The sequence below is a fragment of the Ciconia boyciana genome, chromosome 9 (genome assembly GCF_034638445.1).
Source record: "Ciconia boyciana chromosome 9, ASM3463844v1, whole genome shotgun sequence".
Classification (NCBI taxonomy): domain Eukaryota; kingdom Metazoa; phylum Chordata; class Aves; order Ciconiiformes; family Ciconiidae; genus Ciconia; species Ciconia boyciana.
Window position 1 is genome coordinate 26,164,629 of NC_132942.1, and position 138,499 is coordinate 26,303,127.

At 37.5% G+C, this 138,499-nt stretch overlaps 2 protein-coding genes and 1 long non-coding RNA gene across 4 annotated transcripts; 2 read left to right on the forward strand and 1 right to left on the reverse strand.

The window, feature by feature from the left end:
• Positions 1-61,014: 61,014 nt before the first annotated feature.
• Positions 61,015-79,854, reverse strand: PLA2G15 (phospholipase A2 group XV). Of its 2 annotated transcripts, XM_072872656.1 has the most exons (6): positions 79,626-79,854; positions 71,491-71,647; positions 69,890-70,008; positions 68,249-68,347; positions 67,612-67,836; positions 61,015-63,704 (listed from the first exon to the last, which is right to left on the reverse strand). In XM_072872656.1, exons 1-6 carry the CDS (start codon positions 79,774-79,776, stop codon positions 63,193-63,195), a joined length of 1,263 nt encoding a protein of 420 aa, XP_072728757.1. In that variant the 5' UTR covers positions 79,777-79,854; the 3' UTR covers positions 61,015-63,192. The 2 variants fall into 2 exon arrangements, with proteins under 2 accessions (XP_072728757.1, XP_072728758.1); XM_072872657.1 differs by lacking the exon at positions 67,612-67,836.
• A 101-nt stretch (positions 79,855-79,955) lies between these two features.
• On the forward strand, positions 79,956-95,663 carry LOC140657098 (uncharacterized). Its single transcript, XR_012044215.1, has 3 exons — positions 79,956-80,217; positions 90,468-90,552; positions 95,503-95,663. It is a non-coding gene; the product is annotated as an uncharacterized lncRNA (long non-coding RNA).
• Positions 95,664-95,926: 263 nt separating this feature from the next.
• On the forward strand, positions 95,927-97,615 carry LOC140657044 (leukotriene B4 receptor 1-like). The gene has a single exon (XM_072873508.1). The coding sequence runs from the start codon at positions 96,397-96,399 to the stop codon at positions 97,405-97,407; it is 1,011 nt and encodes a 336-aa protein (XP_072729609.1). The 5' UTR covers positions 95,927-96,396; the 3' UTR covers positions 97,408-97,615.
• Positions 97,616-138,499: the final 40,884 nt, after the last annotated feature.

The following is a 138,499-nucleotide window of genomic DNA, read 5'->3' on the forward strand; positions in this document are numbered from 1 at the left end:
ACTTTTTAGTTTAGAAAGGACTGCCTTTTCTCATATATGTACTTTCTATGAACAGCCTTCTCTGAAACCTTCCTCGGTTCTTTTCAGCCGTGACCTTTCTGTGTTCATTCTTGTAAGCAGACTGGGTTCTTCAGGGCCTATTAAGTCTACCATAGTGTTCTCTTCTACCACAAATACTATATACCATTTTACCTTCTCTCTTTAGTAGACTCCAAGTCCATCTTCTGATCTGTAAAACATTGCTCCCAGTATCTAGAAGCAGAATTGGTAAATAGTTGAGAAGTAGACTTTAGAGCCGTCTGGAAGACAGCCACTCCTAAGCTGACATAGGAGATGAGGTTTTTAGGTTTTTCTGGTTTTAACTACAGAACTAAATTTTGCCTTTTTGTATGTTTTAGTATGCTTTATACTACATTAATGTTGTGGGCTTTTTTTAAGAATGTGTTGTACAACTTTCACCTATATAGCAAATGAAGACTTGGAGCCTAACACAGTAACGCCCTGGTTTGTCTACAAAGTGGATTCAAAATTCCTACTCTTTTGCAATCAGTGTCTGGTACTGGCCAGCGTCAGAGGCAAGATGAGCTAATCGTAGGCATAATCAAGCTAATATAACAATTCTTGTCTTTCTAGCTTCTTGCTCGGTATAGTAAAAATACCTTCAGAAAAGCCTAATTTTGAAGTCTTTGCTCAAGTAGATAACTTAATCCTCTGTGTATAAAATATCAGTTGAACAGTATTTAAGTCCTAAGAAATGTAAAATAAAAGTTGCTAAACATCAGTCACCCTGAATAGATCAGGATAGCATAAGGAAAGAGACAAGTCCAGTAGTCTTTGGAAAGCTACTATGCATCATCCTCTTTCTCTTTTCAGTTCTGAAATCTATATGCAAATGTATTGGACATAAGTGGTATGTTTTTGTATGAGATTGAAATCACTTTCTTTGCATCACTTGGCCTAATTCTGATCTCTGCAATCATATTATGGAAATGAGAAAACAACAGAAAAGATAGCAGGAATAATTTAATTTCTTCAGTTTTACCAACTAGAGCTACAAATGTCTACATGTGAGAATGCAAAACTGTTGCAGCTCTTAAACTTGATTAATTTATGGGCGGAAGGCAAATGTATGTTCCATATAGTATCTGACACCAGGATGAAATATAGCAGCAAAGCTACAGACCTAAGGATGAAATCTTCCTTGGTAAACAGCAAGAAAGCTTTGCTTGACAACAGTCTGAAAATAAGGCAGAAATGAAATTCTTACTGTCGTCATTCACATCAACCTTTTTAATCTTTATATGCTGGCTTTTTTGAGAAGACCCTAAACAGTCCAGAATTGAGTTTTGGCTTTTGTTTGCTTTTTGTCAGCCAGAGTCGTTTCCAGAAGAGGTTTTGTAATGACTCAGTAGTATGTGATTTCTGGGCCTGTAAGTATGTGTAGACAAGCAGCTGTACTAGCAAGAATTCTGACTGAATGAGCTGCAGTAACAATTTTCTTGAGGTTAACGTTAAAGGATTTTTGTAGTCTGTTCTAAGCATTCACTAGCCAGAGGAAGCTTAGTTAGGTTTCATAGTAGCACTTTGCTTAATCTGTCCCCTTAGCAAATCAGGGACATATACTTTCACATGTACTAAACATGACCTATTAAAAAGATTTAGTGATCCTACCAGAGAATCTGTGGGATTCAATAATGCATTAAAACCATGGAGAGCACTACACAGAAATGGGTTTTGGTTTTACTGAAGTACAAGTGGACTATAAAATACACAAACCAGTAAGAACTTAGGCTATACTTCCTAGGAAGCTGAAGGCAAAACCCAGCCATCTGTGATCAGAAGTTTCCAACCTGCTGCAGGTCTGACACTGATGCATATGCAGTACTGTGACTGGGCTTTTCAGAAAACTGGCCTTGTTTGGTGAAGATTTATTTTTCCACTCCCAAATTAGTTAACTGTACATGCCTGTGCTGGTGGAAGGGAAGGGGCTGAAATAAACATCCCTTACAGAAGATAGCAGGAATGCAGAAGCCCATATTTCGCTCACTTTGAGAATGCATTTCAATGTCACTTTAGGGATTATGCATTTGTGTTCTGACTTGGCATAAGCCGGTGCTTTCCTTGGATACAAGTGCTAGGTCTGTTCTGACTGGCTTGGATACTGACAGCTGTTGAGCTGCATTAGCATGGCATTGTCCTAAGCAAACACATCCCTAACTTGACAGCTAACACATCCCTAACTTGAAGTAACTGAGCTAGATGAGACATTTTGGTATGACACTGCATTGGTGTAGATAGAATGTTCTTTAAATCCTAGAGGATATCAGAAATCAATCAAGTGGCATGGATAACCTTGGTAGAGCTACACTTTCTTGCTGAGCTGGTCTGTTCAGCTGGAATAGATTTCTTGCTTTAGATCTTTTGAAAATGCCAAGTATTTCTTTCAGGAAGAAGTTTATTATGTTCTTGTTTGCTGTGGCAGTGTCACAAGGCCGGCTGCTACAATTTGCCAACCTTGCTCATTCACAGGATTTTGCTAGCTGTTCTGGTAACAGCTGTGATACGATGACATCTTTCTTCTTGTGATACGTGGTCTGGTAATGATTAAAGTAGACGGGCCAAAGTTCTGCTTAGGTTATGGCATTGAGTAGTTCCAGCTTTTAAAATCATTTTTACAATGAAATTAAATGGAGTTTGAGTAGCAACTGCAGTGGCTGTGTTGCACTCAAGGCACCAAAACCTAGCTTGAAACAAACTGACCTGTGATTAACTACTGCTGAGGAAAACGCTACTTTGTAAAATTTTACTTAGCATGCAAAAGTAGTTTTACTGCTCTGCTTTCCTGTGCTCATGGTACTTGTCACCATCTTTGTAATTATGTTGAATGTTGTCACATAGAAACAAGTTTAAAAGTTTTCCCAAACCATGGAAGTGAAAGGCTACTGACCATGATGTATTAGTTTAAGCCAGTCATACTTACTGATTTGTGGCATCTGTGCAGCCAGCAGCTAGCAAGACAGGGTTTTAAATCCTTAATTTCTTGCTGTTGCTTAACATTTATTTTTCTAATTCTGAATTTACTGCCTGTCTGTATAATAACAGCTAGCACTTCTCATAGTTAAACACTAAAATTACGGTGATTTTTTTCTTTTGAAGCAAAAATGTATATTCTTAATTTATCAAGTTAGGGGAGTAATTTCAGAGATGAATGTGGTCCAAACCATCTTTGCTAACTAGTGTATTTTGATCTTCTAATTTAAGCAATAAAGAGTGAAACTGAGACCATGAAGGAGTCTACCATTAGTTTAAGGAGAAGCAAGCCTTGCAATTCAAGCCTTCTGCTATAGATAGACTTGTCATTCAGATCAATTACGAGATCTTTAATTTGGACTCTGCAGTGACTTTTATATAATTATGTTTTCCTTAAACTGCATTGATGTGGGTCACTAGCAAGCATTAAAAAACAAATCTGAAATCTGAGATGCTGTGGTTACAAAGAAAACATTGAGAGCTGCGGTCATGACAGTGTAATTTCTGTCTTCCTTGATCTGGGAAATCATAACAAATGAACAGAGAGCTTTTGGCTTCTGAAGCAAGGGGAAAGAAGAATCATCATTCTTCAGGGAGCAATGAGAAATGAGGAAACTGCACTCCGTTTTACACCATTAAGTTTTCAGTTAATACTCGGTCAACTTCTACATTTATGTGTCTTAGAAACAGTTACAGCAGAAGACTATCAATATTGAGACAAGCAGAAGAAAGCTTACAAATAGGACTTTTGTTCTAATATTGCAGAACCATCATACTTCTCAGATTTGTGTCATGTGTTCTGTCTTTCCAATGGTATTCATTTATTGGTGAGCTTCCAATTGCTGTCTTTCCCAGAATTAAGTCTCAAGAAGGTGCTTATTTATTGATAGTCATTCCAGTTATCTTTCCAGAAAATACAACTCTCTAATGTGCTGTTAACTCTCAGAGCAGTTCCTTTGACGTGATAATTTGAGATTTGGTCCCAGGTGGATTAATTATTTCCTTTTTAGTTGAAACTGTTAGAAAGTTGTGTGAAGACACAAATGTGATGTGTTTAAGGTCCTATGCTTTGCTATGGTAACAACCAAAAGATCCATTATCAAAACTCAAGTCTTCCCCTGCTGAGGCTGCTTCACCAGTATAAGATAATGAAGGTAGTCTTAGTGGAACGTAGGACAAGTCTCTTTCCGGAAAGCTATTTATTTATTTATTTTTGTAACATCAAAGTGCCTGCCTTCTGCCTGTCTTCCAGACACAATAGAGAAAGGTTGGCTGGGATGTGGTGCTCTAACATTCCCTGGAAAAAATATGGCTCCTTTAGTTTTCTGTGGTCAGTGTCCAGGTTTGTGTCAGTAACTGGAAGGTCAGGAAGCACTCCTAGAAATTCATTTTTCCTCCAGTAAAGGATATAGCTTGTCTAGTTTTTGGTATTCACACGTTTTGTCTCTATCTAGAAGATACATAGCCAACTTACATGTTTTATGGTTTTTCTGTTCTCTATGGCACACCTAGGCCAACAGCAGGGAGATTATGATGTTCTTTGTGGAGGTACTGAAAAAAATGCAAATGAAGGACTTCTTGTAACATCAACTCAGTAATTTGCTGAAATAGATTCTAAAATATCTTCAGGAATTTAAACCATCTCTAACTCTGAATAAAGTATCTGAGAGCATAGGTCGCAGCGAAGGATTGTGCACATCTTTTTTTACAGTAAAGGACTGAAGGAATACAGATTATTTACCCACCACCACGTTAGCAAAAATCACTCAGAGTACACAAGAGACTGGAGTAAAGGTTGCCAATTCCAGAGGCATTGCACACACAATTTTACAAAGGTCTTTGTTTTAAACTGTTGTAAAGCACATGAGGATTAGTTCAGTAATTTGGTAAGTGTTGAGGAGATGAATCGCTTGAGATGCAGAGATTGCTATGCAGTGGGAAGTCACTTAATTGAGTAGAATGTGAAATTATATGGTTTTCCAGTATGAAATGGCAGCTTATATTAAGGAAAGCATTTTATAATACTTGTTGTTCTAAGGACAACAGTTTTAGAAAACTTAAACCTTTCTAGCTTCAGTTCCTTTCTCACCTAGCTGAAAACATGGTCCTGATGAGCAAGGAACAGCTTATGTTCCTTTGTCAGGGTGCTTTTTTAGTGGTTGGCATTATATATATTAAAATTATTTTTTGTATTATTACTGATCTCTAGGGTGAACTATTCCTTACCACAGAAACTGACTGACTCCCCTATCACAGGTCCTTTAGCAGAAACCATTCAATTGTAGTCTGAAGATAAAGTACAGTGAGTCTCTCTGCAGATAAAAATCCCACTTTGCAAAAATGCTACAGGTTCTAGGGACTACACAAGCTACAGCTTAAATAAGTGATTTTTTTTTTTTTTACTAAAAAAAGAAGTACTTTTTTCTTCTCCAGGAAATTTTCTCAGAATTCCAGATGTTCAGCTGCTAAAAACTTGTGAGGGATTTTAAAGGTAACATTGCCTTGAAATACAGCAGGATAATGGAGATATTTCCTAGCTAATACTGGTCACAAGAAGGTTATTTTTCCACAGCGATTTTATGCATTATCAGCTCTTTAATTGGTCTGGAATTTCTGCTATACTTTTAATGCCTTTTAAATTTCATTGGGCTCTGGAAGACTGGTCAAGTACCCAAAGGAATGGAATGAGTAGCATATGTTATATTTACGGATTTAAGGACACATTTTCTTTAAGATAGATGTGTGCAGTTTTTGAAAAAAATTACAAAAAGATGTTTTCAGACACTTCAGTCACCTAAATTGGAACAAGTTGTAAATTCTGATTAACTAAGGTGGAATGATCTGAGAGCTACATTTGGTTCACTCATAACAGCCTACTTCTAACCTAGGATGTAATTTTTATTTCTTCCTCTTACTTTCTATTTACCTGATCCTCATTTTCTGTGACTGGGTACTTGAGATAGTACCAGATATTATTGGGGATAAAATTTTTTCTACCTTCTTCCCCTCCTTGCCACCCCAGGCTTGTGAAGGCCTGAAGTTTTATGGTATATCTTAAATAGTACTTTAGCTGCTTTCTCTTCATTATATTTCCATAAAGTATGAGTGGTTGGAATGATAAATTCAGTATGAGACATATGGCTGATGTAGACTCCTTTTCAAAATTTATAGTTGAGCTTTTTATTAACTTCGCACAAAAATTGCATGTGATATAAAACAACAGAGGATTGGTAGGGGGGTTTGGGGTTTTTTTAGGATAGGTTTGCTAAAATTGCTCAAATCGTAGATAATGTTGAGTTAGAATTCTGGGAAACAAGTAATAAAATAATTATTCCAGTGTTCTGGAGCTTTGCTGTAGAATATCATACTTTCAAAAATGGATGACTAGACTATTAAGATTTGAATGTTCTGATGAAGTTTTGGAATGCAGCAGTAAGAGCATGTCTGTCTTTGTATTAGATTGCAACTTTTGTAAATGAAGTTGCTACCAAACCTTCAATTTAGATTCCAAAACAGATACAGATTCAACACAATGACTTTTGTATACTAGATTTAGTTTTTTATTTTCTTTCATTATGACAAATACCACCTTACCCATGACTGGTCTCATTGCCTTGAGTAGAGATACTCATAGTTACAATGTTAGATTAATAATAGATGCTTTTGAGGAAATATTTCAGTCTTCTCAATGAAAAAAATCATTGAGGATTATGACAGTGAATACCTATCAGTTGTAAAAAAATTACTTGAGAAAACCCACAAGGAAGTTTGCATGCCTAAAAAGAAGGGCAAAGCTGACTATGAGAAGCAGAAGGTGTCTTTCAGAAATCTGAACTGCTTCCAAATGAGGAAAAGATAAAAGATCACAAATCTGGCAGTTTAAATGTGCATTGCAAACCCTTTTTTGACTTCTCATGTAAGTTTGTGCATGTACTGTGCTCATAATATATTGTACAGTGAGGCCATTGTTTTGCTGGATTTTCCAAAGATCAGAATAAATTCATGTATGGGACGTTCACTTCCATGTGGATAGTCCCTGCTCTGATTTGTGCTGTCGGAAGGCATGGTGCTATTAGAGTACAACAACAGAACTCTTAAGAGCTGGCTCACAACTTCAGCAGTGCTGGCCAAGGGGCTCCACAGCTTCTAAATCTTTGTACCTTGAAATTAAAGCAAAACACACAAAAACCCCAACAAAAAACCCACCGCTTCCCACCCCCAAAAAAACCCCCAAACCCTCAAACTACCACCTTTGTCAAGAGAAGGATAGAACTTCAGGTAGCTGTCATTCTCCTGTAAGGGTAATAACTGCAGCAATGAGTAAAACACAGTAGAAAATAATCCATACTTCAGGGCTTTCCACTCGACCAGGTTTCTTTGGCTTTGGACCCAATTCAGACCCAAATCAGTTGGATCCTATACTGGCTGTTCATTTTGAAACTTAAGTGAGTCTGCTCTTAGTAGAAAGGTGATCTATGCAGATATTCTTATTGTGGCAGAACTATCAGTTTTGAAACAAAGCAAGCTATTTTCTACATTCTATTAAAAGTCTTTGTTGTTACAAATATGATAGCTTTTTTGAGCAAACACACTGCAGTGACACTCATATTGTCGATGTTGCCATACTATTTCCACTCCTTTTTCTATTTAGAGAGTCAGGTTACTATAGTGGGTTAACCTTAGTAATTCACACTAAGAAATATATTCTAAATTTTAACTACATATAGGAATTAAATTTGTTGTTACTCCTTACCTCTCAATTATGTATGAGCATAAGAGCTACTATACTGGATTAGACCAATATTTCTCAGATGGCTTAGAAGGGAGGATCAAATGTTTGTTAGTAAAATTGTTCAGAGGAGATGCAAGAACTGCATAAATATAGGATTATTCATGCAGGTTACTACCTATATTACTTCTGTAAAGACTGTGTGCTCTTGTCCTCAGCTTTTTTGGCTGTATAGTTATGATATTCTCAGAACATTCTCACACCAAACTGAATACATGCTACTGAAATGTACATGCAAATATTTGTTTGCAGAAGACGTAAATATATATGCCCGTGAAATTTTCTCACAGAAAATATTTTATTCTGTGCAAATTCAAAATCCTGATTTAAACCAAATACTTTTTTTGCACTCTGATCTGAAAGTAATTCTGTCATGTATTTGTTGTGAAAAGAGTTACTTGGCTAAAGGTGGTTAAAGAATAGGCCATTTTACTCAGTGGCTGGCTTGATTTCACTTTCAGTACATGGCATTTGAAGGCAGCAATGATCATGAAGAAAGGAAATTAATTTTTTTTTTAAACTATGCTGAGTAACATGTGTCAGCTGATTAACAATGCCTCTCTGGTACAGGACTTGTACGTGGCTTAAAAGTTCCAAGAATAGTTTCATTGAAAATGCTCTGGAGTATTCCCCTTTTTTAGGTGGTTTAAAAGGAATAACTCAGTTTGAGCCATATACTTCTGTTCATTAGTAATCCTTCTGAAAAGATTTAATTTTAAAAATGGTGCTTCTTTAGGAACTTTGTACAAATACCAGTTCACACAGGACCTATTCCCAAAAAAAAAAAAAAAAAAAAAGGAAAGTTTTGGCCATGTTTTTGCCTTTCAATAGAGGTTCATTGGAAGATACTGTGTAATACTGATTCCTTTCCAGTGAGATTGTACCAATGAGCATTTTGTTTTGACATAATATATTCACACAGTAAATGGTGCTGCAGGCTTCCCCCATTTGTCATCTTGTTCACATCCCACCACCTTAGACGCTTATGTTTTGGAATTCCCTTGGGGCCTGTGTTTTCTCCAGGAATGTTTTCATTTGTCTGTCATAATGGAAACAGCACCTAGGAGCTCAGCAGCAGGAAGCCTCCAGAGCTGATACTCCCCAAAAGCTCAGAAGTTTTGCTGGAATATAAATTCCACAAGTGTTCTTAGTTCACATTTGGCTTCTTAGTGGGCAGGTAATAGTTCATATCAGACATATACGAATACATATTAAAAGCTCTTTGCAAAACTTAAATCACTTCCCTGCATCAAATAACACCTCTACCCACCCCACCCCGCATTGTAGACAAAATAATACTTCATATATTTAACTGTGATGTTTTCCTCCCTGCTTTTGTACATGGTCAAAATCTGTTAAAAATTATACAGTTTCTTCTGCATCTACTTCTGTTTTCAAAATCATCAGGTGTCTGTATATCACCTTTAGACAGATGTTTTCTTCCTCACCTATTTTTTTCTGTGTTTCTACTGAGTCCTCTGTCTCTTCTTCATCTTTGCCAATAGCTACTTGTAGTTACGTGTAGTTACTTGTAGTTAGCTATTGCCAATAGCTACTTTGTAGTTACATGTTTGCATTTAAAAAGTTCTTAGTTTGTGAAGTGAGACAGATAAAGCTGTAAATATTTTGCATTAATAACAGATTTTAAATGCATTGACTTTTAAGAGAAGTATTTTATATTTACAAAAATACTTTAAAACTATAAAATACTACAAAAATTAAAAAAAATTGTATTCCAAAGCCAAATTCATTTTTATTAAATATACATTTAATCCTTTTAAATAAAATTAATTTCTACTAGTTAAAAAAACAGTAAATCTGGGTGTTCTTCTTCAGAAGTACAACATGTACTTTAAATACTCTATACCTATGCTGAACTTGGAAAATGGGCAGTAGAGAGCCTTGTAGAGTACTGCTAAATAACGATGCTCAGAGTGTTTTCACTGTACAGGATAGCAGTACATCTCACATATCAGTGTTCTTACCATAATTCAAAATTTCTGATCTCCTAGGCCGCTTTTAAATAAACTCAGTACTTTTGTAGTTCCTGATGATGTATGTGCATGTGTCAAAAGTTTTAGCATTCACATGTTTGTAGAAGGATTCCTTCTACAACCAGGTGACCCCCCTAGTGGATGAGGGAAAGGCTGTAGATGTTATCTACCTGGACTTCAGTAAAGCCTTTGACACTGTCTCCCACAGCATTCTCCTAGAGAAACTGGCGGCTCATGGCTTAGGCAAGCCTACTCTTCGCTGGGTAAAAAACTGGCTGGATGGCCGAGCCCAGAGAGTTGTGGTGAACGGAGTTAAATCCCTTTGGCGGCTGGTCGCAAGCAGCGTTCCCCAGGGCTCAGTTTTGGGGCCAGTCTTGTTTAATATCTTTATCAATGATCTGGATGAGGGGATTGAGTGCGCCCTCAGTAAGTTTGCAGATGACACCAAGTTGTGCAGGAGTGTCAATCTGCTAGAGGGGAGGAAGGCTCTGCAGAGGGACCTGGACAGGCTGGATTGATGGGCTGAGGCCAATTGTATGAGGTTCAACAAGGCTAAGTGCAAGGTCCTGCTCTTGGGCCACAGCAACCCCATGCAACGCTACAGGCTTGGGGAAGAGTGGCTGGAAAGCTGCCTGGCAGAAAAGGACCTGGGGGTGCTGGTTGACAGCCAGCTGAACATGAGCCAGCAGTGTGCCCAGGTGGCCAAGAAAACCAACAGCATCCTGGATTGTATCAGGACTAGTGTGGCTAGCAGGAGTAGGGAAGTGATCGTGCCCCTGTACTTGGCACTGGTGAGGCCGCACCTCGAATCCTGTGTTCAGTTTTGGGCCCCTCACTACAAGAGAGACATTGAGGTGCTGGAGCATGTCCAAAGAAGGGCAATGAAGCTGGTGAAGGGTCTAGAGCAAAAGTCTTATGAGAAGCGGCTGATGGAACTGGGATTGTTTATCTGGAGAAGCAGAGGCTGAGGAGAGACCTTATCGCTCTCTACAACTACCTGAAAGGAGGTTGTAGTGAGGTGGGGGTCGGTCTCTTCTCCCCAGGAATAAGCCATAGGATGAGAGGAAATGGCCTCAAGTTGCACCAGGGGAGGTTTAGATTGGATATTAGGAAAAATTTCTTTACTGAAGGGGTTATCAAGCATTGGAACAGGCTGCCCAGAGAGGTGGTTGAGTCACCATCCCTGGAGGAGTTCAAAAAATGTGTAGACATGGCACTTTGGGACATGGTTTCATAGGCATGGAGGTGTTGGGTTGACGGTTGGACTAGATGATCTTAGAGGTCTTTTCCAGCCTTAATGATTCTATGATTCTATGTTGCCTGGTTTGCAGGCCAAATGTGCAAGGATTTTATGTGGTTGGTTTTGCTTGTAATTTTTGTAGGATTGCTGATGTTAATGTAGCTGTCAATCTTGGAAATTTAGCCAGGCAAATAACATTCCTGATCCAAGGTGCTTATGAATAACTCTTTGGGATTTGGTTAATGGTGATTTTGGGAAACCTTGCTTTACTGCAGTGCATAGGTTTTAGAAACTGGTTCATTCTTGTAAGATTTGAGGGAGGAGGGGGGAGAATACTAAAAAAAAAAAAAAAAAAAAGAAAAATCTGTAGTTACTCTAGAAACCATGTAAAAGTGTTTAATGGTAAACTTGTCTACAGTGCACTGATGAGCATATAGCATTGTTTCACTGTGTTAATTGTCAGTCTTGTCATCTTGTTAAATAATACTAAATTTATTGTTAGCATAAATGGCCACAGTAATCTAGTCAATATTATTTTTTAACAGACTTGAATTATTTTTTTTTTCATATTTGCAGTCTTGTTATGGATAAAGTAGATATGTAATCTCAGAAATACTCTGGTGCTGCAGGTTCTGACAGCTGTGTTCACTAGATTGAGGCGGGGGGAAGGCAAAGAATGTCTAAATGTGTTTAGACACTGAGTATCTCTATATGCCTTCCAAAGTGTCAATTACTTGTATTTGGAACATTGAGAACATAAGGTTATTAAAAGTCTCTGTGTCAGTAAATGATTTCTAGTGTACAAGTAATGGATCTCCTGTGTAGGAAAAAAAATAATTTAGTGCCTTAAAATGTTGTTTTGGTTTTTTTCATCTTTCTGCATCCTACCCTAAAGAGTATGCCATAAAGAGCTGTGAATTTAGCTTCAGTACTTGATTGATTCATTCTAGCTGAAAACTGAGCTGGATGCTCAGAATTAATTTATGCTGGAATCTCACTGCTTCCCAAGTAAAATTATTCAGAAGTGGAGATTTCATTACTTTGCTGTTTTCTTCACAGACTGCTGCTGATTAACCAGAGCTTTAAGATTTTCTTTCTGTGTCTGATGAAGCTATTTTTGCTTCTTCAAAGTAAAACCTGCTGAGATGGAGTGGCAAAGGCACTGACGATATAAATGGCACACTGTGTCAGCTCTTACCTCAATCAGCTTTAAATAAACATTTGTTTCAAATGGTGAAACAATTAATGTAAACACAAAGTATCAAATTCAGCTCTGGAATGAGCTAGTGTCTGTCTACTGACTCCAGCTGGTTTATACCAGTGTTGAATATGAACACGATTATGTCTCTCATGACTGGTAAGATTTTCAAATGAACCCTCCTTCAGACAGACATTCGTAGAAGATAATCTAACAATAGGAGAAGGGATAAAATAACAGTATTTGGAAAAATGAATCAAGAGCTCAGAGTTGGGCAGGGACCATTGAAAACAAATAATTTTACTGTGCTTGAGACCTGTTTCTTAGAAAGAGTGATGAAACAAGGAGGATTCTTCCAACATGCTGTTTTAGCTAATATTAAGTCTAAATAGAAGACATTTTGAGAGAGGAATTCTGCAAAGGCAGCTCAAGATAAGAGGTGAAGGATTATGCTCTATATTCTATATACTCTAATGTATTGAAAGTTTCCACAAGTTTAAAGGGTTTTTTAGGAGAATGTATAACACTTGATGAAACACAGGCTAGTCTGACCCTCTGTAATCAAATGGGCTTTGTACGCTTACTGTGCTCTTCTTGACTCCTTAGATCTTCAGAATTTAGCCATCTGTCATCTACATAGACAATTATTTAAAGGCTGGCTTCGGTTTCCTCTTTCAGCTGTGAACAATTTCAAAATTTCAAACAGGGAAAAAGAAGTATCCAGAAATAGAACTGTGAGTTAAAAGTGTTTTAAACACTGTGGTGCTAGTGACTTCAGTAATAGATGCTTCAGTGCTATTTAATGATTCTTACTTCACAAAAATTAACATAACACTTTAATATGGAGTTTCAACCTGAATAGCCCTTTTTCATCAGCAGAAGAATGTTGAACTCTAATGTTTTTTCGCTTCTATGTAATAGGCAAAGCTGGAGTTCTGCATTGTTTTTGGAGCAGAGCCCTTAAATTCAGTCACTGCTAAATGGTAGTGTTTATTCTGTAGAAAACTCTAGCCAGAGCTGTGTCCACTTAGAACTTTTCCAGTCTCCCAGTTGATCTGTGTTTCAGATGTCTACCATGCCATTTTGGGAAAAGAGCTATTTCTGAAACAGAAATTTCTATTTCTTAAAAAACCCACAAAATAAGATTCTTTTGGAAAAAATCAAAGAATGCTTTTTTTTTTTTTTTTTTTTTTAAATGCAGTACTTTTACCATCCCACTGGCTGTCTAGTTAGGCACCTTGTTATTACTGCTGTGTTGGAAGTAAAAGCAATAGTTCCTTTTTTTTCTGTAACAGATGACTGATTTATGTATTCCACATCAGAAAAATGTGCGCAAAGGGTGGGGAGTTGATTTTTTTTTTTTCTTTGTCACTGCCCTTGGGTTTTAATATACATAATTAACATATACCAAAAAAGGATTTAGGTTTATGAATGAAAGGAAGCTTCTAGATTGGCTCAGTAAATTTGGATTCTGGACTAGTCGAAAAAGCATTTTCACAGGAAAGGCTTGCTACTTCTGTTGAAAATAACATGAATGTTGTGAGCCATTGTTTAGAACACCTTCATTTTCTTCAGTCCATCCTATATGCTGTCTGCTCCAGGCAGAAATGTTTGGCTATATGAATCTTGGAATAAATGGGATAAATTGGGGGTAATCTTTTAAAACATAGGATTTAATGTTTGTTCTCCCTCTCTACTGCTAAACTGTTTAGTGTGTAGTCAAACAATTTTCACAACAGTCCCTCCCAACAATCACTTATTCACTACAGCTGAACAGTTTCATCTCACTTAACTCATGACATATGACTAACCAAGTACTTGACAGTGAAGATTGAGTTGTTTGCTTGATCTGTAGTTCCATATTGAAGGCAAATGCACTTCTAGAAAATATAAATTTTGTCCATAACAAAGGAAGGTATCCTGAAGCCTCAATGCAAAACCAAATAAACATATTTAAAATTATAACAGGAAGATTCTAACTTGTTGACTGTTCCAGTACAGTGAAAACCTAATTAAAAGATCAGCTTATCATACTATTTATAATAATAAGCTGTATTTTGAATCCGTCATCAAAATAGTACTGTTTCATTTTGCAAGGCTAGCCAAGGGAAATGAAATTTTGCATATTTAGTACAAATATAAGTGAGTTTTTAGAATTTTTTTAAAAGGAAAATTGTTACATATTCCCTATATCCCAAGACATGGCTATATAAATGGAGGTTGCAGAGCTTGAATCTCATTTTGTATAGAGGACTTTTACAAACAAGGCGCTGTAAATTCAAGGATGGTTCAGTCATAGAATTAGAGTAAGAATATATTTATAAATTATTAATATTAAATTATATACACCAGAAATACTGTCTTCATTGTTCTGCTTCATATGATGAACATATACATTAGCTTTCTCTATACTGTATTATATACAGTATGCGATATACCTTCATTGCCACACCTCTTTCTTATTCAGTGACATTTTTCCTTCTTTCATTCAGTTTTGTCTCTAGTCATAAAAGGTAATCCATATTTAATATGGCTGTATCCACCCAGGGGATTAAAAATCTAAAAATATTTTTACTCCAGCATGTGCCTGCAGGCTTGTATTTCATTGCATTCACTGTCAGAGCAGAGAAGGATGTGGTCAGGAGGAAATTGGCTAGTCTTTTGATCAGACAGAATATTACCTGAATCATTTTAAGAGCTGATGGGGAAAGGTTTCTTCCCAATTTTGCTTTGCTGAACAAGGCAACCTACATTACAATGTTGTTAATAAATAATATCCTGTCTCTCAAACCCATCTCTAATAGCTGTACGTATATCCTAAGGGAGAGTGGTTTGGAAGTATTCCATATTAGTGTCTAAGAAGTTCTATTAAGTGTACTGTGAGTTCTAGAAATTTACTTACAGAATAAAAATGAGTGAAGGATGTATAGACTATTTATCTCCCATTGAATGGTGTGTTGAGAAATTAATGATTACTAAGTGCCTATACTCAGCACTGGTGAGGCTGCGCCTGGTGTACTGTGTCTAATTCTGGCCTGCCCACTACAAGAGAGGGATTAAGCTGCTGGAGAGAGTCCAACAAACAGCCATGAAGATGGTTAAGGGGCTGGAGCATCTCTCCTGTGAGGAAGGGCAGAGAGGGCTGGGACTGTTTAGCCTAGAAGAGAGGAGGCTCCAGGGGGACCTCATCAATGTGCATAAATCTCTGAAGGGAAGGTGTAGAGAAGACAGAACCAGGCTCTTTTCCGTGGTGCCCAGTGACGTAACAAGAGACAATGAGTGCAAACTGAAACACAGGAGGTTCTGTCTGAGCATAAGGAAATGCTCCTTTTACTGTATGGGTGACTGAGCACCAGAACAGGTTGGCTAGATAACTCAAAAGATGTCTGGACATGGTCTGCTCTAGGTGACCCTGCTTGAGCAGGAGGGTTGGACAAGATGATCTCCAGAGGTCCCTTCCAACCTCAACCACTTTGTGATTCTGCGAAATAAATATCCAGAGGAACTGAAAGTGTGGTACACTTCCTAAATTGAGATGAAGCTCAAGTTTGATATAATACCTGAAAAAAACCTGTCAGTGCTAGCCAGTATGTGTGTTTGTGGGTTAGGAAAGATGACATCCAAAAACACCAATGATCCCTACCTGTCATAGTGTTCTGTGGGGCCATTAACTGCTTATTTTAGAGTACCTCACATTTAAAACTGATGCAACCTAATTTTGGGTAGGGATTGGATCACCCTGGAACTTGGATAGTAGTCTTCTTACCTCGTATTGCTTTCACTTACGATTTTGTTTCATGTTGCTATCCACTTGTATGTTCTAAATGAGCCTAAATTTGAGCATACATGTAATAGCTGTGATCTCACAGAACTGCAGTGTTTACATTTACTTAATAGCTGTTGGTCTCTTTATAATATCAAGGTTAAAATAGGCAGTTGCATAGAGACCTATGTTAATTGTCTTAAACATAAGGAAACACACATTGTTCCTTAAACATAAAGAAACGCTCTTTTTTCTTCCCTTCTTTCTTTTTTTTTTTTCTTCCTCCTTACTGTGCAGGTGACTGAGCACTGGAACAAGTTGGCCAGAGGTGGAGTCTCCATTCATGGAGATGTTCAAAAGCTATCTGGTCATGTTCCTGGGCAAGCAGCTTTAGGTGACCCTGCTTGAGCAGGAGGGTTGGACAAGATGACCTGCAGAGGTCCCTTCCAACCTCAACCATTCACTAATTCTGTGAGCAAAAGGTTTCTCTCTGCACTCTCCATTAGGATTGTTGCAGGTAATGTTGCATGCTCAGTTAAGCTGATAGGCTGTCAGCTTCAGTACATCAGGCATCTTTGTTTCATTATCTGGTAAGACTTCTGCATGTTGTCTGTACTAGTGGCAACATGTCTCACTGAGTTTTATGATGCACAGGGAACAGAAGTTTGGGATAGGAACTGTACAAAAGTGCCTGATGCAGGAATGCTGTAATCCTGATTAAGTTCTTTATGAATACTTACAGTAAAAGTTTCATTGTAAAAAAAATTTTTAAAAATTTAGTTGAGGCTGCAATTCTGTATCTCCTGCTACAAAGGTGTACTCAGTGTTTAACAGATTCTGCCTTTAGTGATTCACAAGTTTTACTTTTCATACTACGTAGATTTGTCAGTAGAATTCTGAAAATATTGACAATAATTGTGGCAGCTATGAACAAGCAGAAAATCATGTTTGACCTTGTGAACATGAGTTTAGAGATGTAAATTATCATTTTGGTGCAATTACACTTATGGTGTGGGGAAAATGTCCGTTTCCATTTTGAAGTGTAGGCTCATTGTGTAAATAGGTATACTTGCCATCTTAATCAGTTTTTGCCATCATAAAGGAAAAAGATCTAAATACTCCACTTTTATCTTTCTACTTGAATGTCTGTAAGATTACTCGTTATATTTTAATATGTACAATAGTTTTTAATGCTTATTCACTAAACATATTAATGACTAAAATTGTAGAAGAAAGTCTTGAAATGAAGAATAAATATTTTTGATGGATCTTGCTGAAAATATGTGTCTGTATAGATTGCTGATTTTTAGAAACTTGTTGGTAAAATACAAAGGGTACTGCTCTCAAGAACTGGATTGATTTAAACAATATAAGCTTGAAACAACCTGGTAATTCTGTGCATTATTGTGCTTAGTAAAATAAATGGTTAATTCCTTGTTCTTCATACCCACGGCCCCCCAAAATCCTTAGATATATTTGCAAAATGTTACATTCTTATTTATGCCATGGTCCCATGAAAATCAATCGCACTATTCATGTAAGTGCAATTTTCTGGATTGGTTTCCAGTTATTGGCAGATTAATGCAGTAACTCTACTGAAGTCACAGGCAATTGCTCCTGGTTGCTCTTGCATGCTTAGTGATAAAGCATAAATATGGTGGTAACCAAAGCTCATCTATTGCTAACATTGGTAGGAGGATGAGTGAAGAAAGATAGCAGCTTGAAAGAAGGTGTCAGAGACATAAGGGCAGGACCAGTGCTGTTGTAGCAGATCCTAAATAAAAGGCTAGCAGTTTTTCCGGATGACCAGATGAATTTGACATGTGAGGCTGTTTCTGTTTGTTGTTGTGTTACCCACCATGCCCAGTATAGTGAAATACAATGAAAGCACAAAAGCTATCAAGAAAATTAACAGCTGCCTACAAAAGACACCTGTAAGAAAGCAAGCTGATTTTCTTTTGTATGCAAAATCTGTCTGGATTTCACAAAGAACTGGATCTTTCCCAGTATTGTCTGCATTGTTCTGTGAAGGTTTACTCTGGACTCCCAAAAAGGTTCAAGAAAGAATTGAAGTAGTCACTATTCATTAAGTAACCTATGTGAAAATACCATAAACTTGGTGAATAGTTGATTGACTGAATAATAATGATTTTGAAATATTTTTTTTTTCTTTCCCAGTCAGGACCTTAAATCACTACTCTGTGCTGGTACAGCCATAAAACATAGTAGAGTGTAACATTCTCCCCACCTTTCAGGCATGTTCCATGTAGCAGGAAGGAACCGACAGCATGTGTCAGGATAATCTCTCTGAAGTTGCATATTTAATTAACCCTATCAAAGACAAATATTCTCTCACCTACTTTCCCTGAAATTGATAAGAGATGCAGCCCCATGTAAGTAGTAAAAAATGAGCTATAGAAGTATTTTGCAGTGAATTTTTTCCAAGTGGTTTGTCTTTGAGTTCATTCAGCCTTGTATGACTTTATAGTTAATCAGAAAAAATCCTGTAATTGCATAGATTACTTGTCTTGAAATGTTACAGGTATTTTTTTACATGCTTCAGTTTTGCTCCTTTTTGGAGGAAGGGCACTTTTCCTGCTGTTCTCATATTGATAGCTGTAAATATGTGCATGCCTGGTTACCGGTGTAGCTAGAGTCCTAGGGAAACACAAGGTACTGATCTCACTACTTGATATTTGGAATGTGAAAATAATGCCACTTTTGAACTATTGCTGTCCAAATTCTAATTGTACTGCTGTGCTTTATATCACTGTATGTTATATGTTCTTACCTAGTTTTCATGTCTTTTTGCCACGCAGTGCATTCTGATTAAGTTCAGCTTAGAAAACAGTATATTGTGATATGCTGTAGAATTATTAAAGAAGGTGAAGTATTTAACATCTTTCCATAACAAAGTATTATGGGAGTCAAGTTGGCTGCTGAAATATGCCTAAATTACTCTCTTCCTATTATGGTCTATTTATTTTAGCTATACTTGCTCAAAGCAGACACTTGGGGGGGGGGACACACCACAAAAAACCAAACACCAGCCAACATGACTTCACTGATTGCACTTTGTTTCTGTTCCAAATCACAGCTCAATGCCTGGCATGAGCAAATGAGCCAGGTTGTGGGCAAATGTGCCAGAGCCTGAAGAACAGGAATCGTAGTCACAGTCATTTCCAACTTCATGCAGCAAGCCACATTTGCAGAGAACACTGTTGGTTTTCTTTCCACTTGGTTCTTTTCAAATGGGTGAGAATTAGAACCTTGTTTTTCCTCTCACGTAGTTTTATATATACTTGCTGGGGAGTGAGTTATTACCAAATATAGCTTATAGGGCTGCAGCAGAATCTTTCCAGTCTGGCTGTCTGCCAGAAAAAAGGTTCAGAAAATACAGGGCTATCATATTTGCCTGGGATTTACTAGGAAGTTGTACATGTATATGCACTGTGGAGCACACATGCAGTAAGCCTAATGTTTCCGCAAAAGACTGTGCTTACTGTGTTGCTGATATATTGTTAAAATATAATTTTGATTACTGTATTTCTGAACAAATGTATATGATCATTGTAGTAAATCAAATACATTTTGGAATGTACATGCATAACAAACATATGTGGAATTTTTGGACATATGGTGACCTGTTTGATGCTGTTGTGTGTGCATAGCTGATGTGACCTAAATACAAAATAAGTAGGGTACGTATGTACATATGTATGAATAACAGAGTGAGGAATCCCAGAGGAATTGGGAAAACCTCAGTAGTCAGAGACATGCAAGGATATGCTACATAAAACCTCATGGCTAAGAGTCTGTATGTTACAATTCTTAGTATCTGAGGAGAAATGATTAATGAAAGAACTGTACAGGACTTATGTGGCTTGGTGACTGTGTATTATCTGTCCCGCAACAGCTAATGTCGTTATTGGTATTCACAAATTATACCACCATCAACATTTTGTCTGTTATAATTTGCTGTGTTCACAGATGGGACCTCTACACAGACATTTCCAAGTATAATTCTAGTCATAATTCAGTTTTCATAGTACTTTGCATAAATGTCTATTTTTGATGACACACTGCTCTAATTCATTAAAGCATTTTTGTCAGTTCTAATTTGGGCAAATTGACAAGAAAAGCCAATTGCTTTTCATATAGTAGTATTGGTTTCTGAGAGATTTTTCAGAACCAAATTGCACAGACGTATGTCAGAGGGAAATACAATCCTGTGTGCAGTTTATGTTCTTCATGGTGTTGAGCAAGGAAGGCTAAGTTCAGAAAATAGTGTTTTATAGTTAACCTGGAAACCTATTGATTTGAAGCACCTTAATTTTAAGAAAACTGTCTGCTTGGCTAATCTACATTAAGCACTGCAGTTATCCTTATAAAGAACAGGCTCATTAATATTTAAACTACACATTAGCTGCATCTCTTACAAGGAGATAATATTCCCTATAACTTCCATTAATTATAACCAAATTAACATGAATTGAGAATAACTGATTAGGAAAAAATATTTCATTATTCAAGCCAAATCTTAGTAAAAGTGATAACAATACTTTTAATATAAGTAACCGTTATGATAGTTATTCCTTATTAACTGTACACTAGGAAAGAGCACTCATGTTGCTCAGCTCAGCAAATTGTAGAGCACATCTGAAGTAAAAGTAAATTAGTACAATGCCAACACCTGTGTAATATCCATTCACATGTGATTTCCTGTTCTGCAAAAAATCCTGAAAAGAGGCAGTTTAGGCAATTAATGGAAAGTTATGGAAAACAACATTCATACTGTCAGAGAGCACAGAATACCGTAGATTTTGTTTTGCTGTTGTTTCACATGATGCTTAGACCTTATTTGGGCAAAACTTCAGTGTCTTAGGTGAGACTTAGTATTCAAGTGTCCTCTGTTAGAAAAGTTAAACATATAAAGCTTTCTCAGGTTGGATTTGTTCTGGCAAATACTGGATCAATCTGAAGTTGTGGTAGAGATGTCAAACCAAAGGTGTACAAACTGTCAGAGAATCATAGGATGGTTTAGATAGGAAGGGGCTGCTGGAGGTCATCTTGTCCAACCCCCTGTTCAAGCAGGGTCACCTAGATCATATCCAGAAGACTTCTGATTATCTCCATGAATGGAGATTCCACAACTTTTCTGGGCAATCTCTTCCAGTACTCAGTCACCTTCTCAGTAAAAAAAATGTTCCTATTATACAGTTTTACCACCTTTGTGCTGAAAAAAATTTATTTTTATCTAAAACTTTTCATATTCAAGCTGGGTCTGTTGCTCCTCGTCCTCCAGGAAGAGTCTGGCTCCATTTTCTCTGTACCTTGTCACTGGGTAGTTGAAGTCTCCCCTGAGCCTTCTCTTCTTAAAGCTGGACAAATCCTGCACTCTCAGCTTCTCCTTGTATGTCATGTGCTTCAGTCCCCTGATCAACCTGGGGGTCCCCACTGAACTTCCTCCAGTCTGTCATGTCTTTCAATACTGAGTCACTGAAAATAGGATACAGTGCTCCAGCAATGGTCTCAGAAGTCGTGAACAGAGGGAAGTAATCACTTTCCTCAACCTGCTAGCTATGCTTTTGCATAGCATGCAGTTGTCATTCTTCACTGCAAGAACACACTGCTGACTCATGTTCAGCTTACTGTCCTCTGACATCTTTACTGCAAAGCTGCTTTCAGTCCAATCATTCCAGTCTGTACTGTTGTATTTGCATTTGTTGAACTTCATGAGGTTCTTGAAAGCCCATTTCTTCAGCCTGTTGATGTCTCTCTGAACAGTTGCTGTAATCTCCAGCCTATCAGCCATTCCCCCTGATTTTATATTGTCCAAATTGCATTCTGTCCTTTTATCTAGGTCACGAATAAAGACTTTGAACAATATTGGCCCTGGTATTTGCCTCTGAAGGATAGCACTAGTAACTGGCCACCAGGTGGACTTTGTACTGCTGATCACAGCCTTTTAAGCCCAATCATAAAATCGTTTAGGTTGGAAAAGACCTTTAAGATCAAGTCCAACTGTTATCCAGCACTGCCAAGCCCACCACTAAATCACGTCCCTAAGCACCACATCTACAGGTCTTTTAAATACCTCCAGGGATGGTGACTCAACCACTTCCCTGGGCAGCCTGTTCCAGAGCTTGACAACCCTTTCGGTGAAGAAATTTTTCCTAATATCCAATCTAAACCTCCCCTGGTGCAACTTGAGGCTGTTTGCTTTTGTCGTATGGCCTGTTACTTGAGAGAGGAGAGCGACACCCACCTTGCTACAACCTTCTTTCAGGTAGTTGTAAAGAGGGATAAGATCTCCCCTGAGCCTCCTTTTCTCCAAGCTAAACAACCCCAGTTCCCTCAGCTGCTCTCATAGGACTTGTGCTCTAGACCCTTCTTCTTTGGACATCTACAGCGAAGGACCGAAAGAGACCTGCCTGAATGCAGCCTCCCTCAGCACTTGTTTGTAGTTCCCTCTCACTCCCTGCCCATGTCTCTGCTGCCTGGAACCATCCCTGCTGGGACCTGCTTCTCTGTCCCCACGTCTCCTGGTCCAGCCAATTTTCTGCTCTCCCTGTAGTCTACTTTATCAGTCCATATCTCACTATTTTGGCTGTAAGGATACAATGGGAGACTATGTCAAAGGCCCTCAGAAAGTTTGCTGGTGATACCAAATGGGGAAGAGTGGCTGATACACCAGAGGGTTGTGCTGCCATGCAGAACGAGCTCAACAGGCTGGAGAAAGGGGCTGACAGGAACCTCACACAGTTCAGCAAAAGGCAATGCAAAGACCTGAAGCTGGGGAGGAACAACCCCAGGCACCAGCCCATACTGGGGGCTGACTGGCTGGAAAGCAGCTTTTTGAAAAAGGGTCTGAGAGCACTGATAGATGGCAAGCTGACAATGAGTTGACAATGAGCTGGCAACGTTCCCTTGTGGCGAAGAGGGCTAATGGTAACCTGGACTGCATTAGGTAGAGTGTTGCCAGCAGGCCGAGGGAGGTGATCCTTCCCCTCTGTTCAGCACTGGTGAGGCCACACCTAGAGTACTGTCTCCATTTCTGGGCTGCCCACTGAAAGAGGGAGATGGAGCTACTGGAGAGAGTCCAGCGTAAGGGGCTGGAGCATCTCTCCTGTGAGGAAGGGCAGAGAGGGCTGGGACTGTTTAGCCTAGAAGAGAGGAGGCTCCAGGGGGACCTCATCAATGTGCATAAATCTCTGAAGGGAAGGTGTAGAGAAGACAGAACCAGGCTCTTTTCCGTGGTGCCCAGTGACGTGACAAGAGACAATGAGTGCAAACTGAAACACAGGAGGTTCTGTCTGAGCATAAGGAAATGCTCCTTTTACTGTATGGGTGACTGAGCACCAGAACAGGTTGGCTAGATAACTCAAAAGATGTCTGGACATGGTCTGCTCTAGGTGACCCTGCTTGAGCAGGAGGGTTGGACAAGATGATCTCCAGAGGTCCCTTCCAACCTCAACCACTTTGTGATTCTGCGAAATAAATATCCAGAGGAACTGAAAGTGTGGTACACTTCCTAAATTGAGATGAAGCTCAAGTTTGATATAATACCTGAAAAAAACCTGTCAGTGCTAGCCAGTATGTGTGTTTGTGGGTTAGGAAAGATGACATCCAAAAACACCAATGATCCCTACCTGTCATAGTGTTCTGTGGGGCCATTAACTGCTTATTTTAGAGTACCTCACATTTAAAACTGATGCAACCTAATTTTGGGTAGGGATTGGATCACCCTGGAACTTGGATAGTAGTCTTCTTACCTCGTATTGCTTTCACTTATGATTTTGTTTCATGTTGCTATCCACTTGTATGTTCTAAATGAGCCTAAATTTGAGCATACATGTAATAGCTGTGATCTCACAGAACTGCAGTGTTTACATTTACTTAATAGCTGTTGGTCTCTTTATAATATCAAGGTTAAAATAGGCAGTTGCATAGACATCTATGTTAATTGTAAGCTTATGATATCTAGCTGTACTTCCTAGAGAAAGCTTGCGTTATGGATAGGATGTCAACTGAACCTTTTCTCAATACAATCCAAATTTTATAAGCTGCCACATAGAAACCCATTTTTCTGCAATGACCCTGACTGGACAATCTGAAGAAGTACTGTGTGCTGTGCCTTATTTATTTGTTTTTCATATGAAAACGTAATTCCTGCAGGGAATTCTATGTCAGCCACAGAACGAAGGCCTGTGAACACCTCTTCTTTCTGCCTGAATGTTCCCCTATGAATTGCTGTTGGTTAGGAAAGCTCACAGTGACAGAACAGGAGACAGCAGCTTTGTGCTTAGGTGACAATAGCCTGGGTCTGTGCTAACTGCAGCTGGCACCATTAACTACCTATCCATAGACTGAACTAAAAACAATTATCGCTGCATGCATTAGAATGATAAAATCCACTCTGTTTCTATAGTAACAGGAGTGACAATTTATATTATGACCTTAAGAAAGTAGAATGTGACTGTTTCTTTTTTTATTTTTTGCAGTTTTACAAGGAGCAGCAATTCACAGAGAAAATAATGTTTAAGATGATGCACATAATTAACAAAAATAAAGGTAAGATGTGCTTTACCACTAACAAAAAGATGTGCAGCCTACATTTAAGTTGGAATGTTGATTTTGACTTTTAAGTTATGTAAAGACATACCCAATTTAGTGCTGTTTGAAGCAGATTCTTCTTTTTCTGTTTATTACAAATAATCTTTAAGTGGAAGCTTTAAAAAAAATAAAGAGTAAGAGAGAAAATAAAGTGAGGGCTTTAGCAAGTCAAAATTTTTAAATTCTTTTGCGATCTGATCTGACAAAGTATCATATGAAAAAACTGTTTTACATTCTGAGTTTTTGTCTTCAGAAGCACGTTGAGGTATCAAAACTCTGTAAGAGATTACTTCCTAGATGTGTTTATTATATTGCAGCATTTTTAAGCCTATCCAAGCTAGCATTAATCTAGTTAGTTTGTTTATTAGTAGCAGAAAAGCTGTGGCAAAATGTTGAACAATCCTAGCTAGGATTTGGAGGATGTGTCTTTATTGGTACTTACGAAGTAGAATATTATAGTATAGACTTGTCAAGAGAGTAGAGTTCCTGAGTTCTTTAGACTGATTTCGGTGTTCTGTTTGAATATTGCTCTGTTTCAAAATCACCTACCTTTACAAAAGATATAGCAAGTTTAACTGTGCAGTTATTTAGTAACAGGTATAATTCTTGAAGCATTTAATAATTTACAATCCTCCTTCTCCCTACATATTTGTCTCACCCAAAACCTCTTTCCTCATTATGTGCGAAATATATAGAGTGCTTCTATGAGCAACTCTGGAGCTAGGATCATCTCTGCTATGAGTAAAGGATTATGGAATATCTCTTCAAGTTACCTAAAGCTTCAGGAGCGTGACAGTAATCCATGCCTGTTGGTCTTTCCTCGCATGTAGCAGAGATGATCAGATAAAGAAAGAACTTAATTCTAACTCTGTGCTAAAATAACCTGTTCAGTCACTTGGTATTCTTTCTTTAGATACAGTAATTAATTATTACCTTGAATTTATAGTTTTGGGGGTTTTTATTACGGTTAATGATTATCATTGATTGTAATTCCAAGGGTGTCTATAACCATGTGTTTTAGAGAAGTTTTTAACCTCCAGCTCATTTTTAAAACTCATTTCACTACAGTAGGGCATAAAATATGACATCATACTATACCTTAACATCCCTTTCTAAGCCCAGGCTTAGATTGCTGATTTAACTGTGTTTTTTTAAGTGTATGGATGTTTTAAATTTTTTTATATTTTGCATCCCAAACTTAGAAATAGGTCTTTTCTGTACCTGCTGTTATAGTAATAAACACAGACATTCTTCTTTAAAAACTGAAAATAATATAAATTTAGATGATAAGCAAGCATTTTGTTCAAAATCTGAAATATTCAAGTAATATTATCTCCATTTCTGAGAGGATTCAACTGAGCTTATCAGAAAATTTAAGTAAGAGTAAAAATGCTGAATATTTCTAGCATCTAGATTTACACATTAAATATATAGCCAGTTATATCAAAATAAATCTTGTAGTTTATGAGCCAGATCATACATCACATGTGAATTAGGAGAGTATGTGACTTTCACCAGAGCAAGAAAGGAAACTACTTAGTTAAATAGAACAGGAAGAATGAAGAAGACTGCTTTTGTTCATGTAAAAAGAGCAATACTTTAAACCCACCTAACACAGTTCCTCTTCTGAAGCACAAATGGAATAAAGAACTCTGTTTAAGGCACTTAATGGCACTTCAGTTTCTAACTTGATGAGATCAAGTGTGGTCTGAAAAATGGAGAAGTCTTGTTACTCTAACTGTACATTCTTTATTCTAATTTTGATGATTCTTATGTATGTTCTGTATTCATGTGACAGTTCATCTCTAGGTGGAAATATCATGGAAGATTAGCAAGAGAATGTGTGTGGAGTGGAGTGGAGAAAAAAAGGAATGTAGGTTGCTTATGCTGTTCTTGGAATTCCAATGATAGCATTATGTTTTCATAGTTACATAGTTATTTCCCTTATTTTAGCTTGCTTGTTTGTAGAAAATGTGTAGAAATGTTAATTTGTACTTCCTTGGCTTTTTGTAATTACAAAAGATGGTATGTCCTACTCAAACTGTGTAGTATTTCCCAATTACGTTGGTGTTTAAGTTCTTGAGTTGACTGCCCTAAAAAAGGCATGTGGGGCCAAAAGGAGAATTTTGTGAATGAAGAGTTAAGGTTACAATTGGCATGCAAGTACTATATAAATCTTCCAAATTCCAATTAAATTTAGAATTTAACAAACCAAAGTCCAGCTAATAATAAGATCCTTAGAAGAATATATAAGATTAAATAGTTAAGCTGCGAACACTCGTGAGTACACATTGCTTTTTAAGCCAGATATTTTCCTACCATAAAAAGCCAAAGGATCATAACGATGGTTAACCAGTAGATTCTGTTCCCACACACAGCCATGCATCAATAAAATATTATTGTAGAGAGATTTATTACTTTACATCAACGAACAGGGTGTTGTAATAAGCAGTAAACTGAAGAAGAGCTATGGTAAGGATAGGTAATCACTGTCTTTTACCAAGGTAAAATTAATAGCTAAATATGTCTGATTTTAGTTAGCACTTTAGTTAGCACATATCAGATTGACTTTATATTTCAGTGAGAGTTTTCTATTTGCTAAGCATCTTTTTGTTCCTTTAATTTTTAGACTATAAAATCATTCTTTCTTAATCCCTATATCATCACAGCTACAATACCATCATATAATAAATATTCCAGTTTTTCTCCCCACATTGATAGATACGCAAATATATGTCATCGTTTACTCACTGATCCTTCAAAAACAAACACCAGTCAAAAAATTAAAGTACACTTCTCGTCATGAAAACACCTCAAGGAATTCTTCTAGTTTTGGAAAATCATAGACAGGATCAGGGAACAGGATCCTTTTCAAACTTGGTGTCCATTTTGAAATTAAAATGAAAAAAATAGAAATAAAGTGAATGAATAAATAATGAATGAATAAAGTGAAGCTCATTTTATTCTGCTGGATATCATCTAGGGTTAACATATATAATATTTGCAGTTTATTCTTTTTTGCCATCTTGTTTGCCTAAAGGATTCTGCTCAAGATCCTGAATGTTAACACACACCTTGAATTCCTATTAGTATCCCTGTTCAACCTCTGCTGCTGCAAATGTTCATAAATAGTTCTGCCTTTTGGCACGGAACTACGCAGAGAGAGAGTCTATAATGACAGCCTCCAGTGACCAGCAAGTACAGAGAAAGTTCAGTAAATAAAGTGCAAGATTGTGGTTCCAGTTTCCAAAAGGATAGGAGGGAAAGGCTATATGCAAGATAGCTGCACCAGTTTCTAGAAAGTACATGGAAGAGCCGAGATTTACAGCCTCCTTTGAGTCCCAATAGCCATTGGATAGCATGGCTTTCAATATAACTGGAAGTTTCCATTCTGTGGTTTTAAACATATGAACTTCACATGAAGTCTAAGGTAGCTTTGATCTGGTAGGGTTTTATTAAATGGAATCTATTTCTAAATCTTCCTGATACCTTTGTTTATCCGTAATCTTGCCTTCTATTCTTTATAAGAATTATTCTTAAATTATACAGCCCTATAAAAGAGGAAAATGTTTTTAAATTTAAGTAATGAGAATGCCAAAGGCTAATCTAATTAATAATCTGATTTTTACCCTTGCTTCACCATTTCTTCAACATCGTTTAAAATATTAATTTGATATAGAAACAAAATGTCACACTGCTTACATATGCATATGAATGCAAGTCGTGTCTTCATGGCATATGGTATTCAGTTAAGCCTGGTATAGTTGACATATGTCTAAGTAAAGTCTTTTTCTGGTATTAGATATTTAAATGTATTCATTTGCATTTTGCTGTGGATAAGATGACACTGGGCATTTATGGCACTTATAGAGATATCATTTTTCTTGAACAAATGGTTCCTGTTTATTTAAACCTTTCAAGAGAGTTACTGGAAAATTTTTGCCATGCAGAATGAAAGTCCCAAATCTCTCCTGTTGGTAATAAATTCCATTTGCAATAAACTGGAGTCCAATCTGACTTACACTGGTGATTTTCACTGGACTTTTATTTTTGTAGGTACTGGTCCATAAATTTACAACTTCTCAAAGAATGGCAGACTTTACAATGTCTCCCTCTTCTGCTGTCATTGCATGCTGTTCTATACTGAGGGATTTCACTGACTTTTTAAAAAAAAAATATTGGTAGTCTGCTCATTGGAGTCTTAAATGCTTTACCTTTGATTTCTACTTTGTTTCTAGGCCAGTATTAAAATCTGCAGTGTCCAGCAGAGTGCCTTGCATAGTTCTTTTAATCTCTCATTCTTGATTGTGATAAGCAACACTGGGTCCCAGAACTGACCTGCTAGCTTGTCATACTGCAAAAAGTCTGGATAACGAAGCTTTCAAAAAATTGGACTCATTTCTCTAACGTTGCCATAGCAATATCATTCTGCAAATTCCTAAGTGAAAGTTTTTAACTTAATGTGAATAACTTAATTAGGGAAAGAGCACTTAAAAGTTCTAGATCTATGTGTTCTACTTTCCTAGACATCCATAATAACAATGTACTTCAACTTGAATATATTTTAGGAAAAGGAATGAGAACAAATAATTCTTTAGTGGGAGGATATAATGTGTTTTAAATATGTAGTCTGCAATGAGTGCAAAAAATAGAGAATACTGTTTGTAAAGTTAAATTGAAACACACTAAAAGAAAGTACTCTAATTTCATAGCTGCATGAACTACACTCTTGAGTGATAGTAGTCTTCTGCTCTTAGCCTTATTTCTTCAGAAGAGTAAAATAAATTCAGATAGGGTAGAGGAGATCTGTTCAAGTTAAAACTGCATTGTTCAGCATAGGATTAGTAAGAAGCTTGAACTTATAGCACGAGTTTGAGATGTTTTGATCTAGACAAAATCTCTGGAGCTTCAGCGTCCCTAGAAAGTGATATAGAATCATAGAATCATAGAATGGTTTGGCTTGGAAGGGACCTTAAAGGTCATCTAGTTCCAACGCCCTTGCCATGGGCAGGGACACCTTCTACTAGACCAGGTTGCTAAAAGCCCCATCCAACCTGGCCTTGAACTCTTCCAGGGATGGGGCATCCACACCTTCTCTGGGCAACCTGTTCCAGTGCATCACCACCCTCATAGTGAAGAATTTCTTCCTTATATTTAATCTAAATCTACCCTCTTTCAGTTTAAAGCCATTACCCCTTGTCCTATCACTACATGTCCTTGTAAAAAGTCCCTCTCCAGGTTTCTTGTAGGCCCCCTTCAGGTACTGGAAGGCTGCTATAAGGTCTCCCTGGAGCCTTCTCTTCTCCAGGCTGAACAAGCCCAACTCTCTCAGGCTGTCTTCATAGGAGAGGTGCTCCAGCCCTCTGATCATCTTCGTGGGCCTCCTCTGGACTTGCTCCAGCAGGTCCATGTCCTTCTTATGTTGGGGGCCCCAGAGCTGAACGCAGTACTCCAAGTAGGGTCTCACGAGAGCAGAGTAGAGGGGGAGAATCACCTCCCTCAACCTGCTGGCCACGCTTCTTTTTGATGCAGCTCAGGATACTGTTGGCTTTCTGGGCTGCAAGCACACGTTGCTGGGTCATGTTGAGCTTCTCATCAACCAACACTCCCAAGTCCTTCTCAGAGCTGCTCTCAATCCATTCTCTGCTCAGCCTGCATTTGTGCTTGGGATTGCCCTGACCTATGTGCAGGACCTTGCACTTGGCCTTGGTGAACTTCATGAGATTTGCATGGGCCCACCTCTCAAGTCTGTCAAGTTCCCTCTGGATGGCATCCCGTCCTGCCAGCATGTTGACCGCACCACGCAGCTTGGTGTCATCAGGAACTCATTTTGTGAAACTTCAGATTGTACTTGGGGGTACAGGCCCATATCTGACTCATTTTTATTCTCTGGTAAGTCCAATCATTTTCGGGTTAGTTTGTTTGCAGTGTACATAGTGCATACATAGTGCATACAAACATAGTACATAGGGAAGATTGGTTTCCTCTAAAAGGTAAAGAATTTATACTATTTATCCAAATACCGATTGTTCATCTGATGATCATGTGTATACCTACTGAAAATATATTCACCTAAGATCTGACTTTTGGTTCCATAGCATTTTGAAATGAAGGTTTATTTGAGTTTGTTGTGCAAAGAATGGATGATGCTTAAGTATCAGGTTTGGGTATTTGGGGTACATTCATTGAAAAGTATTCTATCTACTACTGTGAACAGATTCCTAATCCAAGCATGTACATTGTCTTCTTTTATTTCCTCCTTAATCAGCTTTGCACTGTGATCAACATTCCAGCTTTTGCTTTTTGCTGATTTATACACTTGGAATGTTAAAAAGAAATCCACCCTTTACAATGAAAGACAGAAGTCAGTATTGTCAGGATAAATCCACCAGATCTTTAGCTACCTAGTGTTTAAGGATGAAAGCTAATGAGTGCACCTAATTGGCATGCCACAAATCTCTACTTTTATGTTGGCAAATCTGTAGGGCTTTTGTTGCTGCAAATAAGGTAGTACTGCAGTACAGTCATTGCAATACTGTGGTTGCAGTAAGAGACTAGATGACAGCTTGCTCGGAGTGGTTCTAGTTTTACTATGTTTTAAAGGAAAATATTTTTCAAATAGCTATTCTCCACACTGCATCAAGGATCATATTTCACAAGAGCTTAATTCATATTTAGACCCCGAAATTAAACAGCGATATTTTATAAATACAGAAACTGATTGGAACTTGCTGGTTGATCAGCATTTTAGGAAACTTAGCTACTTCTTTTTCTATCCTAAGTGGAAACTGCTGACTTCTTTGAAAAATCTCTCCCTATAATTGTATACTTTGATTGCTAACAGAAGGCTGAAAATCTGGGTTTGAAACGGTAAAGTACAAAGCACACAGTTTCAGTGATTTTTGAAAGACTGGCTTTTGATTCTGATTATTGGGTTTCATGTTCTTTGTTCTTTGCTATTTAAAGTTTGCACATATGGTTGTGCTACTGTATGATACTACAGTGACCTTAGAATAGTTAGCAGTAGTTATCCTCAAAGCCTAGACTGCTGTCCTTATAGTACAGGAGTATGTCATTAGTCCAGGGGTATGTTATTATCTCTGAATCTTTTTACATCCTTAGATTTTGTGCTGATAAATTTAAAACTAATCACTAACTAGAATAACACAAGTAAAATGAAATCTTCCCAAACTGACTGATAATTGTTCAGCTTATGTAGCTATATGTATCTGGATGCTGACTAGAGATAGATCTCCTTAATACTTATTATTTGAATTTGATTTGTCCAATCCTAGGACATAATGCTACAATTAAAACATAATTGCTATATAAAATATGTGACCCTAACACTGTGACAACACAACATGGCTCTTTCATTAATAATCTGTTAGCATCAGTTGCTCATGAAGAAGCTGACCAGTCTTCCAACTTCCATTTTGCCCCTTAGGTTACAGGGAAAAAATAGCATACACGGAACTGGCTGAATAAGAGTGTAATTTTGTTGGAAACTGACCCACATTGATGGGTAGTACAAGCCAGCATTTTTCTTTAAAAATAATGGAATTCAAGGTATTATGCTGGTTATAGCCACAGCAGTATGACAGGAGAGAGTTTATCTTTAGATGACATTATCCCAGCTACTATTTTGTCATTTCAGAGTCCCAACATATTTTACTAAGGGATTGTTTTATTTTAAAGACAGAGGAATCTTCCTTCTACCAAAAGGACAACATAAATCAGCATGTGTGTGTTGGGAAGGAAAAAAAAGCCTATATTTTTGGTTTGCCACAAAGTTGTTTGCAATGCAAAACTGCCTGTAATTTCAACATACAAATACAAGCCTGATTACTGTGTTTGAGAGAAAGCTATTTTTGGCAGTTTGACCTCCTTGAGTGCTACAGTTGTAACCACATTATCTTTGGGGACCCCACATCTTTGTAAGGTGCTGTTGCTACCAAAATATCTATGGTTAGTATGTTGGTTGCCTAACTGTACTTAGAGCACCATGGGCTTTTTTTCTTATGTTAGTGGACAAAATCATGTTATACAGCTAGAGAGTCTTATTCTAGGCTGGGTATCTACCCAGAAAGAAGACAAATCATGCTAAGAAAATCAGTAAGGCTGTAACTGTTTAACCACAGTTATTTTTGCATAGCAAAGGAACTGGATGTTAAAGTACTCTTTTCCAGCCTTGTTTTTAACATGTAAAATGTTGAAGTGAAGTGTTGAGCAGTGAGATTTATTATCCCAAGGCTGTCTGGCCTTACCAGTTTAAGAGATTAAGCAGTGGAATAGACTTCTGAAGAAAAATGGCTGATATGTCAGTAACAGAGATAAATTCAGAGTTAGCTCAGATAAAGACAGGAAAGCATATCAAGGCATTTGAAGGCAGCCATGGCAACCATATAACTTCTCTGTCTTGCAGGTACATTGTCATTTAAAACATTTTAGGTTTTGGTCTCAGTTTAGATGAAATTGAGTTCTAAAAATTATTTTTCTTTTCCAGAAAAAATTATATTTTGTCCTGTGTCCTAACTCTCATTTACTTGCCTTTATATGAAGGCAACTATAAGCATTGTTTTCCACTGACTGAATTATTTCCCTACAAGGTGTTGTTTTATCTCCCATTTTGAAAGGAGAGGCCCTCTTTTTTATTCTTAAGGGTAGAGTTTAAAAGAAGTGCTTGCCAATTCTTGCTCAAAGATTATTTTGTGGTTTATTACAGGATTCATGCATCAGACATCACTGTAGCTTAAAAATACTCTGCCTGCTAGATTCCTACTTAAATGTTTTCAAGCTGTTACAAGGCATATGAAATACAGGTCAAATTTAAAGGGTTTTGTGCAACCATGCATCGCAAATATAATACCTAGGTGAATAAGATATTTATTTACAGATCTAAAAATACATTTAGTAGTTGCCTTGTGAATAAAATATATGGGTTGCCTAGAAAGCTCCAAACCTTGAGCAGTAAAGCTTTCACCATAGGATCCATTGTGATTAGAAAAGGTTACTGTTAAAAATTATGCTTGCAGTGCACAGCGGTCACATGGGGAGTACAACTGCACAAATAAGTTTGCATTTTTGGCACTGGGATCTTGGCTCTTTGATGGATAAAGAAGGTAAAACAAAGAAAAGACCAATAAGTTAAGGAGTTTCCATCACTTGATAACTGGGTGGGAGGAATCACTGTGTCTTTATCATGATCCATGTCTGGTGCATTTAATTGATATATCTGATCATAACATTTGTTTATGCAGATAAATGTTTAAATATCTAGATTGTGTCCTGCACTGCAGATTTAGAAGTACAGTGTACAGAAGTATGAACTGTGTGAAGGACAAAATGCAGTACAATATCTCAGTGTTCCAGGTAGATGTTAGTGGGTTTATAGTCCACGAATTCTGAGCTTTCAAAGGATATCAGTCTCGTGTTTGTTGGACCAATGTTTCAGTTCTATATAATACTAGTTCAGTGGTACCCTTGTGTCTCTTCCTTATCTGCATTGTTCAGCATGCTAGTCTCGTCTGAAGAACAAGACAAGCTTGAAAATGATTCAGGACTACTCACACAAAAGTAAAAACAATTATTAACATATCCTTAAACCAGAGTTTATTATTATCTTTATAGTAATTTTTCTGCCATATTAATGAAATCTAACTGTGCTGCCAAGGACTATGGGGAAGCTAGTAAATGAAGGCTGTGTGATAGGGTGAAGTTTATTTTTGTGTAAATTCTTCCTTTGATAACTGGATATCTCACACAAAAATATATAGGAATTCTACCAGCAGTTGTATTTTAAAGAAAAAATTATTGTAGAATCATAGAATTAAGACCAAGACATGTAAGACATGATGTAAATAGCTCCAGTGTAATAAAATCCCTCTTAAATAAGAAACAACATCACAACATAATTGTATTTCTGTAAGAAGCAAGGAAAAATTTGTTTATTACAGGTTCATTAAATACAAATAGTTTCTGATATGTTTTCCATTCAATAACATGAAAAACTTAGTTTGTATGAAAAATTAATGTTTGTGATATATATAATATTTTACTTGGTTGATAATTCTTTTTTTCCACATGCCTTTACCTATAGTATGTATATGAACATTTATATTATATTAATTAATTGAGGCATCAGTTGAAAATAATGCTTGCTTAGCTTCTGAGCTTTGTGGTTTATTTTGTCTGTAAGTGATCCGACATTACTTATGAAAAAATGAGGTCTGGAGAACTACAGCTCAACTTTATAGTCTTACTAATTTTTAATATGAAAAAACCACTGTGTTGCTATCAGTTCTGAGTTCCAAATTTGGTAATTACATTCAATGCTATAAATTGTGAATTAAAATATTTTTTTATACAGGGATGCATTGCTAGTGAAACTAAAACATGGTAGTATTATTTTGCAAAAAGTTGTGAAAGAAAAGCATAACTGAATACTTTTGACTCTCCTGTGGATATTGAACTATATTTTGGCATCAGCTAATGTAATAGATGTTTAATATATCATAAAACCTGATAGGATTAATTTAGTAGTAAATTGAAGAGAAACCTCTTCCTATGAATACTGTATGACATTTATTCTTCAAGGGCCTTTTTCAGAAGTTGACCTAGCTTATTTAGTACTATTATATCACCTCTGTATCCGTCAGCCACCTGTGAAAAACAGAATTGAAGCATACCTTATAAAAATAAGAGAAGGAGCTGATATGGAAGTGTTACTCTATTGATTTAAGGAGCTTTTAAAATTACTACTCTGGTCTACTGCAAGCAATGTTTGCTTACACTTCATTACACATTTCATGGTGTGTTATGCCATCTAGTGTTATATTCCCCAAAAGGAGCAAAATACTGCAAAATCCTGGTACTAGCTTCATCAACAGTACACTTTGAGAGTTAGTGGATTTTCTGAAACATTAGGTGTTCAGGAAGATACTGTGTATATACAGTAGAATGAAGAAACAATGTTTACTTCTGTTTTTACTGACTGTTTATTTTAATATTTGCCATCTGGTACTCTGTTCAATAACCCATGTTGTCTGTGGATACATATCTATTCAAAAACTGTCTTCCCAGCTACAACCATGCAGTTTGATGTTTATGCCTCAGGTAATGTTGATACCTGCAGTGTCCTTTGTAAGAGTGCACGCTTTGTTATGTTTACAAAGGAGTGAAATTACAAAGAGAAATAGTTTTCTAAGGGCTTCTAAATGCATCTAGCTGGATAGGGAAAAAATTCAATAACCCCAGAGATGTTGTAGGGAATACTCATAGAATACATTTTGTAATGCAATGGAATATCCTTGTAATAAGCTGAATATGACAACATTGACTTACTCTGCTTCTATCATGCAAACAGAGGTGGGATTCCATGCATTCAAGTAGAATGATGTTTAAAAAGTGTGTTTTTCTGAGGAAAAAAAGGCTTCTGTATTGGGGGGGGAGGGAGGGAATTTGTCAAAAATTTGTCAAAAATTTGAATAACTAAGGCTGACACTGCCACAGTGAGCAATTTTCTTTCCTTAGTTGAAATACAAAAATATTATGTTCAAAAATATTATCTCATGTTTGGAATTAAACTTTCAAAACTCAGGAGCAAATTGTGCAGATGAGTTAATTTTCTCTGAATAAGGCAACAAAAACTGGGTTACATGGTTCTGTCCCCCAGATGAGATTTAAGCAAAAGTAAAATTAGAAAAATATTCCCTAAGTCCTGTTTCAGTAAAGGTTTTAAACACGTTTATATGCTTTGCTGAATCAGACCCATAAAGTGTTTTTATCATTGGATGCTATGCTATATATCCTCAAAGTGTTCAGTAAATTGCCATAACTTACAGATTTTGTCACCAATCCACATCATGGATTTAACTAAAAAAATGTAATTTGGTGAGCATTCATTTCAAATAATGTATGAATTTCAATTCTAACAAACAAGGATAATGGGTTGAAGATATTACATGTTGATATATTCCAGAGAGCTGGATTGAAATACACCGCCATAGTGATGTTCTGCAGTAGTCTTAAGATTCTGATTAAACCTGGAAAAGAACTTGTAATACCTCCCCACTTAACATCCATCTTAAAATCGTTCTTGCTTTGAAAAGAACTGAACCTTCCTTCTAAAAGCCAACATTTTTGTGCTAAGGGCAGCACCAGTGTGTAAGTAATGTTAAACTAGAACATTGAGGTTGAAAACTTCTTAATTCATACGAGCTTCTGAAATGTTAAAATGCATAAATTAAAATGTTTTCAAAAATTGTTATTTTAAGAAAATGAAACAGAGCCTTGATATTTTAAAAGGAATGTCTTATTGCTTAGTAAGCCTGATCTTCAAAACAACAACAAAAAAATTACTTTTAGCACTTCTCAAAGAATCTGAATTAATTACAGGAATGGACATGCCCTATTTTGATATGTAGTTGGGTATGTCAGGCTGTTGTTGGCATCTTTGAACATACTTAGAAGCTATTTTGGTGTTCAAGTCCTTTTACAAAGTTGATTTTATTAATACCTGGTACTTTTTTTTCCCTCCTCAGACAATAACTCATGTAAGGATATGTCATTCTTTTTGATCAAAACAAGCAGTGAGAAATGAAGAAACTCACTATATCCAAGCTCTTTGTGTTTCTGATATTTATTTTCTGTATTGTGTCAATTTTCTAAACTGGCCTCATTTTTTAACAGTTTCAGGCGAAGAAGTGTAGAAGCAGCTTGTTTTGTGGTCTGGCAGCCATCTGATCTGAAATGGGAACTATTTAAAGTACTTGTCAGACAAATATAACTTTCGGTTCTAGTTGAAGAAGGGAAATGGCTTTTATAGTGAGTAATCTTACTATGATGGCAAACTTCAGAATCACTGTATTTCTGACAGCAGCAGTTGAAGTAATAGACTATATATGGAAAGATTAAATGGTATCTCTTACACAAATGTAATACTCTTATTTTATTTGAAAGTTAATGTCAGTTGAAATACAGTAGAAAACTGCAGATCTTGCTTTTTAATTAATTGAATGCATTAAGGGTGAACAGAGTAACTTAGAAATCTCTTCTATTTGTATATGTATAAGCCAATTACAACACAACTCTTGTTGCATGTTAAATTTTGTAAAAACTTGGGTTGAGTCTTTTGGGTTTCTGTGTAAACTATGCTGTACCAGTTAGTAGACCTTTGTCCGCAGCTGGATGTGAATCTGTGGACATCAGTTTTCATTGATCAAGTTTAGGTCTTTCATAATTATAGGCTAAAGGTAGCCCTGACCAACCTTACTGGAAGTCATAAACTTTACCTCCTTACAATAAAATGAATATGACTCATCCTTTAAGAGGAAGATAGTGTTTCACTTGTATAGCACACCAGCCCAGATAGGCACTGATAACTGAGTGTCTGTAAGTCGCAGAAAAGTGAATTTTACTATCATATAAAAAAGCTATTATTTGCTTCTTAGAGCAAAGACAAAAAGTGAATCATACAATTCACTATCACTCAACCAAATTGGTGTTATACACCTGTTCAGTGGATGTTCACATAGACATGCCACTCATACTCACAGTTTTTAAATATTTATTAAGTATGCACATGAATTTAAGGTTATCTGACTAAAATTCTCATTCACTGAGATTTAAAAATGTTATCTTACAAAATTAGTTTTTATGGGAATTATAATTAGAGTAATAGTAAGAGTGTGAAAGAGCAAATTGTTCTGTTCTGCCTGTAGATCATTAGAAAACCTGTCTACAGAATTCTAATTTCACAATATTTATTGGTAGTGGTGGTGTAAGTATTGTGTGTAGCAGAAGGAGCTCAGCTCCCCAGATCCCAGATGGAACTTGAGCTGCTGGCAGTTTAGAAATTCTATATTTGACTTACAAATTCCTGCAAATGTTGATGCAGAGAAATAATCATGGAACAAGAAGAAATCAGAAAACTGGAAAAATAGAACTGAGCTGAATATATTACCTTCCACTTCAGATAACGTTTTCTTGACACTGCCAATGTCTGACTAACAGTTTGAAATGTCAAATAGAGTACAATATGGCTTCTATACCTGAGTACAGGATGCTATTCATGCAAGTTATTAGTTTACAGAGTTCTTTAATGCATATTAAGTCTTATTAAGACAGGAAATACCATTTTTTATGTCAAGACCTACAAAAATCTTTAATAAAATTTTCATGGACATATAAAAAGAAGGAATTGACAGAACAGATTTCTGGACTACTGCTACACTGGCACTGTCTTTAGCTATTCTTAACCTCCTGGCTGCCTGTGTACCTTTTAGTTTCAAAGCTTTGGGGGATGTAAGCTTTTGAAAGACTATACAAGGATGTAAAGGTTATATCGTATCAGTTTATGGAAAACATCATATCTGCTACTATACACAGTAGGAAAAAAATAAACTGCAAAATGGATGTATTGAGGGATTTTGAAAGAGCAAATGAAAATGTACCTCATGCTGTAGTTCATTTACTGCATAGAACAAAAAGCAGTGATGGTGTCTATTTAGAAAAATAATATAGAGTGTTGACTATAGCTTTGTAACATGATTCTAAGAATGCTAAAGCCATACCTACAGTCTTCAGTAAATGCATGTTTAAGGGTTTGGAATAATATCCAGGGCAAATTTTTACATTCATTTTCACTTGACATGCAGATTAAACTGACAGAACTAGTTTACAAGTGATATAAATGTATCCCAAACCAAACTTGGATTACGTCATCATCTTCGAATACTTAGTTTCACTTTCTCTGTAGATCACCTCAAATTATTTCCATATAATTCTACTTGCCATCTGCTATTACTGATAAAGTACTGACTGAAGTGATTTGGTCTCCTGGGCAGTCACCTCCCCTCTGCCAGCCATGCTGTACTAAGGGTCTGAAACTGAACCAGGGAGAGCAGAATTAACTCTTATGGGTGCATTTTGCCTGAGGATTCCCAGAGGCCTCTTTTCATGAGAGAAGTGACTCTCTCCCTTAAGTTGCCTTTTGTGGAAATGGGAGGAAGAAATACACATTCCATTTTGTTGAGTGAAAAAACAGAACTCCAAGTATTATTACTGTGGCTCTGTATGTATGTAGGCCTCCCTGTTGGAGGAAATGCGTATAGTGCTGTGTGTTTTGTCAGGGGGTAATACTGTGAGAGAAGATAGCCTGCAAAATACACAAGAGAGGGTTGAAAAGTCCTGAAAACAAATGTACACAGTAAGAAAGAGAGAAAGAAAGAAAGAAAGAGAAAGAGAAAGAGAAAGAGAAAGAGAAAGAGAAAGAGAAAGAGAAAGAGAAAGAGAAAGAAAAGTATACAATGGACAGGAAGAATGAGTGAGCAAATGAGCACTATTAATACATTTAGGGGAAGACAAAACAAAAGAGGAGGACCTAATAACAAGATAGGAAATTACAAATGAAAGGTAAAGAATATAAAGATGAGGGGAAAGAGTTCTTACACACCTGAAAGACTGCACCTGGAAGCAAGTAGCGCTTTGTAGAATCCTTAAAAAAAAAGTAATGCAAAACTATTAATGGTACCTCATTATAGGTCAGGGCATATAAGACTTTAAGTTAGCCTTATGCTTTGGCATGCTTGCTATCCACCCTGACATAACATATACAAAAACCATGCAAAAATGTGCTGCCTGTCATGTGTGATCTCCTACTTTTGTTGAGAAGCTGTTCCCATAGCCACATTGCTATCACATTATAGTCTAGGTACGTAAGTATAGCAAATTAAATTTACATTTGTATGTGTGCACATACTTTTTTTGCCTGAATAAACACACACATATTGTGTGGGTATTTGGATGGCATATTGAATGTATCTTTTGGAGCCCAGGACACTTGATTGGGATCTTTTCTCATCCAGAAATAAATGTGTACTATCACTTCATGAAGAAATACATTTAAATAATACCACAGACCCTGAGACTGGAAGACCTAAAACTATAGATTAATTTCATAATTAGCTGTATATTTTGAAAGGTTTCAAAACATATTTTTGAAGAGAAGAAATATTCTGTGGAAGTAGATTATGTATTGCAAACGTGAAATTCTGTCTGTTTTAAAGATTTACATTTAACTTGTGTATATATAAAGTTACATCTTGAGTTACAAATGTTGTGATAACCCAGTTTCAGCTTTGTAGGGTTCTACATATTGGATTGCTTTAACAGAGAACTACACTGTTCCGTGATCACACCTTGTAAACATTATAATTGTGCTTTTTTCTAAATAATCTAATCAGGGTTCCCTCTATGGTAGGTATAGAAACCATTGTCATTTTACCTAGCTGAGAGAGTTGGGTATTTTAAAAGGGGTATTTAAATTGGGTTTTAAGTTGGGTATTTAAATTGTGTATTTTAAAAGGTAATTACAGTGACTGGGTTATGGAGCTAGAATTCTAATGAGAGGCTTTGGTGTTCCTGAGAATGCAAAGTGTGTTTAACAATTCCTGGTCCAAATACTAGGATGTAAAACCAGCAAGTGACAAAGTAATAAAATAAAATACACAGTAAGCTTACAGGGCAAAAATAAATTTTATACCAGCTCTCTTCCTTCATGTATTAGTGGGAAATATAATAGTAGTATGCAGTAGTAGGAAATGCTGCAGCCAACTCATACTTGAATTCACTTGAACACAGTGCAGCTATAGTTCCACATCTTTTTCCAGCTCTTTCAAAAAGCTACTGAGTGTTTTCATGTAAGTATAGCAGCTGCCCAGGAACAGCTTGTCTCTACTAAGTCTGAGTTTTACCATACAAAACAGACAGTTGTTTTTCAGCAGCCACAACAAAAAGAGTGCATTATTTTCTCACAGGTGAATTTAGTGGGGTAATGAACTAATCGTTGATGTGCCTTTTAGGTGATCTTACATAACAGCTTTGGATGCTTTAAATGTTCCATACTTCATACAGTACTTTGAAATATACTGTGTATTACGTCTGTAAAAGGATAGGATAAAATTACAAAATGGCGGTATGTATGAATTTATTAAGGTTTAAGGCTTTCTGCATCTAATCACTGCTAAGTGTTATGATTGATAGCAGTCATGCTAAATACATATTTAGCAGATTAAGTGGCTGCCTGACTAGTACTCCTCTTACTCTTTTTCCCCATCATCAGTATCATTTAAGGAACTGCACTGTCATAAAGAAAACTATCAAGAATAAGAAACAATTGTCCTTTGCTTCAAGCTTTAGATGATGTGCTAACATTCTTTTGGTATGTACAAGGCAATACTGATAGATTGTTTTTATATATTTGCTGAAGAGAAGACAAATTTTGTATACTTTTGTAGCAGTTATGGTATGAGTTGGGTATCAGGCTTTTTCTTTCTTTGTAACTAAACATTATAACAGACTCTTAAAAGAACTGGAACCTCTATTGATAGAGACTTGTAAAAACCAAATTACATAAATAGCTGCTGCAGATAGTTTAGGTGTATGTGATGTAGCTTCATTGCCGGGGGAAGGTAGATGAGTATTTCCTGTCACACTCGGGGTTTCCTGTTATTCTGATGTGTTTCCTGAAATGCAGTTTTAGACTGTATCCAAATACTACATTTTAGTGCCAGCCATAATAGCTGCTGATGTAATATTACTCTGTAATTAAGTGCTTTTCTTTGAAGGTAGGGAGATAATAACTTCTTAATGAATTTCCTTTTTCCAGAAAGAATTATTACTTGACCCAAGAGAATTAGGTGGTGGTGGGTTTTTTTAACTGTATATATAAATTCATTTTTTTTAGCCATTGACAAAGAAAGAGAAACATGAGGTGGAACATATCAGAAATATGAATAAAGGAAGAGGGATTGATGTGTTGCAAAACATTTTCAAGGTAATTTATCAACATTTCTAAAAAATATGTAATTGTCAACTATGGTATGAGACTCCTTCTTTAACAGCTTATTTCCAAGTTGAAGCAATACAATGGACTTACTTTTAGATTCATAAATCCAACAGATTTTTAGTTATTGCAGTTGGGTCACAAACTGAAATATTTGAGGAACGACTGTTCTAAATATTAGCCTAGATTTTTAAAATGTTAATTTTGATTAAAAAGCCTGGTTAGTTTGAATTCTGCTCCTGTCTAGTGCCTTATTTAAAAGAAAAAAGGTATTGCTGGCAGATTTTATTGAAGTGTGATACAGAAAACAGTGGATGTAGGCAATTACTCTCATCTTACTAGAATCTTTTTTGATATAACATTGCCCTGAGCAACCAATACTTAGGAGACTCTGTAAATCACCTGATATGAATAAACATGGGCAATTTTTTTAAGGCAATTTTTTTAAGTCCAAGCACATCATGAGCCTTATAATAATGATTCAAATACATATAAAGCAAACTGTGCTACTTTATATAATAAAGTTAAAAGAACCTACCAGACAGTCTGAGTTACTAAGCTACTGCTGTTTGGCATTCTCTATGTAATATGTCTTAGAATATAAGTGTCTCTTAACAAATGTGTACTAGTGTCTCAGAAAAAAATGCTACAGGAGGTGGGGTTTTTTAACCTACCAAAGAAGTCTGAACTCTCTCTCTAACTGCATGAAGCAGAAGTATATTCTTTTATTACATAAATTATTAGAAATCAATTACCCAGTCCTTTGAATAATTTGCTCACCAATACAGAATAAAAAAGTATATGTACGTTGATTCTAGCAATTCTTCAAGATCTAGTTGTATGTCTGAGGCAACATTTCCATAGAAATCTCTTTATCTGCCCTGCACTAAGGGAGTGCATCCAACTTTGGTAGAAAAAAGTAAAACCAAAAAGCATAAATAATGCAGTATTGAGTAGAACTTGTGGTTATACTTCAGCATTTTCCAATCCTCAGTTTCTAGGGACATTAACATTTCAATCTGCGTACATTTTTTAATGTAGCAACAATTGATTGATTAAAAATATACCAAGGTTCTAAACCACAGCATATCGCAGTGGAAACCAGGCTTAGTAGTCTGTGTGATGAATTCCCAGAACCAGGTAAAGTGTGCAGCATTAACTGAGAGATTTTTTTGTATTGTTTTTTTTTATTTTAATCAGATAATGATGAAAATATAAATGGTAGCATATGTAATAATAATAATGTATTAATAACTGATCCAAACCTGCAAAACAGTATTTCTCATGTAAACTTTTTATGTAGACTTACACAAATCACTTAACTCTGCACCCCTCCCTCACTTAATCCAGCTGTGTATGATGATAATGCTACTTGAGTGTCTTATGACTGACTGTAGGTCAAAACTGAATAAACTTTTCTGTCTGATGAAAAAAAAAGGGGGAGGCCTCTCTGTTGACTCCAAAGGGAACAGAGTTTGTGTACTATTAATTAAATGCTAAATAGACATCCAAATCTGATTATTTTCATTTACAATTTCCTACATGAAAAACTTGTAGCCTGCGTCATCTGCTTCTGTGTCTAGCTGTATTAAATACCTCAGAGCTTTGGTTTAGTAAAGAGCAAGTTGCACAGATTCAGATCAGATAGGTTATATTGAGATGTATACCTTGTATTGTATAACAATATTACCTTTCTAAAAGAAATTACATGAAAACCCTACTGAATTCTAGAGATGCATATTTAAGGGTTAGCAGATTGTTTCTACAGGGAGGTGCCTGCATCAAATCAGCCCTGATCTGACAAGCATGTGTTGCTATGGCAATGGAGACTATTGAATGTTAAGACGCTGCTTCAGCTGTGTGACAAATATGAAGTCTAAGATCTGTGATACACATTTTGATTTTTTAAAGCATGTGTCTGCTGTATTTTTCGCTTAAAAATGTGAAAGCTATTAAGCATTTTTTTTCTTCTAATTTTTTCATTGGTTGCAAGTTCATTTTGGCAAGCTTCGAACTTGCCTACAGTGTGTTTATAAATAAAACTACTGAATAAAAAAAGAAAAGCACAGTGTTTTACAGATTGCGGTTTTATTGATGCTCCTATTAAACATTGGAAGCTTGTATACTATTTCATGAACAGTTTTAATACAATTCTTTGTATAACTGATGTTAAAAGACAGCAAAGTTGGCTTTACAGTAATGATGTCCAGTGTTAAAGTAAAAAAAAAATCATGTGTATAAGCTGTGTTATCTGTCTATATGCAAGTCTATACGCAATGAACTGTCTATTTCAAGTTAGCTTATTTTTCATCCTTTGCATGTCTTAATAATTCTCTGCTAAATGACAAAATATGACTTGAGTGTTTGTGGAGAAAAAATGAAAATTACTATCATGTAACTGAGACGTATACTTCAGGCTTTTTCACCCTGCCAGTGTTGCTGGACATGTCTAGAAAGGCAGGAAGTTTTGGACCCTAGTCCTAAACAATATATGTTCCCTGAAAATTGATGTAAAAGCTCTTTGAACATTTGAGTGTATTCTTTTTTAAACACTGCCCTTGACGGTCTATGTTAAGAGAAAAAATGGATGGCTTTTGGTGTCTGAATATCACAATCCCTTTTACATCCAATAGTCTACTGCAAATAAGTTGGATTTTGGTGGACAATTTTGTTTCATAGGCATTTCTGCAAGGTAGATTTGCTTGATTGTGTGCAAAGAAGCTTGACTCTCTGCAGTCTCAGAAATACATGATACATCGTTTGCTCTGATACTGAGATTAAATGCTTGTTATTTTTTTCCCTTTCCTTGCTATATTCTTTTTTGATTTTGTGACTACTCATTTCCTAAATGGTATAGAATTCTTTCATTGTATATGCATGAATCCCACTACATACCCACTTCACACATGGGATCATCGTACAATGAGCACCCACAAATAAAATGTCTGCTTCTACAACTACTATGCATGCCCCAGTAAGAGGATGTGCCTCAAAAGGCCCAAGAGGGCAGATTTTCAGTTCTCACCAGAGCTGTATTTGTATTAATCTCACTTCATGTCATAAATCTTTGACAGGTGGGTTAAAGATCAATTTTCCACATGTGTTTTCAGGGATTGCTTTGTAAACCATGAAGTGCAAAGTTCATAATGATATTAGTTACCATGAGCGTGCTATCAGAGCTAATCTAGGACAACTGAAGTTTGCAAACAGGGTTTTTTTGTTCAAAGAGGACATTAATGAAAAAAGACTGTGCTTAAATGTGGAACTTAGTGGCAATTTCCACAGGTTTTACATTGCTGTAGTGTAAAGCATATGGTATACAGTAATTTCATTATCTAACAAAAGAAAAGAATTTTTGATCTGGGCTCACACCTAATATACACTGTGACTACAGACAGCATTACCCTTCCCCCCTAGATTAACTATACTGTACAGTTACTATAGAAACTAATTATTTTCTCAATTTCCTTTAGAGCATACTTTTAACAATTTTTACTACAAAAATAATATATTCCTATATCTCAAAGGGTTTTACCACAGTGCACTAATAATGACTAAAAATGTTGTGATGTGTCTCAGTGACAGTTAGAAATTTACTTTCATACTGAAAAATTATAATTTAATTGAAGAATTTTTAAAAATTTACATTTTCTGCTTTCAATGTGTCAACCACTACTGATTTGGAAATTTCTGTGGCTTTGTAAATGAAAGAAAATTTCCCTCCTTCCTATTTAAAATTTTCATAAATACTATTTTGTCTCAGAATTTTGCAGTGTTTTAAGCAGGCATTCCAAAAAGTATTTGCTTAATAGACAGTTAACTGCATGGTATGGAGAACTGACATCTCCCAGATGCAAATCTTTTGGCGGGAATCTACTTGAATTAATTAAAAATTAATTTATTCACTTACCTAGTATTTGTGTAGTAATGCTATTACTTAGGAATACAAATTTTCTGAAGGTGATCCTAGCCTGTATCTGATTGAAGTCTATTTTATGTAATGTTTTGAATTTGGGTCTGAGTTCAGAGAGAGATTCAGGTGTTTTCACTCAGGTCAGTCTCAGATGCTTTACTAGTAATTTTTATCTTTTGGGGTTTTGCTGGGGGCGCAGGGGGAGCAGTTTTTAATTTTTTTCAGAACAAATTACTTTTTATCTTAAAATGAAAGGAAGAATTTTATCATCAGTCAGCCTTAGGATCCCTATGTTCTAATTTACTCTAGAAGTTAACATTATTAAGAATTGCTTTCTATTCTGCAGCAAAAGCAGTAAGCTTGTGTGCTTGATGAACATGTTTGCTGTAGCAGAAAAAAATATCATATATAGCTTTCCTGTTTTAGTTTCCTAGTGCAGAAGATAATAGTAGCACTTAAATATGGAAAATAATTTGTAAAGCAAAGTAGCAAACATCAATCTTTGTAAATACATTCTTGTCTGTATATTCAACCTGTCTTAATCAATGCATTAGCTATGCCAGATCATCTGCTAGCTGGCAGTTACATGAGGAAAAATTAGTCAGTCTGAAAAGGAATACCTTAGTTTCCATGGAGCTACTCTAGTCTTTATTGATATGTGTGTAGGTTAGAACTGTACTGTAGGTAGAAGAAGCAGCACTGAAATAAATGGGGAGCATAAAGGCTATGTAAAAAGATTTTGAAGAAGAAAGAAATTAAACAATACAGAATATTTAGCATTAGGCATTTCACAGGTAAATACTTCTACAAGAATCAAGTTATTGTCAGATCCCCTTGTCAGGTAGATAAATACTTCTCTCTTCTTAACCTCTCTGTATTTTATTTGTGAGGAGTCGAAGACATTGCATATTATTAGCAACATAGAAATAAAACATCAGGAATTAATCATTCTTTGCTATTTTGTAGTTTTGTGTTTAGTTGGTGCTATATTGTGCCCCATTATTTCTGAGCTAGCCATCAGGTGTAGCATAAGAAAGTTTCCATCAGCTCATGGGCTCATATACCTGGTTCTAACAATTCTGAATGAAAGAATAAGAGTAGAAGAACTTCATCTAGTCTCCTTCTTGGGCTAAGTATCTCAGTGAGTGGTTTTCCTAGTAAAGACACCACCTTCCCCCCAAAATCCCAACTAACCAAAAATACCATTGAGCTCAGCAGCAACACAATTGAGGGACAGATTGATTTGGGGGGGGGGGGGGGAATGTTTCCTCTAGCAGAGAATCACCATTTTTTAGTGGAATATGAAAAGCAGCAGTATTCTCATTAGCTTTGCAGATTTCAATATGACAGTTCTTGGTGGTCAATGATCTTTGTCAAAAGGCAATTGCATCTGACTGGACATTCAAATCAATTTACTGCTTCAGCCAGCATACATGCACCCAACTGTATTTGAACTATTTGAGTCTCCCCTATAAATCTAATTATAAATATAAACAATACCATCAAGAGCTCATTAAGAGGATAATTACTAGTTTGGAAACATCTATAATGAAACCCTGCCATTCTAGAACTGCAGTTTAAAACCACAAGCTAATTTTAAAGCATCATCTAATAAGTCTCTGGAATAAACGTAGTTCTTTCAGCAGAAGTTTTGCAGATTACCAGAAACAGAAAATCCAGTAACTAATTATAAGTCATGCTTTCTTCTATACTTGGCCTATTATTTCAGTGCAAGTCCACCTCAGTGAGCAGAATTGACAGTAAAGCTAATGAGACTTTTAAATGTAGTAAGCTCAGGTTTGAATTTTGTGTAAAAGGAGAAAAGCATAAACACACAAATTTGGAATCAATTGTGCTGCTTAAAAATGTAGTCATTGCTGAAGGGTATAAATACAGTCTGTCCAAACAGCTAGCCTTGATGCTTTTGTTGCTCTAGAATCATGTAGACACATGGATGGCTATCTTCCCCTTTTATAGCCGTGCAGTGTTAGGATTCAAACACTGCTATTTTGTTAAGATAGCTTTTTAACCAATAAACAATTCACTTGCCCACTCTTGGGCAGTTCTAACACCTGTATGAACTAATAAGAAAAGTTGCATCTCTTGCCTCATCCACTGAAAGCTTATATTACAATATGTACTATATATGTCATATATAGATTATGTTATAAATTAATATGAATAGCAGTTTGCTGGAACAAGTAGGCAAAAGTGGCTGTAAATAGTGCTGCTTGTATGAAGCAATCTTTTCATACATTAGTGAAGATGATAATTTGTTACTGCTTTTCTAAGAGAAAGGTGTGATTTTTAAAGCTCTGCACTGTGTCCCTGTCCATATTCATAGGAAAAACTCCCTGATAAAATCTAAGTCATTGTTACCACCTCAAGACTCACCCTTGCTATAGTGCTCTTGTTTCAACCCTCTTCATCAGAACTAGAGATTTTCCAACTCCAGTTGTGACAGCTGGTTTTAACACAAAAAAGCCATGTCCATTTTTCCACCTTTAATTACATTTTCTGCATTGGCCCTTACCTTCTAATTTTTGCTTGTCTTACAAATATGTAAGCCCTTCATGCTCTTGATTATCCTGTTTTATGTGATCTATAGTACAACCGTACTTGTTGGTCTACCATAAAATAGGAATGTCTTTAAATTCAACTGTAGCAGAATTGTACGTCTTTGTGAATCCTGGGTAGTAACTGGCAACTGCAAGCTAGGTTTGGAACTTGCTTTGGGAGTTGGTTCATCATCTTTCAGTAAAATTTTGCTTGTTTAATTTAAAGAGAAGAGGAAGTGGGAGTAAAGACAGGTTTGCATCAAGAATGTAGCACTTCTATTCAGCCTTGAAATAACCCTGTGAAGTAAGAGTGCTTAGGAGGTAAAAACTGGAACAAGTACTTGAATACATAAATAAAGAGCAAGGAGAATTTTTCAAGTGATTCAGTACCTTCCTCTGTTCTGAAGTTTGCCCACCCACTCCTACATACCACCTCCTGTGGTGCAGGACATTTTAATGCAATGTGGGAGGTTAGCGTACAAATTCCTACTGACTGCATTTGTGCATAGCTTCCCACACACCTTTTCAAATAGGGTCCCTTATTTAGAAAAATTAATGAGTATTATAGCTAAGTCCCAAACTACAAATGCAGTGGGCTGAAAATTACCTCTTACATCCATTTTTAATTACTTGGAATTTCATAATTTTTAACGTTGTTACTGAGACAAGTTTGTGCACCAACTGTGAGCAGTCAGTAACATGGAGAAAGGTGGTATTGTGCTGAGGACTGGAAAGCTACATGCTGTATCTTGAAACAAGTGCCTTGCAAAGGATGCCGTCCAGTGAAGTTAAATGTGCTCTGATGTTGATTCACTGCTTGCATAGATGACACACACAGAGATTAGGAGAAAACAGTGATTTCTCTGCAACTACTTCATAACAGTAATATAGTAAAGATGACATAAGTCAACACCAAAGAAGTAATTAGCAGCTTATCAGCAAGACTTAGTGACAAGCCTCATCAGCTTTCAATGACATGCATGCTTTAGGCTGCTTCAGTCAGTTTTCTGTCTTATAGGAAGCTAACATACTCCTGTTTGCTGAAGGCAGCCAGAGCTTTCTGGTCTGTTTTGGTGTAAGAGGTTCCTGGTTCACAACTGGAGCTGAGAGCTGTTATAGTAAAACAGATGGAAAGTAAGGTCTAAACCCTACAGCTCTTATTATTTATCACTTTACTAACTTCAGCAGATAAAATATGGCATTTCCTGTTTTCAACCTGCCACTTCTCTGCAAAATAAATTTTTTTATGGATCATGTGTCTGTACATTTCTGAGAAGTCACTCTGAGCCAGCCCATACCTTCTACTGATTAGTGAAACCAGACAAATCAGTTTAATTTCTTAATTTACTAATTGGAGTACAGGGAATAGAAAGAAACAACAAATGGTAACAAATTAAATTATTTCCTCTATTGATCTGAAACATTCAGAAAAAAATACTGACTGAACATACACTTAGCATTTACAAAAACCTTTCTGAAAGGAATAAGCACATAGTATCTTACTCTATTCCATTAATGTATCTTGCTTCTTAAGGGCCTGATGCTAAATACTTATTCCCAAGAACAGCCCCACATAAGTCTAAGGAGACTTTTTCAAGTAGATCACGGCTTTAATCCCAAATTCTGGCTGCTTCATTATACAGGAATATGGTTGTGTTAAACCTTAAGAAGTATTACAAAAACTGTATCTAGCTGAAAAACTAAATACGTTTGTAATCTGCCTAACAAGGACTGGGAGTGGAGAATCATCGCAGCGGTATTTCTTCTTGTGCACCTCAGTGTTTTGTGCTTTTGAAAAAAACAAACATATTGCTACTACTTTGTCATACTTGGACATGCATCTGACAGGTGTCATTATTACCTTGAAAAAATGGAATCGTTTTATGGATTAACAAAATTTGGGATTTTTTTTAGAAATAGATTATGTAAAAGTATCTCTAACTTTTGCTATGTATCAAACTGTTTGCTCACCTAAACTCTATGGGACTTAATCCCAAAAGATATAAATTTTACTTTACAAATTGAATCCTTCTAGACTGATGATAAAGGTATGAAGTACAGGTGATGGAACTTGTCTTTTATTCTACTGTTAAGCTGCAACAGAGACAACTTCTTATTTAAATTAGGAGATATTCCTTTTTTAGAGATGTATACTACTGTCATGTACGTTTATGTCCTTGTCTCAGGTGTACTCAGTGGTAATAAATTGGTGATCATCCTCAGAAAGTTAATAATAAAGACAGCTGAACGAGGAATATGTGATGACCTTGAATTTATTGCACAGGCTGGTCTGAACTGGGAGATGAAATAAACTGTGGTCTGTGCTCTTAAAACGGAAGACATGAAAAAATTGGCAAAATACACAAAGGCATGTGGCCCTTAGGTGAGTCTCAACTCCTTAGCTAGGAATCTGAGACATCTTCAGAGCTGAAGCCTAGAGACTAGAGCTAGGCAAGTTAGCCACCATGAATACTAGAGGTCTCTGAAATGTGGAAGTCACACACAGTTCAGGGCCTTCTACTAAAATTACTTTTAGCTAGGTGGAGATAGCAAACATTATGTCTCATTAAGTTTCTCTTTCTCCATATGTAAATCCAGATTCTTTGCTGCTTCTCACAGGAAACATGCTCTTAAGACACATAATCTATACAAGTATCTTGTGCAAATATTTGATAACTTCAGGATTCCCAGACAGCTGCAGTCTTTACTGTTCAGCAATCAAACATTGGTCTCTGCTGGCCAGGGCTCTCTAGTTGAGAGCCCAGGGAGCTTTAAATTAGCACTTGCTAAGCAGATTTTGATGTAGGATAGTCAAATACTAGTAACTGCAGTCCAGCTAGCTACTTGTTTTTTCCCCATCTCCCCCAGAGTCAGAATTTTCCTTCTGCTTTGATGAAGTAGATTTTAAAAGCAAATACAAATACATCATAGCCTGACAGACATCATTCTACCAGACCAGCCTCCCACTTCCTCCTGCTGCCTTTCTGACATTTCAGTTCGTTCTTTTCTGATTTCCTGACAGCCTTAAGCTCTGAGCTAAATCCTATCTTTGCATAGCCACCCCTGCTAAGAAAACATGGGTTTCTTAAACTTCATTTGCCATTATTGAAGCATTTGGTCTCTCTCCAAAAAGAAACTGTGCATAACATTTGATTGTTATCAATTTGCTTCTGTCTGTGTGGAAGATTTTCATGCAGTGTTTGGCTTTGGAAGGTTTATTTAAGCTTAAGGTGCTCAAATGTTGCTAACCATTTAAGCAGGGGAAAAAAGCTTGGACTCACTGACAGGAACCAGGTCGGAAAGGCTTGAATCGAAGGCAGGGAGGAGACTGTTTGAGTCACTGGATTAGGAGCCAAAACTAGACTGAGGGATTTTTAGTGGAATGGTTTTTGTTTGTTTTATCTTTTATGTTTATATTGTATCATATTTTAGTTATGTTTTTCTTCATTGTATCATAGTCTGGCATAGAAGTACAAATGGACATAATAGAAACACAGAAAATATGAAGTGACATATACTGCAATACTTACCAGTAGATGAAAAATCAAGGATGCATTATCTTCACATGGGATTAGCTGCTTTGGAACCTAGAGTTAGTTCAGCAAGATGAAATTACTAACAAGGAATGTGTTATGCAGAAAATGCATTTATTCATGCACTACATTTTTCTCAAGTAGTTTCCTCTATCAAAGAGTAGCATGCCAGCTTTGCCCTTACTCTCTAGCAAATGATTTGCTCTGTAGACTGAAGATGGTTTAATGACAAGAGCACTAACTTTGGAGTTAAAGGTACACAATTAGATTCTGCCTAAAGGAATTTGAATTGTGTCTTTGTGTCAAATAGGGACAACAGTGCTTGCTTTCATCTAGAAATATCACAAGAGCACAAGACTGAAGCAGGTACAACAGAAGTGAGGATTTCACACAAGTATCAGAGATTATTACATTCTTTGTTTTATCATTTTACCCTCACTAAAACCTCTTTAACACTGCACTACACAATTTCACCTTCCAAAGATCCTTCCAAACACCTGTGTAAAGCAGGGGTGACCAATCCATGTTTTGGGACCTACAGGTACATGTTTTGGTTTGGTCCATGAAAGTATGCCCTTGCCATGTGGATAGGCAGGGACCCCTTGCCAGCCTTGTCTCCCAGATCTGTTTTCAGATTCCGCTGTCATCTTTAATCTGCTCTGGTCATGACAGTTTAAAGTATTTAGTGAGATCTCCTGTAGTCTATCTTGCCTTTTTTTTTTACAGGTACAAAGAATCTTCTAGCACAGCTAAGATAACAGCAGTGTTCCTGGCTCATCTTAATCAAACTGCTCAGACCTGTACTAGAATCCTTCTTTGACTACCTCAGACACAGCACGGTTTCAAAAATAATAATAGTGAAGAAAATACTTAAGCTCTAGGCACAGTATTTTCATGCAGCTGAATTTACCATCTGGCTTGATGACTCTCTGGATACTTACACTTTACTCACATAAGGTGACATTTTTAGTTGCACATGCAATTGCAGCTTGGTCAATAATTCTGCCTTCCCAGAAAGGTTACTAGGTGGGAGTCAGTGGTTGCAAGCAAAGTGAAAACTTTAAGGTACAAGATTTGTCCATTGTTCAGCAGTGCAGTAAGAAAACAGATCCAGCAGCATTTGCAGCACTTTTTTTTAAATACATGATCTGTTTTGTCATCTGTACACGGAGTATATTTATACATCCAATCCATGTAGTTGTTAGAGAAGAACATGTCCGAATGACAGGTTACAGACCTGTAAAATTCAACAACGTAGATACATGCTTCATTGTTGGTGTGCAGCCACGACACTTAATGCTTGGACTTCTGACAGCACTGTCCAATTTGTGCTTTAATCTGAGCATGTAGAGGGGAGTGAATATATAATTCATGCCTCAGATTCTTCTACTCAGAGTTTGAATGAAGCTGAAGTTTCTTGCTTTTTATGTCAGATAGGACAATCCTTGCCTTACTATTTAAAGTTTCTCCAAAAGCAGAATCTGCATATGGACAATTGCTTCAGGACAGGTGACATTTTGTGGACATCAAATTTAGGTCTTCATTTCCCTGTAATCCTGGATTTCTCAGGTGAAATTAACACAGATGCCATTCCACATTACCAAAAAATACCTCTGTAACTTATATACTACTGCCCTCTACTGCATTTTTAATATAGATCATAAAAGTATGCATTATGTCAACTCAAACCATACAAGTCACAGTTCTTGTCAGGTTTATGAGGATCATTCATGTCATCATTCAACCAGCCCACCTGTACAGCAAAGCTATAAAACAAAAAGTATTCAAAGTTTTGGGGCAGAAAATTGCAATGTGTCTGACCCAGGAGAACCAAAAAACCCAAGTATTTGTATAGTTGTATTAATTAAGTCTCCCATCTTTCATCTCCCAGCTACATAAGAAAAATACAGCATCGCAGTCATTGTAGAATTAAAAGCACCCTCCAGTCAGTTCTAGCTGCTCAAATACAAGCTGAAAAAAAACCAAAACCCAAAACCTGTAGGAGATGTGAAACACATAACTAATATTAACACCTTCCTATTATCTGAGGTTCACAAATCTCTAATGCTACTGACTGCTGAAGATGTCTACCAGTACAAAAGATGTAAGTCTACACGAACATATTTCTTTCCCAAGAACTGAGGTTTTTGTATTATTGAATGTGGCTGAGACCCAGGATATGCCTTGGAATAAAAGGCATCAGAACAAACTAGGTGTTAATCCTCTTAATTCAGTTCCCCAGGAACTGATGTTTTGTTTCAGTATAGGAAGGAGATTTCTGCAGGACATGAGGCACTTCAGACTTAACTTAGTTCCTCCAATATTTACACAGCATTCTGCATACTCCTACATCACTCCTTTCTGATGGAGAATGGGCAGATTGAAGTAGAAAGACAGTGCCACATATTTATCATTAAAATATATTAGATTAAGGTCAAGTAAATGATGCCATCATGCTAGGGAATGTTTTTCTTCCTCCTTCACTTTCACTGCCATGACCAAGCTTTGCCATTTCTGTCCTGGTTTCAGCTGGGATAGAGTTAATTTTCTTCGTAGTAGCTGGTATAGTGCTGTGTTTAGGATTTAGTATGAGAATAATGTTGATAACACACTGATTTTTTAGTTGTTACTAAGTAATGTTTACACTAGTCAAGGACTTTTCAGCTTCCCATGCTCTGCCAGGTGCACAAGAAGCTGGGAGGGGGCACAGCCAGGACAGCTGACCCAAACTGGCCAAAGGGCTATTCCATACCATATGATGTCATGCTCAGTATATAAACTGGGGGGAGTTGGCTGGGGAGCAGCAATCACTTGGATTTTTTTGTTTTCCCTTGGGTTTTGTTCCCCTCTCTCTTTTGTTGGTTTCCTTTTCATTATAATTTACTGTTATTATTGTTTTACTTAAATTATTAAACTGTTCTTATCTCAGCCCACAAGTTGCCTTACTTGTGCTTTTCCAATTCTCTCCCCCCTCCCACCAGGAGTGGGGAGGGCGAGCGAGCAGCTGCGTGGTACTTGGTTGCCAACTGGGGTTAAACCACAACACATTCATTGCCAGGATACCACACCTGAGCATTTGTTAAGATACTCATCTCTCTAGTAGATACCTTGCAAGTTGTACTGCGAAGCCAGAGCCAAAGTTTGCATGAGACAGAGTTCCATTTGTCTTTGCAAAAATATGCTTACGTGCTATTTCCCAGAAGTGAAATAAATACTGATTTTGATGGCAAAAAGAGTCCCGGGCATGCAGAATTTTAACCCAAGCAGCAGCATATCCCAGGAGAGAAGCTATGATTTTAGATACTGTTGCCAATATTTGAATTCCAAACCTTCCAGGTATTTCCAGAAAAAGTAGATGTATGCTTTCTAAACTTTTCCATGAGAAAGTGATGAAGCAGTTGTAGCCTCAAGATCATGATGTCACTGAGTCTTCAGCAATTCCTCCCATTAAAAATCCATTACCTTTGTAAGCTGTCATATTTAAAACAGAAGATTTAAATGAACACACACAAAAAGCTCAAAAGCCATTGACCACTGAGAAGATCCTGCTTTCTTTTGTTACAAATTCAGAATTTGTAAGCAAGCTTTACAGTTACATGAAGTTGGGGGAAGAAAGGCAGAGTAGTTTGATTTTTCAGTGTATAAGAGTGAGTATACTAGCATATTCCAAAGCATTGGACTAAACATTGACTAAATGTAATGGAGCCCTGGAATTAACAGAAGGCAGGAAAAAGTAAAACTGATGGTCAAGTTCTGCTCAAGGCAATGCAGCAAGTTACCAGAAAGACAGGATTACAACTATTATGAAAATTGCTAGAAGCAATGTCTTACACTCTCTCTCACCAAGCTTTGATTACAGAAAAAAAACCACCAAGAATTACTTTGATTTGGCTTTACTCTTCAATTTTTTGTTCTTTTGTATTTTGTCTTGGATAGCTATCAGATCCATACCCTCAGAGAGTACAGCTGACCTTTCATATTTACTACATTTGAAAGGGTGGATAAAACCTGTTCGTATTGAAAGTTTGTGTCTTTGGACATCCACTGCATTAGTTACCTCCATATTCATGTTTGACAGAGTAGCTTGCTGTCAATGTATTAGTCAAGGCAGAATGAGAAACAGAAGTAGCTGTGCATAAAGAAAAGATATCTTCAGCACAATCACACAGGCTCAGCCATCTTAGTTGCATTGCAGGAGTGGGCAGTTCAACAGTGGTTGTGAAGCCTGAGTAAGAAACAGTGACTGGCTTTAACACTTTTTCCACTGAGGCAGCTAGTCTTTGGTGCATATGATAGGCATGCTGTTGAAGTGCAACAGATAGGAAAATTATAACTCATTTTTGGTTCTCTTAACACATATCAAAAGACATTCAAGATGTGGTCAGATATTGTTGAGGGATTGGGGGGGCATGTTTTATGGTTTTGGTTGGTTTGGTTTTTTAATTCAGTTGTCAAAGACTAGCAAAATCATCGAGTGTTTTTCACTAGTAAGGCTCAATGCTGCACACACAAATGCAAGCTAACTCTGTCAGATGTCCCTGTTTTGCAAAAGCCTAGATTTAAGTTGTTCAAGTCACAGTAGTCAAACTCAGGCTGATATACAAAGTGCATAACATGTGACTTCCCCAAATTCATTAAGTCCATCAAAACTAATAGTCATTGCATAAATTGGGTTGTTGAAGAATCAATCAGTAAGAGAAAGTTTGTAGTTGGATTGCCTTTGAAAAGGCATCAAAATGTGTTTTCTATTTGCATTTTTAATCTACTAAAGTGATTCAATTTTCAAATTTCATTAGGGACTTAGTTACTGCTTTTCATCTTATTTTAGCTTACTGTATTTTTCCACTTTTTCCAGCTTCTGAGCCTTTTTTCTTCTCCTGTATTTCATGCTAAAAGGAGACAGCTCACTTTTTTTGCATCACAAAATTTGCTTTCCTTTACATAAAAGAAATAATTTTGTAACTGGGCCAAGTGTTTATCTAGTCAGGTAACACAAGTACAAAGGTTCATTAGTTCACTAGCCACTCTGTAAAAACTTAAAGCTACAGAAATATTTATAATTTGGCTTTCTAGTACCCTAACATTTAAAATTACCTGCTCCCTTTGAGATTTTCAGCAGTAGCTCTTTAACAGCCCCAGTAACATGCTATGCAGTCTTTGCTTAAAAACCTAAATCTAAGCATTTGCTCCAGTACACAGAGATAGTTCTAGAAATAACAGATTATTTCCTATGATTGTTAGCTGAGTGATACTGATCCACATCAAGCACCTTTAAATGCTGAGGAAGTGCAAGCAGTACTGTAAGTGGTAAGATGTGCTTTAACTGGTAACGAACTGAATAAAACCTGCAAAAGTGCTAGAAGTATAGTATGATACCACTGTTGCTTCCAAATCTGCTGGGGTGGGGGGAGTAACTTAAGCTTCAACTATTTGAGAACTAATCCATAAAACCTGAAATGAAGGTACCTTGCTAAATTATTTCACACAAAATTAGTGATCATCTGTTACATGAGAAGGAAAAGAATTCAGGATTGGGATATTCTGCTCAGATGCTGCATGGTTTAGACCAAGAAGTTGGCAAGCAACATCAATATAGACAAAACCATTAAGACAAACATAACATCAATATTTTGATTTAAAAATTGCATATTAATTTCTTGGATTTCCTGGGCTCATATTACATTCTGCTTTTGCCTGAAGAATGCTGATCTGGGAACTAAACATTCCACTTAACTCTCATTTGTTGATCTGAATGATCACAAAGTAAATTAGTCTTAAAACAAAGGCAACTTAAGCTAGAACTTTGGAGGAAAACTGTAATTCAAGCACAAGAGAAAGTCAACATAATTTCCCAAAAGTGTAATCCCATCATTAAAGTAAGCATTTAAAAATAGCACAGCAAAACAGCATCAGGCAATATGCAACTATAACTTTGTTATTTGAAACATGCACAACCCGAGCTAGCACCAGTGTTACATCAATATTCTAGCATTACACAGGACACCAGTCTTTCACATGGCTTGGCATCACTCTAGCCAGGCCCCATTATCATTCTGTCCCACCTTCCCTGTGCTCTCAGCCTTCCCAGCTTCTTCAAAGAATTGGCACAGTGCTTTAGTGCAGGACTTTCCCCATTTTAATAGGGAGGTGGAGGAAGGCCACATTCCCCTTTCTCCTGCAATCATATGGGGTCAGTGAACCTTAAGGAAGGCATGAACAAGAACTGTACTGGGACAAGATGTCTGATTAATAGGGATCTAGGGCACAAAAGAGGAGCAGCAGTCACTACTCATCTTGTATTAGTCTTTATCATGTAAAAAAAAGCCCCCACAAGGCAAGTTTCAGCCTCATCATTTTTTCTTCCTCAAGAGTTATAAGTAATCATTTGTACTGTAGGTTAGTGAAGCATCCAGGCCAGCCACGAGAGGACTGAAGCTTGCCCAACAGTCTTTTAGATTACTTTGACAAGGGAGATAATTTCCAGGGTTTTTTGCCCAACAGAACCATTGTCTACCGTTAAAAGTTTCTTCAGAGCCACAATGCACTATTTTTAATTGCAAAAAGATTGTTTCATACAACCATGAAACTGTATGGTCAACACGCATGGGTTTGTGGATCAGTTTAGGAACCAACAGTATAAAGGCAACTGCAGGCCTTTAGGACACTTCAGGATTTCCAAAATGATTACCTGAACAGGAGCATGAGGCATCCCTTTTTTCCCCCCCATAGGAGATAAGCAAGAAAGAAGCAAACAAAAGAAATTGAGTAATCTCAGTCCCACATGTCCATAAATTCAAGAACAATTAACAGAGAACTCCAAATGTACCACAAGACAGTAGGTGCATTTGGAAGATGAACCAAGAAGCAATTACTGTGAGAAAATGGGACACCAAGCATCCATGGGCAAGAAAAACAGCAACAAGTTGACATTCCATCTGAGCAGTGAGAAAACACATTATTCACAATAGCAGACAAGCTGTATTAGATCAACTTTATTATGTTATCAAAGTTTGACAATAAAATATTCAAAATCTATTGAACACATTCATACACAAAAAGAGCATATAAAATGCTAGGTCTCAGAATACGTTCTGTACAAAATACTGTTAAGTGTAGAGCAGCAAAGTCATTGCCAAACATTCCCTGAATTTAAGAGGGCCTTGAACACACTGTGCTCCAAGAACTACCTTAATACCAAACATTCCTTCCTTTGGTCTGCAAGTCCTTTGCAATTATTGCTAGTTATTGAAGCCTTCTGTTTTTAACCAGAATCACATAGTGACTCTGAACCTCTTCAGAAGTATTACAATGACAGCCGAAAGCTTCTTCAGCATTTTCTATACATTCTGTCAAAAATGAAACACATTTGGTCCTCAAGACTATTTTTGGTTTCTGAAAATATCCTGGAAGAATAAAACAAAGTAAAAATCATGCAAAGAGAGAGATATGATCGATATGTTTCAGGTATAACAAAGATATGTCAGTAAATTCAAACATTTCAACTGTGCAGTGTGGCAAAGCACCTGAGTTAGTCCTCCTAAGGGAGTGCCACATTCTCTTCTCCTTAAGATTTATTTCAGACCTCTCCCCCAACAAGAATCTAGAATGCTCAAGTGCACATGGCTCTAGCAGGCCTGTAACAGTAATGCTAAATACTCTTGCCTTGTAGAGGAACATGCTGTAGTGAGTAAGCACTTCTCAACATGCTGAGTAAAGTGCTTCGGTTTCAATGACTAGAATAGTGTAGTTTACTTGCTGCATTCACTTTTCAATGAGAACTCTATTCTAATATGCAAGAAACTGAAAATGAAAGGGCTGAAGATGATTTGGTAGAAAAATCACAACTTCTGGACATAAAACAGAACTATAGCCTGCAGAACCATCACATCCAATAAAAATCTCACCAGAAATACTGTGCTTGCTCTAACACAGTACTTAAAACTCAGGTACACACATTCTTGCACAACAAGGCTTTATAGTGACAAACAACATAAAAAACAAAAAAGCCCTTCCCGCTTCATTTTACCAGGTTAACTAACACAAGTTTATTTAAAGAGACACACTCTAGGGCTTGTCTACTAATGGAAAGCTGATTTACAAATCTTTAGGTTAAAAGATACAGTCAACTGATCTCAGAAACACAGTACTAGGTTGCCAAAGTTAGAAAAGAATAAGAGGGTTTTTTTCCCTTTTGGGGCACAAAAATTAGTATTAGAAAAGTAGTCAAGGAAAAAAGAATAAAAAAGAAAGTGCATCTTTTGGAATCATGCATTTTGGAACTTCAAATCCCAAAAAACCCTGAAGCTAAACTCTTGGTATGAGACTGAAAATGCCACCAATTAATGGGTAAGGATCTAAATGAAGCTTAGAAACATTCTTCAGATCAGGTTAAGAACTGTTTACTTGTGTTCTTTTCTCATTTTTTCAGCCCTTGATGCCCATGGTGGTATCCTGCAACACAGCCTCCAGCTCCACTCATTCCAGTGCTTATTAACAGGCATTCTGCTTCAGCAAGAAATACAAATTGTGATAAACTGTTTTCTGTAATTTATTTCTGTTGTAAACTGGTAACATAGCAATTTATTAAAAAATTGAGTCAGACCATAGGAAGAGCTTTATCATCTTTGAGCAGTCTTGGAACACAAGCCTGAAGCTTATCCAGCTGACAGCCCTGCATAAGATAGAGCAGTTGGCTAGAGGACTGGGGGTGGTGTTGGGTTGTGGGGGTTTTTTGGGTTTGTTTTTTTGTTTTGGGTTTTTTTTCTCTTCATTTCAACAGTTACCAGTTACAAATGGCTTGGGGCAACTCAGTACCTACTCTGGAAAAGTCAAGGCAATATTGCTGATGAACTGTAGGTTCCTGGGCAACTGAGGACAAGATAAACATTCCATTTCAAAAATCAGGAAAATGGGTACTCTCCCTCAACAACAGTAATAGGGAAAATGCAGGGGGAAAATGAAGCTACATAAGGAAGTTAAAACCTAGGAAGATATTTAGCTTATCCATGACCCTAGTTCAAGTTGTTCTGGATTTACAAGTCATTTCTGAATTAAAACTTAAAGCCTTAACCTACCTCCTGTGCCAAAACATTTGCATTCTACAGTAACAAAGAGTTCAAGCCTGTCATTTCAACACATCTTATTGATACATTTAATGGCAGCAAACATTTTATGCATGCTACCAAAATAGTGAAAAACTTTACCCTTTAGACAACTGCAGTTTCTTAAGTAATGAATCCTCAATAGTTCTGATGAGCTTCTGAAACTCTTAAAACATTTTTTTCTTGGAGGACCTAGCATTTTGAAAGCATTGAAAATGGTGTTTTCAGAAAACTAAGTGCAGTCTAACTGGGTGACTGGTTTTAAAGCAAGCAAAAGAAAATCTTGGAGTGAAACTATTTCTCTAACAGGACTTCTGTAATCAAGATACTAAATATGATGGCCTTCAGGCTATCATTTCTGTGGAGTTCAGAGTTGAAATTTTTTTTTTAAACATTCAGTAAAACAATACTGTAGGAAATTAACAGAGTTGCATGTTCAGCAATTTATAGAAACATTTAAGGAACAGTGTATCCCAACTGCTTGAAACAGCAATAATAAAACTTGTATTCTATGGAAAATGAATTTTACTCTTAAAATGTAAAGTTTCTTTTCAGCTGAATACAATGTTGATCCAATCACTACTTGATCATTAACTGGATCAGAGCCTAAGTATTTGACTGAGAACAAGGGTTATACTTCATACTGTATTATGCTAGCTTCCATTCCCCACCCCATTTCAGAAAGTTCCCTTTTCTTTTTGAATTAATGCCCACCATCCATTATCATTTCCACTACAGGAGATCATTTTTCACCCAGAAATGCAATTCTGCACGGTATTTGTTTGCTAGTATTCAATTCAATGAGCTTTAATTTATGTGCTACTCCACACAGCTACAGTTATTGCAACACCAACCACTGTTTAGCTTCTTTCCCTCATTGATAAATAAAGCACAAGGTGAGAATTCCTCAGACTCCAGATTGTATGTAATCAGGTTCTAGAAGTTGATGAGCAAACAATTTCTTCTTCTAAAAAACCCAAAAAGGTACCTAATAAGAAGCTTCAAGTAATTCACACATCTTTTTTTCCCCAAAAACTGTAATAAAAGAAAGGCTAGATTATGACAAAGGTAGTACAGTACAAGGCAGACCTCTTCCCTATCTTACCTAGTAGATATGCATATTTACAAACTAAGGTACTGGGAAGTGTGGATCAGAATATGCAAAACCCTTTAAAAAGTTTACTGTGCTTCCATGATTAATATCATGCCCTTTTTTTATGGTCATCTGAAATTGCAATCCTTCCTAGCCCTCCCACTCTAAACCCTGCAAAGACTACACAAAGGAACTTGGATATCTATGATTCTATGTAGTATGTGCCAAGGGGCTGCACAATCTCCAAACAAAAGTCTGTATGAATATTGGACACAACACCAGAGGCACCAAAATGCATATTTGGCCAAATTTGCAGAATGTGAAAATACCATGAAGCATCATAAACACAAATCAGAGACAATGATCATTTAGGACACCAAACAACTTTTGAACACAGCCTTAAAAAAACAAACACAAAATAAATAATTCAAATATCTAAATATCAAGGGATTAAAAGGCATTTTCCCATATTTAAGGGAAGGCATCACAGGTGAGGAAAATAACTGTCAACACAAAGTATCACAAGTCAAAAAGCAGCTTTTTCACATAGGAGATAGTAGTATCATTGGATAGCATTTGAATATGCTCATTTCCTGAAAGCTCAAATATCACCACTTCCTGTTTTTGCATGTCCACCCACTTCTGACACTGCAAGGCACTCTGTAAGTTTACTGTACCATCCCCATCGCTGTAAAGAATCTTGGGTTCTTTGTCAGGAAAACTTTCATAATGGAAAGAATCAGGTGTTTCCACACCAGTACCATAAAGACAGTGTATGCGCACACCAGGTGGTGTCATCTGGTAGACCAGGGGTTCAGTGTCTTGTCTCATGAGCCAGCCATCTTCAAAATTGATGTCCCTGTAGAATTTTTGGTAATCACAAACAGTGTAGTTAGCTGTAGGCGTGCTTACAAAGACCTTATCTGGAGGCCATGTGTAGTTGTAGGGGAGCATCCAGTTTGTGGAAACTGCTGATCTCTGCTGGTCTCTAATCTTGAGGGAACTGATAACAGGTATTCTATTGTTGTCACCTTAAAAAGAAGTGGAATTTCATTATACACAAAGCAATGCATGAATCTCAACCAGCAGCAATTACTACCACTCACAGTGATAACATGAATAAAAAGATTATTCCCTTTGCTTACAGTGACAATTTGAGAAGTTTTTCCTCATTTATGATTGTCTGTATAATTAACTTCTGCAAACTAACTTCTGATAACTTACAAATTTAAATACAAGTTGATGAATGAATGACAAACCAAGAACACTGCTGCCTTTCCAATATGCTCCTTTCTAAAGGCAAAAAGATTTCCTATATTAGCCAAGTATGAAATCAGCTTTTATTAGGCATTATTTATACCATTGGTGAGTCTTGTCTTAAATGCTCTTATGGAAATGTGTTTTACAGTGATTCTGGTACCTAGGTCATGTTTTTGCTGAAATAACAGATAAATACTACTATCCACACACATGTAAGAACTCATGAAGAGACTTTATAGGCTTAACAAAATGTTTAAAATTTTGCACATTCAAAACAGAGTAGTAGTATTTCATTCAGGATAGCTATAAAAATGACTATAAGGTTTATTTACCATTTGGCATAGTGTTTTACCAGTTTATACACTCCCTTCGTAACGAAGCCTAACAGAACATGCCTACAATTGAAAGAAAATGGCAGACTCTTAATAGTTACCTAAAAAGATACCTTGTCATAAAAGGAAACAGAAGGAAAGCAAGTATTACTGTCTCTGCTTATGCTATCAAGTAAGAATGCTGCACTCAGTGACCAATTCAGTCTCTATACGTAGTATTTCAGCAAAAGAAGAGTTAGAGCTTGTTAGCTTCTGGTGGGAACCATGGAAAAACTGCCAATATCAGCATCTTCCTTTCCAGTCAGCATTTCAACACTGCTAAAATACTCATGTTGCTCAGAACACAGGTTTTCTCTAATGTAGCACTAATATTTTCTAGCAGCTCTGGTAACAAACTACATCTTTGCCAGGGCACAGGGGGACAGACAAAACCAACAATTCTTGAAAGACCAGCTGATAACTACTATACTTGGGAAATGCTTTCAGCTGGCCAAGCTTTTCCAAGGCATTACATTTTCTTAATATAAAAGTCTAGAGAGCTAGAGCTTATCAATAAAGGTCTTAAATTACCCAATAAACTACAAAATTGTTACATTTACCAAATTTAGACTTACTCTTACTTCAGAACTAGTGTTTGACCAAAACATTTCAATAATTTTTTTGTAGACATCAAGTCCATTGTTTTCTTAGCAGTTTGTTCCAAAGATGGCTCAAACTAACACATGACTAAGTTATAATTTATATGCATCTTTCTTCATATTTTAACCATTGTTCTTGCATCTTCACAAAAGTAAAAGCTGCTTAATAAGTGGCAGACATAGCAATTAATAGAAACAAATTTAAAGAAAAAAAAGCCCTGAGACAGATCCGAGTTTATTTTCATGGTGACTGTCTGATCAGACCTATTTTCCATTATCACAACAGCTGGCACACCTCAATTCTTTTGTCAGCTGAACCTGGAATCAGATTTTTGTTTATTAGGTCCAGGTGGTTACAGCATGTAGTGATGCAGGTCAACCACACCATAAAATCTGAAATACTGAAACCAAAACCACTATTCCTGAAATAGCACCAAAGTATATTTTTCAATTCCGTAAGGTGGCAGTATTGCTTCAGCAAGGAGACCTAAAGCACAGTCTTTAATGCCACCTTTAGGAGGGCTATATGGAGGCATTACTAGTGTAACTCTGAAACAGATAAAAAGGAAACTCAAAAGAGCACAGCCAGAATCACAAAGGTCCTGAAAAAATGTGTTTCATATTACTGTGTGGTATAAATACTTAACTGTGCACACTCACTACTAAGCTACTGAATACTACTTGGCAGTTTTCAGCAAAGAAAGCCCAAGTTCTGAATTGAACAATGAAGGGAATGTGTACAAAATTTATTTCCAGTAGAATAAGCAAACACAGAACCTGAGTATTCCAGCCTTCTCTTACAGGACTGTTACAAAATGTTTATCAAATCCTTTACTTTTCCCTGAAGTGCAGAAGTACTGTATGGCCAAGACCATGCTTAAGTCAGCAGGCATAACATTCATTGACATTATAGTGAACAAAATATTAGGTCTAAGGAAGACACTGCTAGCATCTCAAGCTGACAAAAACAAACAAACAAACCACCACAGTGAACTTTGTGTCTTTACTCGCTGTAGTGGGAACATCCTCACTTTATTGGCACTGGAATTGTAATGACGTAATAATTGATCCTGCAAAGCACATGAATAAGTAGCAGAAAGTATCACAGAAGATCTAGAGAAAATAATTCCTCCTGTGTATTGTTTACCACTTTGATAACACAACTGTGGATTTGACTTGAAGTTCCTAGCCATTACCATATTATAAACAGGAACGGGAACAGAAAGAATGCATTCATAGCTTTTCTTGCCTTTCCTGCAGCAATCTGCATACTAACACCTTGATAATGTCAATTTTAGAAACTCTTTAATAAATTAATGTAATCCAAGTGTTAATGCCTGATGGTGGTGATTTACTACAGACATTTGAGACAGAATTAGCCTAAAAATGTGCATTCTGATATTATGTTCTGCTCATTTAACTTTCCTACATGATTCTTAAATTTCTGCTCTAAAACATGGAGTTTAGTACAACAGACATACAGATTAAGAGATGCGACTACATTTTAGTAGAAATTTCACTATTCATTATGCATTTGTTAGCACATGCTAGCCGCTTTGGATGAGATGTATTAGAAAGGATACACAAGATATGAAGCACAAAGGTTGAATCCAACAGAAATCTGTGACTATGGAATTTTATATAATCATGTGGAATTTTATGAAGGCAACATAAACATTGCTCACTCCCTTACATTTCTGTAGCATGCAAACTTGTCATACAAAGCCTGTGGGAAAAGGAAAATCAATTTTTACAGTGCCATTGCAATAGATTTAACAATGTATAACTCAACACAAACATCCAATTTAAGTTTTCTAATTAGTAACTGAGCTGTGCACTACTATTCAGAATCAAATGCCTTTGCTAAGCAAAGTATTCTTGGATCTGTCCATGCATGGCTGGCACTTGCTGTGTGTTCTGCATTTTGATGAAGTCCAGTTTCTGATGTCAGCTTTGTTTAGGAAGAAGACAGTGATATCCAAAGTTAACAATTCAGAAGCAAGTTAAAAATAAGCAAGCCAGAAACATCATGAACTAAATGTCAAAGCACATGAAATAATTACGGTATCACATGATGGGGTAAGTGAACTTTTTCCATCAGTTGTTTGCAGTTACTTAGGGAAATACGTTATGCTGCTTTATTCAATTTTTTTTAGTCTCAGGCATATCCAGTATGCTAAACCCAAGATCTCAAAGATTCACTTTCCTTATCTGTAGAGTTATAACTTTTGACAGGCATTTGTGCTGTGGGCACCACTGCACCACCATGTCTACAAGTTTCCTTTAACATGAACCTCAAGTAGCTGTGTGATCTTTAATCTAAGGAAACTACTGAATGCTCTGGAGTCCTTGTTACCTTTGCAATATTGAACAGAGAGCAATCAGGCTGGAGGCAGAAGTGACAGAAATAGAAGACACCAGGCCAAACAGCAGATGACACAACAATCTACTGAAAAGAGGTTAGGAGAGGTCAAGAGGGGACACAGGTCCTGATTAAGGCATATAAAAACAAACTTAGTCCACTCCCATGAACGTAAAGAATTAGAGTCTGGTCACAAGGCTTGAAACATCAAGTTGCCATCACTTATGACAAAATTATTTTTAATTTCATAGTACCTTAAACTCTCTAACTCCAGTCTTACAGTTAACAGGCTAGTTAGTATCTTGCACTACTAACAAAATACATTGCAAACCCTCAAATTACCTACCTGAAGCCAGCACACGGAGAGTTTTAGCCACTCCTCCCCATGGAGCACCTAATGACACATAATCCTTTATGTACTTGTCTTTCCAATCCTGAGTCTGATGGTTGAGGAAGTAGAGGGTGTACATATTACCCATACTGTGGGCAATTAAGACAACAGGACTTCCATACTGCTCATACATTAGCTCTATCATCTTGCGAAGGGCCACAAAATAGGCTCCATTCTCATCTAAAGTAAACATATGCAGATTACACAGTTATAATTATGAATTGTGAATGCTGAACTTCAACACAATTCTTTAAAAGGTTATTTTTTGAAACTGTCTATAGAATTAATAATGCAGAGCTTAGGAATTCCAGTATTAAGTGGGAGGGGTGGGTGTTTTTGTGGGGATGTGTTTTGGCAGTGTGGGTTTTTTGTTGTTTTGTTTTTAAGCAAGTCAAGTAGCAAGTTGTTTAAAGCAAAAAAAAGAAACCACACAACAGAGCTTTCATCTGGGTCCAAGGGTATCCAGGCCCCAAGAACTAGTCAAAATTAAGGTATTAAGTATAATTGTACAGGTGGGATGGGAGAAGAGACCCAAAACATTTTTTGACTCTCCCAACCAGCAAATTTTTGTTCAGGTAACAACGTTATTTACTTGGTGCCTTTCGCCAGTCATAAGGTGCTCCTCTTACATCTTCATCACGTTTGTAGCCCCAGTCTACTAAACTCTGCACCAGCATATAAAAGTAACTGCCTGTGGACATTAGATAAGAGAGAAACAGAATGGTGAAAAGATTAGTATTAGAAGCAACCGTCAAACGCTATCGCAAAACAAACTAAGTTCTGGAGGCATTATCTCTGATGCCATATATATATAAGTTAAAACTGTAGTCTTAGTCTTTGACAATCTAGAAAGCTGCATATTCAACAAAATGTGTTATGCTCGCTGTCCCCCAAAAGTGAGAGAATATCATTATTAAAAATTCTTACTCGTTGGCTGATCTATCAAACAAGTGTGGTAGCAAAGCGTGGCATACACAGAACGGATAAATTTTCCTCAGCAGAAATGTGTCTTACCCTTGAACTGTAAAGAATACACCTCAGAATTACTACATTAGAGTCCTAGCTTTTGTTGCTTGCAAATTAACTTCAGGTAGGGTATAAAATACATTCATCAAGGCTGGCCTGGACTTCACCAACATCTGTTCTTGGAAACAAATGCTTACAGTGTACCCCAGGGCAAAGTTCTGGAAACTACCCCAAAACTATTTCTCTGTCTATCAGGTAGTGGACTAAGACTGAAGTGACTAAACATAATGCTTTAATAGCAAAGAAGGGAAACATTTGCAGGCTGGCTATATATTGAAACATGTTACATATTACAAGCTTTGACACATAATTGTATTACCACAATTAAATGCATCTAGTAACAGTTGAAAAAATTAACTGTCAAAACATCCTAGTCTTGAATGCTTATCACATAGTCCCTGAAGTGAACATAGGCGATTTTAGATATGGCCCTGTTCTAGTTGTAAGAGTCATCTAGTGAAGATCATTAAGCACATTACTGCCCTTTTGGGGATTGCTCCCTACAGAAAAGAAAAAGAAATCCATGCTATGAAGCATGTGAAGCTCAGTGCATTACTGACTATTAAAGTTACTTAAATCTTCATCCACAGCTAACAACTCCTCACAAAAGCTTATCAAATTCAGTGTTTTCTGAAAGATAACTTCTACAAAAACAGCAAACAAAAAACCCTGCAAACACATTACTGCAGAAATCTTTTGCAGCATAAATGTAACTATATAATTATTCTGACACTGGCAAAAGACAAGGAACTACAGAGTGTGGTACTGTATCTCCCAAGCCCATTAACTCATTAAGGCCAAAGAACATCTTACTCCCAACTAAGCTGAAATAAAGTGTTTTTATTTTGTTTTTGCTTGTCAAGCTTCAGTTACAGAATTTTCTACTCAACCCATCTCATTTTCCAAAAGTGTCCGCCTTCTCAGTGCCTACTCCAGTTTCATCCAGGGAACTTAAATTTAGCACAAGACTAAATAACATGGAATCTTCTTGTCTCAATCTATCAGGCCAAACAACAGACGAAACAATACAATGCAATGAAAACACTTAAAAGCAAAGCGAGCCATGTACTACCCTACTACAAAAAAAGTCCGTTTTTCTACTTCTAAACAGAACTGTAATTTGAAATCACATTTCAGTAGCTTGTATAAAGACACACTAGAAAAATCCTACAAGTGACAAAGCACTTCAGACACAGCTTGTACATACCAACGCTCCTTTTACTTGGGTCAAGGAATTCCAAGGAAAACGTCTGCCCAAAACCTGGGACTCTGATATCCACTCCATCTGGTGGTTCTGTAATCTTACTTGTTCGATTATATACCAGCCTGGGAGGGGGGAATAAAAAAAGAGAGAAAAGCATGAAACATGTCATATTACCACGACAACTCTCAGCTACATTGGGTCTTACATTCTAAGTGCAGTAACAAGAACTTTAAGTGCTATTACTCAGAAGAAAAAAAACCAAACCAACCTACAGGCAGACATGATAAGGGTACTCTAATGGCTAAGAGGTTACACAATGCAAACAATGACTTTAATTATTTTAATGCTTTACATGTAGAATCTGAGACCCATCTTCTCTATAAAACTGAGTATACAGAATTGTGGCTGAACTTCAACTTCAGAATATAAGCTACTTTATATAGTTCCATATCATTTCACTTTATGTCAAGCCACATAATGGAGAAAACTTGTCAAGAACATAAGAATGTGGCAGTAGAAGATAAAATACCTGTAAAATCAGATATCAGAAAGACTCCTAGATAAAAATAATTCATTTCTGTTTAAGAAGAACATCGATACCAGCATAAGGGAGTACTTGATATTTCTTGACTAATAACAATTGGTACCTCAGGAAACAGAGGTATTGAGTGTTGATACTTCTCAAATCAATTTGATATATGAAGAATCTGGAGCATTGGGTCGGGGGGGGGGGGGGGTGATGTTGTTGTTGTTGTTGGGGGTTTGTTTGGTTTTAATACCATATCAATACAATTGCCATTTCTGAATGCAAGTTTTTACCCCTAGATGGAGTCTTAGAATCTGACTTGATACTCAAATCATCACACACCAAAAATCTCTCTATCCTGTAAGGCATATAGCAAGACTTAAAGCAGAGGTACAACTACACAACAGCTTGGTATATTCACATAAAAGAGCAACATGCCAATACAATATTTTTAAATTGTACAAGCTAAATACTTCTTGTTTTCATAAAGATATTTATATGATTTTTACAGGAACGCTAATGATGCAGATTAAACAATGAAACAGTCTGGAAGCTTTAAATTAGGCAATGTTTTAAACCAAAATAATTCTGGAAAGAGACTTCCAGACTGCCCTTGAAGGGCCTCACGTCTGAGCTGCCCAGGAGACTGCTCTCCAATGACACATTGCCAGCAAAAGTGCAAGCTCACACTCCTCCTGCCTGTCCCCTCTGTGCTGCCCAATATACCTCCTTCCCCCTTGCCTCATCAAAACTTCAACTTAAAGAAGCAGAAAATGTTCTGGTTTATATAAGCCAACAGAAGTGTCTGATAAGTGCCCAAACCAACACTGGGTAACTGGTAGGAGAGAAAGTGGAAGAAACTAAGAGAACCTCCACTTTTCATCAGTGATGAACAGCTACCTCAGATGCAACAGAGCCACATCTTCCAATTCATCCTGTTACTCTGCCTAGCAGAATTCCAAGTCATTTCTCTCACTGGTCTTGAATCAGAAAAGAAAGTTTAAGGCAGGCATTCTGTAGAAAGCACGTCAGTCTAAGGAAAGGAGATAACTGCAGAGAGCAACATTTCTGGTCTTACCTGATATTATCAATCCAACAGTCAATTATGACAGGCAGAAGCAATTCTAAATTCAGCCAGAGTGTAAAATAACTGTCTGTCTTCTTAGAGCAGAGATAGTGCACTACTGATGGCTTATCTAACTTTGCTTCCAACTGATTACCTAAGTCCCCCGGAACTGAAAGATATAAAAAGGAGACACTTAAAATTAAAGTGTTATCATTTTACATTATAATATACACATCTTAATACTGTAGCCCTCATATGCAATATCACTGCATCCAGAGATACCATTAAGTTTTGTAACTGGATAAAAAAATATTACATAAGAACAAAGTACTGCATGCACATTTGCCACTGAAAATATTTAGATTTTCAAAAATCATTAGCTGAGGAACCACCATGTAAAATAATTCTGGATCAACAGTTCATAACTTCAAAAAGCAGACTATGTAGGAACAGATCATGCTAGGCCTTAGGTATGAAGAACAGATGGTCTCAGATGTTATCTGTGTTTTGAAGTCCAAACTGAATCTTTCTAAAAGAATTTTTTTTCCCCTGAGTATTACAACTGCACATGCAAGTCTTTCTGTTCTCTTTAAAGGGTTGCCTGCAAACTATCCATTTGACATTAAAAAAAAGTGAAAAGTGAAAAAAGCTCCATTTGTGTTTTTTATTTTCACTTCTTCACCTCCAACTGCTACCATAATAATCCAAATATAGTTTCATATCCTTTCCATTCAGATTTGGATGCAACAACAGTTTTGATGTTAACTTTTTTTCTTGATACATTGCATCAGTAATACTTGGAGGGAAGGGTCTTGTATTTGCACTTTCTCTGAAGTACACCGTTCTTGAGGCATACACTGAATGCCAGTATTCCTTTGATTAAGTTTTATTTTCCTTTATTTATTTTAAATACTAGATGGAGACAGGAATAGTATTTCTAAATTAGAACTAAGCTTAAAAAATGCTCTTAGAACTTTCAGCAGCAAGTTTCCAGAGAAATTTCTTACATTTGGTTGTTTAATCATTTTTTCCTCAAGAACCAGAAAGGCAAAGATACTTCAGTAACTGAAACGTTTCTCCGTATTAGAAAAATTTAGGAGTTTGGCACTTCTTAAGGGTTCCCCCTGCCCCTTTCAGCTCCACACACCCCCACCTTTTCTGGGTGTGCATAACTGTATCCTATTTGCTTGTCAATGTTTAATTTTGAAGTTTTTTAAGGCAGGCCTACCCATATGGTTGCTTTTTTCCCCCCTCACTTCAGTAAATTATTTAATCAAAACAGTTTAAGTCCTATAGAACACTGATACTTAGCAATGGTTTAAAAAAAGAGATAATGTCTTTTAGTGGAACACTTAATTTAACTGGAAAGCCAGATATGCCTTCAGAGAAACACTTATTGCAGAACTGAAAAAGGACAGAACTTCAGACTAAGTATAGACTTTAGAACCTTCAACCACTGTAGGTTATGCCCCACCACAAAAGCTATACCTCAGGATTTCTTTATTAACTACCCCTACTTTCTCATTAAGTTTTTAGTGGTTTTATTTCTGTGGTCTTAAGTGAAATGTTAAAAGACCCAGTAGCTGACCACAGTTTATTTTAGGTCATATTTCAAGGACTCTGATATACTGGAAAGCATAGTAAGGGAGATTATAGTATTGCATCACACCCTAGAAAGAGTTTACTGAAGTTCAGTCTTGTAACCTCACAAAATGCCATTTAGTTATTGCTTATAGAACTATAAGGCAACAGCTTGTTCCACAGTCTCATGCCTGTGTTGTATGAGTGCTCCTGATTAGAAAAGGAACAGAACATAATTCTATTTATATCAATCATTCACAGCTGGCCAGTTTCAGCAGCAGACCTGCCAAGAACAGAACAGGTTTTGTCTTCAGTTTCAATGCAAAAGAAAGTAGAAGAGTGACATTTTATTCTACCCTGGAATCTCATTTCCTTGGGTAAAAATCAAGTTCTTCCAGCAAAGATACCTTTCAAAAAACTTAGACAAACATCTGGAGTATCAGAGTTCTAAGAACTTGCTGGGTTTCCAAACAGCACTCAAATAGTCACAAGCGCTCCTGCTCAGAGTATGAAGACTCACAACTGAAGAAGTTTAAGATTATAATCAAGATACATTTATCAACAAGAGTACTGAAAGCAGGAAACTGTACAAAGTAACGGAGTGATCTTAGATTAACTGCAAGTTTAATTTGATTAAGATATTTTTATCCTCAAGCTTCTTGAGGACAGAGGCTGTGCTCCTGTGTCCAGTTCAGAGCAGAAGATAAGAAACATTACATACTAATTTCTACCCAAGGGATGACAAGGAACAAGTTGAAATGTGGTAATTTATTTAATTCCAAACAAAAGATAAGGGGCAAGTTCCACCTGTGCCAAGATACAGTACTGCAGTTAAAAAATAGTCTCATGTACATGTATAGTGCCTGGGTTTTTTTTTTAATCCCTGCTTTATAAACAAAAAAAAGTTTTCAGGTTTGTATTTCCATACTAACAGTGAAACTCCTAATTACTAATTCACAACTTGTGTTTTATTTTCTAAGGTATATTCTGCAAGCTGAAGAGAGTTCATGGTGAAGCTATAGGGCACAAAATGCAAATTTTGATTTTTCAGATTGTGGACAAAAACACGCAAGATCTTCAGTCCTCACCCCACATAATTTAATGTTAATTATTTACATCTTGGCTGAATAACTACATAGTAGCTTTTTGATAAGTAACAGGTTAAAAAAGATCACACTGAAGATTAATTCTGTAGGATAAGGACATACCTTTCTGAATTTTCTGTGACGGAATTTGAAAGCAGTAGAAAAAAGCCACATTTCCATTTGCTTTCAGACCATACACAGAAAGCATCTGTGGGCAGAGTAATCTTTAAGTAATTTTTCTCCTCATCCTGTCATCTACCATTATCTGTAGTTTCTAAGCCTTTTTGCTAGAAACATTATAGAAAGTTCTTACTTTTTAAAGCCTGCAGACTGACCCCATAAATGTACAAAATAACTGACAAGTGAAGTTCTGCAAAATACAGCAGCACTAGTTAAAACTGGATGTCCAAGAAAAGATCTCAAGAAGTACCCTTGCTTCCCTAATTTGCAGTTGTGTCATACATGTATTGACTTCTGAGCTGCAACATTTGGAAATATAAGGAGATTTCACATTCAGCAGAAAAGTGTTTCCATCAGATTTGATGATTTATCAGTTCTAGCATATTCTCATTTTTCACAAAGATGGTAATCCAACAGAACTCATTCTAATACATCGATAAGCCCAATTCACTTCCAATATTATAGTATCCTTTGCTGGTTTTTGTCTCAACAGCCCTGACAAAACTAGTAGATCTCCTTCTGGGATGTGTTCTTGTTTGATTAAAATTTACAGGAAGCACATTTACAAATTTCATTTGAGACTTTAAAAGAGGTTACAGACTTTTCCAAGTCTGGGAACTACAATAACTAGCTTTAGGATACACTGATACTCCTGCCTATCACTATGCTTAAGTCTTAATGACTGATTCACAGTTCCCAGCAGAAGACAATAAGCAAATTGCACCCTGGAAAGTGACTTGCCTTAATACCGCTCAGGAAACAAAGAGAAAAGAATGTTCAACAAAAGGCATGAATAAGGGTATTTTAAATTTAATTTGGAAAAAAGATAGTAACTATATAATAACTAGGGCGGGGGGGGGGGAAGCTATTGTTTGTGTGGCAAAGAGGGTACATTTTTACTATATCTGAAATGCAAATGCCTTTGTATATATATCAACTATTGTAACTTTAACTGCTATAATTTCCTCAAATAACTGTCATCTTTTTGGTTCTATAAATTAGCCTTCCTTCAAGATGAACCAAGTTTTCCAGAAAATTAATTTTAAACTCTGACCACAGTTCTCTAAGGAGAATGTCTCGAAATAGCTCATAGACTCAATGACAGACTGCCACAGAAAAGGCTTGTGTTTAAAATTAGGAACAAGAAAGCAAACAACATCTCACATGATACTCCTAGATACCTCAGATCACATGAGGCATAAACATTTAAATCACTCCTGACATCTAGCCAGCTGACCACACAAACACACACACCTCAATTAACAGTCAGCAGGAATTCACAGACAAACCTCTTTTGCATGTAAATCAATTATTAACAAACTTCATTTAGGTGTCTTTCTAGAAAACTTTAGCCAAGTACCTAACAAATTGTTTGCAGAAGGTATCAGAACATTGATATAGTAATTGTGTTGAGTCAGCTCTAAAAGGTAAAGAGTTCAGTGAATCCGCTGCTGATCTTATAAGGACAGGTTATCAGCTCCCAAAATTGATAAGACATGAGATGGTCCATCGATAATCACTGCATACTATATGAGAAAATTAAGGAGGAAGAACAGCCACAAAATAAAGGAACTTCTTATTACGAGCATTAGAAGACAAGTGTGTTGAATATATAACTAAACTGATAAGAGAAATGCAAAAATATTATAATTGCATGTAAACATGAAGCAGATATCCAGAAGTACTTGCACAGAATATATATATCTATCTCTATTTTTAGCAGATATTGCCAGTAGAGCAGAGGTATTCCATAGGTTGTCCTGGTTCTTAAAAGGAGATTTTCCTGTATGAATATGCTGTCCTGGCTGAATAGGAAACTCTTTTAAAAAGGCATGAAAGCAATTCAGTATCTTAAGTAGTCCCCTTTTCCCCTAAAAACACTTGAGAGAGGAACTCCAAGACAATCGCCTTACATTTTAATGAGCATTGTGTCTTTGATATAAGCCTTCAGGGAGGACTCTGGAAGTAAGGTTTTGACTTTTACCTCATGTGTCTTCTCTAATGCCACTATTATATGAATACTCTTTGATGCTTTGTTATTTAAATCTCAGGGAAAACAGCAATTGCATTGCAGTATTTTGCTGTCAGTTACTACCCACATCAGTTTGGTCCCTGGTCTTGCTCCCTTGGTATATACAAACATGATCTTCAGGCATAGTAGCTCCTGCTACTAAGGCACCATTTGATGATGCACAGACCAGCTTAAAAAGATAACCTAATCCAAATGGAGTGGTGCCGCTCTCCACATTCCTTGTGCCAGCTCCTCCATTAACATAACTGAACTACAAAGTTAATCACTTCTTCCTCAACAGGTTACTTTTCTCATGCTTTAGCAAGACAAATGACTCCAGAAAGTGGCCAATAAGCAGGCACAAGGAAAGCTGGGGGAGCACTAGTGAGCTATTAGATTGGCTTAGCTGTTTCACAGAACCACACTTCACCTCAGCCAGTTATGGGGCTCTGCAAATCTCAGATCTGTTGCTACCACAACTACAGCCAATAGTTACAAGGTTGTATTCAAGCAGCTCATTTGTTTTCAGATTTGAGACTCCTAGAAGCAGTATCTTTGTTAGTACCTGGAGAGCAGAACAAAGTTACCCATATACAAGCAACATCCTGTATTTTGCAAACTGCTGCTCTACTTCCTCCTCCATTACTTGGGTAAGCACAAGTTTCAACTGCAAGTGGGGTCATTACACAAAAAAGTTGAGAGCAAGTTGCACTGGGTCTTGTGACCATCACTGGTCTAAAACATTTATGAAATGATCATTATGTTGACAACATTCCTTTAAACAGCATTCCTTCTTTCTTTATTCCTTAAGATCAGATGGCCAACTTGCCATGCACAGAATAAGACCAAACTTGTTAACTCTCCTTTCTACTTAAGGGTTTTAACTTCCAAGCCCCAAGGGTGAATGCTTAGATCATGAGACCATATTTACTGAAAGATAAACATATTTAAAAACTGACACATATGAGGACTTAAGGGTCTAGGTGCTAGCCTGATAAATCAGGAGGATCAGCTCTGTATCTCCCCTCTTGTATGGGCTCCCAAAACCATCTCACACTTGCACAGGCAGCCTTGCATACACCTCTCAATCTCCTTTTGCATTTGTGATTCCGGTGCAAAGTGTTTTTCTCCCCTCTCCCAAACATCTGTGCTAAGCCAGCACTTAGAATGCCTCCCTAAATGATTCTCCTAAACCCTTCTACCATCCTCATCACAGTAATTCCTAAAAAGCTTATCTTAACGTGTCACATACGCAAGAAGGGTGAGGAAAAGGTCATGAAAAGTTAACTAGAATCAAGATGAGAACATTTCTTACAGAACCAGTGAGTGACCGACAGTCACTCCTTCCTCTCCTTTATTTGTTTGACCTTCACTGCTCATGTCATGTCTAATTGAAGCTAAGCTCTTAGTGCAGGTGTTTTTATGACAGTCATTTCTATACATCACAAAAACATGGTATTTTACATTAGTAAGTTACAGCAATCACTCCCTAAGAGCACCTACTTTCTCAAACATACAGGCAACCCAGAAAAATTATTTGTGTTAAAATCCATTGAATCTTCACTTTCTGGGCAGGTCAGGACTGGGCAGCAGAAAACAGCAAGTTTTAAAATGCAGACATTGACTAGAATAGTAAGAGATGCAAGTTCTGTAGTGTTTGATGAAAATTCACTTTAACAGCAAGAAAGTCTGTGTTTTAAACCACTCACTGATGGGTGTGTGCTCAGCCACGCAGTAGTTACCAGAATGTCTCTTAGGAAAACAAAATGTAGTTCAGCCATGGTTTTTAAAAGCATCCTTAGGGAACATATATACTTACAGTAGACCCATCAGTAGTAACTCCATGTTTCTAGAGTCACTATCCCTTTATTCCAATTGCTTTTAAGTCTTCTTTGATTCCTTCATAGCTAGAGTTGAATATTGGATCAGCAACTAAAACGCTATCACCTTTGTCATCAAGAAGTTTGCACTGGAATAAGCACCAAAGCTTATTGCTAAAACCCAGCATTACAGAGATGGGATAAAACATTGCTTCTAACCTTCACAGACAGAACTCAAAAGAATTTTGTTCACATTTTAACTCCAGCCTCTTAGGACATCCTTTTGCAGTTTCTTCTTCCAAATCTACATCCTCTCAGTTAGTTCAGCCATCTATTAATAACTGAATTTGTACATGGTGGTCCCAAGATACACAGCATCTTTTAAAGAGTTCTTGTTTAACGTTTACCCTTTTATGTCAGAAGTTTGTGACAGTAGTAATAAAGTCAACAGCAGAGCCTAAATTATTATAAATAAATGGAGCTTAAACTGAACAACATGCCAGTGATTATCCTTTTCCCAGTATTTTTCCCATTTTCTCACTTCTTCTTCCCCCTTTATTATCAAGGTTAATCACATAAGAACACACAGCATACTGAATACATTCACAGGACTGACTACTGATATTAATATCACCAAATGCACTTAATTAACATATTAGAATGCTTAAGAATTACAGTTTTAATAGTCAAGTTATTAAAACACTTAAAATTTATTCACAGTTCTTCATATCAATGGATACAAAAAAGCATCTAACAAACGTTACATAGTAACCATTATATGAACACTTTCTACATATTTGTTACAAACTATTTTGTGTTAACAGGTGAAACCACAGGCCAGTAATCAATATATTCATTTTCTATGTTGTGTGATGAAAAAAACATCTTATTTTTAAAGCGCTTGTAGTTTGACCACTGTAACATCCAGTCACTCCTCTTTCCACATCTGATTCCAACCTCCTTTATGAAAGGTTCATATAGAGTAAAAACTTGAGAAGTGAGGGTCTGGTTTTAGTTAATGAGCTAAGACCGTATTTAAGCGAGCCTTGTTTTTCCCATACCCACTGACAAGCAAATGCAACTTAATATTTTCAGGATGCTTGTGCCCCCCCTCCCGTGTGATGCGAGGTACCCGCCCCCCCCCTACCCGGGCCTGTATTTTGCGCTTTCGCGGCCGGGCCAGGGACGGGGCAGAGTTACGGAGAAGACGCTCCGTGCCCAGCGCCAGCGCCCCCCGGTACCCGCAACAACCGAGGCGCTCATAAAGCGGGGCCGCTCGGCGAAACGCCCCGGAGACCCCGGGCAGCAGCGGCGGCGGCCAGGACGCGCACCCCCGCGGCTGTGCCCGCCGCGCTCCGCAGCGCCCCAAGCCTCCCGCCGCCTCCCTGCCAGGGGGGCAACAGCGGAGGCAGCGGGATTGACCAGGCTCTACAGCGCCCGACGCACGCACCGCCGCCCCCCGGCTCTTACCCAGCACCACGGGCGGCCCCGCGGGCCGGCGGCGCGGCAGGCACCCGCCGCCAGAGCAGAGCAGCAGCAGGAGGAGAAGTAGGAGAAGGAGGCCGAGGAAGGGACTCCCTCCCGAGCGCGGGAGGAGCCTAGCGCCGGCCGGCGGGACCATCACCCCAGCACATAACCCCGGGGCCGGGAGCCACCGCCACCCCGCGCCGGACGCGTCGCTCGGCCGAGGCTGCCGCCCGGCCCGGCTACAAAAGGCCGGGCTGGGCCCGCCCCGCCGGCAGCCGGCACCGCCCCCGCAGGCGTCACCAGCCGATTGCGGAGAGCCCGAGCCGCCGCGCGGCCTCGCTTACCGCAGCAGCCCCGGCGAGCTGCGGTCGCGGGTCCCGCGGCCTCTCCTCAGGTGCCGTCGGCGGGAGCCCGCGCTCCCGCCAGCAGCGCGCCCGCCGCCCCTCAGCCGCAACAGCGCTGCTCAGTGCCAAGCACCGCAGAAACCTCTGTAAATGTGGCGGCTCCCCTGCCCTTCGGAGGCTCCCAGCTGCCGCGGCCCCTGCCACAGCCGCGGGCCCGGCCCGGCTCGGCTCGTGTGAGGCAGAGCCGACAGGTAGGGCACCCCACAGGTCCAGGCGGAGGCCTCTAGTCCCGGCTGGCAGTACGCATTTAGGGAGGGAGACGTGCTGCGGGAGGAGTATGTTTGTCTCACATTACTACATCTACAGTTTTGTGATCGTGAAGATTTGTAAAAGTGAAGTAAGGGGCTTTTGCTGCAAAACTTATGCATAAAAGTAGGTAGTGCATAAGGGGAGTGGTCAGAATAGTTCAAGGAAAAACAAACATACTTAGCAGAGCTGGGAATTTTAGTATTACACAGTCAAGGGACTGGGCATCTGATGTAAAAGCTTATGGGCATAGCTGTACTTCAGGCTACACCTGGCTAATGTGACAGCTAGTTGGTAAAGAGTATCTTTGAGATCAGGCATTTGGCAATACTAAAAAAAATTGTTAGAACTTTATATACATAACAAGAACAGGTAGACTTGTAATTACAGTAATTTAAAACCAGAAGGGATATAAGCTTTTGTGCTTCAGCAATACCAGTTAGTAGGAGTTACATGCTCAGTTTGAAGTACACGTTGTTTGGTGGGTGTCTAGTTGTGGAGAGGGAGGAAGAAGGGTATCCACAGAAGCAGAAACTAAATGGAGAAAAAAAATGGTACTTGGAACCAGTGTAATCACATCTCATGATCAGTCTTGATTGTGCTGATGGGCAAGACAAGGTTTCCTTGGTTCACTGATGTATCTACTGTTGTGGACACACACTTTCTGAGCCAGGTGTTATCAATTCATGCTCAGGGTAAAGCTATTTCTGATAGGGTTACTTTGCAACAAGGGCACTACAGTGTCTGCTTCTCAGCTTCCTACATCCCTTGGTGTGTGTACTCATTTTCAGAAATATTCCTACCTTGAATGGTTAATACACTAGCATGAACAGTATCACAAATGAAGACATGGGAGTGAGAGACAAGTAGAAGTAGAAAACTACTTCTCATTGACTTGGTAACTCCTACCAAACATATGCACTGTAAGGTATAAAACTGAAGCTGTTCTCACCTCACTGAACTCAGTATTCAACAACATTTGTAATTCGTGCAGAAAGACGTCAAAAAGGTCTGTGCATGAGGGCAGAATCTGGTAAAATAGATGCACGGCCTAGTGACAGGAGTTTAGAAAAGTGATGGGTGTGGCTTGGCATTGGCATGGAAGGAGGAGTACACATCTTCCTCCTTCTGAAATAAGACAGAGGAAGAAAATGCAACAAATCACTCAAGGAAGCTAAGGCTAAGTCTGAATCTAGACTTGCCTTCTTCAAGGCAGCTGCCACACCTTGTATATTTACAATGAGTGGGAAGGTATCAACATCCAACAAACCCAAAGGCCTGTCCCAAAGACAGGTGCTTAGTCACCATGCAAGTGTTGACTTGAAATGACCTCCTACTAAAACAAACTACAGGGTGTGCAAGCATGACTGTAAAACTGATTGCAGCAGTGATCCTGGTGTAGGAATTAAATATCACAAAATGCAGTGAAAGACCTTCTGGAAGGGTAAAACAATATTGAAAGAAAACTGATTTCAGTCACTCACAGTCATTCTCTCCTACCCCTGTACTCAAAGGCCTCAAAATGCACATGTCCAAATAGTCAGGCCAGGATCACTCGTGCTATGACACGAGGTTCAAGGAATGCCGGCTGTCAAGTTCTCACTACATCTCTTGGGTTCCCTTGGGTCGCAGGAAAGCAGTTTTTGTACAGATTTTCTGTGCCTTTTAGGCGTGAGTTAGGAGTGAGTTATTATGTGATTTTTTGTCTCAGTCTTTTATTTCACCCTCTGTACATTTTGGGCAAGATCACTACTGCCTGTTGTCTTTCTTCCTGCTGAGCTAACAGAAAGGAATAGCCTATATGACTTACTGTAAACTTGTTGCCATCTTCCTGTTACCAGAAGGCAGGTCATCTGCTGATAAGGCGTTTCTGCCGTAGGCCTCTCAGAGACAGGCCTTTTGGTCTTGATGTAAACACTGCATTTGTCAGCATTTACCAGTTTGATTGCTCTTATTTGTGTCCTTGATTATCATGTATGTGTAATTTTTGTAACCCTTGCCTTATTGATTCTAATCATGATATCACACACAGACATTTCCATACTCAATTCAAACTAATCTTAATATTTCTTTTACAATAAATATGTCTGTGCTGTTCTGGTAGCTGGGAGTACCTTCACACTTCGCTAAAAACCTTTCCATCTTATTCTTCTCCAGAGGAAGCCTGCTAAGCACATATTGCTATTCATCCTGCTCTGCAAGCCCAGGCTCTTTAGATAACGGTCTTGCAGCTGAATCAAGAATCAAGTAGTGTATGTTAGTTATTTCTTTTGTTGTCTCCTTTTGGGAGATCAGGACCATTCACATTAAAAAACAAAGTAAATTAAGCTCTTTGCCTTTGTAAGGTTGTTTAAATATGCACAGCAAATTTCTGTTTTCACATTGAGTGCCTGGTCCTATTGTCACTTGCACCAACAAACACGGGGAACCATGCCACTCTGAAAAGTCCCTTAGCATTGCTTTACAGTTGATGATACCCTGCTATTAATCGAGTCAGTGTAACTATTTCTAAGTGCTGTTTTGTTAGAAGGGCAATCCAGCTCTTTCTCCACAAAGAATGACTTGACAGCAGGGCATTTGTAGATTAACAGCAATTTGGGAACGTGACGATGTATAGCCACAGGACAGAATTCTACTAGTCATCATCCAAGGCAAATTCAAGAAATAACAGAACAAGCTACAAGTCTGAACTGCCAGTAAAATGCCAGCAAGCTTATTATTTTACCAAGTACATGCTATATACTGCTTCCTTCACATGTTTTGTATCCAAAGCTGGCTAGAAATGAAAAAGAAAGTTGTTACAGTTAAAACTACTGATAAAAGCAGTACTGCACCTTTTTCACTTACATATGAAGTGAAAAAAATCATTATCCATACTTGAGAGGCCAGTTTACCACTGTAGAGAATTTTTTTAATGTGCATAATCAGTCTTCTAAGAAAATATTATTCTTTCAAAAAAACCCCACCAGAAATAAACTATATTAAATACCAGAAGCTATAATATCAGTAGCATTATCTTTGTTAAAGACTCTTTGAGGGCTTGCACTGGCAACTTGACAAAAACTGTGAATTGGACATGAGTTTGCACACTGGTTATCTTTTAAAAGATACAATCCTTTCCAGAAATCTAATATTTGCTTAAACGTCTTTTATTTGATTGAACAGAATTCTCTGTTTGCTTCTGATCCTTGCCATTTAAGTAGTGTTTGTATTGGCTCAAATACCGCCAAACACGATTGTGCTGAGCTAGACACACTAGTAGAACAACAGCAAGTTTCAAAGAAAGATGTGAAGGCAACCAAAGTGTTGGCACAGAGGTACACTGTAGGCAGAAGCCCATGTCAGCACTTTCCCCGTTGTTAATGTGTTTCATTCAGGAGTTTACCAAGTTCAGAATGTGTTAACACAATCATCATCAGTCATATCTTTCAGAAACGTGCTATGTTAACTTTACCACCTCACAAGATTTTACCAGCCATCCTAATTTTTGCATTTGAATTTGCACCAATACAAATTATCCCTGAGACCCAGAATCCAACCTTAATGAAAATGAGAATAGTGAAATACAGACACTTGCAGAAGCCTCTTAGACAAGAAAGAAGGTAAAAGATTTAATAAGATGCTTATTACCATGTATACAAAAAATAATATTTGGGTCAATTGCTTTAATCATCTTCCTTGTTACTGAATGTATAGACAGCATCTGCTACCCATTTCATTTATTCCTGCAGACATCAGTATGACATCTCTTCTTGAATTCCCAAAAATTCTCTTTGTCTTTGGAAAATCTTATAATACAGATCTGTGACATTTCTTTCCTTCCAACCCCCAAACACCACAGACCAGCCCAAGTATTCAGCTTTAAATAAGTTATGTTCATATGCACAATTTTGAACTGGTGCCTGAGGCCAGGAAGGAATCAACTGGTGAGAAGAACTCAGGCCTACCCAGAAACCTACATAAGCCTATGCATTAGGAAGACTAGTGATACATTTTGTTTTAGTTTGCCACAAGTAGTCAGATTCCATAAAGTTCACATTCAGAACAGCATGCTTGTTCAGTTTTAGGTTTAATTAGAGAATACAGATTTTTTTAAAGAAGCTGGGAATTTTTTTCCCCCTAATAATTCTTATATCAGTACCACAAAGATTTCCAGTGCTCCTTGACACAACAGATTTACCCTTCTAAGTTTTCCTACATCAGTAGGAATCCTGGCCATTGTTTAAGCATTACTTTATTTTGAAAAAGCAGCACTAAATTAAAAGATCACACAACACCAATGTGATCTTTCTTCACTGTCTACAAATCAAGATAATTATTTGGGTTTTTTTTAAACATCACCCCTTAAAACTCAACTCAGGAGGCAAAAAGCAAGTTTAATCCCTTCCTTCTCAAGAATGGTTTGAGGCCCAGTTGAAGTCACTCATACCTGTACAATGTATTTTGGGTTTAGTACAGTTGTGACTGAACTGTAATAATACTTACATGTTGCAGCTGACCTGAAAGGTGGACAGTCATAAACATGTATTTTTCTTAAGAGCTGAGTGTGCATTGGAAGGAGCGTTGTTTGTTTTGTTTTGTTTTGTTTTTTTTAAATAGCAACACTGGGTTATGTAATAATATTTCTTCAGAGTAAAACTTTAAATATAGAAGATTACATAAATATACCAGACATTCCGTTCAATTTATAGCCCAGTTTTGTTAAATTAGCCAGAGGAAGGTTCCACTTCTGGACTGCCTGAAGAGGGTATTGATTTCTTACCTTTAGGAAAGTTATTGTTTTTAAATCCACTGTTGGACAGGTTAGCAGACTTTTTAGAAAGTCACTGCACTTGTTAAACAACACTTGTTAAACTCAAGCTGTACTTGCATATAAGCACAGTAGCATAGTCCCAGAACACAATCTGACATGCATTTGAACCAGGGCTGCAAAGATACTTTCCTTTCCCTTCTCCCTGCTTCGTCAGTGCTTCACATTCACTTCCATATTGTTCCCCATGCTCCCTAGCATTAGGACAGTAAACAAGACTTGAAATCAGTTCCTCAGTCTCTTTCAGGCTGAATTTGATTACAATGCAGAACAGGGCCAGAAAGGAGGGAAGAGGGCAGTTGGACAGTGGGGTTCAGAAATGCAGGCTTACATTACTATCAACCTAGAATATCAGAGCCTAGCCGTTCACCAAGGTAGGATATCCACAATTAATGGATCCTGTCACTGTCATCTCTCCTATCGTCAAACCTTTAATCTGTATAATAGAGATCATATTACTCTTTTGGCTCACATTTTGCTAAAGCAAATCAATTTGTGCTTGTAAACCATCCACATAATAGAGCTTCATAGTAAATTGTAAGGATCTAGTGACTAACAGGCTGAATTGCAGAATTCCTGCTCAGTCAAAGAGAATTTTGTTAGAATCTGGGAATGAGAAATTCTTAGCAAGAATGCTGGGACTTAACGTACTGGGAGTTTTACTTAAGATTTACTCAGAGTTGGTGTTCTGGATTGGACCACTGAAGAATTTTGAAATTGAAGCTAGGCAAAATATGGAATTAAAAAAAAAATGAAAGGTGGCACAGGAAGATGGAAAGATGAGATACAATTTTGTGTAGGATGAATATATGAGGAAAAGACTTGAAAATATAATCTATGTTGTAATGAAAACTGAGTAGGTTGAACCCTCAGGGACAGCTTATGTCTTGCACAAGTTGCCATAAATTACAACAACTTCCCAGCACGTTGCGTGAGTGGTAGAACCTGACATTTTTTGCTGTGCAGAGAAACTGTTTGCGCCCTCTGAAGTCAAAAGCTAACAAGGTGGTTTTGATCTGCAGGCAAGATACTTTTCAGGTGAAGAGAAGATTTCGAGAAAAAGCAGAATTCAGCATGCTGTTATTGTAAGGTTAACGTCTTACAAGACTGTAAGAGTGGCTAGGGCACAGTGACATTCTTGTCAAAGAAAGCAAAGGAAATCTTGTTTGTCATGTGGCATGAGTCAAACAGCAGCATTTCAGGATTCTAGCCCACATATAATGAAAAGGCAAGGAGACCACTATTCTTCTGTTTAATAAGCAATTTCATCCAGTGTCACACCTTGTTTGGTATCCCAGTTGGGCAGGGTGTCAGGGAAATTGCTGAGAAATACAGGGCTTCGGAAATTTGCTAGCTAGCTCGAAGTTACTTCTAAAAAGACACAACACGGCTACTGCTAGGTCCAACAGATTACTGACAGAAGTGAATCCATTTCTGGAAACAAGTGTGTCCAGAAGAACTGAAACTGATGTCAGTCATTTAGTAATTTATTGAGGGGAATGCTGGTCTTTATCTAGTCTCATTAAGGTTTCACTCCCTCATTTTCAGTGCTAAATTGTTCAAACACCTAAGGATGGAAAAACATCTGACTGTGATCATATTTGTTGAGAGTCTTCACTTCGGCCTATAAGAAACAATCTGAGAGTTCCTCTTTAGTGGGTGCATTAAAAATGAACTGATGAGAGTTTAACTGAGTTTAAGGGATATGTAAAGAATTTTTTTTCTTCATTTTATAACTATGGCTCTTTGGATCTGAAATGTGTATGCAATCCCACTAAAAGATGCATCTGTAAAGCCAACCAGTCATCTTAGATGTGGAGATGTAATGTACATAGATCATTAATGTACATTAACATTAAAAACCAAACAAAATTAACAAAATTAACAAAATTAATTGTTCAGATCTGAGTTTTGACTGTCAGTGCATGTAAAAAGAAATGCCTGATCTGCTGTTTGGCTGATAGCACTTTCCAAAGAAAGAGATAGACTACAAATGCATATAAATTGTGCACAGATACTTACTGTCCCATCCCTTGGGCATGTTAAGTTAAAAAGTATTGCTTGACGATTCCTGTAAGGACATCGTTCTCTTCTAGGCTGAGGGACACAGGCAGTTGGGAATGGTTAATCATGGGAAAATGGCTTAATCAGCAGCATCGTGGGTAGCATTGTGTCAGGCTGTGTCAACTATGTCAGTGCAAAAATATAATTATAGGAAAATTAAGGTTGGAAGGGACTCTTGAAGGTCATTATTCTAATCTTTTTGTTCAGATCATAGCTAGAATCAAACCTAGATCAGGACAGTTATTCTAATAGTTCTATTGGGCAAATAATACAAGGAGAATATAAAATGACAATTCTAATAAAATTCCACCGTTTCATTTAACCCATTTCTGGGATTAACACTGAGTGAAGGGCATTTTGAACAGGGGGCAGTGAACAAACCTGTCATGTTTTAAACTGCAAAATTATATTTTAGAGATATTTGTGCACTTGTTAGAAAGGGGAAGCTTGCCAAAGACTGCCTGGACATAGTACTTTGAGAAAATGGATTTAGTGGAACAACTTTTTTTTAAAATTAATATGCTATAAACAGCTTGAGATGCTTTAATTATTGCTACCATGCTACATTGCCAATTTGTTACTAGAGTAACACTCTTAAGAGTTTCTTCATGGTATGGTGAAAATCATTTGGCTATCAGTGTTTGGCAGCTGGAAGTGAAGCTGCTCAGATTACAAGCTGAAGACGTTGTAGAAAATGAGTACTGCTATCATGTGACATAAAAACAAATTTTCTGCTGAGAGCAAGAAATATATGAGCTTTCGTGTGGCAGATAAATTGGTCTCATGATTTCCTGTTAAATGATATACCATTATGAGGCAATTTCAACTCTTCTACTTGGACCTCACCCTAACATAACTTGTGAAAACAGTTTTGCTGTGTTTGTGGGCTGCAAAGATGCCTTGATTAGCTGGAGAAAACAATACTCTCAAAGCTCCTATCTTATGCTATTTTATTGGATATTTCCTCATTTTGGCAAGCTGCTAGACAGTACTGATTTTTTCTGTTGTGCTTACAGAAGATGACTGTTCTCAGATAACATAGAAAGGCTAACAATTTTCAAAAAGTTCTGTTTAAATATCTGGTTTTATATGCTTTAGAGTTGTCTTCTTGATATCTGTATAGCCTTGTATAGAAGATAGTATTACATGATGATAAACAATAGCCTAGCAAACCTCCTAAACTATAGATGCAGCCTAACATTGTTCAAAACCTGAATCAAGGAACTAGAACTTGGATGAAGTTTGTGGACTGGATCTGTGATTTGTCATGGGGGGCACCCCTAATAATTTGATCAACTGATACTCAGCAGCAGTGTCTAGCAAGAGCTCTAGCCATGTTTTCCCTACTATGTAGTCTGTTTTTCACCCAGTAACAGACCTCAAAATGTGCCAAAAACCAGCACTCTGTGTCAGGATATATTGCACATAGCAAACATTTTGCTATACCAACATGAAGTACATGCAGCTGATACAGAGGGGAAGTAAGGCAGCAGAGCTATAGCAATAGTTTCAGTAATATTGTGGTCAGATACCACACAACATGGTTAATACGTAGCAACTCAAAAGACAGGAAGACAGCAATCATGAAAAAAGTGGTCACACATTTGCTGTGTAGGGGAAGAACAGATATTAAAGAGATACCATTCAATACCATTGAGGACTAAATGCTTCCCACACAGACAGGCATAACAAGACACAAAGCTGCCCAGAAATAATAACATACACAATTAAAACTGCCTTTCATACAATAACAAATAATGCATATTTGTTATGTACACAACATAACAAATAATGCATATTTGTTATGTACACAACAACACATAAAAATATGAAACTGCCTTTCATAAATAACATATTTAAATGATACTTGACTTTTGATGGTTTAAGCACAGAATAGGACACACAGCAAACAGAGATACAAAGCTCTACCAGACAGAGGACAACCTATGGTTTAAGGATTATAAGGTAATTGCATCACATGAGGATTTCTATGATTGTGGAGCATCTGGAGTAAATGAAGGAAGAATGACACAGTGACCTTTGGAACAAAGTCTTCTAAATCCTAGAGCACAGGCTGGCATTGAAGAAAAAAAACGCTAATTATTATTTTTGTGGTTTGAATGTAAACTAAACTAATCCCCAATTTTCAAAAAAATTAAGGACATTTTCGACAGTAGTTTAAGTATAGACAGCCAAGCTATCCTCCTTTTTACACTGTAGCAGGGTGAAACAAACAGACTTGAGATGAGGGATCTTAGACCTCCAGGTAACTTGGTTCCTTTCATTCTCCCTCTGCAGCACACTGCAGTTGAATTGAACTCTTGAACTTCAGAACTACTCCAGCCTTCTGTTTCAAAGAGAATATAAAAGAACTGAAAGAAGGGAGAAAGGCAACAGGGATGATGAAAAGTGTAGAATGATTTCTACATAGGAATTGATCATGTATGCAAGAACTCTTCAGTCTGGAAATAAAAAATGACTGACAGATGTAGGGTTTAATCAAATAAGGACTATGGAAAGGATGAACAGGGATCAACTATTCACTGTTTCTTCCAACATATGAACTGTGGGGAGCCACATGAAGCTAACAGGAGACCAGCAAACAAGCAAATGGAGGTGGTTCTTCACACAGCATGTATCAAAACTGCAGTCCTAAATGTTTACATGAGTTCACGGATAGACTTAGGAAGTCTACAGAGTAAATGTCCACAAAGCTTTATTAAACACATAGAAACCATACCTGGCTCAGGAAACTCCTCAGCTGTAATTGGCTAAATGCCAGAGAATATGTGGGGCAAGTATAGTCACATGTGGCTTGTTCTTATATTCTTCCTTAGGCACCTGCTTTTGGCTGCCATCAGAGACAAGATATGGGGCTAAAAGAACTTTTTTGGTCTGACTCAACAGTAGAACATAAGAAATAAGAATGCCTAAACCCAGATCATGTTATTAGGCTCAAGAGTCAAATGTAAGAATGATATGAAATTGGATGACTTTAGAGTCTATTAGCCTTACATTCTATTAAAATCCATAATTAATTAGATTTTTAACTAAGAAAATGGTGCTAGCACTTTCTGCCAGTGAAAACACTTGCTTCATTTAATGGGGAAGTCATCATTATTCACAACCATTTCTAGTATTAAATAAAAATTCTACAGAAGCAATAGGCCACATTACAGAATGACAGAGAATCACCTGTGCCTGAAGATTGCATATCTTACACTTTTTCCATACAATATATTATGTGTGCATTTAGTAAATAGCTATTACTGTAGCTGTGTGTGGCATCTCAGAATCAATCCTGACTACTTTTTATTTCAGATTAAGAGTGCTTGGACAAGATCATTCTGAATAGCAGCACAGTACAATGCGCTAGCTTCTTTAGCTATGCAGAACAACATACCAGGTATGCTAATCACTAAGTGACTGAGGGTGTAAACATTCCTCTACAGGTTTCTTTAGCTAACACACCTATGGTGGCTGCTACGGAGCAGGAGAAAATCCTTGTATTCCTCATAAAATGAGTACAATCTTTCTACTTTCAGCACAGTTAACCAGTTTCCTGATGTAAGGCCACAAAACCAAGACATCATGTCACACTAGGGCCCAAGCTAGTGGCTCAATGCTTGTGTCTTAAAGGAATTAAGTAAGACTCGGAAGCTGCTCAAATCTGCTGAGCAGGGTTGTTTCACAACATGAGAGAGAGCAATTTGATCTGCTTTTCAAAGAGACTACAAGAACACACTAATGGAAACTACACTGAAGGAACAATTGTTAATATCATTGCCAAACTTTCCAAACTTTGTTAGTTCAGAGGTATAGAAAATTAAATCAGATTCCAAGTTATTTTTGTTGCGGAAGGAGCTGCCCTTATTGTATTAGTTACAGCAAAATGTAACATTGGAAATAGACGTATATCAAAAGAGAACTAAGAGAGCTAGAAATATAAGTATTTAGAAAATAACATGATCTGCAAGACAGAAAAGACATTGTGATTTTTATCTGTAAATTTATCCATAAATTAGAAACAATTTTGAAATTTAAGTCACAATCATCTAACCTTCTTTTGCAAAAGAATCAGTTCCATGGGTCTCAGCCTTGAACACTGTGCACCATGAGCAGAGAAAGACTACACCACCATGGCCTGCAGTCTTAGCCAAAAAAACAACAGATGGTTCCCCAGTGCCGCCCTGTGTTGAAAACACATGGGCAGGTCCTTTTACGTAAGAGTATGCTATAGGAAATAGCATATGCCTGGTTTACGTGCAAAGCAACAGCTACCATCTGTTGCTGCAGCACATGCACAGCAAAGTATGGGTTTGTTTTTTTTAATCACAGGTCCTTCACTAAGAGATGCACTGCTAAAGACTTTCTTTCGTTACACTGCTGAATAACAAAAAGAGACATTGATCCTGTAGTAATATAATACTTACATGCAATCCCAGCAAATGAGATAGGAATGGCAGTAGGTTTAGCTAAGCAATAAAGAAAAATCAAGTAACTTTTGGCAGCAAATCATCCAAGCAGTATTTGTCATCAGTAATTTATTACTCAAAAGGAAGAGTACGTAAACAGTGTATTTGATTTACCCAGTAGCAACTGTGGTGCCAGATATGCTTGTGTAGATAAGGATTTTGGATAGCAATAGTTTGTGTACATACAAATAGCAACTTAGTGACAGCTGATTTAGTACAGGCCAAAGTCTCACCTTAAATTGTAACAAATCTGTACATTTACTGTTTGAAAGCTTGTACTATGAATAACAGGAAATTAAATCTATATACATTCATAATAATGTGCAGAAAAGATATTTTTAATTTTTTCTATAATCTCTGCATAATTGTTATTGATATTCCTGCTTATAGTCAGAATTATAAATATAGTTCTCCACTATCTTAATTAGCACCTCTACTCTCATGAACCTGGTATGTCTGTACAAGGAAAATATTGCACCATATACTTGAATAGTTTCACAACTGCTGGAAACGTGTCCTGATTGTCTATGATCATTCTGTTAGGGTAAGAAAGGTACCAATACGTAAGCAGGTATTGATGCACATACAACAGGTGCCTTGTAAGCACTCCTCCTAGCACAAGTTATAAAGCAGTTTTCCCTGAACATAACAAATAGGAAATCTTTTCTCTGGCCAGTTGTATAAAACTATCGTTATTTGCTACTGAGCTGGGTAAGGGATATAATTTTGTAATATTATTAGAAGACTGATTAATAACAATGCACACGGCACAGAATATTTCAAACTTTCTATTTATAGTGCAAGGTACACATCTTTTATTACGTTCTGGAACTGATGCCAGGGTAGCTCTTCACTAAGTTATTTTCTCTGGTGATAAAGAAGCACTGAGAGTGTTCTCATTTGTACTTGCTACCTCATGAGCTGCTGCCACAGTGTTTGCAAGAGCTTAGAAATGTCTGGTACGTGTCTTTTCCTACACTGCACTTTCCTTTGCAGTAGTTGCAGGGGCAGAGATATTATTAACTGCTGCGCACCACCATGAGATCCCATTTATATAGGAGACCCTCCTGTAATCAAGAAAGTAACATTTAGATCAGCCATGAACTAGCCCATAATTCCCTCATCAATGCAAAGTGTGCCACTTTCACACTGTTGTTAATAGCACCATTGAAATGAGTTTGTTGTAAGACAGCTATACCAATCCTGCAAATACTATCTTGTTTCAGTGGCTGAAGAACTAAGGGGTTTAAACTAGTAACTTCCTCCCTTCAGCATTAGCAGTCAAACAATGTTACTAACATCATTTTCCAGCGTCTGAGCAGATACATGATACTTGGTGATCATTATTCTACAATTACTTACTAGACAAACATTCAGGGGATCCTTCTGAAGACAAAAATTAGAGAGGATTTAAAAAGTCTTTTTGGTACAACTATTCATACAAGTTATGCGATACGGATTTCCCATGCATCAGCTACTCTGTAAATTGTTATAGGCATGCTCTTACTGCATGGAGGGGTGGATGCACTTTGAGCAGAGGCTGTTAGCCTGAAGACTCTCAGCATCTTGAAGTGAAATTCTGACTCTCAGAATAAATATGCAAGAACTGGAAATATCAATTATAATTTACATTTAGTGGTCCAAACACAGCTGTCTGAAAATGCTCGGTGGCAGTGTAAACTACAGACCATCCAGCAGGGGGAAGCTCCTGCATGCGTACAAAGAAAAATAAATAAATTGAAGGCTGAATGAAACAATCCCCTAATATTTAAGCCAAAGCAAATTCTATTCAAATTATTTCTTAGCGGTAGCATAGACTTCTTGAGCTTAGAAAGTTTTCAGAAGTTATTTGCCAATCTAAAGGTAACAGACTTAACAGAAATTTTCCAATGTTAATGACTGAATTGTTGCACTACATATAATATGCATGCACACAAAAAACTTCACAGATTTAGCCTTTTTTTTTTTTTAAACACAGAAATGGAGCCTAATTTCACTGCTCTTAATAGAATTAAACCAGAGCTTATGTGGTCAGAAGTCCAACTGCATGTTCATACATTAAAAGCCCCACCCATATTTGCTCACTAGAATGAGTAAGATACTGAGTTGTTTAGCCACTGTTTTTAGCATGTTATTGAACATACTACACTGCTCCCCTTGTTCATGGAAATACTTGTTAAATTTCCCATAAAGTTTGTGTACTACTAGTGTAAATTTGACAAATAACAGACACTTTTAGAGAATATTAAAGACAGCTTACAGTCTGAAGTTTTCATAGTGATCCAACAGTCACATAGAGCTCTTCAGAAACATGCTCCCTAGCTAATGTTAACTCTAATATCTGTGATATTAAATTTAATGGCCTGTCTTCAGACTCTTACTCAAGGAAGTCTCAGCATTTCAACACCTGCCTGGGATCTTTTTTGAAACAGAAATCCCAGGCTGTCGCTGCAATTCTGAGATTCATTTGTTTTCCTTTTTAAATGAAAGATACAGCCAGAGGCAGAGGCCATCTGGAAAGCAAACTTTGACTGAAGTGGAGACACATGCTTCTGAAAAATGTAAGGACAGATGCTTCAGAAGTTCAACCAGATCCATACACCACTGGATTAGAACTGTACTAATACTGATACCAATAGTTGTACAGGCGACTGCTCTTTGCCACCAAAAGTAGAGTTTTAAAGAGGAAAATCTTACAGAGGTGTCACCCAATGCTACAGGAACATACAGGTTCTTTTAGGGATCCTTGGTAGAATGAGGACTGGCCACAGGGTTGTAGTTACAATTAGAGCTTTATAATGACATAAAAATTTTAATTATTAGCATAGCTTATTGTTATGTACAATTTCTAGCAGTTAGCATAGCTTATTGTTACACAGAATTTTTAGCAATTACCATAGCTTTCAGTTAAGCAGAATTTCTAGTAATCGGTATAGCTTTCTTACTATCCGGAGTCTTTAGTTACGTAGGTTTTAGTCACCTGGGCCCTCTGCAGATCAGGTCAAATTCTTAGTAATCAGCATGTGGTACAATAATCATAATCTAGATTCAGACTTCACCTAAAAGAACCTGCCTGTCCCTGTAGCATTGGGTTACAAGAGGTACTGGGTATGTCTCCTTGAATTTTTTTTTTTCCCCAGTAAAAATCTGCAACTTAGTTCAATCTAGATATGCCACTGGCAATAAATTAATAAAGAGCCCTTCCAAAGTTACTTCTGGAGAAATAGCCAGAAGTGTATAAAGGTGATTTCATTAGAAGAAGAGACATTGCCCAGCACTTCCTTTCATTAGTTGATTTTCACAAGTGGTTTTCAGAAATTCCCTTTAGAATACAAACAACTGGTTTGGGTTTTTCCCCTACCCAATCTGTATTAAATGTAGTTAAAAATAAAAGGAACTGGAATCATGTATCAGATTAAATCCAAATTAAAATCTTTATTACACAAATAGCATTTTGAAGATGTAATACTTGACTTCAGTGGAGTTATTCTGGATTTGCTTTTGATCTCATTATACTCTTATGAGATCAAAAACAGCTAAGCTGATTTGGGGGTGGTGGTGTTGCAATCCTTTTTCCATGGTGAAAGATACTTTTCAACTTAATATTATGCACTACATTTGCCAGGTTTGTAAAATTCTACCTCAACACTTAGGGAAATAATCTGTATCACAGTCTTAAATTTCAGAGAGCGAGCTATGCATAACTCCTTTTTTCTGTGCATCTTTTTTATGGAAAATACCCTTCCAGTTTCACTTCTGTGACTGTTGAGCATTTCTGTTGGTGCTGCTGTTTTAGTTCCTCCTTTAACTTTTTAGAAATGAACCTCAAAAGAAGATGTTTTGACATCAGGATAACAAATATTTTCATATTCTTTGGCCAGACACTGAAGAACTTAAGATTCACACAGGATTTGAATACTGGACTGACTACCAAGTTTCCTAGGAGATGAAGTCATACCCCATTGCTGGCACAGCAGGAGGACAATGTAATAATGTATTTTCTCTCTGACATGGAGCATTTCCTCCTATAACCCTATATCCAGGCTATTCTGATGGTTATTGTTTGGATAAAGAACTGCAATTTCCCAGAACATTAGAAATACAACTCCCACCCACTTTATTGTACCAGTACAGTCTCACTATAGGACAAATGTTGATTTCCTTTATGCCAGCATATTTCAAAAGCATGATCGACTGTTTTCTGCCGAATTAAAAAAGGGGATATGAAGACAGTAAGCACAATTTTTTATGCTTTGGAATAGAATTTTGTGTCCAACATATAATGCACATTTGCGTTTTATCTGCCACCCCTCTTTTTTTGGCTTTTATAAAATAAAATGTTGAGTTATTCAGACAAACGAGTAGAATAGCATAAAGAGGGTTTCTTTCTCCTCATAGCTGTTGATTAGATCAGTAACTTTAACAAAGTGGGAAGCTTCTTTAAATAGGGACACTTTTGAAAGACCACTGACATGCTTTAAAATCTGCTGAAGTATGATGGATGTATAACTAAAAGCAGAGTCAGGTGCTGCACTGTATTTTTATTTTTGCTTTGTATGCAAAAATGCACACTGTCTTCCTAAACAACAGGAACTACCATATGTGGTCAGATGTTTGTAAGAGTGAGCATTAGGATGTGAGCTCATATGCCACATTAGTCTACAGAATATCAGTTAGAGAACTTTCTCAAGTAGTTCGCTAACACCTTCAGAATAAAAGTAGAGTGCCAAACACTCAGGATATTGACAACCAAGAACAACTGAAGAATTTCCAGAATGAGTCAAGCTGAGGAAAGCAGTATCCACTCTACATGGAATATTGTGAGGTCAGTAGTCTGCATAATACTGAGCTTGTCATTTATTATTGGCACCCCTGGAAATTGCATCGTCATCTGGACTGTTTGTACAAAAATGAAGCAAGTATCTCCTTCAGTCCTGCTGATCTTGAACCTGGCCATTGCAGATGTCCTTGTACTGATTACTTTACCAATCTGGATTTACTCCTTTGCTGACTCATGGGTTTTTGGAGTCATCTTCTGCAAAATACTGGTTTTCATTATTTACTGCAGCATGTATGCTAGTATTTTTCTGATTACAGCACTGAGTTTGGAGCGGTTAATGGCTGTGTTTTACCCTTTCACAATTCAAAGATACAAAACAAAAGAAAAGACTTCTTTAATCATATTCCTCATTTGGTTTCTGTCTATTACTTTTGGTATTTCTGTCATTCCGTTTCAAGAGACAGAAGAAATGAATGGTGGACTACTATGCACATGTCGCAACTACTCTTCTAATAGACAGAAAGTGTCGTATCTTTTGCTGGAGACTCTTGCAGGTTTTGTAATCCCTTTTTTAATTATTTGCACTTGTTATATGTGTGTTGCAAGAAGAATAAGCAGAATGACTTACCAATCTAAACAGCGATCAGAACGGCTCATTGCCAGCATTGTGGTAGCATTCATTTTATGCTGGTTCCCTCATCATCTCTTTAACATCCTAGATATTATTTCAATTCAGATAGAACTCTCTAATGAGGAAATGTCTTTGGCACTGGATGAAATTGTAGGCAGAGGAGTGTACATCTCTGGAGCACTTGTATTCATCAGTAGCTGTATTAACCCTCTACTTTATGCTTTTGCTGCACGAAGATTTCAGAATCACCTGAGATTTGCCAAGATATCAAAGCTGTTTGAACAGATGAGTCAGACTGTAACAGAGGAAGACAAGAAAAAAAGTTTGGTTGTAACCAAACAAGAAGATACTTTAGTAAGCACAGAAAATCTCTAACAAGGAACATAGACTTAGTGAATAATGTGATTCTGTGTCATTCCTTCAGTAGTCTCTCAGTTTCATACTCTCAGTTTTGTTTACTAAGCAGTCCAGGTAAAGCTAGAGACAGGTAAAAGTTGTTAGGGTTTTTTGTGTTATAAAAGAATTGGCATTGGCAACCTAGTTCAGTTCCTAAGTTAGTATCCACATCATTAAATTAGCACTATTTCACTGGTGCTGAGAACCTCAGCAAGGTGGCTAGAAGCTCAAAGTGTAAGGAATACAGCATTTTTACTTTCCATTAAATTATTTGTGATTTCTAGAAGGTCTGTGTGCAGAAAACAGAAAAGGACTGTATGTGGAAAACAGAAGCTTTGAAAGTTTAAAACTAAGTTTTCCTTCAGAAAAAATTGTTAGATGCTCAAAAATCCTTATTTAATCTAAAGTTTTAAGAGAGCATACTTAAATCCTTTATATGGGTAAGAATGGTTTTAAAGTATATTAACAACAAAACTTTTGCACAGATGGAAAATATAAAGCTTTTTTTATTCGTTGCTTTATTTAGGTTTGAAAGTAATAAGGGTTGTTTACACAGTCAAGCTCATTTACTGAATTATCTTGTGTTAATAGGTTTTAACAAGTAAAATGTGAAGTGTGACATGCCTCTTTAGAAAAAAACAGGAGGTACGAGAATTCTGTGTTGTATGGCAAACAGTTACAGACTTCATGCTATATTTGATGTCAAATACATTGCATACTTCAGTGGCCATTAAACTATTGGTATATTAAATACACATACTATGAGTATCCTCAGAAAGTTTGATTCAGTTAAGCTTCCAAGATGTCTATTAATTTATGGAGGAATTGGATCAGGCTCTGGTGGGAGGGAAGGAGAGATCCTTGATACTGTTTTTTACATGTAAGAAAATTGTGGTAGCAGTACAAAGTGTCTAATATCATAAGAACTTCACTTTGCAAATAAAAGCATTATTTTTTCTTCTCTTCTAGAAGAGAGTGGACTTTGCCATAAGAAATCAATAAATTTAGCACTTGCAAGGACCTTATTTTAGTTTTATGAATGTGTGCAAACTCACTGTGGAAAAACTATGGCATCAAGAGTTTGATTTTGAAGGGGTTTTTTATTTCAGTTGTGCCTAACATTTTTTATGCTTACTCTTGCTTATTTTTAAGTCAATGTTTTATAATAAGATCAAGATAACTACTAATTACTAAGAAACATACTGTAATTTTGTATACATTGTTCTGGACAGCTGCTGAATAGCTATGTTACTCATCTTTACAAAGAAATTACAAATAGTAACTAGAACTTAATTTTCAAAATCTGATTGTATAACAACCAAGGATATTTAAGTTGTATTAATTTAGCTTGTAAACTGAAATAAACACGGGGAAGTAAAATCGTTAACTGTTAATGGAAGAATATTTCTCTAAACTTTGCATACATATTAGTTATTCCTACTTGTTATGAAAAAGTTGGTTTTTCTTCTCAATAGGAGAAAAGTCCACACCAGAGGGGGCTTTCCATCAATAGGACTCCTTCACTGAAATTAAAGTTAATAAAACTTTACTAAGACCTTGTTTGCAGCAAAGAATAAGCAGATGAAATCCCTTAGACTTTACCCCCTCCACCTATCACTTCTTTCGCCCCACTAATAGCTCTTTAATTGCTGTTAGTATATTCAATATAGCAATGTGGCATTATCTCACAATAAAAGCGGCAACTTTAGTTATCTACTGCATAAAAAAAGTGAAGCTGTATTTCCCAATATGTTCTTGAGATAGGAGTCACTACTATTCAACAACAACATAGAACAGATGAGGAGATAACAAGCACGTGAGCACTGCAACTGAACTAGAGTTCTAGGACACAAGGAGCCAAGCATTTCACAACGTACAGGTTGGGAAAAGACCCAGACAAGCTACCTGACCACAATTTTCCTTTCTATCAGTCTGTGCCCCTCTGTGCCCTAGCTATAATTGATCTTCTTACTAGGAATTGGGTTAAATCCCTAACCATCTGCGTATGTGTATCATCTATCCCATGAATGAAGCAAATTTTTTTGTGCCATTTGCTAGTCAACAAGCCTTTTGGGAGCATTGACTGCACCTTAAGTGCCTTATGCCCAGCTATGCCTAACCCAGGATGGACTATAAAGGGTCAGTGGCCAGATATATAGTCTGTGCAATACTGCCTACTGCAGTGGTGTTTGTTTTCTGTTTGTTTGGTTTTTTAAATCAATGGGCAAGGAATAGTGAGTCAGACCTGCTTTCTTTTCATCCTGCCACTCACAGAGAGGTGAACTTTGCTGCTCAGGCTGCATCATGCCCAGCATCCAGGAATCTTAAAAAGGGAACTAGTAACATTTGCAAATCAGTAAATACATTTTAGGGAATAATGAAATGATCAGTTAAGGCAGTTTTGAACTGAAAGCTGTTACTCTGAGGATTCAGAGTAATTTACTACCGGTGCTGCTCTTCCACTGAAATTACAGTACTTAGTATAGAGACCTAAACTAAGTTAACTAAACAATGAGAATATTTCTTATGGTCAACAGACCAAAAGGCAGCACATTAGCTATATTCTACTTCTGTGCTTTGACAGTAGATAGCATGAATTTTCTGCCTCGATATTCAGTTATCACATTTTCTCCACTGCTTTTTACTCACAGCTGCAGTACTGAAGTACTTGTAAAACATGCAGTCCATCAAGGAGCTAGAACCGTCCTCCTATTTTCATATTAATGGCCTTGGACGGCTGCCTCCAGTAATCAGTCATCTTTAAGAACTATGTTTCTTTTGAAGGCCATTTGGTAAAAGGTGCTAAAACAGCAACCTTAACTAATTTCACTTTTCTACAGAGCAAATAGAGTTAATACTTGCAAACTTTGGTATGCACAGATAAAAAAAACAGTGATTTAATATTTTTGGCAACACAGCCATGATGAGTCCATAAGAGTCAATGTAGAAGTATAAGCTGATGGCATCGGTGACTGCTTCTTCTTTAATCGATATACATCAGGCCTATCAAAGTAGCAAGATTTACCACTTCGTTTATGCTAACGTGCTCTATCACAAAACTACAGGGATTCCAATAGGCCCATTCAGCCAACGGACAGTGGATATTCTCATCTCCTAAAGTACTGAATCCTAGCAAAACCTAAGACGTAGCATGGATTTGGTCCAAAATGCTGCACCTTATGATAGTGATACTTCATGCTTTTTGTTGACTACATTACATATCCGTCTTATAGATTATATTGGAAGATTGATAGAAAGCAAAGACTTTCCTTGATTGTTCAAGCTAGTTCCAAACAGTGTCTTGGGAGGTGAGAGCAGTTTACTAATAACTCTTGAGACACTTGGACCCTTCTGAGAAAAATGAGGTTTCGTCTCATTTGAGTTCCTCTTATTTTTCTTACTTCCTAACTCTTCCATCCTTGTTTATGAAGTCTGTCTCTGTGGTTTCAGTGTCCAACTATTTCTCATGACACAGCAAGGAAGAAGGCTGAGCTAAGAGAGGGCTGTTTCAGTCACCTGAGTCAAATCACCTCAGATTACACTGAAGTACAGGGAACATTATGTGGAATCACAATCACTGCAACACTGCTTAGAACACTGAGTACTAGGAGGTGACCAGATGGTTTGAATTTCTCATGTTTGTAAAAATTTAATAATCTTCTAAGATTGATCTCTAACATTAAAGTCTTACCCAGCCTGAAACTTGCTCTGAACATTCCATGGGCATACATCAGGAATTTATCACATTTACTGTAGTAGTATCATGCTGCATAAAGTGAATTCACGCTGTATTAACAGGATTGAAGCAGAGCCTGAAGTATTTTTAGCTCATACACAGCCTATATACAAGAAGGATAAAAAGGAACACAAAGTATCAGTCTTACACCTTTTGTTGCCTGCTGACATCAAGAGTTTTCTGTAAGCATCATGGTAAAACAGTTATTAAGAGGTGTGGATTAAAACAGTGGAGCTTTGTGGATATTTAGAGGCAACTTGTAATTTAAGAGGTAACACAAGGGAGATCACAGAGATCCTTATTTGCAGGCAGAAACAGGGCAACTGCATTGTACTAAAGAACTCTTTTTTTTAACAAAACCAGCAGAACATTGTCTAGGAAGAAGTAGAGCAATAGTTAAGAGACATTTTAAAGACAGTTAAGACTGCGGCTATGGAACTCTTAGAATTGCTATTAACAGGACCAAAAGAAAGCTTTGCATGCAGGACCTGGGTGAAAGGAGTAAAAGAACCTGGAAGCTAACAGATGGCATGGAGACTACATAGGCATGCAAATTCTTTCACATTCAAGCAAGAGTCTGATCCATAATATTTTAGAAGATGCAGAATTAGCAAATATTAACAATGGTGAAGTTTTTCTCTGGTTTTATATCCTACAACTCTTGTATTACCCCCTTTTCTGCATGTATAGGGAAAAGGGAAGAGTAAGGAAAAATTTATATTTGATTGGAGTGGAAAAGCAAGTGAGAAATAAATCAGTTAAGATTATTAAGAAGAATATGGCCTTAGAATGAAATTGAGAAGTTCAGCTATGAAAGCTGAGTATACAAAGAGAACAGAGAGGGAAGTGAGAACTATTCTGTTGCAAGGCAGTTTCAGGTTTTTGTAAATGCTTTCTTGTCAGATCAGTTAATCAGCAAAACAATTCCTTATTAGAAAACTCCTCGGCTAGATCTCCACTGGTTGTTAATAGGTTAAAGAAAAAAATCCAATAAAACATGGTTTAGAGACGCATAACTCTGTCCTCTGAGAGGGTGAGTAGCTTATGCTGCTCCCATTAGCATTAAGAGTTGGGTGTGACCAGGGCTATGCTGATGGCCACTAGGATTTCAGAAACTTTACAACACTGTTTACGGTACTAGGAAAATTCTTGCACTGATAGGTATAGAGATAATAGAATCATATGCTATTTGATTCCTTCATGTCTTCTTTCCCCTTAAATCAATTATTTTAAAAATCATGCTGGTGGCTATTAGTAAGGATTCAACATTTTAAACTAGATTCATTTAAGTTGAAAAAAGGTTCAGATGAGAACAAAATTATTTTTATGGAACATGTGAAGTCAGTGATTTAAGTGATGGAATTAATGGAAAGGATGCTATGAAGTCTTTCAGTACAGGTTAAACAGTCACAACTCTTAAGTTAGGAAGATTATACATCTGCTACAGCTGCAAAATCCACTTATTCTTAATTTAATAGAAATCAGCTACCTGAACTGCGTCTTGATTGCAAAGGTAACTGGTTACATTCCAGTTTTGGCTGCAATTGTGTAAGTATTAACAGTGTGTACAACTAAGTGCATCACTATTTCCATTGGCTGTTAACTAGAAAACAGTGCTAACTGTAGTGAGACATCTAGACACATTAGCGTATTGTAATTATGGATGTCCATAAAGTGAAGTGTATGTCCAGATGGTCTTAAATCAAAGGATTAGTAGTTTGGACTACTCTTAGTAGCTCTTAAAGTGAAAAATCTGACTTTTCATTTTTGTATAGCAGACCTGCTTATGATGTAGCACACTACATTAAAAATGAAGGGCTAAATATTTCATTTTCAGAGAATTTGAAGCATCATTTGTGGCCTGTCACTAACCTGGTAGTGTCACCATAAAAGCAACAATAGGAAAATAGCTATGTGAAGATCACTTCTAGTCATTGATACCTCATGCTATGGTAAGATGTGGCAGTGTAGATAATCTAAAAACATATTGCAGATTCCATATCTTAACTGTACTACATAACTTCAACAGTTATTGTAATATTAACATTCACTGTATAATGCCCAATTGAACTTGTTGAGTGGTATCAGAAACTTAGAAGTCATGGACATTTTTTTAAACATTGTAACTAATGAATTATGTTCGTGGCCATTAGATTTAAAAACATAGCCACGAACCTTCAGCTACACTGTAGAATGGAGCATTACATAGTTAAAACTGAACGAAGCATTTAGCAGACCAGGTTTTTTTTACATGCGTTGTTCTCTCCTGCCACCATGTGGCTCTTCCATTTAAAAAAGTTAGGCCTCATTATAATACTCTTAAACTCACTGAAACAACTGGTGAGGTACTTTGTTCATTGTTTCAGTTCTGAACTGTACTTTAAGGTTCAGGTCATTGAGACAGAAAGGTTCACAAAAAACCACAACAGTATGTTAAGCATCCAAGTCCTATTCATTTCAGAGTGATCTAGTTGGTTCTTTTCTTACTCTACAGGAACCCAAGCCCATGTTATTTCAACCATTGCATAAATTAGGCAGGCTGAGAATTTTTGACAGAATATAATTACCTCATGCCAGTTTGTGAAAAGCCTATGCTGAAAATGACTTTTTTTTTTCCAACTAAACCATCAAGCATGTTGAGTTAGACCCTGACTCTTGAACTTGAGTAGCTCACATATCATCCCAGGTGATAGTACTGATTTCTACGCTCCTGGTAGTTTTGAGGTGCTCTCAAAAAGTTTCAAAACCTCTTGACTTCATGGTGATAAAATTAGGAATAGTTTTTGCAGTCTTAAAGATGTTCATGATATGAAAATCACAAAAGCTTTGCCTTTAAGAAAAAAGGAGAAGTGTTAAGAGTAAAGCAGAAAACAGAATCAAAGAGATTTAAGCAGAAAACAGAATCAAAGAGATTTGATTCCAAATTCCCTGTTTCTCTATTGCAAAGCTTAGTTTCTGTATGGAATGCTTTTAGAGTCTGTCTGTGAACAAGGCTTGGCTTAATCCTCTTACATTTGTCATGTTGAATAGTATTACACTTAATTGATTAATCCTACTTTTTAAAAGATCAGAATCAGAAGAAACTGATTTTGCTGAAGAACTTCTCATAAGCACTTCTAGGAAGAAGAGCTCATGAATTGAAGGGTTCTACCCATGTCTTTCCTTAAATATCCATTCTGCCCCAAGACTTGCATTGCATATTACACTAAAAATCAGCCATCTTACATTACACACCTTACTTTGCTCCGTGATGACTAAAGTAGCATGAAAATTGAAGATACTCTTTCTCTGTGGGTTCACTCATGGCTCCTGTTGTTCATTGTTATGCAGACAGGGCTGGTCCAAAGGTCAAGCCAGAAAGTCAATCTGTATCTCAGGGTCAGAACTGGGTCCATTGAGAGTACCCAGCATCAGATACAGCCCAGTGATCACCGAGCAGGACCACAGTGGTTAGGCAGGGCTGAGGTCAAGCCAGGAAGTCAGTCCACAGATCAGGGCCTGTATCAACAAGGTACATGGCCAAGCACAAGCATGGCTATGGCAGAACTCAAAACAGACACTCCAACAACACAGCTCAGGTAGGGGCTGAATGTCCAGGCCTGAACTTATATGGAGTTCAGGACCTATAGGCAGGGTCTGTGGAGGGGTGACCTCAGATGGAGCTAATCAGGGTCATTAAGGATTATTAGTGCACTCAGGGACCTGGTAGATTCTCAGCACCAATGGAAACACCAAAGAACAAGGACAGAATAATGCAAATTATTCATTGAACAATGCCCATAAGCCTCAATTGCCATTTTATTCATGGCTTAAGTTGGGCAACTTTGTATAAAGAGGGGGAGCCTCAAAGAAAAAATTATGTTGTTTTTGCTTTTTAACATCTCAAGGTTGCTACTTTTTCACTGATATTTATGTTCCTTGTAAATTTAGTATTACATCTGAAGAAGAATTTTAACGTAAGAACTTCAGAGTCTTCTTCCTACATCTAACCCTTTTTCTTTCCTAAAGACTTCAAGCCTTACCACAATTTCTCTGTGTTTGAAACACAGAGAGGTATTTTGCTTCCTCTGAGATACAGAAAAGTAAGTCTTAACTTTTCACCATTGGAAATACATGGAAATCCTATAAGAGAAGGAGCTAGGAAAGCATATACTGTTCTGATCACAAAGATGTTATCACAAACTGCAGTGAGAATTTCACCTGCTTTGGATCACTGAACTTTGACTGGAGTTAACCAGACGATTAAATAGCCCAATGTAACTGTTGGATTGGCCATGTGATATGATCTTTCATTTCATTCAGATGAATGCCATTGGTTGAATAAAGTTAAATATTTAGCATCCTGAGCACAATAGCAAAAAAGCAAAAATGCTTGGTATGTGTTTAAAAACATAATGATGCATTTCCCAAGCATCAAATTCATATTGCATTAGCTATAAAGTACATGTTTCCTTGTTGCTATATAATTTTACACACATAGTGTGTAGAATTTAGTTTTAGGCACACTGATAGTTTCACAGAGAGGTAGTGATATTGTTTTAATGTTTTAAATTACTGGTGTTATCCACAAGTATTAAGCTATATCAAAAGGAACAAAACTGTTTAAGAACCCACAGAGCCTTTTCCTGCGTTTTTTACCAATAGGTGAGGGAGCTGCAGGAGTTGAGCAGGACTCTAGCCTGAGTTGGCCTGACAGCATGGTCTGTTTTACACTTTCTTCACACACACATTCCTCCTTACATTAGGGGAGATAACACCCCTTTCTGTGCTTCAGCTGCTATTATAGTTGCTTAGTTCCTAAATGTTTACGACAGCTTGGAAACACCGTTTCTGAGGGAGCTGGGACCCTGCCACCCCAGGCCAGGAAGCTGCCCATGTGGCTTTACCCTGTGCCAGACCTCCCAGCTCTGCAGTGGTGAGTTTGATTTCAGGTGTGCTCATTTCTAGCTCTTTTTCAGCATGTCGGAGTAGCATAGTGAGACAGTGGCAAATAGATACATACCCAAATGTCCCACTTTGCCATTAGTTTTTGTATGCCAAGGAAATCCCTTCTCTAGAATGTAGAAATGTTTTCTACATTTACAGGCAAAATTAATCACACAGAGTGTGGCATTGATAAGCTTGGGAAGTGAAATTTCGTACTTTCAGGCTAAGTGTAAACATAGACTTACTTTTCAACTTAGCTGCTTTAGCCAAAACCACTTCCTTTTCTTTCTACTTCTTCCCCTTTCCGCACACAAAGTAGCTCACCATCATTTCTATTTAAGGAGAAGCACAATGGTGTCTCTGATCCCTGGTATAGACTGTAACTGTGATGTGGAAACATGCCTCAGTTCATTATTTTTCTGTAAAAGTGGACCACAAAAAAAAAAGGGGAAACACTATTTGGTTTGTCTGAATCAGATTAGCCTCTGATAAAGATTAGCCTCTTAAGCTAGCAGCTGCCCATATTTTGAGTAATATTATAGTTTATTCAATTCTTCAAAGAGCTCTATTAAAGGAATAGTAATTACTAAAAAATTCAGTGGCAGGAAAACGTAAGGATTTGTCTCTTTTTCTATAACATCATGGACTGCTTTGAACAGTTAATTATCTGGCTCTAAAATCTGTTGTTTAAACACTAACTCTGGATGTGTAATTAATGATTACATGATAGCAAATAAACCAATACAGCATAAAAATCTTTTTTCTTTAAGGAAGAAGGATTTTAACCTGTATAAAAAGAGGAAATTAAAAATTGCCTCTTTGCAGTGGTTAACAGAATTGAGGAGACTCCATTCAATCAACAAGAAAATAGGGGGATGCCATAGTAAGAAAGGCAGTGAAAGTAAAGAAATATTTCTCTACTGAATTTATAACTGGCTTATGGAAACCAGGGCTGCAAGTGTTCATGGAAATAAGTAGTGTTGCAGGAATTTTAAAACGCTTTAATTTTATGACCAGTTATACAAGCTAAGGCAATGGTACAAAGTAACCCTATCTACTGCCTGAGGATGTAAGCTGGGGGTCAGGAGGGCACTCCTTTTAATGCCCCAACATTACCTGTATCTCAGAAGAATTTTGTTTGTGTTTTTTCTGAGTAGAATTCACATTCCTAGAAACTTTAGATGGTTGAATGATTCTGGGCAAAGAGTTCAGTTTTGTATTTAATATAGAACATTTCTGTAGAAATTCCATTGTGTCTCAAAATGCAAGCCAAAGGTAAACATGGATTACAAATGCTGACTTGATGACCTGCATGCAAGCAAAAACCCTCTGCACAACTGACAGAGGCTGTGCAATTTGTGATACTAGTCTGCGCTATTATTACTCCCAGTTTACAGATAGGAAAATGGAAGGTGAAGGAGTGTACCCAGGGCTACACAACAAGTGTCAGGGTAAGAGTTAGAAAAGTGTTACAATATATTACCGTAGTTAAGTATAGGTCTAACAAAATTATCAACATACAGCACAGGTAGGCAAAACACTTCAAAAATTTTATTATTAAAAGGCTTTGCTGGCTTTTTATAGAATTGTTATTTCAGGAAGGTAGACTTCTTAAACTAGTATGGAATTAAACTCAGTAGGGTTTTGCAAGTGGCTTCCTGGATTGAGAATAAGGGAGAAATAATCACAGAGAAAGTTACATTAAAATAATACATTAAAATATAAAATTTAATGTTTTCTCAGAGTATAGTTAGAATGAACAAAGAGTTATAGATATAAATTATATATTAAGTATATAAATAATTACCTTTACAGACAAAGCTTTCCACATCTTAATTAAAGCAGAATTTTTAGCTCTTGATTGCAAAAGTCTCCAAAGAAGTTTTAAACGAAAGCAAGGACTATATAGTCACAAAGCAATCTCAAACAGCAATTTTTATCCAGAAAAATAATTTTGCAGAAACTATAAAATAACAGTCTTCAGAGTGAACACCTACTCTTCAGGTATTTGATTTCAACATGTCTCAGAGGTCAGACTGGAGTCCCAGGTTGTTCCTTCTTACATTTACAGAGAAGATCATATATAAATAGTTGTTTATGTCCATCACATATAATCCCTCCTTTTAGAAATGAGCCCAGAGGCTACCTTAAGATGCCTTAGAATCCCACAGAACAAAAGGAGTGGTTTTTATTCTAGTTTCAGACTAGAACGAATAAAACGTAGACTCAGACTTGTAACAAATTAGAAATGCACTCTGAAGCCTAGCATGTTTCATTGATAATACAAGCTTTAATTTTTAAAATTATTAATATATTAAAGACCTCTGTTATATCATCTCTGATCTTTACTTTCTGAAAGTATATTTTCTGGTATGCTGTGTCATGATTTGTTGTTTTAACATCAGACCTATAAAATTATGTTTCAAATTGGTTGTATCTTTTCCATTTAGATGTAATGAGCACAATAGTACAGGACAGATTTTTTGTAGATGAGTTTAATTTTGGGCAACTTGTAGTTCAGAGAAGCCAAAGAAGGTGAAGGCTACATCTTTTATACATCCATCTAAAATTGATTTCCTTCTCAGTCTACAATGTATTTATCTCAGGTGTTACCTTAGTTTCAGGTATTTACAATGGACAGCTTTCTTCAGGAGTTTAAACCATGTCTCCAAGTCAGACTGCCCATTATGAATCATGGCATTTAGAAAAACAATCCAATGGGAAGCTCATTTTGCTGACGTATTATTCATGCCTTCGCAGCTCTCCGTTTTTCACCCTGTTGCTCAGTATGTTGAACTGGGCGGATGCTGCAGATGACACACAGCTCTTTCACTTAGCTTTCAGTTTTATGTAACACGCCTATCTCATTGCCTCTGGCATTTATTTCTTTTATAACCTACAATATTCACATATTCACTAGAATACAGAGAAGATGATACATATTTAGAAAATATTTAATGAGCTAATGAATCATCATTTTACCTTTTGCTCAACCAACACAAGGAACCAATCAGTGTACAATACCAGTTGGTGTTTGTGTGCACACATCTGTATGCATGCACATACACTGTTGTATATAGGGAGAGATTGCATACACAGAGAGTGTAATGTTTTTTCACAGGATAAATAAATTGTTTTTACTAAAGTTATAAGTCAATATATATGTTATAAAAGCAAGGAAAATCCCTAGTTGTGCAAGGAGTTTGTTCCTGCATAACTGTTGCATGCATTACTTACTCTCTTTGACTTTAATATGACCACTCCCAAGCTTCAAATTAAGTATGTGCTGAATGTTTAAATTTTCAGAGGAAACAGAGTATAAAAATCTTCCTAAACAGAAAGCAAGTTCCAAGGCTTTTTTCTTTTGGAACAATTGCCTAAGATGTATTTTACTCTGCCTGATGATATTTCTCATATCTACAACATATATCTGATATCTACAACAGTTTATTCACATGTGTAGTTGATTGCCATGTGCATATGTGTTTGAAATATGAGATGCATCTACTATCTAAAGATATTTAAAAGTTGTAACTCCCAGAAGGAAATAGTTTTGTATATTAAGAAAGAAGGGTCCAGCATGGTCACCTAGCCTTAATATGTATATATTGTACACAAGTTCCAGTTGGCTAACAAAGGACCATCAAGTCTGCTTTTGTGTAGTAATAGCACATAATGAACTAGAGAAAGAACAGGTTGCAGACAGCTTCTGCAGAGCATGTGATGTGCTGCATGTTCACACTCTAGCACACCCTGTAGTAGCTTGTTTGTACATCGGTACCTATAGGCAGTAGAATCCTTGTTTCACCTTTTGCTCAAACTTCATTTAATAGCTGCAAGCAGCCTGGATAGTAGAAATAGAAAAAAAAAATAGTATTAAATTGGCTAAATTTAGTCTGAATACCATACAAAGCCTTCCTGACTAAGGTATATCAAAGTATATATAAGTTATATTAAAGAAGCAGGGAAATTTTTAAGATATAACCAAACTCTCTATAAACAAGAAAACAGTGAACACCTCTGAGAAATGAAAATTAGAAAATGCAGATTCTGATCTCTTTGCATAATGTAAGGTTTTGAGATTAAAAATAAAACCCAACAGGCATAATGAGATTTGCAATAAAAAAAAAGTGTGCAAATCTAATGGTAGGTTCCTCTTGAAAGCATATAGTACTTCAAGTACTATAATTAAAAAGCAGTGCTTGTGGAGCAAAATAGGAAAGGAGAGTTTGGGAATTGAGGACATTACTGATTTTACTTTACTCAAACTTTTGGGGACATGATTTGGTTAACGTGAATAGAAAAGACATAAGAATCCGAAGATATAAGTTTGAAAAGTGCTTAAGAATACTAAGAGCCCCTCTTCTGTGTACATAAATGATGGCAGCGGCACAGTTCTCACCATCTAACTTAAGATATTTAACTAAGGTTGTTAAGTTACAAAACTGGCTCCCTGTGACTTCAGATGTCTTAAATTAAATTAAAAGCTGGATGCTGCCAAAAAGGGCTTCTCTCTTCCCTCTGCCCTTCTCCTGTAACCCTCTCTGTTCTTGGCCTCGTGATCCCACTGCTTACCTTGAGCCACCTCTGGAACTCATCTGACTGCAGGTTGTTCAACCTGATAAAACAGCAAAAAATTATCCTTGCCCACTTTCCAAAGGTGTACATTTTTGCCAGGTTAGTGAGTTTAGTTACCTGACCTTGAGATCAATCAGATAAACTCCAGAGGCAACACAAGAAAGATGTGGGAGAAAAGAAAAAGAAACTGGAAAGTGGGGACAGGACTGGATGCCCTCCATCTAAGAACTATTAATTTGGCTCAGCCACTTGTCACCCTTTGGACTCCCTATTTAACCTGTAGAAAGAAGTAGCTCCTGAAGCAATTTAGAGGAAGATCTTATTAGTCTCTCAACTATACAAAAAATAAGGAGATTACTTTTCCAATTTATCTTCTTAAACTAAAGGTTTAACTTTATGCGGTATAAATACCCCACCTTCATCTTCCCTATTCCAAATCCAACCTCCAGAGCAAGCTGGAAAATATTCTATGGCCCTCAATGTCTTTTTTCCATTGTTAATCTTTTCTATTTGGTATCTCTCTCATGTTTCTGGTGACATTTTCGCCTCTCAGTACTCCTTTTGTTTACATTTCCAGGTGTGGGGCTTTTTTTAATTTTTTTTTTTTCATTCACTCCATACTTATTTTGATGTTTCTTTCAGTGTGTGACTGTTTATAATTCTTCCCACTCCATCATTTGTATTAACAATATATCTTCGTTCTCATTATTACTCCTCTTCTAGCTATATAACTGCTTAGTGTTTGCATTCTTCTGCAGTTGCTTTGGCTACATCTGTTTGAATTTTCTGCTCTGAATGCTGTTGGCTATTTGACAACATAGTTCTCTCTACAGTTGCTTACTTTCTGTATAACATTTAATTTTGGGGTTTTTTCCCATTATGTATTTTTTTCTATTTCAGTCTTGGTTTTCCAGCAAAAATGCAGGAGGTTGTAACAGAGCAAGACATCACTAGCAAATAGGAAAAAAGCCTCACGAAAAGTCCGAGACAACACTTTTCAACAAGCCAAACTTGTTCACGCATTTGTTTAACCCCTGTCAAACAGGCTGAGTCAGAGATTTGACTTTTTGCTGGTGTTATGGATCTAGCCAGATATTTGGTTCAGAAGATGCATCCATCAACCTAGGGATTTGAATTTCTCCAGTTCTGTAGCATCTTACATCTGTAGCTCCATAAACAGGAGACCCCCTCAAATGAACAGTGGCATGTCCTCGTGCCATAGATCACATAGCACAGGTGCCTCCATTCAGATGTTGTGGGAAAGTGCTGGGACTGTAGGCTGGAGGATTTCCGGATGGGACTGTGACTGAAAGGTGTCTGTCTTCCAATGAGATGAGGGAAGAAAAGGGAAGCTGCAGCACTGTTCGGCAAGTGTATGGAGGGCTGGCTGTTTGAGAACACGTGTTTGGAAGCAATTGTGTAAATCTCATTTTCAGTGCATGAAACTTAATAAGTCTGAAGATTACTTACAGATTTTTATATTCCTGTGTTGCCTACCAGATAAGCATGCTTTCTGATTTTACAGACAGAAAACGTAGTAGATTAAGTAACCTCTTTAAGATTTTTTAGAAACACAGTAGGTAATTTGGAAATAGAATCAAGACTTTCTGATTCTGTGGCAGCTCTTTTCCCATTAGATTGTCTTTGTCATGTACATCATGCTACTCCACTGATACTTTTGGTGGACTTGTTTGTATCACTGTGTTCTCTTTATATATCTCTCCTGACAGTTATGACACACGTAATGATTTTTAAACTTTCTTTTTTCTCGTACATCCATCCTCTTGTTTCCTCTCTCCCTTCTTGCCTTAGCCACATCTTTCAGTCATTCAAGTCCCCCCTGTGAGAGGTTTTACAGCACCTTTGTCATATTGGTGCAAAAAGAAGGAAGCTCACAATTTAAAATATTGGAAGAGACATTAAAAAGGTGGGTTTGAGCTATTGTATCTTGTAGCTTGTTAATACAAGTCCTGCTAAGCCTGTGTCTTGTAAAACTATCCCATAAATTTTCCTTCTGTCATAACTTGAACTTGCAAATGAAAGCAGACTTACATAGTATTGTATAGTATAGTATAGTATAGTACAGAGGCTGTACTATGACACCGAGCTGATTAATTCTGCTCAGTATTTTGTATGTCTATTTTCTTGCCTTTCACCCTCATAAATGCATGACATCATGCACAAATTTAATATTCTTTCTAACTACAAAATGAATCTGCTTTGTGACTGTCTGGGAATCATCCTTTAACACTGTGTGAGCTACTACTGCAAGAATAGTTTGTTATCTGTAAACTATGTCTCAACCTATTGCTGAGTAGACCCTAATGTAAGTGCTTTTGGAAAAGTTGTGGAACCTTTCATGTCTGTTGACCCTGTATATCCCTGGCATACTAAGACAGGAATTCCAAAGAATCTCCTAACGAGCTATTTATCAAGGTATTATTCACGTAACAAGCGATAAAGAGTTACCTTTTCTTCTGGGCCAATGTTTCCTGGGCCAATGTACATAGGTAATGCTGCTATTGTTAATCATTAACATAGCAGTGCTAAAAGAATTGTTTTGATCTATTAACATTCAGAAGAGTTTTAATTTGCTAACATGCTAAGCTCTGCAGGTCTACAGATTCCCCTGAAAATAAGCCAAAATGGCATACATTCACAGGTTGAGGAGCAGCCCTTTTTCAATGTGTGTGTATGTGTATGCACAGAAAATATATTAGAAATCAGGAATAAACTGAGTTTCTGCTTATAAAATTGAGGGATTGGTGATTTTCTTTCTTGTACAGTATAATACAGAATCAGATTACTTTATTATGATGAAGCTTAGTTGATCTGATAGAGTTTGGTCTATTACATTTCCTTTCCTGTTTTACAGATGACTGAATTTTTCCCTTGGGATATGGAGTAAGGATTGAAGTAAGAGAGCTGGCTTTGGTCACAGAATCACACAGAATCGTATAGGTGGGAAAAGACCTTTAAGATCATCGAGTCCAACCATAAACCTAACACTACCAAGACCACCGCTATGCCATGTCCCTAAGCACCTCATCCAAACGTCCTTTAAATACTTCTAGGGATGGCGACTCAACCACTTCCCTGGGCAGGCTGTTCCAATGCTTGATAACCCTTTCAGTGAAGTAAAATTTCCTAACATCCAATCTAAACCTCTCCTGGCACAACCTGAAGCCATTTCCTCTTGTCCTATCACTTGTTACCTGGGAGAAGAGACCGACCCCCACCTCTCTACAACCTCCTTTCAGGTAGTTGTAGAGAGTGATAAGGTCTCCCCTCAGCCTCCGCTTCTCCAGGCTAAACAACCCCAGTTCCCTCAGCCGCTCCTCATAAGACTTCTGCTCTAGACCCTTCACCAGCTTCGTTGCCCTTCTCTGGACACACTCCAGCACCTCAATGTCTCTCTTGTAGTGAGGGGCCCAAAACTGAACACAGTATTTGAGGTGCGGCCTCACCAGTGCCGAGTACAGGGGCATGATCACTTCCCTAATCCTGCTGGCTACACTATTCCTGATACAAGCCAGGATGCCATTGGCTTTCTTGGCCACCTGGGCACACTGCTGGCTCCTATTCAGGCGGCTGTCAACCAACACTCCCAGGTCCTTTTCTGCCTGGCAGCTTTCCAGCCACTCTTCCCCGAGCCTGTAGCGTTGCATGGGGTTGCTGTGGCCCAAGTGCAGGACCTTGCACTTAGCCTTGTTGAACCCCATACAATTGGCCTCGGCCCATCGATCCAGCCTGTCCAGATTCCTCTGTGGAGCCTTCCTACCCTCTAGCAGATCAACACTCCCACACAACTTGGTGTCATCTGCAAACTTACTGAGGGTGCACTCGATCCCTTCGTCCAGATCATTCCAGGTCCTTCAACTTCTTTCCCAAAGTAAGGCAGATAAAAGTAAAATTTACTGTATCTCCCTAACAGGAAAGAAGGAAAGAACAACTTTGCTTCTAAATTTAGCTAAAATCAGTATAGATCTAACAAAAAAAAAAATTGAATTGTGCACAGCACTACCATGAGTATAAATGTAAATTAGGCAACCTTGCTCCTGGCACATGGATATTACTTAATACAACCACAGTATCAAACAGAAGAGATAAAGCAATAGCCAGCTTTCTGTCTCATGTTCTTAATACCATGCACAGGGATTTATTTCATTTACTGCATTGCAATAGCTGTAGCAAACTAATTTAATGGAAAAAATAAGAAACAACACAGAGCAACAAGTCTAGTTATTTGCATACTTAGTAGACTTCCTGAAGCTGGAAGTAAACAGTGTTTATGGTATCAAAATTCCCTGCATGCAATCTTCCTATCCACTGTTAACGGGCAGTTGACTGTAAGCATCAAAGTAAAAACGTGTCTTGAGGTTGGATTTTAAGTTGAATACTAATTAATCTGAGCAGTGTTTTCTAGGTTTAAGGGATAGTGTGAAAGGCAGGTTTTGGCATAAATAAATAAACAATCAGCGAAAACTGGCATCTAGCTGGAAATATTGGGATGACAGGTGAAAATGACTGTGAAGGACCAACCTGATTGAGGCCTGTAAATGTAAGGATGAGGTGGGGGCAAAAAAGAAAGATGTTAGCAGGACCTCTGACTGATTTTAACATCATTTTTGAAAGATTTAATTTAAAACATACATGTATGACTAGTGTATAAATTTGTTTTGCACGTGTTCTGATTAGTTTTGGTAGTGTTCTGGTTATTGCCAAAGCAAGAGCTGATTGTGCACAGTCAGTCCACAGAAATGTTTAAGAAATTAGGAATTTGGACCGTGGATGCACAGTTTTTTCTCTCAGTGACAAAGACAGTTTACAAAGTTTGCTCACCTTGTACGTTTATCCTCGTGCGTGGTCCTTGGTGGTGACAGTACAACTGTTTGTAAGCCTACATGGTTAAGCAGATCAGGGAAATTATCTGTGTGAAAAATAACCCTTTTTTTTAGGGTTATCTTAACCCTTAATATCCTAATTAAAAGGGTTATTTCTAACACAGATCAGTTACTTGATATGTTTCATCATGCAGCCCCACAAGCAGTTGTATGAACCATTGTACCAAACCCCAGAATGGGGGCAGGGAACTCTTTAAACAGACTTTGCTACAGAAAATACAGAATATCAAGACAGTCCCTTCCTTCAAGCATTTAAAAAGGAAATTTTTGTTTTCAAATTTTTTCAGTGTAGAAATATGCTTTATTGTTTCTATGGAAGCCACTATGTTGTCCCAGAAATTGGGGTTTGTTTACCCAGTGTGCAATACGCTGATATACCCACAGACCAGAGGTATTTTATTGCATATTTACACAGATATGGGTGTCTGTCTCAAGACAGCACACCAAGCTTTCAAATTAACAGTTATTTATACACAAAGCATTAACGTATTCAACTTCCTAACGCATATCCAATATTCTTCTAGTAAATGATTGGTTAAAATCTCTTTGCCTAGCATGTAAATTAGTACGCACGCTTAGTTCTTCTTCTTCAACTTCATCATTTGAGTCGGTGGTATAATTGCGGCAGGTGGTCCATGAGTTGGTGGTTGCAGTCTCCCCCTGCCAGAATTACCTCTCCCCTAGTTTCCTACTTTTTTGGCAGATCTAAGCAGTTCTTCATGGTTTACTAACTAGACTAGTAATACATCAGTTAGACTTCTGCTTTCGACAGCCATATCCTGCTTATTAGACAAAGGTACATTGTCTAAGTTCCTATGGAGATAGGGTAGGGCTCTACCGTAGATTTCTATAGCAACATCAACATTATATGAATTGTATACTTACATTTGATTATTACAACAACTAGAGAGCAGCAAATATTTCAAGAGTGGTCAGCTGTAAATGTAACTGGTAAGTTGATATCAAGATGATCAGTCAGGAAATTATAGTAAAAGAAGCAGCACTGGGACACTACTTGCCCGATTTTCTTACAGATACATTCTGTTTGTTTTCTTGGTATAATTGCAAATAGTACACGTTTTCAGGTGTAGTTCTATAGGTTATTTCTTTTCAGTGACCTTCAAAATTGTATCTATTCCATTCACAAGTTTAAGCAAGTGCTTAATCGTCACCACAAATTACAGTTCACCAGTTTGAAAGGCAGGAGGAGTAAGAACAAATCAATGCTAGTGAGAAAGTTTCTCTGATTGGAAATTTGTCTGTCTGTCTTGAAATAGGAAGTAGATTACAGTCTGCCTTGTGTCGCTAAAAATTTTTCATAGATATTGCTTATCCTTAAGTGTTCGTGCTGAAAAAAAAAATCTGCCTGAACTGGCCCTTTGATTTTCAGCATCAGCAGGGAGATGGAGCTTAAAGGATGTGGAAATTAAATCTAGCCTGGACTATTACAGATTATGTTTTATTTCCTCTGTGGACAGATTCAGCCTTTAAGAATGTAATATTATGCCTTTTAAAATCACTTTCTCATTTAGGTCTCCAGGGTAAGATCAAAAATATGTATGATAAAGCTAAGTTACGTTGTATTCTTTTGATAGTGAAGGCTACATGTACACACTAACCAAGCTTTGCCATAGCTGGGAGACAGGATTACTATATTATAGTAAGAACAACACTAATGGTTGCAGTCACAGCATGCATTATCTTACCCCACTGCTGTACCCCCTCATCTTTATTTGGGAACAAAGGGAGAAGAATAGAGATGACATGCAGTTTTACTGGGGGTAAATGGCAAATAAGAAAAAAAAAATTAAAAAGGGAAACTTAACATTGCTAAATAAAAAAAAGGACACAAGTTCATTTGTTTGCTGATCCAGACCACAGAGTTCTGGTGGGTGTACTCTTGCATTGCCCAAATTAAAAGGATGCAAAACCTTGGTAACACCACTTTGTAGAAAAGACTATTGAACAGTTTTGTGTTCCATGATCCCATTTGCATCCCACAATTTCCTGAGAGTCCAGATATTTAATAATTTTTTTTCCCAGATCTTGGATGGCAGACTTTCCTAGCACTTCTTGCCTTGTGAGAATATCCCAGCCTACCAGCCTGGGATATCAAGAAATAAGAAGAACAAAGCAATGACAACAGAAATATTATCTAACTTAGCACAAATAATACTTTTGAAATTATTTAATGATTCTGGATTTATGAGAGATTATTTCAGAACATTATGAAATTATCTAAAAACATGAAGCTTGTGTCACCCAAAAGCAATTTTGCATTTTTGGATGAGAGAGAGTTAACAGCCTCAGGCTGCACTGGGGTTTCAGAAGCTCAAAAAAGATTTTTTTTTTAGGGGTTCCCTGTATCTTTTATAAAGTGTAAAATCTTGCAAATTTGGTTTCCCACTTTTAGAGTATCTCTTTGGTCCACTGTTTTGATCTCTTGAAAATGTGTCTCAAAGTAGTACGAAACCTTCATCTTTTTGTTAATGGGATCACAAGCTTTCTAGTGAATGTGACTGAACATACCAAACATATTTGCGTGCTGACAGGTGGGGTAGCTATTCTCCCCTTGGGGCAGGGTTGGTGGATCTTAGGTTGTAAGTAAAAACATGTCTGTTGCAGTGAGTAATTGCTGCTGGGAAGAGTTTGCCTCAACACTAGTTTTAGCCAGGCTAGCAATGAAGCTGGTTCTTTCTTTTTTGTCAATTTAGGATGAAAATTAAGAGAATCAGCTGAAAAATCTTTTGTCAGAATCCTAACCAGACTGAATAAAATGGTTGGAACTTTTGAGAGTTTAAAGTTTCAGGTCACCATAGGAATTATTAAGTAGATACTTTAAATACAGCTTTCCTTTTTCACTGTGATGATCACTAGTTTTTACATGTGAACTAGTGCATATGGGCATAAAATGAGAAGAAATTTGCTTGGTTCTGTTCTTAGCTTTGCCTCAGAACTTGATTTAATGATCTGGTCCAGCCTAGCTTCAGCTGGCTCACAAGATCTCTAGATCTCTGTATCTGCTACCGTCTCTACTCAGAGGATGACTGACAGCTCGGATTCACGAGCAGGGACACTTTGCTTTGGATGACTGCAGTTGTTCACACCCATACTCTCCACCTTGCTGGTCTTCAGAGATGCTGCAGCCATTCATGCAGCAGTTGATGATTTTTCGCATATTTTTGGACATATTTTTCTGTATTTTATAGCCTGCCATGTTAAAGAACACCAAAATCTGTTATATTTATCTTCAGTGTGTTGGACTGTAAATTGCAGTAGTACAGCTACTGCTTCACAAGCTTCACAGCTGCTTCACAAGCAACTATTCTGAACCTCTACAAAGAACAGAGAGGCAGGATGCACATCAAGCTTAGCTTCTTTGTTAGTCAGAACTGCAAAGCCACTCTTACATCACCTCCTAGATTGCAGTTCGTAGCAAGGTGCTCTGAAACTATGGTAGGTCAGGGGCTGATCCATAGGCAGCTGAACCACTGTGCAGCAGAAATGAGATATATACCTAGGAACAGTATTTTCATTAGCATCCTAAGCTCGTATATCTCTCTGACTATTTAGTTGCCTTCTGGTAATTCAGTTAACTTCAGCTGCCTCATCTGTGACATGGGCATAGGAAAGAAACACACCTAAAGTATTTTGATTAGAAAATACCACCAGTTCTGCATAAGCACATTAAAAATTATGTGGGTCCTAATAAATTTAATAGCGGGTATAAAGATAGTAACATAAAGACATTTGAATGGTCAGAGTTTATAAGTGATATTATTTTTATCTCAGTTTAGAAGAGAAAACTAAACAGATAATCCTGATTCTGTGATGGTGCTGAGTCTCATTCTCTCATTTTCATACTAATGTAGTGAGGAGTAACACCAATATTAGTGGGATGTTCAAAGCAAAGAAAATTCCCAAATAAAAATGCTCTCTACTTTACATAACTGATATTTTTTCCTAAGCAAATAATGACATTTTACATATGGCACTAAAAGACAAGATCCTTATTCTTTCAGCCATACATGGGGATCCATACAGAATCACAGAATCACAGAATCGTATAGGTTGGAAAAGACCTTTAAGATCATCGAGTCCAACCATAAACCTAACACTACCAAGACCACCGCTATGCCATGTCCCTAAGCACCTCATCCAAACGTCCTTTAAATACTTCTAGGGATGGCGACTCAACCACTTCCCTGGGCAGGCTGTTCCAATGCTTGATAACCCTTTCAGTGAAGTAAAATTTCCTAACATCCAATCTAAACCTCTCCTGGCACAACCTGAAGCCATTTCCTCTTGTCCTATCACTTGTTACCTGGGAGAAGAGACCGACCCCCACCTCTCTACAACCTCCTTTCAGGTAGTTGTAGAGAGTGATAAGGTCTCCCCTCAGCCTCCGCTTCTCCAGGCTAAACAACCCCAGTTCCCTCAGCCGCTCCTCATAAGACTTCTGCTCTAGACCCTTCACCAGCTTCGTTGCCCTTCTCTGGACACACTCCAGCACCTCAATGTCTCTCTTGTAGTGAGGGGCCCAAAACTGAACACAGTATTTGAGGTGCGGCCTCACCAGTGCCGAGTACAGGGGCATGATCACTTCCCTAATCCTGCTGGCTACACTATTCCTGATACAAGCCAGGATGCCATTGGCTTTCTTGGCCACCTGGGCACACTGCTGGCTCCTATTCAGGCGGCTGTCAACCAACACTCCCAGGTCCTTTTCTGCCTGGCAGCTTTCCAGCCACTCTTCCCCGAGCCTGTAGCGTTGCATGGGGTTGCTGTGGCCCAAGTGCAGGACCTTGCACTTAGCCTTGCTGAACCCCATACAATTGACATCAGCCCATCGATCCAGCCTGTCCAGATTCCTCTGTGGAGCCTTCCTACCCTCACGCAGATCAACACTCCCACACAACTTGGTGTCATCTGCAAACTTACTGAGGGTGCACTCGTTCCATTCATCCAGATCATTGATAAAGATATTAAACAGAACTAGCCCCAGCACAGAGCCCTGGGGGACACTACTTGTGACCGGCCGCCAACTGGAGTAAAATCCATTCACCACCACTCTTTGGGCCCGGCCATCCAGCCAGTTCTTTACCCAGCGAAGAGTACACCCATCCAAGCCATGAGCAGCCAGTTTCTCCGGGAGAATGCTGTGGGAAACCGTGTCAAAGGCTTTACTGAAGTCTAGTTAGACAACATCCACAGCCTTTCCCTCATCCACTAGGCGGGTCACCTTGTCGTAGAAGGAGATCAGGTTGGTCAAGCAGGACCTGCCTTTCCTGAACCCATGCTGGCTGGGCTTGATCCCTTGGTTATCCTCTACATGCCATGTGATGGCACTCGGGATGATCTGCTCCATCAGCTTCCCCGGTACCAAGGTCAGGCTGACAGGCCTGTAGTTCCCTGGGTCCTCCTTCTGGCCCTTCTTGAAGATGAGCATCACATTTGCTAATCTCCAGTCAACTGGGACCTCCCCAGTTAGCCAGGACTGCTGGTAAATGATGGAAAGGGGCTTGGTGAGCACATCTGCCAGTTCCTTCAGTACCCTCAGGTGGATCTCATCAGGCCCCATAGACTTGTGAGTGTCTAAGTGGTGCAGCAGGTCACTAACCATTTCCCCCTGGATTATGGGGGCTCCATTCTGGTCCCTGTCCCTATCTTCTGACTCAGGGGGCTGGGTATCCAGAGAACAATTGGCCCTACTATTAAAGACTGAGGCAAAGAAGGCATTAAGTACCTCAGCCTTATCCTCATCCTTTGTCACTGTGATCCCTCCCCCGTCTAATAGAGGCTGGAGATTCTCCTTAGCTCTCCTTTTGCTGCTAATGCTTTTGAAGAAGTATTTTTTGTTGTCTTTTACAGCAGCAGCCAGATTGAGCTCTAGCTCAGCTTTGGCCCTTCTAATTTTCTCCCTGCACAGCCTTGCTACACCTTTGTAGTCCTCCTGAGTTGCCTGCCCCTTCTTCCAGAGGTCATAGACTCTTTTTCCTGAGTTCTAGCCAAAGCTCTCTATACATCCCTGAGCAATGCAGAACAGAATGTAAAGCCTGTCCTTAAGCCCTTAAGTGCTGCCCGACTCTTGTTTTCTTGATCTTTACTGGAAAAAACTGACGCTAGGAGTTGGGTCATATTCATTTATATCAGTCTATCATCACAAAATAATTAGCCATAATGGTTTTGTAAGTTTTAGAAACCAAAATTTCGGTGTAAACCTGAAGTCCTTTATATTAAATTTCCAAGTTAATATAACAAAAAGTTAGAGCACCAAGTTTACATATGTAAATGTGGCAACAGTTAAAAGGACCTTATAATTAATTTAATAATTATAAACAATGGCAACAATTAAAAGGCCCTTTAATTTTATAATTCTGTTTTTACATGATTAATATATATTCAGTCTTTCATATGTTGAATATCTTTTGTATGTTATTAACTGTGCTCTATAAAATGTATGACTTAGTTTTTCATAAGACACTAATTGAGATCCCTGTCTTTCCTGAGGTGATTATTTACCCTGGGTCAGGGTCCAGGTCTCTCAGGTAGCCTGAACTATCCTCGGTTAGGGTCCAGTTCCACAGCAATTTAAGATGACCAGGATGATCTGTGTGAGCACAGTGGTAGCTCCATCCCTCCCATCCCCTGCCATACACATCCTCTCCCCATCAACCACAACCTTTTACTACCAGATTTGGGGGTTATATTTGCACTTATCTGACCCTGTCAGAGTCAACTGAGTCAGATTTTCACACATTTTTATCACTGACTTGGCCATTCTTACTGTAAATATCCAAGTCATCTTTTTATATAACAGTAGTTTTCTGGGAGCTGTCCGGATGGTATAGAAAGGGAGGCTCGGGGACCTGGCTCTTTTCTTGTAATACACAATAAATATATAGATTTCTTCAACTTTAAGTGTTGACCTCTGTTAAAGCCAATCAATTTTTATAAGCTTTTTAAAAGAATCTTAGTGAAAATTAGTTTTTTACTAGAACATTTTTGTAGAAAGAAGTGTTCTAAGCTACTTTAACTTTGTGTAAAAGCAAAGTAAAAAATAAATGATAGAAGGCCTGTAGATTTTTGAACAATGGTTTTGATAGAATTACATAGACTTATTTTTTCCAATTTGTATTTTAATGAAAAAACCTCAATTGTTTTGTTTTTCTATTTGCATGTAAATTTTAGTTTGGAGTAAAAAGCCTTTCTGACAATATTGGATCAGTCTTCTGATGAAAGTGGCAGCTTTTTGGAAAAGGCAAACCCAAGATTTTTCTTGCCTGCAGTCATCAAAAATCCCTGATTCCCTATGAAAGAAGAATGTCAGTCCAGGTGTCATTGCCAAATTTCAGTATGATAATTACATTTCCTGCCTAAATTCTCCCCTCTAATTTCAGTTAGACAAGGTTTTCTCCACTTTCTGTGTTAAGATGTCTGTTACTGGTTCCCTCCCTTCAGGCAGCTGACTTACACTTCAAAAGGGTGACTGCATTTCAGTATGGCACAGGCAGATCCTGTAAACAGTGTGTGCCTTGTAATTGCTTTGTAAAACTTCCTGTGTCTGGGCTGTAGAAACAGAAAGCAATGGAAAGGTGAGATCATGCTATTATGAACAGACATTAGCATGGGAGTAGAGGTGCGTAAGACATCATTTCGCATGATAATATTCAGTATTCAGTAGTATGATAGTATTCAGTATTCCAAATATAACAAGGTAACAGAAATACACTGAAAGGCAACAAAAGCCTAATAAAGAGCAGCTAATATGTAGACACCTTAACTTGCAGGAGATTGACCATCAAAACCTAAAAGTCATTTCCAACAAGTGTTGACTAGTGAACTGTCTGGCTAGCCAGGGAGGAGATAATAAATAAAATCTAGACAGCTCAATCTTCTCTGTCCCTACCCGATGGCTTGCCTGCTGATGGGTAACATCAGGTTTTTTACAAAGCTATTGCGATCCACAATCCTTGGACAGAACAAAGATCATGGAACATACTAGGTAAAATTAAAGGAGTTTTGCCACAGATCCCTTTGATCCACTCTGACTGATGATCAGTGTTTGCTGTCATATGAGGGTCTAATCTGAGTTCAGGCTTTGCCTCTGGATTTTTGTTGAGCTGCTCTCTCCTTGATCCAGCAAACTATGTAGCTACTTCCCTGTAATATGATGTTCATGATGAAAGCTGCAGTCCTAGGTGAAGGAATAGAAAATAATTATTTTCAGTGTCCCTGAATTCTAACATTGTGTGTCAAGAATGGTATAGCATTTTCAAGGTGTTTTATGTTCTTTCCTCCTTGTTTTCACTTCCTTCATATTCTTGCAGTCACTAGGAAAAAACTCTTAATGTCTAGGTATGTTGGATCTGAGGATTTTCTGATTAGTACATTCCTGACAAGCTTGTCATGTTTGATGCTGTTTGACTCCTATGACATGTCATGTTTGACTCCTATGACACTGTCAGCATACCATTAGCCAGTCACCTTGCACAGCAGATTTGCAGCAGATATCAGTTATTTGTGTGCAGAAACAAAGTATTAAGCTTGCCTTTACTGGCTGAACCAAATCCGTGGAGAGTTGTAGGCTAGCTCACATTGCTGCTACCCAGTGAGTACTGCTTTTATGAATAAAAAAGATTTTATTATCCTAAGCAGGAATCTTTCAGCAATAGGAAGTTTTATTTCAATTGTTGGTTTCTAGTAAAGATTTTTTATTGCTAGAAGAATTTCTCTGTTAAACTGGAGATGGCTAAAGAAAGGCTGTCCAGTTTTTCCAATATTCTAGGCAAGGTGCCAGTTTCAGAGCATTTCTCCGAGCTACTATTCATGCTTACAAAACTGGTCCTCGCGAAAGAAAACTAAACCTGTTTTTCAGATGGAAAAGACTGAGGCACAGATGTTTACTGCTCTGCCCAAGGTTCCATATAAGAATTAAGTGGCAGAGGAAAAGAAACTGAGATTTCTTGACAGCTCTTAAATTTTAATGGTTAAAGGATTTTTTCCTATTATATCTTCCTGCTAGTTTATGGCTGATTCTTAGGAGAATGTGACCAATAACAGAGGTTGAATCTCAATTGCTTTATTAGCTTTCCAGAATGTGGCAGCTGACCTTTTTACTGAGTTTGCAAAACTCACCAAACCAAAGGGAGGCAGCTGAGGAAAGACCTCAGAGTTGAGAGAGCACTTCTGTGTTCCAGGTTTCCAGTCTTACTGTATGTTTAAATGTAAAACTCATTATGTGCAACATAAGGTTTTAGGGAGAAAAACGGTCATATAAGAACTTAGGGAGAGTTCCAATAGTGGGAAAAGAAGAATCCCTTTTTCACTTTTATCGCTTTCTACAAGTAATGAATTTTCAGCTTTGAATTTTCTGACACTAAGTTTTAAAAAAAAAAAAAAAGAAAACCAATATTCCTGTCAGAAGCAACATTTGGAGGACAGTGGTTTTGGGGTGTGATGAACCATTAGTTGAGAGGTTAACCAGGAAAAAGGGCAAAATGTAAGATATGCTGAGATAGTAGTGTATGGTTTCCAACCTCGTTGAAGTGTGGATGAACATACAGACTGGATTATGGGGAATTTTGAAAAGCAATCTATATTACACTCAGTTATACTGGATAATACTCTGAGAATAAATAGTTTCTTTCTTTTTACATCACAGACTTAATATGGAAGAATCTCAGAAGAAGATCAGGACCAAATAAATAAATGCTATTCCAATTAACATAACAGAAGGCCTATCTGTGTGTACAAACAGCTGCTCTATTAGGGTTCAGGATTCTAAACAAGAAGGCCACAAGGGTAATTACAAAGTAATTCAGTTCTTACCCGTAACAAAGGACCAAATATCACACTTGATTACACTAATCATCTTATACTTAAAAAGATATATAGATGGGTACTTCAGATGGTGAATCTCTCTGTTTTTCTATACTTACCAGTGTTGTCCTGAGAATCTGAAATCACCTGGAAGCTGTTTTCCTATACAGCTCAATTAAAACCTAGAGATTGGCTGAGATGGATGACTGTCAAGCTTGGAGAGTACTGTTATCAATGCAGTGAGCAGCAGTACCTTCCTATTGAATGGCCTTGTCTCTGATTGCTGCACCATCACCTGTCTGGATACCCAGAGGGCTTATTCCCCTACCACCAATACAGGAAATAGCTCTGTCCTTAGGCCAGAGAAGGAAAAGGTAAAGGGGTCTTACTATCCTTTGTAAGAAAAGAGGGGAGTAAGAAAGAAAGGTAAAAGTAGTTATGATGCAGTTCTGGTTTAGGAAGCTCAAAGGCAAACTGAGTGATCCCTGTACTGGTACCTGGGGTATATGCGGATTGTCTTGTTTGTTTCCTTTCCTAGTCATATAAGGGGAATTTGTATTAATCGCTTCTGTAATTTCACTGGGGTTCAAGGAAACTTTAGGTGAAGATTCTCGCATAAAATGTATTCCCCCATACAGCTTGCTCAGAATTGCACAGTGTAAATACAATATAGTAACACATTTATAGTAGCAGGTTTTTTATAGTAGCAAGAGGTTTGGAGACTCTGAGGATCGCTTTCTATGACATAAAGAGTATTGGTGGTTCATGACATTTTTGACGTACAGAAACAAAATAAGAATTTTGGTGGCCTCATCATGAGAACTCTTTGGGTCTGAAGCAGCTGATATATTTAATGATGTCCCCCTCTTTACCTTCCCAGGTGGAAAAACTGGTTTTTTTTCTTTTGTTTGTACATTCCAAACATGTAAACAAAAGCCAAGATTCGTAAAAGATTCCCCAAAGTAGAAAAGTTACTGACTTTGTGCTTCCAAGGTTGGCCTTAACTACAAGCAAGGTCAGTGACTGTTTTTGATTCACTGTATCTTGACACTTCAATAACATCTCTAGAAGAGGAAGCCTAAAGTTTAGGAAACTAAAAGATATGTTACTCTCATTGAAAGCTCATTCCTATGAAGCCTTCATTTTAACTTTTCAAATGGCTTTTTATTTATTTCAGTGTTTGAGTGCCTGTGACAGTAGTTCTCCAAGACTTTCCTGAAATTTACCTGGCGCCCTCACAGAAGAGAAGACAAAAGAATAATCTGATGTTTTCACCACAAAATGCGGAAGTCATCTTTAACTTTCCTCAACAAATTTTATTCTTATATGACAACACGATGAAGTCATTTGAGCCTGCTGGAAATAATCAGATTGATTGTTACTCCTGAGCTCTGAGAGCTCCTAAAAATCATCCTGAGCAGTGCTCCATATTAACTAAAACCAGAAATACTGGGTAAACCAGTCACACTGGTACAACTGGAGCCTGGTGATGAATTCTGGTAATCTCCTACCTCACAAGAGAACAGCACCAATTGTACATCTAAAGTTTTTTTTTTTCTGCACCTTGTAAGTACAAGTTTCAGTTTTATTCCTAATCCAGAAGATTATACTCATAAATTACAGTTCTCTTATATTTTGGAATAAAAAAATATTTCAGGAAAATAGATATGCATGTTAATTTCTCTTTGAATTAAATGTTAGTTGAGTGGCACTCTTCAGAGGTTATTGCATATAATCATTCTTATGGAGAGAATGATTGAGAATATGATTGAGAATGATGGAGAGAATTAGAGAATAGTATAGGTTGGGAGGGACCTCTGTGGTACAATCAAGTTACACAGGGCTTGTCCAATGAAGATATTAATATCTCCAACATAGAGATTTCACAACCTCTCTGAGTCCATGTTTGGACATTTGACCACCTCATGGTGAAAAATAAATTTCCTAATATGTCATCAGAATGTCCTTTTCTGCAGCCTGTGCCTCTGTCCTTTTACTCCTCCTCCAAGAAGAATCTGATTCTGTCTTCTCTATACTTTTTACCTTTTGCAGTTTAATTTATTTACAAAAATTCAACATCCTTAGAGCTCGAGATAAGGAATACTTCAGACAAGTTTCATTCAAATGATGAGTGTACATTTCTGATAATCTGATTTTACTTGTAACCATAAAGATTAATGCACATTGTAAATATTTTCTGTTTTCATCAATAAGAAATCAGTGGTAATGTCTAACATAAGATGATCTTTTCTTGCTTTCCAAAACTGAAGAGCTTGGTTATTATAATATTTATTTTTAAAGAAGAACATTGCCCCCAGGCTGTAACTGCAAATCAGTTCATATTTTTTAATTTTATTTTGAAATACAGTATTCAGTGTTACTGGGGAAGATATCAACTGTGCAGAATGAAGATAAGTGGAACCTATCTCCAGAGTGTCAGAGTACTGCCTGCACTGATAGGCCTTTATTGCTCTGACCAGCATCACCTGGAGCCTCCACCCACAGCCCTTGCCAGTTGGTCCAGGAGCTCTGTTTCAGGTCAGGCCTGGGAAGCTGTTCCTAGCCTGAGTTAGCTGTCAAGGAGTAGCAAGACTGGGACTGCTCCATGTGTTTAGGAAGGGGCAGCAACCTTGGAGGCATGAGTGACTATTGCACAGGCTGCCCCTTTGCTGGGCAAGGGGTAGTCCTGCAATAACTGACTTGGGTGTGCAGAGGTCATGATCCTTCAACAGTCCCAGATGAAGCAAGTTAACGAGCTGGGGTCTGTTCTGGGAGTCCCAGTCAGCAGCAGCAGGAGGAGATGCGACCAGAGATCACACTATGACATAGATACATGTACAGCATGGCTAAGGAAAGGACTCAGGGGCCCAGGGCTGAGCTGAAATGGACTCTTGGGCCTGTAGGCATGTTATGTGGATGGAAGCCCCAGCTGAGCTGAGTCTGGTCACCCAAGGCCTACTAGTGTAGCTGGGGCACTGACAGTGAATATAGTATAGGCAGAAAATAAAAAAGCCTTTCTGAAGTACCTTGCCACAGTTAATCTTCTGAATGGGTAGAATGATAGGTAAATCAAACAGTTCTAACAAAAGTGGAGTCTATATAGTAAGAATCAGATTGGGATTGTTATCTGTGAAATCTGTGTACTTGGTTTTGGTCTTCTTTCTGGTACAATGTTCTCTATGGACAATCTATTAAATGAGGAAGGACTATCGTGTGAATAACTCACAGTGCTGCAGTTTTTGCACTAAGAAGCAGGAATAAACGTTCTGATCTGAAGCATAAGATTTTTTCGCACCGCCTGCTTTCCTATGTCTTGCCTCATCCTGCTCACATATGCAATATTCTTCCTTCACGGAAGCATCAGCCACTCCAGTGCAGATGAATATGTAAAAGAATAGCAACAGGACTAATTTACTATCCAGTCTCTGAATGTGGATAGCTGACACATCAGTTCCTACCCTTGCAATTTCATTCTCCACAGGACGTTGTTCAACACTGTGTTGCCCACCTTACATGGATCAGATACTGTTTCACTATTTCTGACACAGTATCACAAATTAACTCCTAATAGCATGCAATTAGAAGGTAAGCAACTGGGGTTTATCATTCCCAGCAATAAGCTCAATTTTGATCTTCAAGGCATACCTTAAGCCTCCTTCTTTTCACTTAATGTCTCCTAAAGATTTCAAAAGGTAGTCTAGCTAGTCTTGTGACTCTGGCATCTCCAATACCTAGCTCTTCTGACTAAAATGAAAGAACAGCTAAAAAGACTTGCATAGTGCAGTAGTTTTCCTGTGAGCAATTGCTATATTTGCTAGAGTGTTGTTGTAGGTTCACTAATTGTAGATTTTTGAAGTTGTGAATGGAATAGGAATTTTTAGAAGACTTTCACATTAGAATGTGAGAGATCATGGAAATCTTGCATCTATTTAGTATAGGAAATTTGTAGCACCTTTGAAGAATGAATATATAAGGTCCAAGATAAATATCACTGTCAGAATGTTATTTTTTTCTTCCCCTCAAATACTGTGCTTGGGACAAATCAAACACCTTGTGGCTATTTCTTTTTTTCTTTGCTTTGGTTTTATGCATTTCCTGTAAGCAGTACCAAAATGTAAATGTTTCAGGATCAAATCAACTTTTATGGCACAGAAGTCAATGTTACTGGCTTATCTTTCTACTGTCTTTCTTCATCCTTGTTCATAGGCCAGCATGTGGTCAAGAGCATCCTGGACAGCACTGTGCAAGGTATGGCCAGGTACATGCTGCAACCGCAGCACAGCCTAGGGTAGCTCCTATGGTGAACCACTAGAGGCCGCTCAATAAACGCAGCCCACAGCCTCACCCCTTGAGGAGGGTGGATGACATCATGTGTAGGACTGAAGAAAAACATTACTAGAGCAGTTGCCTAAAAGACAGTATGTTCTTCCTGGTTGGGATAGTGAGGAGTTACAAGAATAGAAGTAAAAAAAAAAGTGGAGATTTCCTTTTCTGATTTCTGGGTCATTTTATTTGCTGCTTATAAACATTAACAGTTGAAGGCAAGATCTTGCTGAATGATGCTATTTGTATGACACATAGGCCATTCTGCTTGATTAAATTGAGGGGAAAACAAAAAAATGTATGCACAGGACAAGTTAGAACTCCAGCAAAAAACATCAAGGGATTTGATCCTTGGCCATCCTTCTGAATAACTGCTTGGGGAAAAAAGTGTGTGTGTATATATACTTATATAATATACATTTTAAATATATATGCGTGTGTGTATATAAATATATATGCGTGTTCTTAAGGAAAGGGTTCCTAACAAATCTGTTGATCCTTCTGTCCTCTTGTTTCCATCATGCACTGGAGTTTCTTGTTAAACTCAGATGAGAAAGAGAAATTGTCTTCTGTTCACTGGAACTGCTCTCTCTTCAGTGTCTCTACCAACAGAATACTTTATTTTGATGTTAATAAGGTCATACAGGGACTAAACCCTGAGTCCCTAAACTTCAAAAACATTATCTAGGACCTTTCCAGCTAAGAAGAACAAAAACTGTATAGATATTATGAGTTCTGATAACCAGAATGAACTACATCATAGAAATGAATTGCACATACCAGAATCTAGAGACAGATTCAAAGGAAGAAGAGGTAAGAAAGCATCAGAGGCAAATGTGGGCTCTAGAATGACCTCCCAGAATGGAAGTCATCTTGAGTCCTGACACTTTCATCAGTAAATTCAGTATTGTGGAGCTGAAGGGACATAGAGTCAGAAGCTTACCAGTAGCTTAGCACTGATTCACCTGGGGTGTTAAATGTTGCATTAGTTAAGCAACAACAACTGAGAAAGAAGCTGTTTCCTGGAGATTAACAGGTGATGGGGAAGGCTTGATGACCTGAGGCTGCTTTTGTTATTAAAAGGTGGGATGGGGAGGAAAAAAGCTGGCTTCATGGTATTTATTAATGAGCAAAGCTGGTTAAGAAATAGGGACAGGATGTTTCTAGAATGACCTTTCCAGCCATCAGATTGGAGTCCCTTCTTCAAGACCTGAATCAGTTCGTAGCACACTAAAATTATACTTAAGAAAGCAACTGTTGAAAAGGGTATGTCTGTGTGTCCTGCTTTAGATGCATGTTCAGAACTACCTAAAAGGAACACTCAAAATACATATGCTCGTGCATCTGATATGTTGAAAAGATCTGTCCTTCATACCATCAGGTTTTTGTGATATTCTGGGAAACAAACACTGACATTCTTGTCCAAGATCAGTTTCTGTCTCATACATCGATGGTATAAAAAGTTTAAGGATAGTGCTGTACTATTCTTTTTCCTCAGCTGTTACATCTGTGGTTTAGCTATCACTCTAAAAAGCTTTAAAAATATAAAATTCCAAAAGTAATTTGAAAGACCCAGAGGCTGAAATAGTTGCTATGGATATTTTAAAATACTGCTAAGTAGCTGTGAGAGCATGACCCATTAATCAATAAAGAGTTTGACTGCTTACTGTTTAATCTCATTCTATTGCTTTGTCTCCTGTACATGCATCTGAAATGGATAACTGTTGTGTCTTTAGATCAATATGGTCTGTACTAAACTCATTAGGATGTATGCCATAACATTTTAGTTATGACACCTTAAGGAAGTCTGTTCTTATGTCACCTCTCATACTAACGTTATATTTGTTTGAAGAACCCTGTAAGGGCATAATATCATGATCATTCTTCTTGGCAGCAGTACTTGCTAAAGCAGCTTATAGTTAAAACAGCATTTCCAGCCCCAACCAGCCCCCAAAAAGCAAAAGGTTGTGAAACTGCAACTTAATTTAGCTAAAGGATAGTTAGGGAGGCAAGGCTTCTGAAAATTCCCCCAAAAATTTACTTGCCAAAACAAGTTCTAAACTCCTGATTACAAACACAAAACCAGCTTTTTACAGTGTATAAGTAATGAGAGGAATGTTGCATCATGGCTTTGGCCAGTCTTACAGTTTTCTGAAAGGGGGAGACTCTTTACTCTCACTCCTGACTGTATACCTCTCTATATATGTGGTCTCTGGCAGTAACAGACTCTGTGTAGAACAAACTCAGCCTGGTGACTAGAAGGTGTTTTACTGGTGAATTAACAAGTTACATTGGCTCAGCTAGAGTCTGACCACAACCATAGCAGGTACAAAGATATGGGATACATGAAGCTGGGAAAGAGAGAGTGGGGAAACAAGAAGGACCTCCCACTTCTGGCAATGGCAAGCTGTCAAACCAGCTTAGCTGTAGTATTTAACTTCAAAATTGTGTTCAGAAGTTCTGCTTGAAAAGGCAAGTGTCAAATTAAAGATTTTTCTGAACAGTTAAAGTTCAGAATACAACTCAAATTTGCAGATGGTCATGTGAGCCTGTTGTCTGATAACTATTCAAACCATTAAAGTTTTAGACTTAGGTATGATCTCTATATTAAAGTTTTTAAAATGTCCCTTGGTAATACCATGCAATGAAACAAAACATAGATACTTAAATACCCTCAGCCAGTTTTGCAGTAATCTTACCATGCCCACTAAGACAATAAGTGGCAGAGCAATGTATCAGTTTACTATGATTTTAGCAGTTTGTTAAACTCTAGTCCAGCATTCTCTTAGCATTGCTGCTGAGACTATTGAATATGCTGTCACTCATAACCTGTTTTTTTGTTCCTGTCATCTGGAGCAGTTCTGGCAGCAGAAATGATTGTATGAATGCTCCCTAGTACTCTGTGGGTGAAATAATCCCAAATGTCTTAAAATGACTTTGTTGGCTGTTTAAACTGAAGCAGATGACTTTGAAGGAAATTAGATAGTGTGTACCTGCCTTTTGTGACAGTAGACCCAAGAAGGCTGCACTTTCTGCTGTAGAAGCTCTGACAAGTAAATGGGATGTATTATTATTTTCAGCTGACAAAACTGTTCACAAAGTAAACTTTATCTGTACCAGGTCTGGAAACATTTTCCTTACTCTGAGGCTGAACAGATCTTTGAAATGCTTTTGGCAGGCCAACTATTAGTACATACTTCTGTGTTAACTAGTTATTCACACAAAATATGAAAAATCATTGGCTGTAGGCCACATGGGATCTGAATGAAGTTGTGAATTGTGTTTGCCTTCTGGATCATAGCTTGACTACTCTGATCTACATAGTAGAAAATGTTCAAGCAAAGGATGCTATATTATTCAGCTGTAAGGGTTAATGTAGTAATGATGAAAGCTAAACTGAGCAAATAAATGGACATTTACCATTTAACATACATGATGTAGTGTTTCTGTTGGCAAATGCTGCTACTGCTGAATGTTCCTATGGACTATAAATTTTCCTCTTGTTTTTTTGAAGCCACAATTCAAGATAAAAGACTCATTTTTTTTATAACAAGTTGAAGTACTCCTTTTCTCCTCCTGCCTCATTGAGACAAACTGTACATCACTGCAACTGCAACAGCTGTATGTTTGTCCTCTTTCCTTGGGTGTATTGCACATTGACTGCCTAAGAATGCTTTCAAAGGTGACCTAATTCTGGGTGGGCTGTAAACAAAAATGCCTGTTTAAAAAGGGAAAAGGAAAGAAGATCCATGGACTCTTCAAGGCTTCTGTCTATCACCTCTATATTATGAAAGTCTTGTATCTGATTCCCACATGTCATTATTATATGTATATAAACATACATATTTTATATTTAAAATTGGATGTGTCTATTATCCTGTGGTTTTCTTTGTAGTGCATATGAAGTGTGAGACTTATTACTGTTTGAACATGCCTCCTATATTTTTTAGATATATCTACTTGTTTTGATATTCTTCTTCAGGGTAAAAAATTCAAATTGGTCCAGAGAACACAGAAACCTGGGGGAAAAGTCTAATCATTGGGTAGAATTTAACTGTCATCTTCCCAAGACATTAAGGAGAATTATTAGAATTAAGTTGAAAGAAGCAAAAAGAAAGAGAAGGCAAAAGATGTTGTGCAACTGTTGAGCAGAGGTTTATTCTATAATGCTCTGTAAAACAAACAAAAGCAAGAATCTCTTCATGTGAAGTTAGTCACTTAAGATTGACTTTGCAAATCTGAACGATGCTAGATCAGCCCAGTGGTGCAACCATAGAAGTAGTCTAGGTACAGCTTAAAGTTACATGCTTCTACTATTTCCTGAACAACATACAAATTACTATGGATTGTTATTTGAAGGAGTCCATAGGAGAAAATCCATGATGAAATGTTGGTTCAGTTGATAGCACTTACCATTTGATTTGAAGGTAAGACAGTAACTGCAGAGCACTGGTATGCGATACTGTGCCACTACCATCTTCCAGAGCATTTCTTATAAGAAATAGTTTCATGGCCAAACACAAATGCATCATGATATTATGTCTACTTAAAGGCTCCCACACTAATTCCATCTTTTTAGAGCACACTTCATGCCTAAGCCAGTGTGTGGTCTTGCAGATATTAAATGACAGTTATGTTCCATTAATATAATTCTGCCCTTTACCCATGGGCAAAGGACACAGTTTTGGAATTTTCAAAATGAAAACGAAGGCAAGTATTACAACTAACCTTAAAACCTGCATTTACTGTATATCTTACCATGGTGGAATAAAATGCATTCAAATAGTGCAAAGGAGTAGGGTACGTCAAACATGACACTAGCAATGCATTCTTTATTTAGAATGGATCCAGAGTCCAGGAAGTATAATATAACTAATTTATATAAAAACAATGGCAATAAAGCTTTTCCTTTCTTGCTTTAACTTTCAACAGCAATTTGCCCATGTACTATTCAGGACTAGTAAATGAATTTTTACAAAGCCCATTGGGGTCTTTTTTATCTGCTGACTTCTATTGGGCCTGCTTAGCAGGAAGCAATAGTGGCACTTCAATGCAACAAGTTAGCTCTGTGCTGAATGCTGCCTTCACAACTGACATCTGTCATGTCACAATGGAACTTCTTGATAAACTGTGCAAATGGTAAGGAATATGAGATCTTTTGCAGGAATGTGGTTTACATCACATTTGGGATCTTTGCATGGCCTGGGAAAAATTCAGTCATGATCCAGCTTTGGTCTAAAGCCTGCCATTGGAGTTGACTTGATATACACAGAATTATTTTCTACATTCTTAATGGAAGCTTATCCTCATCCCCTTCCAAAGGCCCTGTCAAGAACATGTCTTTTGAATTGTGGCTAAAATATAATTTCACAGTATTTCTACGTAAGAGCAGATATCCTGAGTTTCTGAACCATCACAGAGAATTCTGCCAGTCATGCCTTTTGTTATATCAAGGATATCAAATTGAGGCACAGGGACTGCAACTGTGGCCATGTGTTGGCATGTATGTACACAGAGGAAGGAGTAATGAGAAAAAAGATAAGAGATTATACACCCATTCTGTGTAGTACTTGTAGTTCATAACCAACATATGAAAAAAAAATTGCTTTGAGTCAAGAAGTTCAGAAGTAGTCCTTGCTGTACTGACATGAACTTCATTTTATTAGGTTTTCAAGGTGCCAGCCTTATGCAGAGTACATGGCAACAGCATAATCCAGATGGACAGCAATTATTAAGGGTTACACAAGGAGGAACTGTTGCATAGGTATAGTAACTTCAGAGTGAAGCTGCTTAAACATGAAGGCATTGCTGGGAGGGGTGGAGGAAAGGTATCATAAAGAAGCATTTATGTGGAAGGAGCATGTCTCTCCTAGGTAGTCACTCTAAAAAAGGGTCCTGTGTACTGCTGGTAGAAAAATGAGAAAGTCACCTTCAAATCAAATGTAAAAATATTAAGTGTATAGTGGCATTATAGCAGGTGTGAATTTCACCCTTTTAAGGCAGGTTTTTCTAAAGTGTCACTTCCTTTCATTGGGGGAAAAGGGGAGACAGTAATGACTATATGTCCTGAATGATGTGTTAAATAATATGTATTCAATTTATACTTGTAATACTATTGTGGGAAACTTGTGATCTCTACAGACGTTTGATCATTCTGTGTTGCTATATACTCAGCTAATATTCTGCATTTTCAGATACTTGAGAGAAAGTATAGAAAAATATAAACTAAAGGAAGATTGTAGGAAGCCAGAAATGTTAAAAGGGAACAGATCAAGTGTCTGCCTTTGTCCCAAACTTGAAAACTCTGAGGGAGCACAAAGGTGAGGAATGAAAATGAATATATAACAAAGGATCTATGTATATGTGCATGTAGATATACATACATATTTAGCTATAATATGGGATCATGTATTTTGGTGAGCTTGCTATCCAAACATTAATGTTCCCTTGGTTGAAGTAAGATGTATTTTGATCTAGGAAATAGATTAGGAAACTGAACTGCTATATTTTGATTCTTTGAAATTTGATGTTGAAATCACTGAAGTGTTTCAAACAGTATGTAAATTAGCTTCAAATATGTCTTTATCCTCTAAAGGGCTAAGGAAATGAAACAAATAGATCCCTGATTTTCTTTCATGCACAGTTCCTTCTAATTTCCTTCCTTTCCTTGAAATTACTGGGTTTTGTCTCACTCAAAGACAGTGGATCAAATAAACTCAATGTTTCTCCCCCATACTAATCTTTCTTGATACATGTTGAAGTTTTTGTTTCACATTGAAAATGAAGGCAGCAACTGAGGCTTTATAAGTTTGAGAGCATTCCAGTTCACATCCTTTGCCTCAGTATTCCTCAACCATTGCACAAACCATCATGCCCAATGCCAAGCCAAGTTCCCTGTTGAAGTGTGACAAATGTTTTTTGTCATCCAGCCTTGATTGTATTGTGGAAAGACAAACGAAGAGTGAAGAGCAAATTTTATATTGAATAGAAGCACTTGACAATGAATATTTGTTGCCCAAGAACTAGGAACTGTGGGCCTGACTTGCAGAACTGTTGGCTTAATTACTCCTTTTCCTGAAACATAGTGATCATATTATTTTTTTTTCAGCTGAGACTGTATAATACTGCCTGCTTAACCCACATATTACCAGTCCCTTAGGATTCTTCTAAGAAAGGGATGTTTTCTTTTCTACATGAGAGAAAAAAAGTCTCTCATGCAGCATATTGTCCATACAACAATGAAGAAGTCACTCTATGATTCTGAGTGTGGTTTTGTGGGCCCTTTGAGCCTAGTCTTGAGAAAGGCAACTAATCCCAGTAAAAGGATATTGCTTCATATGAAATCTTTGCAGACCTGTGGAATACATTTCTCCACCCCAGTTGCCTAGGCTGTTTGCATATTGGGGCTTTGGTTGCTACTATAGATAAACTGCGCAAATAAATGAAACTGGCTGTTATTTTACACCTACTAGTTTTGTTTCATTATGTATATGCTCACAACCTCCTTCTCCCCTCCACCCCCAATAGTATATTATGACTATCTATTATGGAGACTGCTGTTCCTTTGAAGCAATGAAGATGCATCCTCAAGTGCATTGTCTGTCTCCTCTACTGCTTTTAGGCCTCTGCAACCAAGTTGTAATTCTTAAAGTATGAATCCTTTCCCATTGCATTTGAGCCTACATCATCCTAACATGTACTGCAGAAGTAGAGCAGAAGAGCAAAAATAACAGTAAAGTAACCAATTCCCGATTTTTAATTTTCTATAGTTGCCTGTAAATATTTTCCTCTTCAAAGAAATCCTGAAGGAAACTTGCATTAAAATGCTGTTGATTTTCTGTCTTTTCTTTTAATTGTTGTGATTACAAAATACTTTCATGTTCATGAGCTGGAAGATTCTGATTAAGTTCCCACAGAATACAGTTACTCACACCTACTCCACCTTACTGCTGTGCTAGTAACTGTGTGTTATTAATCATCATTACTATCCATCCAAGCCTTAGAAGCTACTATAATTTGTAACATGTCACAAAAACTGTAAGAAATACTTAGTGGTAACCTGAAGTCCCAGTCTTTTATGTTACATTGACTTTTCTTTGCTGTTGCACAAACTCTACCACTAGCCTGTATGCAGTGGCGATCAAACAAAAGTTGGTTTTATATCCTGAATCAGAGGGAAAGGTAAAGGGGGAAATCTGTGAAACTACGGGAATGATTCATCAGTAAGAAGGTTTCTAATATGAATGTTCAGTGTGCTTTAGGCATTTTTAGGCAGCTTAAGTTTCAGCAGTGAGTTCTGTGCTTTGATTTTTTTTATACTACTGAATGTGTGTGTTTAAAAATTGTTTCTTTAAGTATACTATGTTTAAAAAACAAAACAAAACAAACACAACATCTTCCTGAGATTCATATAAATACTGAGCATCGACAGGACTGACAACTATTTTTATATAATAATTTAAATTACAGATGAACCAGAAAAAGGAGGATGTAAGTGATCTACCAATTATACCATGATGTTGCCTCAGAGTACTGAGAGGGTTATTTACATATAATGAACCCTTACCCTGTCTGCTGGAACTGCTAGTCAGCCTACCATTACTCTAATACAGCATTTATATCAGCCCAGAGGGATTTGAGAGGAACCCACCAATTAATTTTCTTCCAGTCACAATGCAGCCACCAATGGAAGAGCTGGAGTCAAACCGATTAAAGGGTAGGAAACACATTATCAGTATCCTAAGCATTAAATACTTTTGAAAAATACATTTCATGGTAAACA

Coding starts and splice junctions, on each gene's coding strand:
- PLA2G15 (XM_072872656.1), bottom strand. CDS start 79,776: ATGGTCCCGCCGGCCGGCGCTAGGCTCCTCCCGCGCTCGGGAGGGAGT. Junction 70,009..71,490: donor TGTTGGATTGATAATATCAG/GTAAGACCAGAA, acceptor CCCCCCTCCCAG/GCTGGTATATAATCGAACAA. Junction 63,705..67,611: donor TCTCCGTGTGCTGGCTTCAG/GTAGGTAATTTG, acceptor CTTCTTTTTAAG/GTGACAACAATAGAATACCT.
- LOC140657044 (XM_072873508.1), top strand. CDS start 96,397: ATGAGTCAAGCTGAGGAAAGCAGTATCCACTCTACATGGAATATTGTG.